Source organism: Rhinolophus hipposideros (genome assembly GCF_964194185.1).
Source record: "Rhinolophus hipposideros genome assembly, chromosome: 6".
NCBI classification, from domain to species: Eukaryota; Metazoa; Chordata; class Mammalia; order Chiroptera; family Rhinolophidae; genus Rhinolophus; species Rhinolophus hipposideros.
Genome location: NC_138052.1, coordinates 55525419 through 55669597, shown reverse-complemented (window position 1 = coordinate 55669597; position 144179 = coordinate 55525419). Strand labels below are relative to the sequence as shown.

Here is a 144179-nt window from a genome sequence, read left to right as displayed (position 1 = left end):
TCACCACTTCACTGGAAGCTAGCAACTGAAAACAAAATAAAAATATATGAAGAAAAACAATGATAAAATAAAATAAAACAAAAAATTATGATGTCTAATGGAAAGGAAATCTTGTTGTCCCAAATAGTGTTTTAAAAAATTATTAAGTTCTATTGTCCCAGGATGTCTTTGTTGAACTAAACCTAAATTTGACACAATGGGCAACTTTAAGCCTGAGGCTTTTATGCCATTATCAGCGCCTCTGTCAGTGAGTGCTTTCACCTAATTCCATTTGATGCAGCAAATCAACACACCACTGCTGGTTGTGACCTCTGCCAAGAGCACTCACGAGCTAGACAAATGGAGCTTAAGATGCTATTAGTTGTTCTGTTGCAAAGTCCCAGATACAACCGACAGGAGGCTGTTGCACGGCTTGGGCATGCATCCTCCAGATGGCATTCTGCTCTGGCTTGTGGCAAAGCTCACAGGGAGACTGGCACATCTTCTCTGTCAAAATGAAAGTTTTCCAATTACAAGGAGATAATGTGAGGAGATGCAAACTTAATCTCTTGAACAAAAGGTTGCAAGCTGTGTAATAGCCATTCCAGGGGAGAGATTTCACTATCGTTCAATTGATTTAAACATTGCATATCACAAAATGGGCTATCTTTCCTAATAAAACCAAGGAATTGGCTGCCGTTGATTTTATTTCCTGGAACAGTGTTGTAATCGTTTCATCATCGAAGGGAGGCTTCTTTTAAGTAAGTGCTCTTCAGTTGAACTGAACCATGTGATTATTTTTTTTCCTAATGTGAGAACAGGTACAAAGCAGCCATTTTTTCCTTTCAGTTAAACACCAAATGCCTTAAATGAAAGCGTTAGGTGTGATGTTATAACAGACCACTATGGATACCAGATCATAGAATTTCATTAAAAAGACTGAACATGTTCACCGATTAGAAAGCACTATCATCATCACAACCGGTTCATTAAAATGTTTGTTTCTTCATTTTCTTTTTTTTATTTATTTATTGGGGTGACAATTGTTAGTGAAATTACATAGATTTCAGGTGTACAATTCTGTATTACATCAACTATAAATCCCATTGTGTGTTCACCACCCAGAGTCAGTTCTCCTTCCATCACCATATGTTTGATCCCCCTTACCCTCATCTCCCACCCCCCTCCCCCCTTACCCTCTGGTAACCACTAAACTATTCTTCATTTTCTAACCTGGTGAGCACTGGCAGAAATGATATGCAGAACTGTCAATAGCTATGGAAATGAGGTGATATGCCTCAAATTTATCCAAAAATAGTTGACGCCTCCAAGTAAGTCAGTGGTACTTGTTGCAAGGTTACTTCTCAGGAAGATGTTGATTTGCCACTTGACATGAATGTGCTGTGTGAGAAAGCAGAGGAACACTGTATGTCCACTACATCCACTCCAACAGGAACACCACATAGGATGAGAGAGTACACGTGCTGGCTTCCAGCAACACGTTATCCAGGGTAGCCGTCAGCACACACTCCTGCACTGAATATGTTATACAGAATTGCAGCAGAGAGCAAATGAAAATGATCATATCATTCTAATGTAAGCAAAGAACCTTCAATATTTATGCTGGATTTTGTGTGTGTGTGTGTGTGTGTGATTTAAGGAGAATTAACCAATCCAAAATTTCTAAGCACAGATTTAGAATGTTAAAAGGGACAGGATAGACTTCCAAAAATTAATTTAGCTATCTCACACAGAGAAAGTGCATCAAATTCCAATATCATTTAAAATACATATTTCACTCATTTAGATGAAGACCAGTGGTGCAAGTTGTAGAAAACACCAAATTGTAGTCAGTAGAGTAAAACCATAGGCAGCAGATGTTTTTTGTCATTTCCATAGACAGTAGCTAGGAAATTGTCATTTCTTTGCTGAAAATTCTGTCAGCTAAATAAAGCAGGATTATAAATTCTAAGTATTCTCAACTGCAACATTGTAAGATCTGTAAATCAGTCAGATATACAAGCAAGCCCTTCAAATCACTCAGAAAACTTAACAGACTCCTGTCGAAGCGTTAACATTGTCAAGCAATGAGCATTTTTAAAAAGTCTCAATATCAACATAAAGTGGTCTATAACAGCTGTTGTAAAGCTCAACATCAATTTTATGTCGGCTCAACTGCTAAACAGCCTTCACAATGACATCCCTTAGGAGGCATTTAAGGGCCCAAGTGTATAGCAATTTAAAAACCGAGCAGGAAATCAAAACTAATTCCTAGTGTGTTTACGAAAATATGTCTCCCTATGTTCTTGTAGCACCATCTAGTGGTTACATAGCTCTCAATCGGCCCATTAATAGAAAATAAATAGCTGTTGTGATGTTTTAAAATGCAAAGGAGAAAGAAAGGAAGAAGAAATGGGAACGAGGGAGGGAGGAAGAAAAACAAGGAAAGGAAAAACAGAGAAGAGAGAATATTAAAAGAAAACTGGAAAAAGGAGAAGAAAGTAAAATAAATAAAAATAAGTACAATTTCCAGGTCTCAGGATCTACTTCCTCATAAAATTCATAGAATGTGAATCATTTGAAATTAAAACATTATTTAAAACCATTTTTGTTTTGTGCATTTACCAAGTACATGTAAATTCTGAAGTCGTCATAATAATGGCCTGTTTAAAAAAAAAAGGTGGGTGAGTTTCTAGGGATTCATCCTACACCATAGAACCTACAGATATATTTACCCACATGTATGAACTAATGTACGTACAAAATTATACCATTATTTATAATAGATTCACTGTTGATCAGTAGAGCTATTTCTATAAATTATGATACATCCATAAAACAAAGAATGAAATAGGTATTTGTCTTGCTGTGGAATAATCTCTAAGAAAGTTGGTTAAGTGGGGTAAAGGCAAGATGTAGAAAAATGTGTTTTGCATACTACTACTTGTATAAATATATAAATAGACAAGAAGTTGGAAAAATTACTTCCACAGAGGGAAACCAGGTGAGTTGAAGCCAAGGTGGGCAGAAGACATTTTGTAGTTTAAACCACATGGATGTATTTTCTATTCAAAACTAAATAAACAAATTTTAAACCTAAAAATTAGTACATGATTTGAAAAAAACTAAGAATTGCATATGGTTTTTTCAAATCAATAAAGCTATCTCGGAAATTTTTCATTTGAAGAAATATTTGTCATATTGAATGTGAATGTAAATTTAACACAAATGTGACCAAAATATGAAATTTCAATTTTTCTCTATAAAAAGAAATACAATAGTCCAAAGGGGAGAAATTATTTGTAAAAGGTATAAAAATTAAAGTAATGAAAATACTACAAGCATTCACTCTCACAGTTTGATAAACTCTGCGGACCCGGGTTGAGGAATATTCTTGCCAGAAGAGTCGGCATTTCAGACCCTTCCTGAAACTAGTACATTAGAGGCAGCTAGTTGCTCATCAGATGTCTGGGAGCAGAAAAGTGGAGAACTATTTATTTACAAGGTGAAAAGAAGTAGGGAAAGTGCATAAATTCTTTAATGGTGGAGGAATGATATCAGGGCCATTTAGACTCAACTCAACCTTCAAAAAAGACTGTGCTTTTAGATGTAGCCATTAGTATCTTCAAAATGAGACTATACCCATTGTCACAGGGAGTAGTAGATACAACTAGCAGAAGAATAAGGTCCATTGTAAAATTTTGTGCTAAGAGGTGCACTTGTCAAATACAAACGTTTAACATAGACCATCATTTCTCTGCTCTTGACGTATCAAGCTGTTCTTTATTTTTTATTATTCGGGGAGCTTGACAAAATGAAAATCTCTGAGAAGTCCTAGAGCAGACCCTGAGTAATTCAGGGAAGCTGCAAAATAGGGTTAGGAGGGGGAAAAATTCAGCAGGTTTTGGATCATGAGATCTGCAGAAACTGATGTTATGGAACTTCAGAAGGGCATACAAGACCATCAAAGGAAGAAAGCTAAGCATGAGTAAGTAAGGCACAGGCAAGGCTTCTGCCACCTACCGTCCTAACATAAGAGCGTGCACTGGAATGCTTGGCTTTTGTTTCATGACCTGATAAAACCTTTTTAACATTAATATAAGAGTCTCTTTTCTTTTTCTGTTGATATTCATAGTTTTCACTCCATTTCAAAGGTCAATATTAAGCTATGCCACTGTGATGGTTAATTTTATTTGTCAACTTGACTGGCCCATGGGGTGCCCACATATTGGGTTCAACATTATTCTGAGTCTGTGAGGGTGCTTCTGGATGAAATTAATATTTGAATCTGTAGACTGAATAAAGCAGATCAGCCTCCCCAGTGTGGGTAGGCCTCTTCCAATCAATTGAAGGCCAAATAGCATAAAAGGTTGAATTCTGTCCAGTGCTTTATCTGCATCAATTGATATGATCATGTGATTAATTTTTTCTCTAGTCTATCAATATAGTGGACTATGCTGATTGATTTTCAGATATTGAAGCAGCTTTGCATAGCTGAAATGAAACTCACTTGGTTATAATAAATTCTTTTTATATTGCTGAATTCTCTTTTTAATATTTGTTAAGTGTTTTTGTGTCTATATTTATGAGAAATATTGGTCTGTAGTTTTATGTTCTATCCTTGGTTTTGGTATAAGGTTATTACCAGCTTTATATAAATAAATTGGAAACGTCCCTTCATCTCCTCTTTTCTGGAAGAGATTGTGTGGAACCGGTGTGAGTTCTTATTTAAATATTTGGTAGAATTTCCTTGTAAAAATATTTGGGCCTGAGATTTATTTTGGGGGGAGTATTTTAATTATGAATTAAACTTTCTTAATAGTCATAGGGGTATTCAAGTTATATATTTTTCATTGGGTGAGTTGTGGTAGTTTGCGTTTTTTGAGGAATTGATCCATTCCATCTAACCTGTCAAATTTATGTCTGTAGTATTGTTGATAGTGTTCTCTTATTGTTCTTTTGATGTCTATAAGATGTGTAGTGAAATCTTTTGTTCCATTCCTGATATTGATAATGTGTCTTTTGTTGTTGTTAGTATTGCCAGAGGTTTGTAAATGTTGTTTAACTTTTCAAGAAACCACCTCTTTCATTTTCATAGATTTTTTTCTACTGATTTCTGTTTTCAATACTATTGATTTCTGCTTTTATCTTTATTATTACCTTTCTTCTGTTTACTTTGGGTTTATTTTGTTCTTTTTCTAGTTTCTTTTTTTCACAGAAAATACTTCATTTACTTAATAAAGTAAACATATTTCTGTTTCTTTTTCTAGTTTCTAGAGGTGGGAGCTTGTTGATTTGATATCATTCCTCTTTTCCAATATATTCTAATGTAAATATTTAGTGCTATAAACTTTATTTTCAGCATTATTTTAGCTGTGTCCCAAAAGTTCTAATATTTTGAATATTTACTTTCATTCAAAGTTTCACAGTTTAATGTACTTTTTGAATTTCACCTATGACTTCCTCTTTGATCCATGGATTATTTATAAGTGTATTGTTTAGATTCTGGTTATCTGGAATGTTACTATTTCTCTGTATTGATTTATAGTTTGATATTATTATGGTCAGGGAACACATACTGTAATGATTTCAAGACTTTAAAATTTGTTAAAATTTGTTTTATAGCCCAGGATTTGGTTTATCTTAGTACATGGTCTGTGTACATTTGAAAAAAATATGCATTCTGTTATTGTTGGATAAAATGGTCTATAATATCATTTAGATCCTGTTGGTTGATGGTGTTATTTTATATACTATTTCTATCAATTGGTAAAATGGGGGAGGGGGTTGAAGTCTCCAACTTTAACTGTGGATTTGTCTATTTTTCCTTTCAGTTCTGTCAACTTTTGCTCACATATTTTGTATCTCTGTTTGTTGCACACATATTTAGGATTACTATGTTTTGGGCGTGGATTGACATTTTTACCATTATATAATGTCCCTTTCTGTATCTAGTAATTTTCTTTGCTCTGAGGTTATCTATCCAATATTAATATAGTTACTCCTTCTTTCCCTTGATTAATGTTAGAATACTATATCTTTTTTCATTCTTTTACTTTTAACCTGCCTATATCATTACATTTTAAATGAGTTTCTGATTGGCAGTAAAGTCGGGTCATGGTTTTTAATCCACTCTGCCAATCTTTGCCTTTTAACTGGTGTATTTATACTTTACATTTAGTATAATTATTGATATATTAAAGTATAAGTCTGTCTTTTATTTCTTGTTTAGTTTGTTCTGTTTTTCATTTCTGTTTTCCTTTTCCTGCCTCCCTATAAGTTACTTCAACATTTTTCAGAATTGTGTTTTGATTCATCTATCATGTTTTTGAGTGTATCTCTTTGTATATCATCTTAGTGATTGCTTTAGGCATTACATTATATGTACATAACATGCCACAACCTACTACTGATGTCAACCTTTTACCAGTTTAAGTGAAGTATAGAAGCCTTACTTCCCCTCATATTCCTTTAGCTTCCTCTGTTTATAACTGTCTTAAATATTTCCTCTACGTACATTCACAACCACAGTGTTATTATTTTTGCATCAGTAATCAAACATAATCTATCAGGTTGGTGCATAAGTAATTACAGTTTTTGCAATTATTTTTAATCTTTTAAACCGCAATTACTTTTGCACCAACCTAATAGAAAACTTAAGAGAAGTAAATTCTTTTTTATTTACTTATTTTTTTGCCTATGAAAGAGCCCTGGAAGTGGAATCATCTGGTATCTCTGAAGACAGGAGCATGACATGGAGCCTTGATTGAAAGTTAAGTTTGTCTAAGTGACAAACAACTGGACTCTCACCCCCACCGTGTACAACCTTCCACCATTCTCATATTATAGGTGCTTCCAGGACAATAGATAGCTAAAAAAAGACTGAGCTATTTATGGGAAACAGAGGTATGGAAAGGAGTCTACAAACCAACAGTAATATTCCAGTCGACCCTGCACCAGACTCCACTCCCACACTCAGATGGTGGCAAACACGGTTCTACTCCCAAGGTGAAAACTGGAAGATTTCTTTGATTATTAAACTAAACTTGAAAAAAAGCCCTACATATACTGGCCTTTAGGTGTTTTTAAGATTGAAAATCCTTATTATCCCATAATGAAATCCACACCGTAAACAAGCACAGCCATGCACGTAGAACTTCCAATCAGCTTTTTAGTAAATGATTCTTAAATATGAACAGTCAAAAATTACCTGGCATTTAAGGAAAGCATCTGATGTGAAAGAGAGAAACCAAAGCAAATAAGCAGAAAAATAATAATTTTGGAAGAATCAAGGACAATCTGAAGAAAAGTGAAAAGAGAGAAGATATTGCTTTCATGATGAAAGAGTAAGATACCAGGTAAAGGAGCATTTAGAGAATAATAAAGAGCTCTTGAAAATTAAAAACATAACAAATAAAAGATTCAATAACAGGTTGGGAAGTAATGTTGAGGGTGCCTCTTAGAAAAAAGAAAAACAGAAAAAGCATGAAAATAGGAGAGAAAAATAAGAAAATAATAGAATCAAATGAGGATCTCCAACATCTATTACTAGGAGTTCCAGAAACTAACTCAGATAAAATGAAAAGGGAAGAAAGTATTAAATAATATATAGTATGTGATTCAGACTGGAATGGAAGAAGGATCCAGGAGAGCTGACATTGAGGGAAAAATGGAAACTGATAGGTTAGCTATGTATTAAAGTCTGTAAGAGTTTTAGAGATCTAGCAGACAGTTTGGAAATGAATTAACAACGAAATCATAGAAAACTAAGTAAAAATAAAATTAGGCAATTTTGGGGAAGGAGGAAGTTGTCTAAGAAAGTAAATTTAATTATAAAGTAATATCTTGCTTTGCCGTGGAAGACTTTTATGTTGTCATAATAATGTAACATTGAATATATATTTAACCCAATGTGAACAGAATGAGAAAAATTGGGAGAAGCTATGGGGAAGGGTAGTGAAAAATTCCATCTTCCATGGTAGAAAGATATGTCAATAGATAATGTCTTAAATTGGAAAGCCAAGAAATAGCAGTATACATATGTTATTGAAAACAGAGTTTAAAACCAGAAAAATATAGTCAAAAGAGTTAAAAGTGAATGCCTCCAGGAAATGAGGATCAGAGGGTGGAGAGGCATGGGACGGTAGGAGGCCTGTGAAATTTTTCACAAGCTTTGTGATATTATTTTACTTTAACTATATGTATGTGTTATTCATTAAAAACTAATTTGAAAATATAAGAACAGTGATCACAACGCACTCTGAAAAAACTTGAGCAATACAAAATTACTACCAAAACATTTTTCCCCCTTTTCCCATTGCCCAAGGTGACGTATCCTCTCAGTTGTAAAGAATCTGGTTTGCATACTTCAGAACGTTATTTTCTGCACATAGAAATATACATCTAAGTTTCAAAAGCAGCTCAGGAGGACGTAGTTGTTATTTATGTGTCAACTTGGTTAGGCCACAATTCCTAGATAGTTGGTTAAACACTATTCTAGATGTTTCTGTGAGGAAATTTTTTGGATTGAATTAATATTTAAATCAATAGACTTTAGTAAAGCAAATAACCCTCGGTAATATGGTTGGGCCTTGGCCAATCAGTTGACAACTTTAAGGGAAAACAGACTGAAATCCCTAGAGGAAGAGGGAATTCTGCCTTTAGAATATCTTCAGACTCAAACTGCAGTTCTTTCCTGGGTCTCCAGCCTGCCAGCCTACCTTGCAGATTTTGTCTTTGCCAGCCTCCATAATCATGTGAGCCAGTTCTTTAAAATAAATTCCTTTCTTTTTTTATCTATCTATCTATCTATCTATCTATCTATCTATCTATCTATCTATCAATTATCTGTGTGTCACACATCCTACTGGTTCTGTTCTCCGGAGAACCTGACTACTACAGCAGTGTTAAAAGGGTATATTGGGAATGGATTTGAAGGCTGAGAGGCATCAGCCTGACTGGACAAGGGATATATACTAAAGAAGTCTTTATAGAGAAAACGCAAAAGCAAAGATAGACTGGTTACTTGCTCTGTGTGTCCTCAGGGAAATGCATAATAGGGAACATTAATATGAGGCATGTTTGTTCAAGGATTTAAATTTTAATAGTAATTTAAGAGATGACATGCTGGTGGTTATGTTCACATTAACATGCTGCAATTCTGCTTTCACTCAAGTCAAAGGCTAAAAAAAAAAAAACACACTTGGGAGAGAAGCTGAAATAGTGGAAAGCAGTAAAGAATCAAACTGACTTACTTTCAAATCCCTGAAGACAGAGTTGCTTTCAAATTCTTATTCTGTCTTGAATTGGCTGTATTGTCTTGAACAGGTAATTTCATTTCTCTAGACTTGTGTTCCCATATCTATAAAAATGAGGATAATTATACCTCTCTCACATAGTTACGGAGATAATTAAATAAGAGGATGTATGTGAAAGTAAAATCCACATTATGTTGGACAAGAAGTCATTAACAAGTAATGAATATTAGTTGCTTCTAGGGAGCAGTTTAAAGGACCGGAGGAGGTCTTAAGTGACTTGCTGGCAGAGGGAATTTCATGTCTCTCATCACAGGGGAGAGAGGGGAAAGGGAGGAGGAGGGAGGGAGTGATTGAGTGAGTGGGGGAGAGAAGGGAAAAGGAGGTAGAGGAGGAGGAGGACATGGGTGGGGGGAGAAGTCGAGAGAGACAGAGAGACAGAGAGACAGAGAGAGAGAGAGAGAGAGAGAGAGAGAGAGAGAGAGAGAGAGAGAGAGAAACCCTGGTCACCCAGAAATAAAATGACTGCCATTTAGAAAGAGAATGTGTGTGGAGTGTCCAAGTTAGTGAGGCAGAGAGCTGAGCTACAGGAACAAGGGAGGAGGAACTGGAGAAAATATTTTTTGTTATATTCTTTGTTTGTCATTGGATGTGTAATGAGGTTACTTTTTATAAAGGCTTTAATCGCTGGCAACCAGAATTTCTCTTAGAGAACTGTCTTTGTTGAGGAAACTGTCCTGCTTGTGTGTTCCTTCCCACCTTGGGGCCCACAAGGGCGTTCACAGGGATCAAGAAGTAGGAAGAGGGGGACCGGCCCAGTGGCTCAAGCAGTTAGAGTTCCATGCTCCTAACTCCGAAGGCTGCGGGTTCCATTCCCACATGGGACAGTGGGCTCTTAACCACAAGGTTGCCAGTTCAATTCCTTGAGTCCCGCAAGGGATGGTGGGCTCCGCCCCCTGCAACTAAGATTGAACATGGCACCTTGAGCTGAGTTGCCGCTGAGCTCCCAGATGGCTCAGTTGGTTGGAGCACGTCCTCTCAACCACAAGGTTGCCGGTTCGACTCCCACAAGGGATGGTGGGCTGTGCCCCTTGCAACTAGCAACGGCAACTAGCAACGGCAACTGGACCTGGAGCTGAGCTACGCCCTCCACAACTAAGACTGAAAGGACAACAACTTGACTTGGAAAAAAGTCCTGGAAGTACACACTGTTCCCCAATAAAGTCCTGTAAAAAAAAAGTAGGAAGAGGAAGGGGAGCTGCTCTGCATGAGATGAAGGAAGGGACTTCCTGTATGTTTGTTTCCCTCTGGATAAAAGGTGCAAAAATGAGTAAAAGCCACAGAGAAGGAGAGAGGAGAAGCCAATTATTTCTCAACACATCATCTAACAAATGTACTTTTTCATTATCATTGGCGGTATCACCATTGTCTTTTCCCATCTTCTGCTCCCCATTTCATTTCTATTTAAGGTTCAACTCAATAGCCTCTTCTTCCATGAAGCCTTCCTTCCTGATCACTGCAGCCAAGTCTGCTACCCTCTCTGCAACTCCCCCTACTTAATGTCTTTAGAATTTGTTTGTGTGTCTTTAATTTGATGATTAACTTTTATTTTTCTACATGCAAATACCTTACTCTCTAGACCACTTCAAGGAAGGGGCCAGCAAATTCAGTAAAAGTAACCTAAAACAGCAGAGAGTATCATTGTTTAATGTAAAGACAAATGACAAGGAAATTGTCTGAGTTTTTCAACTTTTCAGCTGTATGTTTTAAGGAGAAGCTTTCATAGCATAAAATCTGGCTAATTCTCATTTCTTTGAAACTTTACACTAATAACCTTCATCAAAATCACAAGCAACAAAACGTTATTTTGGGGAGGGTCGGAGTCAGGTCCCACCAATGAGTAGAGTAGAGCTACTGTGTTTATTTATCAAATTCTCAGTGAAGTATTGCTTCCAAAGGACTCCCTATTAGTACTAAATACAGCTGTCTGGGCTCAACATTATTTTTGGCTGAGGGTCTTCAATCAATATCTCACACTTTTAACAGCATGGATAGGTGCATCAATCAAGTTATTTTATTGATTGCTCGACAAATGTAAAAATACTGGAATTTTAGAGCCACAAAGCTGTCTGTAGAAACATTTTACTTTGCTTCTGCTTGTTCTTGTTCACTTTTGGTTTCTGATGATATTGTTCAAGACATCAGAGTGATTATGACATGCTCTGCTCCCTAGGGGACATATTTTTGCTTCCAGTTTTATTAACTGAGCATTGTATTGGGCTCACACTGCCCAGCAGTATTATAGTGCATTACTCGGGACAAAACTATTCTTGGCTAACTCCAACAAAAATCACTGCAGATTACAACGACAGAGACCAAAAGAGAATAATGCAATGAAAAATGAACACCAGTGTTTTGTAGCAGGTGAAATACCCCTCTCACCCAAACACATAAACTTCACCAGCAAGAGGCATCTTTTTAGAAGGCTATTGCTATAACATATGTATCTTGACTGCAGCAACGACCATAAGCAAATAAAAATGATGGCTTTTTTTTTCAGCCATAAAGAAGAATGAAATTGTACCATTTGCAACGATATGGACGGACTTAGAGAACATTATGCTAAGTGAAATAAGTCAGACGGAGAAAGACAAATACCATAAGATCTCACTTGTATGTGGAATCTAAAGAATAGAACAAATGAACAAACTAATCAGAAGTATAGAGGAAAAACTAATGGTTGCTAATTGGGAGGGGGGTGAGAATGAGGGGGAAGGTAAGGGGATTAAAAACCACAAATTGGTATTCAATATTGCCACAGGAATATGAAAGGCAGTTTGGGGAATATAATCAATAATGTAAAGAATTTGTAGGGTGTCAGATGGGCACATGTCTTATTAGGGAGACCACTTCATAGATGGTGTAGATGCCTGACCACTGTGCTGCACACCTGACGCTGAAGCTGAGTAATACTGAATGTCAACTATAATTGGCAGATTCTTGGATCACTTTGCCATAATCTCTGTCAGAATACAGTTGGAAGGGCTCCCGAGCACCCATATACTATCAACCCAGATGATGAGTTGTGGGCCACTTTATAAAAAACACTGCTTTGGTGCTCATAACACCAAAGTCACCGGTTCGATTCCCACATGGGCCAGTGAGCTGCACCCTCCACAACTAGATTGAAAAAAAAGAAAAAGAAACACTGTTTTGGATCTTAGACAACATAGGACTATGCTCTCCACAATGAGAAATGGAAAGAATGTGGATGGTCCCCCTCCCCCACTATTGTTCAGAACCTGAGCCAATCTGGGCTCTGAAGCAGTTAATCGTGTCTGAAACATGTTGCACTAGGAAAGCAAGGACTTCTAATATGAAATTTCCAGGAAGGAAGGGTCAGTATAACAAGGTCATGTGACTGACAGTTGCTTCAGGACAAGAACATTTGATACTCAGTTTCAAGACCTGTGCTGTTTTGATCAATTTATAATGATCAAAACAGCAAAACACTCCAGCGCTATATTTGTGGTGACTCAATTATGTGGATACGTTTCTATTTAATTAAATAGTCAGCATTTGATGAAAACTGAGAAAGTATGACTGGGTAGGTTGCTGCAGACAGTGGGTCCATACAATAATCATTAATTTGGGGGCATGTCAGGACATAGGATCATTTTCAGACTCGGGGCACAGTACTAGCAGCATAGGAAGCAGCCGTACTAAGATAGTGTGACCTGTGTTCTCATTCACTACAGTGTAACTCAAGGCTTTTCAGTTCCCAGGTCCTGAGTTTGAATCCTGGTTCTGCCACTGTACCGGGCAACCTTGGGCAAATTACTTAGTCTCAATAAACATTCCTCTGTTGAGGTGTTTTTAAGGAATCAAAGAAATCCCATATGGAGATGACAAAGCACAGCAGTAGTGAGCTGTCAGGCTCTCTTATACTCCCTTCCTTAGTAATGTTTCCTTTCTTGATTGATAGTATGACTATACAGCAAGTCATCCAAACTAGAAGGTTCAGGACCATTTTAAAAAATCCACCCCCTTCTTCATGCTGTTTATCCAATTAACCAAGTCTATCAGCTCTGTTCCTAACAACCTACCAAATGCCATCAGCTCTATCAGGTCTTAATAATTGACTCCACCTTTATCTAGAATGTTCTTCCCCTTCCATTCCTCTATTGGAGAGCGAGTCGGGTCTCATGCTCTCGGAATGGCACAAAGCCTTTGATCATTCAGGGCTGCACAGGCTTACCCAGTGCCACACAGTGCTGCAGCCAAAACAGGACCCTACACACCTCGATTACTCCCTATGGTTGAGCTCCTTCCTCACGTGGGCCCCTGTTTAGGAGTCAAAGAGTGAACCTTTAACGCAGGCTCTGGGTAGGGTTCTGCAGATGGCTGTCATCCTTAATGTATATAATAAATATGCCCCTGCCCATCTTGAGGCCCCTTATGCCACCCTGCAAAACAGTGCCCACTGCCAGCTCACCTCAGGGGCTTACACCTTAGGAAAGAGGAATGAAACCACCCTTTTCACAGATATCTTAGGCCAGATGAAATGCAGCCATTGTTTCAATTTGACTAAAAAGATTTTTCTATGAGTATTTTTTAACAAAGGGAATCAAGACACAAAGAACATCCATGCTAATTAGAAGTGTAGAGGCCAAGAAAAAAAAAATCAAGAGATATTTTCAAATTTAAAAAATTCTCTGAATGTAGGAAATACCTGAATTATGTATTTAAAAATGGAAACCATTTCAAATGATTTCTTTTGCATCCCAGCTACCCTACTTCTCTACCTCTCAGGTAACTTCTGAGAGCTAAACAAGGACTACATGTTAGGAAACCAATAACTATTTGTTAAATAAGTAATTTTTCAGACATCAACATATCTACTATAAACGGTAGACCTAGATGGCAAAGAGTAGAATTCATCAAAAAAAATTTAAAAAGCGACCAACAAAAAAAATCATGAATTTTGTTGCCTTATTCTTGCTGTTGCCAATTCCTAGAACCAAGTGTTGAAGGCTCGAACGTCAATTACTGAGAGCACAATTATAAACCCAGCAGAGACAAACTTAGAACTGGCAGGAAAAGAAAAGCAGCAGGCATGAGCCCCAGGGACAGGGCCTTCGTACATGGTCCAGGAAATCCGCCCTCAACAGGGTTAAACACATTGAGGACTTAACAATGATTAAGAGATTTATTCAAACATTTGCCAAATCCGAGACAGCTGTAGCAGGTTACCAAAAGAACGTGTTCTGGGATTCAGGTGGAAGCACTGATCCTGTTGATCGTGACAAGGACGCTTTTCCATGACACAAGCTACCTACTGCTTTATTATTCCATCTTCAGAGGCATTTTTTAAAAAGTAAATCTATGGTTGGAAGTGCTTATGCCAAAGAAAGAAATAAGCCCCCTAGGAGAGGGTGGAGTAAGTACAGTTAATCATAGATTAAGCTAGAAAAAGAACTAGGTTAGTCAGATTGTTTGGGGGACAGAGTTCCTTTTCTGAAAATAAAGACTATAAGAAGCTGTTGGATATCACATACATCCAAAAAACATAACGGACATTGATGGAGCACCTCACATGTGCCAGGCAAATGCAGTTATGTTCCACTCTTTACAACTCTTAATCTCATTTGAACCTTACAGCAACCCTATGAAATAAGTACTATTGCTGGATACATTTTACAGGTAAAAAATTTAAACCAAGAGAGGTTAAGTAATTTACCCCGGCTAAACAGCTAGCATGGGGTAGAGAGCCCATGTTGTTAAGTGCCAGCTATATGCCCAGCCTTACTATGGAATGTTGATAGTTTTAACTATCCAAATTTGGTTTGCTTCTCATAAATTGTAAAAACAAAACCATAAAACCTTCAAGTAACTATGAAATCATTCTTCCTGTCTACCGAACATAAAATTAAAGATTTAATTAATACAGATAAGTAGATTACACCATAAGAATAGAGAAATTAGAGACAGGGGAGTGCTATCTTGATGAAAACCAGGGTAGGGGAAAGTCAACAACGGTCTTAAGGTCTAAAACAAAGTTGTCCTGTTAAAAACAAAAAGAAACTATACAGATGGCCCAAGGTAGTATGAATGCAAGACCTAGTGAACATATCTTTTTATTTTACATTCATAAAAATCTCAAAACATTTTATATCTATAACTCTAAATAATAATAATACTAAATGTAGAAATAAATTTAATGTAAATATTTGTTTCCATATGTTTCCTTAATGTCACATTTTAAGATACAAACACACACTTTCACAGCCAAAAATCCCCTTCCCCTGTTCCACAGAAAGCTAGCCCTAGGAATGGGAGCCATGGCTGGCTGGACAAAGAGATCAGGGACAGAGCTGGGTAGGACTCAGCCTGGTTGTTGAGCACACGCAGAGGAAGGAGGAGGAAGGAGAGAATGCTCAGGCAGGGTAGAATGGTACCAAACAACTCATAGAACAACTTCTGAAACAGTGTGCCGAGCTAGCTAGCCCCTTTGATAATGGGCTATGGGGGATTCAATTTTACCAAAAGAAAGAACAAAACCATTCCTAGCACAGAAACACAGAAGCAGAAAAATAGCCCCTCACATTCCTAGCACAGAAGCCGAAAAATAGCCCCTCAAACATGCTTTGTGTACAAGAATTTATTAAGGGCACAAAAATGTATCAGCCCACAGGTTAGACACTGAATATAGGAAAATGACAACTGTTCCCAAGGAGGCTACTCATAGTCAAGAATGAGACAAACCAGATTTTCAGGAGTCCCTAGCTACGGAGGGGCTGCCGAGTTCCCTGGAGTGGAAGTAGAAACATCTGGCTTCAGGAAAGAAGAAAGTTGACTCTGCTAGCTGTGATATCTCCCCTCTCCATGGAGAATGCAGCCTTTGTGTGAAGTCATGACACCCTGGGCACGGGTGTGGGGGCTGTGGGGCAGCACGGGGAGCGGGGGCAGTGGGGGCTGTGGGGCAGCGCGGGCACCAGCCACAGCCAGTGAGTTCTCAGGCCTGTGCTGGGGAGGGAGGCAGAACTCAAAACAGCCACATTTAAATAGAAGGAAGGTAGCAGTGGAGAGACTTCCAATCAATCACCTCTTCTTTATTTGAACTAGAGAGACACTTGAGGGGCCAAAGCACAAAACAACTATTAATACACATTCTGAATGGTCCCTATGCTGCATATCTAGGGAAATAAGATGTTACATATGACTATAGAGAAATCTTTAATAGCAAATAACTGATAATAAGTATTTCTTGAGCTAATACCAGTAGGCTGGGCGCTGGGCATGCAATGAAGAGTAAGAAGGCACGGTCCTTCGCGTTCATGTGCTTCAGAAGCCCAGATGGGGAAGATGTACAGCCAAATACACACAAAAGAGAAAGTACCCTAACTACAGATTGGAGTGATTTCTACTAAGGAAAGAGCCTGGTTATATGTGAGTAGATGACAAAGGAAGTTGGCCTAAATGGGTTGGTGGGGTGGAGCAGTTTTCCCAATTAAAAATATTTGATAGTGATAGACTAGTATGCCATGTAACAACTATTCACATTGAAAATTACCTAAGAAATCCATTCACTGTAGCAGATGACCTAGAGGTTTCTATAAGTATGAAAGGGAAAGAAGTGTGCTTTGGACAGATTTGTTCAGATTAGCCCTGCTAAGTAGACCAGACTCTAACAAGCAATATTGGACTTATTGTTGTAGTTTCATATACAGTACATGTTGTTATGTCATTATAAAACGAGGTTTCTTAGCTATTTCCATTCCGGTAGTGCTCGGGATTCTTTATTATTTATCAGTTTTCTCACAAACCCCCAATGAGGAAAGCTAATGATCTTACATGCACGCTCACTGAGAGAAATGTTACCAATCACAGCACACTATAGCTCAAATAGGATGGCTATATATTAGTGAAATGAGTGTGGGGACAGAGCCAGGAGTGCAGTTTCCAGGCTCTTGGCCTCACATGGAAAAGTACTGGCTCAGGTAGTAAATGGCCATCAACTGTGATTGGATGGCCATCAGCTGTGGCTAGTTGGCCGTCAGCTGTAACCAGTGAGCCATTGGGCACTAATATAACTGCTGTGGCTACGCTAGCAGCAAATGGGGGCTAGTAAGAAGATGGCGGCTGAGCTGGCAAGTGAGGATTGCAGTTAGCACGGCAGAGTACAGGTTACAGGTTGCAGAGAAATGGATAGCAGGTTGCAGACAGTGTGGCTCCTGCTTCCTATGTCTCCCACCCAGCCGCCAGTGAGAATATAGTGGTATGACTCCCCTACCTATGGCTCCGTGGGTGTTCCTTTTTGGCCTCACCATATCCTGCGTTCTCATGTGGGGAGCGGGACCAGAGACCCCGCAGGCCGCCCTACACGACAATGAGTAAAACTGATTAAAGGATGAAAAAATATATCCATATTTAACATGTTTTAAAATATATTTTTAAACATAATATTTAGCATATTTAATCTTTCAAATTAAATTTTCATAACCCTTAAAGTGACAATTATTATCGAACACTGCTATGTGAAGTTCAAAGAAATATAACTGTTTTCTCATAATAATGATGATGATAACAGTACATTCAAAGATACTAAAGAACTGATTAAAATGGAAAGGGAATAGCTAGTTGGAAACAAACATTTGAGTAACAGTTTTGTATTTTAAGCTGTTGCAATAGTAATTAAGACTGAAATTGCTTTCAAGTTAACTTACTTTAAGTTAAAATACTTTTATATTTAGCGCCATCTTTACCCATTCACTTAACAAGAATAGAATAAGCATTGTTCTAAGGAGATAAAAACTTTAAGAAGTTTCTTTCAGTTGCCTATCGGTGATTTTCAATACATTTTCAATGTGTTGAATTCTTAAACTCAAAAATATAATTTCCAAGTTCTTAAAGTACTTCTATCAAAGTTTTGAACAATATTTTGCCAAGAAAAGCCTGCAACATTTAAAACAGTATCATTCCTAACACTTGCTGAATATCCTTAAACAAGTTGTGGATTTCAAGCAATTCAACCCATCACAGCCAGAAAACTATGATCTAAATGATTTGAGGTGCAATGCGTACTGAATTTTTAGTCTTTATCCTCTTGATAAGTGAGTATGCATGCCATCAATACAAAATCTTGATCTTCCTATGTGTGGCTAAGCTTACAAAGACAAGACAACATCAAGAGAGCTTGAAAGGCAAAATCTCCTAGATGACATTTTTTTGGCAAAAAATGAGGATGCGGGGCTTACCTTTGCAGCATGCCAGGAAGCACCCACGACTTGAAACTTGAGGATGTGTTGGAATATCCGGTCCAGGGTTGCAGATATGGCTTGGAGATGCACTGTGTTAAAGCATTGCTACTCAAAGTCTGTCCCCAGGATCAGCCCTTAAAAAGGCAAACTCATGACCCTCATCTACTGAATCAGAATCTCAAAGATAGCGCCAAGTTTAACAAGCTCTCCTCCCAATTCTTAGTCTGACTAAGGGCAAGAACTTCCAGTCTCATGGACCCCTGTGTGCTGGGTTATAGGACTTGCTCTAAACATACAGGTGAAGGAGATTAAGTTCCTTCATACCAGCAGCATGGACATCACCTGGGAGCTTGTCAGAAATGCAGAAGTCTCTTCCCCCAGCACTACAGAATCATAATCTGCATTTTAGTTGGAAATTGATTTCCTCTGTTCTCCTGCAGGGTACTCCCTGGAACAATTAGCCCCTGCCCCCTGCTGCCTGTCCTCTCAAGCAGTAGCTAGGGCACTCTGGGCTTCTTTTCACTCTCTTCCCTATCCAAATCCCCTTTACCCAACAACTTGCTTCATTCAGGTTGGGGGTCAGGTGATTTCTCTGAGTTTAATGAGCTTTAGTGTATAGTCACTGAATAAATTCAGTGTGTTACTGATTCCTGTAACATCAGTATTTAAAAAAAATTTCTCTATGCTGCACACCTGAAACAAACATAAAATAATATTGAATGTCAATTGTAATTGAAAAATTAAAAAAATAAAAGATTTCTGGAGATGGCTTTAAGCCAAAGAATGAATCTCCAATGGTGGGATTCTAGGTACAGTGAGAAACTGGTCGAGAAGGTAAAGGTTTTGTAGGAGCTGTACTTTTTGATATGCTACAAATCAGACATGAGGTAGGCTAGCTGATCTTGGTCTTCCACCTGGATTCCTTCCCTTTATATTTTAAGCATTTATTGAACAAATGGGAATCTAATCATTCCCACTAACCCATCACCTAGATTTGTTTGAACTCTCTCATAACCCGAGACCATGGTGAGCCCAGTATTCAAGGTATTTTAGGCTGGTAACATTTTAGTGGCTCCAGGAGGGGAAGAATTAACGTAAAGTGAGATACGCCTGGGGTGGGGGGAGATTTTGAAGGGCCTATATACACCACTACTTTGCAACACACTGAAAAGTCCTAGAATTGCATTCTTGCCTCCTCCATAACCACTCCACTGCCAAATCTAAAAATCCAGGTTTCCAAATATCAAGATTATAGGATGGGGATGGTGGCAAGGAAACAAATATGGTTTTTAAAAAGTTTTCTAGGCAATTCTGATACACATGCCCAGCTTCTCTGATAATCATTGATCAGTGTATAGGTTTTATTATGAAGTTTTGAATAATTTAATGGAGGCTACACTGTTATTTCTTGAAATGAGACATACCATAAAAGTATGTTTTCTTTCATATGTGGAATGTTATTTTATACCTCAAGTTGATCCATCCATGATTTGATATACACAAGTTTTGAATCAAAACATAGGTCCAAGCATGCAAAAACAACAGCTATTATAATTTTTAATTTTAAAAATCTCTTGAACTATACTGGTAACTTTTAATTTTGCACCATTTGAAATCAAATCACAAATTGAAGAGAGCTACATTTATTAAACACTTCTTCATCAATATTTACTTAACATTGACAATGCACTAAATACTACAGCAAACAGCCTGCTGGGATTTGGGCAATCACTTATTGTCACTTAAAATTCACAGTGAAGTTTGAAAATATGATCCTGTACTTCTGCCACTTTAACCTTGATTTCTGTGATTTAAGTGAAACATTTGAAGTAAACAAACTAAACCAAATCATCTTGAATTTCAATAGTTTACAATGTACCTCAATGATATGAAACAAGCCTTTCTAAAGTTGAAATTGTGGCAAATTTTTACAAGATGGACCATAAAGGAGAAACCATTTTTTCTTTTTATTTATTATAAAAACAATATTACCACATAAAGGGGAAACCCATAAATTTACCCATAGTACGACCACCCTAACATCTTTTCATCTTTATTCACAAACATAATTTTCACATAATTGTACCCTGTGTATTTACACAATTTTGGGAAAATCACTATTTAAAGCCTTATGTAAAAGATTATATGTAGTCTCCTCTTTAAGGAAATTACCATGTTTCCCCGAAAATAAAACCTAACCGGAAAATAAGCCCTAGCATGATTTTTCAGGATGACATCCCCTGAACATAAGCCTTAATGTGTCTTTTGGAGCAAAAATTAATATAAGACCTGGTCTTATTTTCGGGGAAACACGATATACAGCGTAAAACCTACAATATGCAATACACTCCATAATCCCCAAATCCCCAATAGCTTCCACCTTCCAGACCAAATCACAACTGCCTTTCCTTTTCCACTTGAGTACAAGAAGTAAGACAAGGTTCACATTAGTCTGAGGTTCACCATCTCTAAACTAGTATATGTAAAACATAGTTGTTAGCGTCTTGGTTGTTTAATACATTGTCTTTGTGCAATCTTTATAAAATCGTAAAATCCCATCTTAAACATCACTATATTAACTAAACTGATTTCAATCATTCTTAATTATTATTCCACTCTTCTTGAGCTTGTTTTATAGGCAAGATAGATGGCACAGATGACAGATGTAGGGGATCTGCATCTAAAGACCATCCCGAAGGAGAAACAGACTTTAGGAAGAGCAGGCTGCAGCACTGCCAGTCTGGGTCCATCAGATGTCGATTGGTGACCTTGGACCAATCCCTTTGTCTTCTGGCGCTTCGGGTTACTCTTCTGTAAAATGTCAAATGAGTATTTGCTTTCTATCTCTTTGGAGATATGACAAAAACCAGAATACAAGTAGAGTATTTTGAAATCCTTAGATGAAAGGCACTGGTTTTTTTCAATTGGAAGATCTCACTTTTATTAATATTCATTAGGACACATATAACTTATTACTAGTATAATAAAACTTCTCTGTATCATTCTGGTTAAAAATTATAAATGAGTTCACCTTTCCAATGTGTTCTGGAGAGCATGTTGAGCCAGTTTCACTTAGTGACACACTGACATCTAGTGGAGATTTATGGTGCGCTATGGGATACCATACACGTTTCTGGTGAGGCCGAGTTCTGCAAAAGCACCTTGTGGTCTTTATGCAAAGCATCAAGAAAAGACACAAATTTTAAAAGAAAGGTGCAATTCCTGAATATTTACGTTTTGCTTGTTCAATTAAAGTCACTGACCAATTCTCAAGACATTTAATCCAAAGTTATGAGATGATGCAGGTGGAGGTTATCATTTTAACCAGAATAATAGTGTTGGAGTTGTGAGATACCCCAAAACCTGCCTCTGATTCAGAGTTTAAAGGAGCAAGTATGTAACTGTGTGCTCATCTGCTCTTTCTTTCTACAGGTAATCCTGTGAGGGTGGGGGAAAGAGGAAAGGACGAGAGGAGAGGGGAGATAGGGGAGGGAAATGCAGAGGAAGTAAGTTTTCTAGATTTTTTTTTTTATCACATCCCTTGAATTTCTGTACCTCTTTGTGGTTAGAAATTTATTAAATCCATATTTATTAAATACACATACATTTGCTTAAGTTCCCTTAAGCAAATGCATGTGTAAGCTTTTTGGCGTATCACTAAGCATTTATGTAAACCTGCTCATTTACGACACTGCATTTACTTTGGTATAAAAATATAAAATAAAATGTTTCTATTACCCTGAGCTTTCACAAATATAAAGTGTGGCTCTGTTTCCTTTTCTTCCCTTCCAAAAGCTACAAGTAGATGTTGAGTGGCGATGGGAGAAAGTCCATTTGACACCCGCATGTGATTAAATTAAAAATAACAAATACTCATTGCAAGATTGTCACAACCACATTATAGCTGCTACTGTACAAATTACATGTTGTCTCCTCCTCCACTTTAGTGAAAGTGGGCAGGACTAAGTGCAGATGGTCTACTTGGATCTACACCAGTCTACTTCCTTGTTTACTATTGAGCTTCAGCCACTGGATGGGACTTCTTTACATTGTTTAATGGCTTCATTATTCCAATGAACAGGAAAAGCTGAAGAGGAGGAATTCTGGGAGCTGGAATAAATAATTTTTTTATACTGCCCTGTGCTTCGCCGGTTACTGACAGACAGACCCTTCCACCACAACTTTTCTGGGGGAAAAAAAAAAAAAAAAAGAAAGAAAAAGAAGAAACAAAGCAAAGTGAAAACATTTTTACTGTAAGTCTGAAAGAAACGGGAAACTGAAAAAAAGAATAAAAAAACCTCAAGGATTAGGAAATGTGTGATTTTTCTCTGGAGAGGAATGTGGACGACTTTGTTCCCACCACACCCAGAATGCTTGCTTCTAAATTCTTTAACTCCTTCATTCTTTCATTTATGTCTGGGAATCAGAAGAATCATCTAGAAATGATTAGGCCAGACCAGCTCTCACGTATAAAATCCTAGAAGAATCTATGGCAGTTACATTAATTATACCTACACATCCTTAAATAAATATGTATCTATTATTGGTGAGGTTAAATAAAAAAAATATGTATATATACTCACTTATGTCCTTCTTGGCAATTAATTAAACTTCAATCTTCAGAGCCCAGAGACAAAAACAAACAAAAAACAACAAAAAAAGATGTGATGCAACCTATTAGCACAAGCGAAAACAATATTCTAATAGCGAAGCTTAACGCTCCTCTCAAACATATAATTATCCATGCAATTTGCAATTTTATTGTTTTACTGCTTAAGTCTTTCCAGATACGTCCACTAAATAAGTTTTTTCCTGACACTACATTTCTGCAGTGTTACTCATTGTTTTTTTTTCACTTACATAATTGAGAAAATTAGGCCCAGACAAGTGAATATGAATATATTCATATTCACTTGTCTGGGCCTAATTCTCTCTCTCTCTCTCTCTCTCTCTCTCTCTCTCTCTCTCTCTCTTTCTCTCTCTCTCTCTGTCTCTCATAGAGCTAGACAGTAAATGAGAAATTTGAAAGCTTAGTTACTCTATTACATGCTGGTGGTTAAGTTATCTAGAGTTCAGTATCCTGAAGACCCAGAAATCACAATTGAAATTACTTATTATTGGCATATTTTACTCACAAAGAAACTGTTGTGATAAATCAATGACCTCTAACTACTCTAAGTGATCATGCAACTAAAATCTAAACGTCGTCATCTCCATATTCATTTCTTTCAAGAGAACGTGTGAAAATGTCAGGATGAAACTCTTGGTAGTTTTCATATATGTGTAATATATATTTTATTCAATGAGATGTTTTATTTTGGAAATGATGATTTTAAAGATTTCTGGGCAGGATCCCAACTTTGGAGCTCAGGTTATGTGAACAGATTCCAGCGACTTTCAGAGGAGCCTTCAGCCATTTTGGTGTGCCTAGGTGTATGTGTCCTCCTAAGTCCGTCTTCTGCTGCCCCTCTCCCGGGTATGCCACTACGTAGTAGATAGGAACTGAGTCTTCTAGACATGCTCAGAGTTGTAGATGCTAAAGAAGAGGCAACTACTAAGAGATCAGTCCGTGGGGATGTTATCTGATGTGAATCTAGATATGTAGTCAGAGTACCTGTGCACAATCTATTTAATGTCAGAAAAAGAATTTACAGGAACATTATAGAATCAGTACTAATAGTCCCATCACCAGAATCCACCAGCCTTTGTGATCTGGGTTTCCCTGTAAATGTAAAGAAGACAGACAAGTTTGACTTACGGAACCTGAGGAAACTTTTTATTGATCTCTGTATCCTTCCAGCGTTATGAGAACAGGCAATACAATATTTTTAACCCAAGCTCAAAAGCGTAAACCTTTTCCCAAAGCTGAAACGGGCTGGTCATTTTTTCCATATTATAGTATCTTCTCTTAAATCAACCATCATCCTCCCTCAACATAATATCCCACAACTGAGTACAGAAAGGGGGTGGGGGGCTTTTGCTATTCTTCTTCAGAGGCTCCCCTGGACCTCTGTTCTTATCTTGTGGGATTTGGCATCCTGTAATACTTAACACCTAGTGTTCCCTAAATGATCACCAGTTACATAAATCCTACTTTGAAAATACATACAGAGAAAAGAATGCATTTCTGGCTAATCACAAAGAAAGCTCTAACCAGATCCAAGTGAAAAGGAATACAAAAAGGTTTTCTAAATTTAAGTAACAAAACATAGGGCTTTAGAGATGCTATTCCTTGCAATCTTCCAGCCGCCCTTAAATAAGGAAATGCTGTCTTAGCAAGGTACCTGAGAAATCAGCCAGCGGAATACAACGAAACCAAGAAGAGGACCAGCAGGAGACTTAAAAACCTCTGCCCCTTTGAACTCACTTCAATAACATTTGAAAAGCCTCCCTTTTGATTTCAACTAACATTAGCCTAGCTAACAGGTAACTTTAATCCTGGAAAGTTTTGTGCCCATGTTTAAATATGGCCAAATACTTGTTAATCTTACTAGAAACATATCACTATCATGAAAATAAAAGCAAGTGGTACCATATGCCAACCTGATATACAGTGCTTATACACTGATTATGTACTTGCCTGTAATGTCATTTTATGAAGGCACTTGCATATAGTTAACATGTAAGCTAAAACACTTCCAAATATTCAAATCCAGCCAAAAAAAATATACAAAGTTGCCCACTCATCACTGAATTATTCTGGACTCAACAGAAGGCTCGATTTCAGCACTGCCAAATGCTCTCAGGCACAGAAGCAATGCACCATCTGTCTTGAAAGCGCCAAGTACATCAATTCAGATGTAAAATACTGGTGGGGCTAGCAACGTATCTTAAACAATCCATTTTCTGAGGTTTGGAACTTAACATGGCCAGCCACAAGGTCACATGCATCAATACTCTGAACTGCTAGTAGTAAAAAAAAATTATTAGGATGTCAGAGCATCAAAGAGTTGTAGTCCTATGAGCAGAAAACCTTGAAGAAGAGTCAGAGGATGAAGGAAGTGTTCTCAGTGAGTCACTATTGCTACTGCTCTGAGAAAATATTTTTAAGGGAAAGATGGAACTGCTGCCATTGGCAAGAATGACTCTGGTATTTCACTACAAAACAAGTGCATTTGAAGCTGCCACTAAAATAGAAGCTGCCTCATCATGGGGACACACTGATGTCATGACAGAAAACTAGGTTTGTGAGGAGCCTGGACTTTATTCTGTAAACAATGGGCAACCACTCAAGTCTTAGGCGCAAGCAGTGTCCTGGTGAAGAGCTTACTCTGGGAGGATTAATGTGACAGTGATGGGAGGATAGGGGGGAGTCTTCTGTACGGACAAGAGGCTAACTTACAGGGCTCCGGCAGATAAGGCGTAACTGAGGGACTGGATAAGGTTAGGACCGCAAAGGAGAAAACAGTCAATACACGAAGACCTTCAGCAATGAGAGAAAAAGTCAGCAACCATCAGCCTGTGTGTTATGTGACATATGCAAAAAAAATATTGTTATGATTTGTTTACCTTATGAAAGAAGAGCCGTACCCTGTTTCTTTAAGCTCAGATAAGTATAGTTGGGTTTAAATGTGCAATGATCACACCAAAGGTATTGCTCAGCAAGACTCAATTGTGGGGAGGCGGGGGAAGTTAACTTCTAAGCAATTTGTTAATTCTTGACTCTAAGCAAAATTAAGTGGTTGCACCAATTATGATTCAGGCCTCTCTTTGTCAGGCTAAATTTTCAGAGAAAATAAGCTACGACATGTTCCATTTCTTATGTACAAACCTTGGGAGCAGGAAATCAAGACAGTTGCTGGGAAATGGAAGCAAGGTAGAATGTATGAGCCGCGGTCATGAGCTCAGTGCCTCATGGAATATCTGGAAATGAAACCTGTTCTTCCAAATCTCTACATCTTGAGTAAGGCCCAGGGGGACAGAGGCCTGGAGCTAGGAGTGTCTTACTTTGAGATTAGGACGGAAGTCAGAGTAATAGAAGTTAGTGTCTCTGTCTTCTGACCACTATATCCACAAAGCAGACCTGGGGTAAAGAATGCTCAGTTTTCTAGAATCATCTGAAATGGGCAAGAAAGAGTTGTTTTTCTCTATCCAACTGAGAGAATTCATCTGCCACATCATCTACTGTGTTGTTGCCAAAGCTCTCTGTACTCAGCCTAAGACACCTCTTTCCCGACTAGACTACGATGAGCTTTTTGGGAAACATGAGTTTCTTGTTTCCAGAATTTACAGCAGACAAAGCTTTCAAGAAATGCTTAAATTTCTCTAAATTTGGTGTCAAGGTAGATTCTTCAAGGACTACGGAAAATCACTTGAAGGAAAGAAAATACTAAGGTGCATAAGATTTAAACCAACTACGTGGTGCCCCCAGCCTTTCAGCCAATGGGCACTTCCTTGTTCATGGAGCAGAAGCAACAAGCAAGCTTCCCACTACATTGAGGCTTCGGCTGGACCCATGCCCTGGTCCTCTGCAGCTCTGTTAACTATGGATGGGACGAGATGTCTCAGTTCCCAGCAAAGGCCAACAACTTCACTTGTGTGCTAGATTTTTCTCCCCCCACTCCCCTACCCGCCCCGCTCACCTAGTAGAATTCAAGAATCTGGTGAAGGCCAATACTGCTAAGTGCTGGATAGTGTTTCCAGAGCTTCTAGTCTAGTCAGGAAGAGAGACAAACGTCCAAGGAAAGTGCAGAGAGCTTTGGAAATACCCTCAGTAAATGGTATGGCAGACGCTTTTCTCCAGAACACTGCCTCTGCCCTACAAAGTCCATTTCCCCTATCTACTCATTCCCATCAACATAGAATGTAATTTTTTCCATCTTAGAAAAAGAAAACTCTGACTACTCCCCATTTCTCTACTCTACTGCAAATTGTTGGGAATCTCCAATTTCTTTCCATTATCTTTGGCATCTACTCTAATCGAGCTTTTGACCTCACCGTTCCTACAAAACTGTGCTTGTAAGTCACTAATGCCCACCACCATAAAATGGACATTTCAGTCCTCTTATTTCACTCCTCAAGAGCATCTGATGTAGATCATTCCTACTTCCTTTCCCAGTGCCCACTCTCCTGGAGTTTTCCTTTTACGTTTCTGCTCCTTCCTGGGTTCCTCCGATTCATCTCCTTGACTTCTTATCGCTGTTGTGCCCAGACTTCTCTAACACTTCCTTGATTTTGGTTTCATAGTTGTAAGTATCACCTGTACACGCATGAGTCCCAAAAGTACAGGCCTGGCCTAGAACAAACTCCTGAATTCCAGACTGCACTAATAACTCCATTAGGATGTTTTACAGGCATTTCAAATTTAGCCTGGAGAAAACTAAGCTTAATCTTTCCCCAATCCTGCTCTACCCCCAGGTTCATCTTAGTTAATTCAACTCCAGCATTCTAGCTTGCTCTGTAGCCAAATTTTGATTCCTTTTTCACATGACATACTCAAATCTATTAGCAAATCTTGTTAGCTCTATCTTGAACCAGAATCTGATCCTTTTACTATCCCCACATTGACGCCACCCAGGCTGAAGTAATCAGTATCTCTTACCCTGCTCCCTCTCCCCCAGTCTTTTCCCTAACAGTAATCAGAGATTCTAATAAGATGACATATCCTATCACTCTGGCTAAAATACCCTCCAATCGCTTCCCATCTTATTTAGTATCCTACCAAACTCCTTACAATGGAATACAATGGACTACATACAAGACCCTCTGTCATCTGTCCAGCCATCATCTTCTTGACCCCGCCTCCTACTCCTCTCCTAGTTGTTCATTCAGTCCCACCTTCCCTCAACTTCTTTCGCTGTTTTTCTCATGCATCAGGCATGCTCTTGCTGCAGGGTCTTTTAATGTGCTGTTCCACGATGTGCTATTCCCTCTGCCTGGAATACTCTTTCCCCATGTGGCTAATCCCTCACCATCTTCAGCCCTTGACTCAACTTTTTGGTGAGGTCTTTTCTACCTTTTTAGAACCGCCCTGTAATTTTCCCTTTTCCCTCCCAGCATACACTCCCAATTTCCTTTCCCTGTTTTAGTTTCCTCTACAGCACTTATATACTAGAGGTGCCAAAAAATGTATACACACAACTTGTATTCATCTTTTGTTACCGTTTTTTATTGAATATTACAATTTTAATGTTTTTTCCTTCTTAAAATGTGTACAATTTTTTATTGCCACTGTGTGTATTACTTTTTTTTCAACTTTTGTCTCCCTGCACTGAAAAGTCAATCCTATAAAGAGATTTTTGTGTGCTGTGTTCATTGTTAATCCTAAATACCTAAAAATATTTGGCAGAGTATACAACTAATAACTTGAGGGAAATGAACCGAATCCCTGATTTCTACGGGCTCATGATCAAGCTGAGGGAGATAACATAAAACACAAATAAAATTATGTGTTGTTAAAAAAAAACAAACTATAGAAAACACATGTATATTTGAAATGACCTTTTACCATCGGAATTGTGAGGCCAGGGAAAGAACTTAGCAGAGGGTTAAATCGCTCCTAAAAATGATAATCAGGTAGGGGTGCCAGCGATACTCTTATACTATATAGATTTATTCCCTCACTCCCTTGTGTTCCTTGTAATTACTCTTCTCCATTACTTTATAGATGAAATCATGACATGCTCACATAAAAACTGTCATCAGCTCTTAGTCTCAGTCACTACAATATCTTCACACACTTGGCCCCATAACTGTCAGTACTTCATTTCGTGCCCAATACCTCACAGTTTACCTTTGTCCCCCTAGGTCTGAATTAGGCCTGGAGCAATAAGTAGCAAGCATACCTGAGTGCACTCAGCTGACTTATGAAATACTCATATATTACAATGACTGAGCAGTTGTTGGAATTAACACTCCTGGAATCAGGGAGCCTTTACCCAGTCACCTTTCAATTTTACATATTGGCCCAGGAAAACATGGAGCAATAAAGAAAAATAGGGACCTGTTGGATTCTTTTATCCTGTTCTATGTCCCTTTCTCACAGAATCTAGAATTGGGGGGAAGGGGGAACAAAAACAGAGAGACTTGGATATCTCAATACCCAATTTTCAATACTCAAGGCCTGACCTCTCCATGTTACTATACAGTAAACTAGTTCCTGTTCCCTAAAATACTTCCCTCAACTTCTTTTGAAATGTTTTCAAAGGTCATCACTTCATTTCACCAATTAGATTTCCCTAAAAGAATATGGTATGCAGATACACGTACTCCTCTGTGTTCTCCTTTCAACAGTAAAAGGGAATAGGATAAATAAATCAATTAAGATAGTAATAGGAAATTATGTAAATTTTTAGCAAAGTATTTTGGTATATTTAAGGACTTTTGAAATTACCAACTTAAATCATTCTCCATTTTAAACTAGTAGACATTAAAGATGGCACTAACCTATTGCTACTTCTCATATTTTGAGTTAACAGGACTGTATCCAGCATATACCACATAGAAAGCACTGAGTCAGTATGATGGGGAATTGAGACAGAGCTGATATGCTTCACATGGTCTCTGAATAATCTTATGGAGAAGACTTACATGTGTGGTATCATATTCACTCAGCAAGCATTGCTGAGGTCAGACAATTAGATTTGTGAACTCATCCTAGAAAAAGTGCTACATACCTCATTGCTGAGTATCACTATGGTCACCTTCCAACTACTCCCCTTGGGAAGCTATGCTCTGACGCCAGCACCTAGTCCACCCTTCAAAGCCATTTTGGAACTCTTTCTGGAATGGCCTTCAGAGATGTCGTCGTATTACCCTTGATATCCTTAATGTCATCAAAATGTCTTCCTTTCAATATTTCCTTTATCTTTGGATAAAGAAAGAGGTCGTTGGGGGCCAGGTCAGGTGAGTAGGGAGGGTGTTCCAATAGTTGTTTGTTTACTGGCTACAAACTCCCTCACAGACAGTGCCCTGTGAGCTCGTGCACGGTTGTGATGCAAGAGCCATGAATTGTTGGTGAAAAGTTCAGGTCGTCTTTTTCAGGCAACCTTTCCAGCACTTCCAAATACAATAATAAACTTGGTTAACTGTTTGTCCATTTGGTACAAATTCATAATGAATAATCCGTCTGATATCAAAAAAGGTTGGCAACATCGTTGCAACAAGTTCGGGAACTTAGACCTTGTATACGTTAGATATTAGGCTGAGGTCGAAACCAGGAGTATAGATGTTATCCTCCAAAAGCTTACCACCGATAAATACATACAAGGTATTAAACTGAAATAATAAAATGCTAAAATGCACACTAGAGACATCGGGTACTAAGAATAGTTTGAAAGACAGAGTGATTATTTTAAAAGCATCAAATAATATTAAGTATGTTTAATATTATAGATTGAGTAAAATTTAGCAAATCATTACACTAATATTTTCATAGTTAAATCAGCAGGGACATCTCTTCAATTCTCAATCAACAGAAAATGGGTTCACATTAGCAAAGATGTGTCCTCTGCTAAGAAGGAAAAAATCTATCTGGGCAAATTATAAACTACTTAAGGATGTGACAATGTATTCATCTCTGTGTGCATCACAGTGCCTAAAAGGACCTTCAATTAGCAAGCACTTAAAATGTGTAGAATAAACTCCTAAGAGGTCAAAGGGTTAAATAGCATAACCACCCTCCACACAACCCCTCCAAAAGAAAAAAGCAAGAAAAAGGATTCTTGCTCACAAGGGAACCTAGCTTGTTGCTGGTACTTGGAAATATGCACATGCATGAATTCCTTTTATTACTTCTGATGTTTGTACAGAAAGACAGACAAAGGTACTTGATAGTAAAATAGAAAGGTTTCATCAAAGGCGTTGGACTTGAGATACACTTTAGGGATTGGAGGATTTGGGGGAAAAAACTTCTAATGCTCTGTGTTGGGTAGACTTGCATAATTGGGACTCCAGGCTAACTGGATTTCAACAAGGTAACCCCTAAATATGGAAGATTTAAAGTGAATTTAAATTTGTCTAAATACACTCATTGGTATTGAACAATTCCTATGCTATGCCATAGTCCAGCTTACTTCTGAACATATCCAGGGATAATACCCAGGGCTCTGCTGCCTAACCACAGCCAAATCACTTTCTCATATATAATTAATGACAATACTACGAAAAGATGTTTACACTGTCCCTGTGCCTGAATCTGGGCAATCTAACTTATTTTTTAATTTTCAAACTTAGCTTCTTATGTTTGGTCTTACAGGATATTATCATTTAAAAACTCACCTTGGGCTTCTACTCACATGAGCTACTGGGACCCCAAGAAGTTGAGAGTACAGCAGACGGCAAATTGAAACAAGAAAGATACTGCTGGAAATCCAGGACACTGCCCTCAGAGAAGTGCTTATGAGTTAACGGAGAGTCAGGGAGAAAAAGCAGAGTTAGGCTAGGTGTGGTAACATGCATCTGCCATAGAGGATCACCCCTCATTTCTAATTAACAAGGTTGATTCTGACCAGGCTTTAACACTACCCATCACTGCTGGCAATGCAGTGTATATACCAGTCCCAGAAATTCACTTTATGACCATTTTGAAAGGGTTATCAGTCCGCTGTGTGGAAATACACTAGAGAGCTATACATTTAAATCATTAAAGAACTTTACCCCCCAAAAATTGACAAACTAATTACAAAAAAATTGACGTTTCATATAATGCCTATCTACTAAAATGTAATTATGAATTATTTTTGAGTATTACTTGAAAAATATTTGACATAAAACATTTATATATTCTATTTATCTAAAATATGGAACACTAACAAAAATATAAGTGAATAACGTAATTGTAGACTCATTATCTCAGCCTCTTAAAATAATTTGCAATGGTTTTATAAAAATAATGATTTTATATCATTGCCATAATTCTGTCCATAATATATTTGACCATAATATATTTGTCAATGTACTTGTTATATTTGTTAATGTACTGCATTAACATGACCACAATGCAGTTTAATATCTGAAGTCACAGGACTAAAATTGACTTAAATTTTACAATAGTCATTCTTGTATTGTTAAAAGAATACATTTGGAAAAGTTAGTGGGCTGACTCCAAATACACAACACTTCAAAGTTCTTATTAGCACGAATAGCATATACATGGGTCAATTCAAACTGGGTATGTCTACAGAATTTTATCCCTGTGATTTCCTGGCAAAAAAAGCAATGACTAGACAGCTAATACATCTTGTTATTTTCAAAAAAGTAGTCATCAAATGCTTATAAATTTCCTGATTTGGTTATGTGATGCATGGTTAATTAAATTTAAAATAACATCATTCCTTATTTTCCAAACTAAAAAATGGAAAACCAGTGATGTTATAAGTATTCCTATGACAAATGTCTAAATAAACATATCTCAGATTCATTGAAAAGTATCAATAAAGCCTTGTTTTGTAACGTTCCATATGAGACTTTAAAATAGACTATTCAAGTAAGGATTTACTAAAATACAAAAGTATACGTATCTTACTGAATAATTTTCAGAAGTTATCGATGTATCTCTATACAATGTACCTGCTATATATATATATATATATATATGTATATATATATATATATATGTCATATATATTATATATTTATATTCAATATTACCTATGTTATAACAAAAACTCATAGCCTAGTGGTAAAGAATGGAGCTGTACGTCCACATCACATTGGTTATGCAATCTGGGACCAGATATTTAACCTGTCTGCATCAGTTTCACCCTGTCAGCCGAGGATCATCAGTGTTCCCTCTCCTTAGCTCTTTAGGGGGTATTAAATAAGGTAAGTCCCTTTGGTAACTAAATGGTGCCTGGCACGTAGTGGTAGCACAGCCCCTCTGAGGGCACATGGTTATAATGAGAACACGCCAGGTTCCACTGTAACGTGGCCATTCCTGAATACTTATGCAGTTACACTTGGGCTTGTAAACTTATAAAATTTGTTCTTGATGAGAAAAAAATCTGGGTTTTGAAATATCATAATTGACATCTAGAGCAAAGTTTCAAAGTAAAAAGGACCTTATTTACAGTGTACACAGATGAAAATATATGTAATTGGGAAGCAGATCTATAGTATTTCAAAAAAGGAGAAAAAAAAATTCAGAATTTTAAGGGAACCGACTAGTAGGAAACAAAATGATCGTTTTGTTTTTTTTTTCCCAGTCCATTAGAAACTGTTCCCTGAAAGAGAAAGCAGAACAAGCAAAAATTTTAGACTTACTTGTGTTTGAGGACACTAGAGAACAGGGAAATAATCAAATTCATGTCTTGTTTAATAATGAACAAATTTAAACTCAAAGAAGTATCTTATTCAAGGCTACAAACGTAGTTTGTGGAAGTCACATATAATTTCTAGTAATCACCTCCTTCCACTGTCCCAGGTGAGTAGAGGGAATTATAGCCCACAAAGTAAGCCAAATGGTTGTTAGTGGTAATTAGGTTGATAGCAAATGAAGGAAGTCCAATGACAGCGTCCCAGACATCCTCATATTCAGTATGATGGAAGCTTTTTTAGCACCAAGAGAGAAATTCATTACTCTAGGGTGTAGAATGCACACTATTGGAACTGGGGAAACCGTTTCAATAGCTAACACACAGAAAGCCTTAGAGCTCACATGAAAGGTCCCTACTCTCATCACATTGACTTGCACTACATTACAGATTATTCGTCACTGCTTAAAATAGTCAAGGCTTAGAAATTTTCATAGGCCTAAGCATGAATTCTTCAAAATACTACCTGTTAGTTTGGTGTTCCTTTGTAATATGGGGAGGTTTTTTTAGGGTGAGTTTAACTGAAAGATAAGTATATAAATTTTTATTTTTACTGACTTAAGACTTCTATTGACAAACACCCAAGTAGGAGACCACTATTCTTAGTGAGGGTATATTCAACTATAAATGTTTTACTTTTATCTTGAAGCAATGTATTTTTATGCTAATAATTCCATTCTATAAATTTTAAGGTTGTAGGTACTCTATTTCTGTACTTAGGACTGGAGAAGACATTTGCTTCATATTCCACAATCCTGGTTACATGACCAGAGAATGACCTCAATAATTATCCCAGTCATAGAAAAATTTTAAAAAGCACATGTATACTGTGGACGAAATCTGAATATTGCAAAGTAATTCTAACTCCTATAAGAAATCTAATATTTAATAATTATAACTAGAAAGAAGGAATCTATATAACCTATAAACCCCTTAAAATTTGGGCAGACTAATCCAGAGTTCTATTGTATCTTCAGGGCAGATAAGGTACAACTCAGCTTAGCCATCAGCTACACCTGCTGGCCAAGTACCACAATAAGAATGGTCACACATACATCATACACCATGAAAATTCAAGACTAGGATTAGAAGTAAAAAATGCACCAAGCCATAGAATAGCTACCAGACTAGTTATTTGACAATGCTGATCAATGGTAAAAAGAAATCACCAATTTGAAAACAAAATGTTCCACAAGACAACATTAGATTCCTGAGTGAGCCAGGATTTTGTATTATTTTTAGCTCAAATATCTTATTACCAAAAGTAGAGTTTTATATGTTTTCGAGACCAATGGTTTAAAATCCAGTTTTGCATATTTAAGCTCATCATGTTCTTTTATTAGGACTTAAAGGAAAAAAACATTACACATTTAATAAGATTTCAAATGTTTTCAATTTAATAATTCATTTATTTGTACTAGTCTTTAGTAGTCAATCTTCATATCCACAGTTTACTTCAACAATCAGCTCAGACATACCTTCTAACAAGACTGACTTAAAATATTACGACAGGAAACTATGCCTTCAGGAGCATGTTTATTGTGTTTGAGATGATACATCAGGTGCTCTCTGAGCTACAAAGGGTAAAAGGAAATCCTCTCATTACAAACTGACAAAGGTAAAAGGTAAAACATTTTTCACAACAGCATTAACCACATACTCAGAAATAGATCTGGGTTTAATACAAATGACATAATTCCTAGTCATCTACGGCTACTTTTATAACTTCATACAGATAATGAATTAGGCTAAAATGCACTATAATATTTGGTAGACTTCAGGACCAGTATCCTTAGTACATCACAAAATACATTTTGATATCCCAAAGAAGCAAGACTTGCAAGTAGGCATTTTAAACATAACTAATCTACAGCTACAAAGTTCTACTCTTGATAGCGTTTACCTTTTTGGGGAGTCTCCCAGTCTCCAAAGGATAAAAGCAGAGAGTAGAATCAGTATAACATATACACAGAGTCCGTATTGTAAAGGCTATAAAGATTTGCAGCACAGTAGAAGATGCCTTCTGCTCCTTCACACTGCATACAAATGACGTGAATTATGTTGCGTATCTCTTGGTCCACTGTCTGGCTATCCTGTCATGTTCTGCTCTGTTGGTCAAATACTGAGTGGCTATGCTTCCGACCAGGGGATCCGCTGGAAAAGTGGGAAGAATATGGAAAGATGTTATATGGTGTCCTCAGATACAGTTTAATATACTAGTAAATGGAAATGCTCACCTTTCACTAGCATCTTCATATATAATGGCTACATTTTCAAAATAAAATTATTTAAACATAATCATCTGTGTATTTTAATATTCAAACTAGAAAAGCCTCTTTAAAAAATGAATGTTGAGCTAATAAATATAATTTTTATAAAAGATGTAGGTATGCTTTTAATATACAAAACCTGTTGTATACTCTTAGCAGTTTATTCAATAAGAGTACTAGATGATTATATTTCTGCCTTCTTAGGAATATTAAAAAACGTAATTTTAAAATAAAAACTCAGATCTAACAATGTAATGCTATTCAGAACAAAATGTTTCCTTCTATCTGTGAGATAATATGACTTAAATTACTACCCTTATCTTCATTTGAAAAAGTAAAAATTTTGTTTAAAATAGAATTCTGAACTGGAAATTAAATCTGAGATGTAAACCTTTATTTTGAATTTGTTTTTCAAAAAGGTAAAATATGTACATGTGCTACAATATTTGAAGTGTACCAAACAACAGCCCGTAAAAAGTAAAGCTCTCTTCCTTCTTGACTAACTACTCAGAAGTTTCTCTCCCTGGCACACAACTGTTACCTATTTATAGCATTTCTATCCAGAGATGTCATAAACATTTACAAGCATTTAGAATACTGTTGTGCATATGTCTTTTTTTCAGTGCCCGGCTTTTGTACTTAATATGTCTTAGAGAGCTTTCCCTATTAGTTCATATAGAGTGGTCTCATTCTTTTTAATACGTACATCCTCTATTAAAGGATATTCACATTGTTTCAAATCTTTTGCTTTAATAAATGCTACAATAAATTCATTCATTCATTTCTTCCTTCCTTCCTACCTACCTCTTTGGTATATGTACAACTGCTAGGCCTAATATAATAGTAATAGCCTTTGGTGATTAATCAAATGTTTAGGGGGAAAAAAGTCAACTTCTTTTAAAAAATGACCTCTTAGTAAGATAACATACTCAAAATCCTTGGCTTAAATACCACCTTTCAAATCAGTTACCCATGTTAAAGATTGTGTGTGGCAGTTATGCATTTCTTTAAAATGTTATGAATTATGCACTAATGACTTTATCTCTGAGGTTATACAATCATAATCTAGTCCAACTCTCTGATTAGCCATAATTTTTTTAATATCCACTATTACTGTATCAAACACAACTAACTATAATCCAAAAAGGAAAAAAGAACAAGAGTCACTGGTGTCAGAGACATTTGTTACTGTCAAAAGTGGTTTGTACAACTACATAATTCAGAAAACATGAGTCCATCAATAATAGGGAGAATAATAGGGAGAATAATTACAGAGCAGTAGTCCATTACAAACTGAAAGAAGTTATTGTGAAACTTTTGGTCAGTTCTAATCGAAATGGCAGTAATAATTTCCTTGCAAAATGTTTTATGCTGACCTTTTCACCAACAGCATTTGCTTCTCAAATTCACATTTAAAACCTAACTAAAAAAATTCATTGGTCTCTGTAGCCTCATTGTATGTGTTAATAAAAATTTGCTTACCAGGGTTGCAGTCTGTCAAAAGAGAACAAATTGACAGCAAAACCTTTGAAATAGTCAAAGCAGGACTCCAGTTGTCTTTCAGGATGTCCAGACAGATGACCCCCTGACTGTTGATGTTGCAGTGATAGATTCTGGTGCGGAAAGTAACCTGGGGCAGTCACATTAAAGACAGGAAGAAAATGAATACTTTCGTACCAACCAAAACTCTCACCAGCAAATATGAAGGGTAACACATCACAGATGACACTAAACAGCAAATAATTTAACTGACGAGCTAATCAAATAGTATGTTTAAGTGATAACAAATTTAAATGGTTTTAATTCAGTTGAAAGAAATTTTATTTTTACCCAGTATAGCAAGAACTATATTGATCTTAAGCCAAAGTAAGTAGTTGATTTGATTAATCAAAATGAATGACACAGTAATTCTATATATGTATGTGGGTGTGCACCATATACACATGCATGGACAGACACACACACACCTCTGTTTAAAGACAGAAAGGGAAGGAGAACAAAAATGTTTTGATGCCAAAGGTAAGTGGAACTGGTAAAGAATTTTTTTTTAACATCAAACAAAAGTTACATTAGGTTGTTAGTAGAAACGATTGGTATCAATCCAGCTAATTTCTTGCCATGTGTCAGAAAATACTAAGAGAAGGATTTAGAGGAAGGTGGGTTAAATCATGGGCCTATTTCTCAGCCTTTCGTTTTCACAACTGCCTCACTGTCTAGTTAGACTAAGATAGTAAATAAAACAAGCAAAATCTTAAGCTACTGAACAAAGGAAACTAATATATCACTAAGATGTGTGAAGAAAGAGGATAAATCATAGGAACAAATACTGTCAAGTTTCAAAACCATCACAAAAACTAACTGGGTGTTTAATTCTGAATTTGGAGCTTCCGAGAGAAAAAAAGAGTTTGTGATTTCTTGGAATTAGCAATGTACTGTGATCTCCCAAGTAGAGTCTAGAAAAAAAATATTAAAAGCCCTCAAAAGTGTATTTCTAATAGGGATGCAAAATTAAAAACAAGAAACCACCTGTCTATAGGGCAAGAAACCACTGGTCTTGCAGGGGTGAGGCGAGAGGAGACTATGCACCTCTAGAACTGTTCTAATATAAATACTAATTACATAGAGTTCTTAAAATGTGGCTAGTTGAACTGATAGGCTAAAAGTGAAAAATATATACCAGATTTTGGGGTGGACGGGTGGCTCAGTTGGTTAGAGCGTGAGCTCTGGGCAATGGAGCTGCTGGTTTGATTCCCACATGGGCCAGCGAGCTGTGCCCTCCTTAACTAGAATGAAATCAATGAGCTGCCGCTCAGTTGGTTGGAGCCTGGGTTCTCAACCACAAGGCTGCTGGTTAGACTCCTCGACTCCCTCAAGGGATGGTGGGCTATGCCCCCTGCAACTAAGATTGAACACAGCATCTTGAGGTGAGTTGCAGCTGAGCTCCCGGATGGCTCAGCTGGTCTGAGCTGCGCCCTCCACAACTAAGACTGAAAGGACAACTTGACTTGGAAAAGTCCTGGCCCCAATTAAATCTTTAAAAACAAAACAAAACAAAACAAAACAAAAAATATATATAGATACACACCAGATTTCAAAGACTCAGCACCAAAAAGAGAATGAATGTAAAATATCATTAATTTAATAATACTCTTATATTGGTTACATGCTGAAATGACAGTATTTGGGATATACTGTTAAATAAAATGTATTACTAAAATTAATTCACCGTTTCTATTTTTTTAATGTAGTTACTAGAAAATTTAAAATTACACGTGTAGGTTGCATTATTTTAGCAGTTCTGCTCTACAATGTGGGAATAATATATGTTCAGATTATTGACAGCTGATTGATTACATGCATTGTTTACAAACACAATACATTATTTTGAATCCTTTCAGCTATTCACAATAAGTGAACAGAAGAGAACTAAAATTTTATAATTATTCAAGAAGCTCAACATTTTATCTGAACTTCAAAATTAAGAAGTAGAGAAATAATTGTACCTATCACTAAGATAACAGCAGCCTTATTTCTTTTTGACTTGTCCAACTACAGATCTGAATAATATTCTGTAATACAGAAAACCACTGAATGCAAACTGAGCAGTGAGTGATATACTGCCACTTAAGAGTCATTGTGTATTGTATTTGGGGGGGGGTGACAGAGGTCTTTTCCTGTTTACATAATAGCTTACTTGTTCTATTTGCAATTTCATTTCTTTCATCTGTACATAGTTAAAAGAAATAACTGCAAAAAAAAAGCTATCTTCTAGTTTTCCTAACAAACCCCCTTCTTAATTATTCAGGTTTCCTAGGAGACCATGAGGTAAGTAGTTATATAAATACTTATGTTAAGATAAAAGTACTTACCACATGATCTCCTTCTTCATGTGAATATAATTTGTGGCATTATTGACACGTAAGTTTTGTCCCTTTGTTTGACTGATCTAGCAAGACATACCCTAATACCTGAGAGCATTAAGTAAGACAATCACTTAAATATCTGAAATTCTGATGGGACCACATAGTAAAGCACCCAAAAAACTGATAGCTATAGTTGAGAGCAAATACCTCTAGGTGATAGGGAACCTTGGTATCTGTAATTTAAGGTAAATACCAATAGGCGGAACTATTGTTACCTTATTAGATAATGGACAAATGATCCTGTCATTTTTTAAATAAAATAAACCCTTAATTTACGCACTCACATATGCACTCATGCATTAAAGTGTTACATATATTTTAAATAGTATTTGGAACAGAAGGAACTGTATGTTGAAAAGAAAAACTTTTCATCATAGTTAAAGGGTTGTTATAACACTATTATGCTCTGTGACTAAAGCATAATGATACTCAAACTTAATACTGATGGTTTTACCTGATGGCTTGACCATTTCATAATGAGAACTCAGAGGAGGAAACTATTTAAGTAACTTATGTTTAAGACTTGAAAAATAATTGCCAGTCATTACAAGGCACAGCTCAACACTTCTCTCCGTTATCTGTCTACTTCATATTCAGAGATAACAGGATACTTCCAAAATCTATCTTTAAGTCACCCAGCAACCTAATTCCCTTTACTACATCTTACCTACAGAGGGTACAAAATAAGTTTACTAAATAGTATTGATTTTCAAGTTTTTGCTCATCCATAAAGATAAGATATTTAGCAGAAAATTCAACTTACTTAATTTAACCCTTATTTCTAGAAACTTTCAAACAGGTTTTCTTTTTATCTCAATATGTTCCTTAAGGAAGAAGGTTCACAGGATATTTTCCCTCATATCAAAAATCTAAAATTTATCTGCTTTATTGATGTGCAAAGTGGCATACTTTTATTTACAATTAATAAATCCTCTTTCTGCTGATTACAAAAGATATTTGCAAAAGGCAGAAATCAATTACTTTCACAGTTTTAAAATTCTTGGTTACATGACAGTTTCCATATCAATCCATGAAAAACAATGAAATTAAAATGATTACATCAATACACATTTAACCGCTAGAATAAATTTTTTGGAGAGGGATAAATATTAAAGAATGCACTTCTAGAATCTTACCTTTGGTGGCTTAAATGGATAATCGGATGAAAAGGTGATATCCAGAAAAAACACACCACCTTCATATACAGACCCTGGTGGACCAAGTATAGTCGATCTCCATTCATAAATGTTATCTCCTTTAGGCCCAGCACTATTTAAAAGAAATTAAAAATCAATGTGTATATCTGTAAGCAATGAATGTTAACAGCTTAACCAATTAAATATTAAAGGTGAATTACGATCTAAAGCAATGAGTACGCCCCAATGAGAGGATGCATGTGTGTACAAACTTGTTTGGAAATATTTCAAACTTACAGAAAAACTGCAAGGACAAAGAATATCCTTATGACTTTACACAGAATGTCCTTCTGTTAGCATTTTGCCCCATTTGCTTGATCACCCCACCCCTCCCTCCCTTCTTTCTCTCTGTATATGTACATGTGTACACACCCACACACACAACGTGCTTTTTTCTAAGTCATTTGGGAATAAGTTGAACATACCACATAGCCCTTTCCACGTAAACACTTCAGTGTGCATTTCCTAAAATCACCTCTAATAAAATCACAATAAAGCTACGATTCAGTAAATATAATAGCAATACTTTAACCTACAATCTGAAAAATTATGCTGTGAACTGACCCAATAATGCCTTAAAAAAATTAATTTTTCTCCAGATACAGGATCCAGTCTTGGGACGACCCATACCCTACATGTCTAGTCCTCTTTCATATGATGGAGCCTTTAGCCTTTGACTTTTAACATTTTTTAATACAGCTCTTTTTTAAACAGAATGCTCATTATTTTGCACTTGTCTGATGTTTCCTCATGATTAGATGCAAGTGATGCATTCCTGGCCAGAATAGTATATAAGTGATGTTGTGTTCTTCTCAGAGTATCACATCCGGAGGCATATGGTATTCACCTATCCCTTATTGGGGATGTTAATTTTCATTATCCAGATCAAATGCTGTCCAGTTTTCCTACTACTTACTTAGGATCTTTTTCCTACAACCAACAGACAACCTTTGGACAGACACTTTAAGACCATGCAAATATCCTGTTTTTCATCAACATTTCTCCCTTAGATTTAACACCTATTTGTGATACTTGGATGAACTGAAGAACTACTACCGTGTTTCCCCGAAAATAAGAGCTAGCCGGACCATCAGCTCTAATGGGTCTTTTGGAGCAAAAATTAATATAAGACCGGGTATTATATTTTACCCGGTCTTATGTTAAAATGAGACCGAGTCTTATATTAATTTTTGCTCCAAAAGACGCATTAGAGCTGATGGTCCGGCTAGGTCTCATTTTCAGGGAAACACGGTATGATGAAGAGAAAATCATGACTTTGCAACTCCTACCTTTCTTCCACATCTACCAGCTGGCTCAAGCCCTTTCTTCTCCCATTTTTATGAATGTGTACATTACTGGTAAGGTCTCAAGGATTCCTGTGTTTTTCCTAATGATTTATAATTCATGACAGACTTTAATTATTTTGATGTTCAAATCATCCCAGATTTGTCCAGTGGGAGCCCCTTCAAAATGTCCCCTATAACCTTGTGACAGGATGCCATCATTCCCCCCCCTTTTTTTTTTGGTACTTCCTTACTTTCTGGCATAACAAGATGTCCTAGGTTCCCAGCCATGAAATCAACCATTTCCTTCAAGGACCCCTGGTTCCTTTTAGTGAGAATGTTGTTAAAACCAATGTCTGAGTGCTAGGTACTACTAAGTCCCAGGTACATTGCACTGTGCTCAACACATTTCATTTATAAAATACAAACAAGACAGACAATTCAAATAAAATTTAAATTCACAATTGTTTGTTGGTAAGACGCACCCAATACTCCTTAAAACTTAAATTCTCTTCAAATTTACCCTACAGACTTCCATTTTTCTCTAACCTTTACATGATAAATTATCTTGATTTCCTAAACTAATATATTGTATAAGCTTTTCTTCTTTTAAAGCGACCTTCAGTTCAGAAATTATCTGCATGTTGGATTTAAAATAAGTGCAAACCAGCATTGATAAATCAACCATATTAATTACAGTATGACATTCAGATATAGTTAAAATGATTTAACTAGCATATTTTATTAGTTTTGTAAAACAAACTGTGAATTGTGAACATCAGCTAAGTGATGCTATCAGTAATTGAATATATGCTCTAAAAAATAGTTCATACAGAAAGGGTATAGAAAATTTGATAGTATAACCAAAATGTTTACAGGATGCTTCAATAATCTATTTTTAAGGCAGATATATATGACAAATAAAATCTTACTATTTTGGCCTATTTAGGGAAAATATATTTTTGAATACTATATAAGTTTGAAGTATACACAGGAATTGAAACTAATTACAGTAATGTTCTGTCATCATTTGAGAATCAGGTATATTCCTTAAGTGAATTTTCACTGAAAATTCACAAACAAAACCAGGTACCAATTTTGCTTTAACAAAAAAAAAAATACAGAGTGTGATTCAATGACATTTCATGTTCTAAGTTAATTCTTCTCTTAGTGATTCAAAATAATCATTCAAAAATTAAATTACAGTGTCAGAGACTTTTATAAAATAGCCTCTTTACTAAAATCTTTCTGAACTACACGTCACACTGGCGGCGGCGGCGGTAATGATGTTACCTCAGGTTTACTCCGTCCTTATGAGAAGCCAGGCATTGTTCACAGCATCATAGAGATAACTCATTTAATTCTCCTGACAAACCTATGAGGTAGGTACTATTATTATATTTCTATTTTTAGATGAGGACACTAAAGTTGAGAGTTAAACATCTTTCTGTATGTCCCACAGCTACAAAATAGACAGAATTTAGATAAAGTCTGAGAACTAGTCTGTATTGTCCTCAATGATTTTGCTTTATTTCCTCTTATAATTTCAGTGCTGCTACCATCTAATTTAATCCCCAGTTAAATTTTGCAAATAATTATTTGTGTGAGAACCCAAGGGGTGCTGTTCTCTAAAGAAACTAAATTTCCTCAGCAATACTTTTTTGGTTCCTAGCAGAACTATGTTATGATTCAGATGGTTTAATAGAAGGTACACTGGAGATTACTATATTTTAATGAATCACATAATTTCAGTCTGGAAAGGATCTGGTTGAGGCCAAAACCCTCCTTTCACACGTGAAGAAACTAAGAAACAGACAGTAAACAATCCATCTTAACTGCCCGCTGACAGTTGCCAGAAGAGCTGGTATTCCCACACCAAACTCTTGGTTTTTAAATTTGCTGTCTTCTCACTTACATGCAATTTTGCAACAGGTCAAGATATGTTTATTACATATCTTTCATGAGATATGTAATAGATAGAATATTAAATGTGATTTTCTCTTTGTCTTGGAGTAGATGAGTAGGGCTGTAGCTTATGGTAGAGTGATTACTGTTCTGTTCCAAAGATACCTAGCCTAAGGTGAGTCAGGGCTAAAATTTAGCCCCTATGTTGGGTGCCTGGTCTGAACAAAGGAGCCCTTGTTCCTTCTCACAAAGGTGCCATCTGCTAGTGAAGACATGGGGGCAGGTAGGGAAGGAAGGTGTTGGATGCAGGATTGACTCTCCACCCTAATTCAAACACAGCATTTGATAGGCTAGCAGCAGACCCGCCACTGAGGATACACGGCGAAATAAAAAATGGGTGATAAATGCTGATAGGTGCTATTTACACCTTTCACTAGTTTTCACTCTCTTTCACTCTCTAAAGGCAACACTACAGCAATTCTACACTCAGCCCTGGATCATCTATTTTTCCCTCTCTTGTGAGTCACTCACTCCCACAAGAATACCACAACGTCATTTCCCCAATCTTTATTAAAAACAAACCTCCGTTCCTCTTACTCTTCCAGTGCCCATCTCATGGTACTTTAACAGGCTTACTCCAGAATCGTTCCACTGAAAACAGCTCTCATCCAAGGTCACCATCACTAGACTCAAGGCTCATTTATCAAATCCTAAACTTATTTGCCTAGTCCAGCAACGTTTAACTCTTCCTCCTCAATACATGAGGTTGGTGCAAAAGTAATTGCAGTATAGGAGCGGCCGGTAAGCTCAGTTGCAACAAGGCTGCTGGTTCGATTCCTGCATAGGACCGTGGGCTGCGCCCCCTGCAACTAAGATTGAAAACGGTGACTGGACTCGGAACTGAGCTGCGCCCTCCACAACTAGATTGAAGGACAACAACTTGACTTGCTGCTGATGGGCCCTGGAAAAAAACACTGTTACCCAATAAAATTAATAGAAAAAAAAATTGCGGTTTAAAAAGTTAAAAATAATTGCAAAAACTGCAATTACTTTTGCATCAACCTAATAGTTTCTCTGTTTCATTGCTAGAATAATATACTTAACTGGTTTTCCTCCTAACTTTCCTGGTCCCTCACTATTGCTATTCCTTAGCCATTCCTTATCTCCCTAACCTGTAAATATTGCCAGTCCTCGGGCCTCTTCTCTTTTCTATCTACATCTATGCTTTCACTGATCGCGTTCAGGTTTATGGCTTTCAACAGGGCCAATAAACTCTTAACTCCCAAATCTGTATCACCAGCCTAGATTTCTACCCTGAAATCCAGAACTATTCATCTAAATGCTCAATAACAGTCTTCAATTATTTTAAATCTAGTAATTTTGAAAAGTACCTCAAATTTAGCATGTCCCAAATTCAGTTCTTGATATTCCAATTCCTCCTACAATCTTTGCTATTTCAACTAATGGCAACTCCATTCTTCCAGTTTGTAAGGGCAAAAGCCTAAATCTCATCCTTCACAACATTCTTTCTATCCAACATCCAGTTTGTGACCAAATTCTGTTAGTTTTATCTTCAATACACACCAAAAATTCTACTACTCTCCACTCCTATCAGCCCTCCTTGATCCTCTTTCTGGTTAATTACGAGAGCCTACCTGCTTTGGGAGCTTTGATCTTAGCCCCACCATGGTGATCTCTTCTCAGTATGACAACCAGGTAGAGCCAGAGTTAAAAAATAAATCAGATTACGTAACTGGTCAAAACCTTCCAAAGGCTTACCTTATTCTGTGTTAAAGTCTTATGACCCTACAAGGCATTGCATAAATTGCTGCCACCATCACCACCACCATTCTTCTTATCTGTTCTTCTCTTTCTTGTTCAACTGGCTGACCGACCTGTTTCTCCAACACATAATGTACACTTCTGCCTGAGGGCCTGTGCACCAGTTGTTTCTCTGCTCTTCCTCAAGATATCCATAGGGTTTGCTCCTTCATCTTCTGCAGGTCTTAACTCAAAAGTCACCTTCTCAGTAAGGCCTTTGTGGCCACTCTATCTAAAGTGTCACACATGATTTCCACATTTCATATCTTCCATTCTAGTTTTTCTCCATAGCATCTACTATTCTCTAGCATATATTTTATTTATTTATCTTACTTATTTGTCTGTGTTCTGCTAGAATATACTCGTAAGTTCCATGGGGTTACATGATGTGGACTGGGCTCTTAAACTTACAGTGGATGGAACTTCTTTTTTGCCCTAAAAGTTAGATGTGTTTTAATAACTCAAAGTGACTGAAGAGTTGTGGGAACTTCCCACAGGGAGAAGAAGGAATATTTTATAGAGCTAGTTTAATGGCAGAGGAAAGGAAAATAAAAGAGGAAAGGGGGAAGCAGAAAGGGAATTTTTCCTTATATTATCTTCATAAGGAAGGGTTTGTTTACTAGCAATTTACTTCACTGATACAGTAAAAATAAAATTAATTCCTGTTCTCAGTCAAATTACGAAAAACAAAGACAAAATTAACGGGCTTTGTTTACTGAAACCTCAACAATACACTAATGCCAAAAAGAAAGATCAATTGTTAAATTCCATAATTGAGGCCCCAATCTTTTGTTTAACCACCACCAAGAAAATGAGTAACACCTTTATTTTTTCTTCCCCTGCAAACATTCATTCCTTCCTTTTAAATATCATGTTTCCTATAAGCTATTATATCTTCCACACAAAACAACAACAAAAGTAAAAGCAGGTAGGAAGCGTAGACAGAGTGATAAACTTGCACCTGGGAGTTTTCTGTTACTAGCTGTTCATCTTGCTAACAAGTGACACTATTTCAGACATCAGCAGCTTGAGGACCGGTCGGTATTTTAGCAAAACCAATTTCTCATTGCTTGTTTATTTTTTTCAGCAATTATGGTTACCAAAAGGGTCATAACACTGTACTTTTCCAGCACTGGAGTGATTCCCTATAAAGAACTTCCAAATGCTTAACTGAATAATGGATTCAATTTATAAATATACTTTTTTAACACAATGCTTTTAGCACATACAACTTTTAAATCATGTACTAAGCCAAATGCAAGATTTATATTAAATTCTACATGCTTTCTATCCCTACGGCAAAAGTCTTACCTTAAAATGAGCTGAACTAAATTCAAGGATAAAAGAATAAAAGAATGGCTTAAGTCTGACTTGACATAACTATGAAAATTGGTCTATGGTGAGAGTCCTACTTTAAATCATTAAACTGTTAACATAAATACTCCTATGTGTGTAGTCTGCATTGGGAAAAAAGAATATCTTACTAATACAAAGTTATTATTTGAGCATGGATTTCATTTTATGGCTACAAAAAGGAAAGCGCTTGAACTAAGATGCCCTATCGGTGTCACTTCTATAAGCCGTATCCACCTTGACTAAATTTAAAGCACTATATAGTAATATAAAATCTATTAAAAATATAAATAAAATCAAAGAACAAATTAAATGAAGAGATAGTATACGTTTATGGATAAGAAGACAATATTGTCAAAATGCCAGTTCTTCCCAACCTGATCTATATTCAATGCCATCCCAATCAAAATGACAGCAAGTTATTTTGTGTCTATCAACAAACTGATTCTGAACTTTGAGGCAAAAGACCCAGAATAGCCAGCTCAATACTGAAGGAGAACCAAGTCAGAGGACTGACACTATCCAACATCAACACTTACTATAAAGCAACAGTAATCAAGGCAGTGTGATATTGAGAAAAAAATACTCGGGAGGTTATTGGAACAGAACAGAGAGCCCAAAAATAGACCCACATGAAGTCAAAAGTGACCTTGACAAAGGAGCAAAGGCAATACAATGAAGCAAAGATTGTCTTTTCAAAATTATGCTAAGCGAAATGTCACACAGAAAAAGTCGAGAACCATATGATTTCACTGATATGTGTAATATAAAACTGAAAGCAACAAAGGAACAAGACAAAGAAGTAAAGAAACAAAAACTCATAGACACAGACAATAGTTTAGTGGTTACCAGAGAGTAAGGGGGACGGGGGTGGTAGATAAGGGTAAATGGGGTCAAATATATGGTGATGGAAGGAGAACTGACTGAGTGGTGAACACACAATGTGATATATAGATGATGTTTTACAGAATTGTACACTTGAAACCTATAATTTTACTAACCTTTGTCACCCCAATAAATTTTAATTAAAAATATTTTAAATGGTGCTGGATCAACTGGACCTACTCATGTAAAAAATGAAATTTAGACACATAGACATTATATTCTTCACAAACATTAACTCAAAATGTATCATAGACCTAAAATAAAATTCAAACTATAAAACTCCTACAAGATAACAGGAGAAAACTGAGATGACCTTAAGTGTGGCGATAACTTTTTAGATGCAACACGAGGCATCATCCATGAAAGAAATAATTGATAAGCTGGACTTCATTGAAGTTAAAAATCTGCTCTGCAGTAGACAATGTCAAAGAATGAGAAGACAAGTCACAGACTGGGAGAAAATAGTTGTAAAAGACACATGATAAAGGACTATTAGCCAAGATGTACAAAGAACTCTTACAACTCAACAAGAAAATGAACCCCATTTAAAAATGGGCAAAAGACCTGAACAGATACCTCACCAAGAATATATACAAATGGCAATTAAACATATGGAAAGACATTCAACATCCTATGTTGTTAGGGACTGAATTTCTGTGTGCCCCTAAAATTCATGATGAAATCCTACCTCCCGATGTGATGGTATTCAGAGGGGGGCCTTTGGGCAGTGATTAGGTCAGTGGACAGAGCCCTCATGAATGGCATTAGTGCCCTTAAAAGAACTCCAGAACTCCTTTGCCCTTTCTGGTACGGAAGGACACAGTGAGATGGTCCCCATCTGTGAACCAGAAAGGAGGACCTCACCAGACACTAAATCTTGAACTTCCCAGGCTCCAGAACTGGGAGAAATAAACTTCTGTTGTTTATAAGCCACCCAGTCTATGGTATTCTGTTAGAGCACTCCAAACGGACTAAGACATGTCATTAGGGAATTGCAAATCAAAACAAGATACTACGACATACCAATTAGAATGGCCAAAACTCAAAACACTGACAAATGCTGGCAAGAATGTAGAAAAACAGGAACTCTCATTCATTGCTGGTGGGAATGCAAAATGGTACAGCCACTTGGGAAGACAGTTTGGCAGTTTCTTACAAAACTAAACAGACTCTTACCATACGATCTAGCAATTGCGCTCTTTGGTATTTAATGAACCAAAAACTTATGTCCACATAAAAACCTGTACACAGATGTTCATAGCAGCTTTACTCATAACGGCCAAAACATGGACGCAACCAAGATATCCTTTAATAGGTTGAGTGGATAAATTGTTGTTGCCACGCAGAAAGCAGCCTACCTGTCTGTCTCCTCGTACCTGCCCCTAAAGCAAGGAGAGTCTGTGAGACAGATCCTTTCAGGGACTTTGCTTCACCTTTGTGCTTGCACCTTATGTCTGCCTGTTTGGCTCCAAAGGATGGCTGGTTAGTCAATGACAGGGAAGATCCTCCGGGAGGTGGGGGAGAACGCACAGTCGCGTGGGGACCATCTGGAGAACTCGCGGAGTCGATAGAGGTGGGCACAGCACCCCCATCTTCCCCTGTCTAAGGAGAGCCTCTGCCTCTGTGGCTGCATTCCTTCCCACATCCTGCAGGGAAAGTGACTCAATGATATGCTCTCCGTCTCTTCACAGGCCTAAAGGTTTTTGTCCCTTGGGGAGGTACATACATCCAGGTTCCGCTGCCTGCAGGCAAGGGTGATAGGTCTGAGTCAGTTTCCTAGTATAACGTGTGAGATTCACAGATCTTGAGATTAACAAACTTCCACACCTAACTAATAAAAGCTATTGGTTGGCCCTATTCGGGGCTCAGTCCTTTGGGGCTCACGTCCCTTAGCCCTGCTTGCACTCTATTGTTGGCTACTGTCTTTCTTAACCTTGTGCCACCCACCTCGCTCCCCACAACTCTTGATGCACTGGACGCGACAAACTGTGATACACACAGATGACAGAACATGATTTAGCACTCAAAAGATAGGAGCTATCAAGCCATGAAAAGCTTAAATGCACATTACTAAGTGGAAGAAGCCAATCTGAAAGGCTATATACTGTATGATTCCAACTGTATGACATGCCGGAAAAGGCAAAACTATGGAGACAGTAAAAAATATCAGTGGTTACCAGGGCTTTAAGGGGAGGGAGTGATGAACAGGCAGAACACAGAGGATCTTTAGGGCAGTGTAACTATTCTGTGTGATACTACAATGGTGGGCATGTGTCATTACATGTTTGTCAAAACTCAGAATGCGGAACACCAAGCAGGAACCCTAATGCACACTATGGACTTGAAGCGGTAACGATGTGTCAAACCCAGGCTCATCCACTGTAACACAAGTGACCAGGGTGCTGTGGGGTGTTGGCAGCGGGGAGGCTGTGTATGCGGGAACAGCAGGTGCATGGATGGGAACTCTCTGTACTTTCTGCTCAATGTTGCTGTGAACCTAAACCTGTTCTAAAAATAAACTATTAGTTAGAAAAAATGCAAATAAAGTTTAGAACAAGTAAATGTTTCTGTATTAAAGCAAGAAGTAATAAATGTTCATGTGTTGGTATGTTAAAAACAGTTTCCAAATTAAAAACGGATGTGCCCAAAAATTTGTTTTAAAATCAGGTGCTATGGAACTTGGAACACATCTGAACCACAGTAATATAAATGGTGGTTTCCATGCTGGCTCACAAAAGGCAAGTTCAGCCATCTGCCCCATGACATTAAATGAAGTACTGTGTACCTGCAGATCCCTGACTTTTCTCTTATTAATCGAGACATCAGGCATGCCTGTCCTCCCCTCCAAATTGCTAATTCAAACAAACACCCATCGCCTTTCTCTTCCTACTACCCGCTACTCTTCAGCTGAAGCCTGAGTTCTACCTGTCCTAGAACACAGGAAGTGGATAAAGGTAACCTTAGTTATCAGTGACTTGTTCCCTTTAAGGTTATCAATGGTGGTCGGAGCTTTGGGATACTCCTGGCATACAGAAGCATCAACTTAATTACATGAAGTACATCAAAGGCTAAATGAACAAGTATGGACCAGACTGGAAACCTAAGCAAACTTTGCACTGAGAAAATGTATCATAACAAGAATAGCAGCTGCAGCAACAACAGCAACCATTTGCCTGACTGAGTGCTTGTATGCGGCCAGGAGTCACTAGGTTAAATGCTGTGTATCTCATTTAATCTTCCTAGCAATACTGTGAGACAGATACTGTAACGATTCCAGATTCACAGAGGAGAAAACCAAGGCTCACATAAGTTAAGCAGCTTCCCCAAAAAGCGTCTATCTAGACAGAATACAATCTTAACCAACTCTCTGTATCTCTTGCCAAACTTCAAACAATTGTTTTATAAGTGAACAGGTGGTATTCCTGAGTGCTTCGGAAAAAGTCATTATTTCTCTAAGTTAAAAGTAGCTAGCAGTGCACAATTTATTAGGGAGAGTTCTAAAACTGGGAAAGGGGAGAAGGCTTAGGAAATAAAACAGGGAAAAAATTCTATAAACTAGAATGACAGACCTAGCTATCTGATAGCACTTCACAATTATCTTCCTATTCCCTTGCCCCAGAATACCCTGTTTCTGGTAAATTTAAGACCTTGTGAAGTCTGATGAAGAATGGTATTGCTTATTAATCCATACTGTGACTTTTTGAGCATATGCATTCACTTTGATTCTGTAAAATGTATTTGAGCTTTTACATTATTATGCTAGTACAGTACTTTGCATACATTCCGCAGTAGATTCAATGGAGGAAATAGAAATATATTCATTCATTAAAGATTTGAGTGTCTACTTTTTGTGCTGGGTACCTGTGCTAGGAACTAAAGATAAAATGGCCACTGCCTACAGGGAAATTAACACCTAGCTGGAGATATAGATATTAATAAAATAAACGTACAAAAAAATGTGAAACAGAAGATGTGCTACAAAGGAGAGGTATACCTCGGGAATGCCAAGGGGATGTGACCTAGTTAGGAAGATCAGGAAAGATTCACAGAGGAAGCAATACTTGAGATGGTATTTTAAACACCCAGTGGGAGTTAACTAGGAGAAGGTAAAAGGCAAGAGCTGGGGAAGGCTGAACAGCATATGTAAACACCCTGAGGCAGTAAGGAGCAAGGGGAGTGGCAAGGCCTAGAAATAAGGCCTCAAGGGTAGAAGCAAAGAGCACAGAGGGGGGAGTGCAAAAGGAGACGAACTGAAGAGGGAAGTAGTCACAAATATCTGTGCAGGGCCTTGTCAAGCCATATTAAAGATATCTGTCTTTATTACAAATGGAATAGGAAGACATTAACACATTTTAAGGAGAGGAGGAGGTCATACTAATATTTACATTTTGAAAAGCCTCCTCCGATTGCTGTGTGGAGAATGGTCTGGAAGAGGACCAGAAGGGCTGTGGGTGGACTACTGCAGCCATGCAGGTGAAGATGATAGCAGGCTGGACTAAAGTGATATTAGAGATAAGAGAAGATTTGACTTATTTAGGAGGCGAAAATCAACCAAACTTATGTTTTTGGAATATGGGAGATGAGGGATATCAAGAATTCATAGTTTCCTGGACTGAGATGGATATAGGTGCCGCTTACTAAGGCAGGAACAATGAAAAATGAACTGGTTTTGGACATACTGGGACTAAGATGTCCTTGAAATAAAGAACAGCTATGTCAAAGATGTTATATATTGCAAAGACAGATAGCCAAAAAAAATGTATGCATATTTTAAGAAAGGAAAAACTATTAAAATTGTAATATTCATTACATACCGATAACAAATGATAAATACAAGTCACGTTTGACTTCTGCAATTACAGGAGGTGCTCAAAGTGGTTACCACCAGCGTCCAGATACTTCTGATTATGGCGAACTGCTGCTTGAGCAACATTGACCAAAGCGTCCACTTGTACACATTTTTTGGCACCCCCGGTATATTGCAAAGAGATATATACGAGGTATACCGCAGATATATATTGCAAAGATACACACACACACACACACACACACGCACGCACCAGAGTTAAGGCCTAAGGTGTAGATGTCAATTTGTGAGACCCTGGTACATACACAGGTGATAATTCAAGTCCTGCAGGTGGGATGGCCAGATTATCAAGTGCAGATGAGACAAGGAGATGACACCTGGGATGAGAGCACCACATACCCATGACGATAATACATGATAGACCTATGACAAGTGTATGATAAAGGGCAGAAAAAGTAAACAGGAGCAAAGCAGAGGAAAGATTAATTACATGAAGGGATACGGAAAAAAGCGGAATTTGAAAAGGATGTTAGGGAATAAGGAAGACTTCTAAGAATACAGGGATCACACCAGCCCACAGTGAGAAAAATAAACAGTAATTTGTACAGATCTCCAAGACATGTTAAATGGTGGGAGGGAGGGAGAGAGACAGACAGACTAGACTGGGTTAAAGACAACAAACAACCTGGTAAATGTTCCAAGCTTCAGTCTAGTTTATCTTGAAGCTTAAACTTAAGCACAGACTCTAAAAGTACCATTTTGGCCATTAGTTTTTCTATATATCTTGTTTTGTTTTGAAGTGTGATATGAGGGCCAAGTATGGAAATGTAGGTTCTACCAGGAATTGTTTGTGTTGTGTGCTGCCTTTTTGTTCAAAACATTAATAATGTCAACATAGAATCCCTGACCTGCAAAAAACTTTCAAAATTCAATAAATCTATTTTCTGCTTTATGGAAAATCATTTTCCTCCTTGGCTAATGTAATTATAAAGCTTCATAATATAGATAGTATGTATAGATATAAAACAATGAGGTACTCCCAAAACTCAGTGTTAATGACTCATTCTTATAACATTTACTGAGCACCCACTATGTGCTGGGCACTACTAGGGACTCAAAGTAGTGTGATGAACAGACTAGACCGGATCTCTGCCCTGAGATTATATAAATATTGAACAAACAACACAAAATTAGTTACATGAAAGAATACTGGAAAAAATACAAAGTCACTTACATAACAGAGTATCTCTGTGGGGACAAAACCCCAAAAAACAGTTTCCAGGCTCTCGGCCTCACATAGAAAGGTGCTGGCTCGGGTAGTAAATGGCCATCAACTGTGATCAGATGCCAGCAGCTGTGGCTAGTTGGCCGTCAGCTGTAACCCGTAAGCCATTGGCCACTAATATAACGGCTGTGGCTATGCTAGCAAGGAAGGAATGGGGGCTAGCAAGAAGATGGTGGCTGGCAAGCGCGGACTGCTGTTAGGCAGATTATGTAGATCCTGCTTCCTGTGTCTCCAGCCCAGCCGCCAGCGAGAATATATTGGTTTTACTCCCCTATCTATGGCTCCGTGGGTGTTCCTTTTTGGCCTTACCATGTCCTGCGCTCTTGGGCGGGGAATAGGAGCTGAGACCCTGCACGACAAATGGCGCAGTGAGCAGGGTTTCCTGCGTGACACTTGGCGTAGTCGGCAGGATACGATGCTGGCCAAAGCTTTCCGAAGGGCAGTGGAGCAGTTTGTGCGTATGAAAGCTCAGTCTGAGGAAGACCAGGAGGAGCAGCTGCCGGAGAGCTCGATTCCCGTGGAGGGGTGGAAAGACGTGGATGGTTCCCCAACCAGCAGAGGCCGGAGAAAGCGAAGGTTGTTGCCGCCCTGTGGGCTGGGAAGTGCTTGCTGAGGCAGCCCGGATGCAGGACTTTTAGTCCCAGGAGGAAACGCTTGCTGAGTCCTCCGTGGGAGATGAGGGTGAGGTCAAGGTCATCCCTCACCCCCAGGACAGCCCTGGCGAATGACTATGGACTATGGGGAATTGCCTTCTATGACTGATTTAATGAACGCTTGACTGTTTGGGAACATACCACCATGTAGTGGGACTGGTTTGATACTTGGTTTTGTGTCTTGACTGGCCGCCATTGATAATATGTAAGCATCTTGATGTGAGCCGCTGTTGTTCCAGCACAGTACCCCGAGAGGCCCAGAGAGAGAGTGGCAGTGCCCTGAAAGGCCCTGGCTGTGTCCAGGAAGTCTGGCTGTGCCCAGAGAGAGTGGCAGTGCCCTGAGAGACCTGGCTGTGTCCAGGAAGTCTGGCTGTGTGCAGAGAGAGTGGCAGTGCCCTGAGGCCCTGGCTGTGTCCAGGAAGTCTGGCTGTGTCCAGAGAGAGTGGCAGTGCCCTGAGGCCCTGGCTGTGTCCAGGAAGTCTGGCTGTGTCCAGAGAGAGTGGCAGTGCCCTGAGGCCCTGGCTGTGTCCAGGAAGTCTGGCTGTGTCCAGAGAGAGTGGCAGTGCCCTGAAAACCTCTGGCTGTGCCCGGGGAGACAGGTGGTACCCTAAGAAGCCCAGGAAGTCTGGCTGTGACCAGAAGTACTGTGGTGGTGCCCTGAAAAAAGCTGGCTGTGCCCAGGGAAACAGGTGGTACCCTAAGAAGCCCAGGAAGTCTGGCTGTGCCCAGAAGTACTGGTGGTGCCCTGAGAAACCCTGGCTATGCCCAGAGAGCCTGGCTGTGTTCAGGATAGTGCATTCACCTCCAGGCTCCTTGCACAGGGCCCCTCGCAGAAGACGCTTGTCGCGTAGATTGTGAGGCGAGACCCTGTAGGGGTGGAGTGTGGGGACAAAACCCCAAAAAACAGTTTCCAGGCTCTCGGCCTCACATAGAAAGGTGCTGGCTCGGGTAGTAAATGGCCATCAACTGTGATCAGATGCCAGCAGCTGTGGCTAGTTGGCCGTCAGCTGTAACCCGTAAGCCATTGGCCACTAATATAACGGCTGTGGCTATGCTAGCAAGGAAGGAATGGGGGCTAGCAAGAAGATGGTGGCTGGCAAGCGCGGACTGCTGTTAGGCAGATTATGTAGATCCTGCTTCCTGTGTCTCCAGCCCAGCCGCCAGCGAGAATATATTGGTTTTACTCCCCTATCTATGGCTCCGTGGGTGTTCCTTTTTGGCCTTACCGTGTCCTGCGCTCTTGGGCGGGGAATAGGAGCTGAGACCCTGCACGACAATCTCCCAAAAAGAATACAGGAAAAATAATAGTTAACAAATTGATCATCTGTTTTTATGTTTTTGTTTTTTTATCCTAACACAGCTAAGACATGGGCTATATTCCCATCAATTAACATTAGTTCATTCAAGCTTAATAAGGCAACAGTGTGGACAAAATCTCCCAGGTGATTTTAATAAGCAACCCCGTTAGCAACTAGAGCAGGTCCTCAAATAAATACATCATTTTGTTCTGCACTGTTTCATTGTAAGTTGATAAGATGTTGTAGGAACCAAACTCTTGTTCATATCAATTAGCCTTTGGTAAAATTGATTGTGGGGACAGAGCCCCAGAAAGCAGTTTCCAGGCTCTCGGCCTCATGTGGAGAGGTGCTGGCTCAGATAGTGGATGGCCGTCAGCTGTGGCTGGTTGGCCATCAGCTGTGGCCATTGAGCCATTGGTCACTGATATAACTGGCGCGGCTATGGCGGGGAGCCGAGGAGAGTGAAGGAGGAGACTGAAGGAGAGTAAGGAGAGTCGAGGACAGTTGGTCGGTTGGCAACAAAACGGACAGCAGGTCGCACGTCGTGTAAACCCAGCCTCCAGTGAGACCATAGTGGTATGACTTCCCTACCTATGGCTCCGTGGGTGTTCCTTTTTGGCCTCGCCATGTCCTGCGTTCTTATGTGGGGAGCGGGAGCTGAGAACCCGCAGGCCGCCCCGCCGGACACCCCGCACGACATTGATTTTGTTATACAGTTGACCCTTAAACAACGTTGGAGTTAGGGGGCGCCATCCCCTGTAAAGTCAAAATTCCACATATAACTTGTGACTTCCCCAAAACTTAACTACTAATAGCATACTGTTGACTGGAAGCCTTACCAATAACATAAACAGTTAATTAACATATATTTTGTAAGTTATATTGTATTCTTAAAATAAAGTAAACTCGAGGAAAGAAAATGTTAAGAAAATCATAAGGAAAATACATTTACAGTATTCTACAGTTATTGAAAAAAAATGCAGGTATAAATGAACCCATACAACAGTTCAAACCTGTGTTGTTCAAGAGTCACACGTACTCCGTCTCCGTCTCACTTAAAGTTGCAGAACTTAGCAACTTTAAGTGGGGAGCTACTATAGTAAGTTCCCTGGTGGTATTACTACATCTGAACCCATGGTTCATGACCTTAGCTGCCAAGTGGACACACCTGTGGAGCTTTAAAAATGACTGATTCTTAGGTCCTAGCCATAGCTACCCCATTGCCCAACTGAGATTCTGATTTAATCAGTGTGGGTGAGGTGTGTTCTGAATTTAGGTTTAAAACCTCATCAGTGATAGAATGTGCGGCCAATATTCAAAATGACTGCAGGGAGGAGGAGATCTGACATGCAGGAAAAACGGGAAATGACAATGAATGAAAACAACAACAACAAAACCTTCCAATCCTCAGATATGACATAATTACCTGGGATCTGTACAGTTACTTCCCTTGTGCAGACAGATATTATAGGCTATAATAACTTTGCTAAAACTCAAGTCTTTGGAATATAGTGAGTTTACCAATACTTGTTCTTTTTGGGCTCAGCCAGAGGCATGCCAGCCTCCTTAGACAACTTCCTCATCACAACTTCAAAAAACTACAATGATAACCAGCAGAATATAACATTTTTTTAAAATTGGTCAGACGAGAAAATGTCTCAAAAATATTTTTACTCATATAATGCATAAATAATTCTGCCCATACATTTGTCTTTAAAAAGTAAAATGTTGTGACAGTTTAAGATCCTTGTTCTTCCTGCTCTATGCTTCCGTGCTGTTTCCCTCCCTCCCTCTCTGCCTACAGAACAGAAGCAGATTTAAAAGCATAAACACAAGGTAAGGCTATCAGAGACAGGTACAATGTTATTTTAAAATCCCAGTTAAACATTTAATAAGTTCTCTCACTTTGTTTTCTAACATTTAGAAAATTCTACATAATGGAAAAATATGTTATTAATTATGTACAATATTTATTAAGGCTAGAACATTAACCAGTAACACCCCTAGGTATTACATAATTGTGTTATAAAACATTTTTAAAACAGAACTGAATAGTTTGAGACCTATAACTACCATTCAGGGACTTTACTAATATTTTATCATCTAAAAGAATACAAAATATCAAAAGGTTCACTAAGAAGATGAAGAATACATTATGTGACACAAAACAGTTCTATTGGCAGTACTGAAATATTGAAATTAGCTCAGAAACTTCAAATTACAATAAGCTAAAACCGAATACTCCTTAGAATAAAACCTTACAGAAAACACAACATCCTGTTAATGTAAACTCACATTCTCTACCCTCTTGAAAGATTCTTTTTTTCCACTTTCATCCCTCATTATTTGGGTTTGCCCTGAAGTTCAGTCTTTTAGCACTCTACTTTTTCCTACGTATGCCACAGGTCCACAGCTGTCATTACACACACACACACACACACACACACACACACACATTTATTACTTAGAGACATCCTGTTTCACATAAACTACATATAGACAGTTTCTAAATTTTTAGTTGCAGCATTATTTACGAGTGTTTTGCATTTATCACTGTTTCGTCAAGTACTACTTATTGAACATTATACTTATCTGTTCAGTTGTCACCTTAAACTCAACAGTCAAAAGAATCTTGAAAATAAAACCTGGACCTTCTAAAGACCAAAAATTGTAGTACTTGATTGCAAAAGTGTGAGACAGACAGTCATGCTCATACTACTAGTGAGAGGAGAAAGAAGTACAACTTTTTCAAGGTTTCTTAACCACGTGTCAAGAGCCATTTGATCAAGTAATCTCACTTCCGAGAAGCTGTTCTAAGAGAATATACATAGAGATGTGGATAAAGATTTTTGTATAAGGAGGCTCAAAGCAAAATAATAATGAGATTCAAAATAACTTGGAAGTCTAACAAAATGGTACTATGAACTATGATGTAGCCATTAAAAATCAAGATTTTGAAGATGATTAAATGACATGAGGAAATTCTCACGAGAGAAAGAGGTCATAAAACTGTACACAGTAGCAATCAAAATGTGTAAAAATATGTGTATGTATCATATTTTAAAGAGGAATGGTTATAGCTACAAAGAAATCATAGTTGATTTTTATTATGCATTTTTTTGCTTTTGTGTATTACCAACTATTCTACAATATAATCAGAAAATGACTATTTTTTTTTTAAATGGCAATTTCATTTACCATTCCAGTGGTGCACGCATAAAACTCAAGTTTTTAACCTCCTTCCTATATCCATAGGCCCTATATCCAATCATTCCAGCAAACTTTTTAAAGCAATCTTATAACACAAGAATAGAAAAGAAGTATTGAAAAGCCATGGAAATCCTTAGGAATCCTTGGAAAATTCCTCATGCCATTTCTCCAACCTCCCTGATCACTCCTGCCTCTTTCAATATTCTTTATCTGAATTTATTAATAAATTGAAGGCCCTCCCTAATGCTAAAAGTAACTTTTTCATCTTTTTGAACATATCTAGTACACACTGCTGTTTGGCTTTCTGGTTAGGTCACACTGACGGAGGGCAGACCAGAAGACAGCACAGCAGCCTGAGGTCAAGGCAGAAACATGAAATATATAAACAACCCCTGGAGGCACAGAACAGTAACATCTTTCACAATAACCACTTGAGTTAACAAGAAAAGACTGCATGATGTTCAGTACATACTCTGTTTCTTAAGACAGGCAAATGTTACTTTTCAAACATCTGGAAAACTTAAAGTATGCTTGAAAATTGATGTGTTAGACCAAAGAGATGTGACAACTAAATGCAACGTGATACCCTGGAATGGATCCTAGAACCAAGGTATTAGCGAAAAAATTGATGTGAATAAAGCCTAGAGCTCAGTTAACAGTGATTTACCAATACTAATTTCTTAGTTTTGACCAACGTAGCAGAAGGCTTCAGACACGCTGTCAGCTGACCGCCTTTTACTGACTAAGGAATAAGGTCCCCCTGCAGTACTAAGCCAGAAGTAGTAGGGTCGGCCCTGACGACCCTGTGCTGCGTGACGGTGGGGTCAGGGCTGGTGCCTCACACTCCAGTGCCTTCTAGATCACACTGCCTCCTGTCCAAGGCTTGGTTATCATTCAAGTCACCAAGTGAAAGCACCAGCCATGAATATAATTCACAAAACCTTATCACAATTTGCAGTATTAAGAATCCTTATGCTTCACAGCACGCACAGAAAACCCCGATATCCATCTGAGCTATATACTAACATTTCAGACTAAGCTTCTGTTTACTGTACAATGCCCCTGTAATGAGAGGTAACGGGCTTTGTCTCAAGTGCTATTTGATACTCTGGATGAGGACTAAAGTCTACTTTAAGAAGCGGAAAAAAAGTCAGTAAATCTTTGAAGCGTAACTCTTCATTGTGCTTCTTTAGAGGAAAGGAAATGTGTTGAAGCATCAGAAGGAACCTCTAAGAGATTATTTATGAAAATTCAACTCTTCCACTCTTCTAAGATAGAGTATTTCATTTACTGCAGTCCTACTCTTTTTATCAAACTAACAATATGACAGTAGGACAGTAATTTTTTTTAAAAAATCCCACAAACTGTTCTGTTAAAGAGCATTTAAACTATGATTATTTTGAATATTATAGCTGCTGAAAAGTGATTTCCTTTATCATCAAAAGAAACAGTTTTTTAACCTACGGATCCAACTGAAAGCTCATGATTATCCCTCCTCCTCCTTTACATTACACCTTACCCTATACAGAGATTACATTTTATCCTAACCTTACAAGTTTCGATGTTATAGCATTTTTATATGTCCCAAAGCAGCTAGTATAATGCTTTCCACATAACACTTAATAAATGCTTGTTGAATGTTAAGCATGATAAAAGTCATAATGGCACAAGATTAATTCTTTACAACAAAAATTTTGAGCTATCCACTCATTTTTTTAATTTATGTACATCAGAAGCTAAGTACTATAGACTGTGGTAAGAATGAAAGTGATAAATACGATGACACATAACTGAATTTACAGATACGAAAATGATTAAATGCAATACAGTGTAACATGTGCAGAACTAGAGAGTTTAACACTGCGTGGAAGAATGAAGGAGGATGTGCCAACTCTGCTCAATTGGGTATAAACAGAAGCTCTATGCATGCCTGACTCTAAGGCAATGCTCCATTTTCCCAGGAAAAAGAAAAAAAGTTTCCCAAGTCAATTTAAGTATATCAATTTTTAGGAATGTCAAAAGAAACAGAGGAAGGTCAGTCTGTGTTTTATATACAGTAAAGCTATTGGCTCTGTGGATCATGAAAGCTTTTGGGTTACTCTGAAACGAACGGATGTGTCTCAGCACTTAATTGTCCTGACTGTGGATGGTTAGTCACTGTCAGGACAGAACATGGAGACAGAACGGTTTCTATAGGCAAAGGTGTGAGACAAGGGTGCATTTTATCCCCCTATTTGTTTAATCTGCACATACAAAAAACTGGACTAGACTCAGAGGAAGGAAGGGTGAAAACTGGTGGCAGAAATATCAATAACTTAAGATATGCAGGTGACACCATCTTATTGGCAGAAGGTAGCACTGATTTGAAATGCCAAATGAAAGTGCCAAAAGAGGACTGCATCTGAACATCAAGAAGACAAAAATAATGACTACAAAATACACAACTTCAACATAGATAATGGAAACACAGAAATGGTTAAAGATTGGCTTACCTTGGTTCAGTCATCAATTCAAATGGAGACTGCAGCCAAGACATCAAGAGATGGCTAAGGCTCAGAAGGGCAGCAATGGAAGAATCGAGTAAGTTCATCAAGAGCAAAGATGTGTCATTAGAGATCCCGGCTAAGAAGAATGATGACAGGGGGAAAAAAGGGATTCATTTGAAACATGGCGTTAGAGAAGAGTTCTATGGATACCCTGCCAGAAAGGTATCAAGAAAGACGAACAAGTGGGTCCTAGAGCAAATTAAGCCTGAAACATCACTGGAGGGAAAAATAATAGAACTGAAGCTGTCCTACTTCGGGCACATCAGGAGAAGGTAGGGTTCCTCGGAAAAGACAGTAATGCTGGGAAAGATAGAAGGCAGCCGGAAAGAGAAAGACCGAATATGAGATGGACTGACTCCATAAAAGAAGCCATAGGCACGAGTCTGCAGGAGCTGAGCAGGGCTGTGGAGAACAGGACACTGGGGACATCACACACTAACAGGGTCACCAAGAGTCCGAGCCGACTCAATGGCACATAACACGTACACGCATAAAAAAACAGTCAAATGGCCACTTTAACTATTTACTAAGTTACTGAGATGCAGCATTTTTTGATTCGGTAATTGAGTTATCAGAAATTTTACCACCACCTAAAATACCATTTGTACAATCTTAAGACGAATGTTTTTCCATTCAACCTAAAAGCATATTTATTATGTGTTCAATGTACCCATTTATTATATTCCTTTTTAAATGTTTTAATCAGCTTTGTTGAGGTATAATTTATTTATAATAAAAGTCACCATTTTGAAGTGAACAACTTGGTTAAGTTTTGATAAACGTATAATTCTGTTAACATCACTGCATCATGATATAGAACATTTCCACTATCTCAAAAGAGGTCCCTCATGTTCCTTTGCAGTTAATCTCTCCCCACTCCTTCCTTACCAATGAGAACTACTGATCTGCTTTCTGTCACTATAGTTTTGCCTTTTCTAGAATGTTTCATCAGTAGAAGCATACATACCAGTATGTAGAATTCTGTGACTGGGTTTGTTCACTTAAAATAATCCCTTTAGACTCATCCAGTTCCCCCAAAAAATAAGACCTAGCCGACCATCAGCTCTAATGCGTCTTTTGGAGCAAATATTAATATAAGACACGGTATTATATATTATATTATGTTACATTATGTTATATTATAACGGGTCTTCAATATTCATTTTTGCTCCAAAAGACACATTAGAGCTGATGGTCTGGCTTGGTCTTATTTTCGGGAAACACGGTATATCACATTTTGTTTATCCATTCACCCAGTTGGTAGATACTGGTTTTCAGCTTTGGCTATTAGTACTACAACTGCTATAAATATTCATATATATCTCTGTGAAACTATGTTTCCATTTCTCTTAGGTAAATGTCTGTAAGTGGTAGTGCCTGGTGTATTAGTTTCCTAAGGCTACCGTAACAAAGTTATCACAAATTGGGTGGCTTAAAACAACAGAAATTTATTCTCTTACAGTTCTGAAGGCTAGAAGTGTGAAATCAAAGTGTCAATAGGGCCATGCTCACTTGAACCCTCTAGGAAAGAAGCTGTTACATGTCCTGTTTTCAGCTTCTGGTACTGTCAGTCATCCTTGGTTTACACCTATATAACTCCAATCTCTGCTTCAATCGTCATACAGTGTTCTCCCTTTATGTTTCTGTCTTCACATGGCCATTTCTCTGTGTCTTCACATGGTCCTCTGTGTCTTCCCTCTTCTTGTGACACAAGTCATACTGGATTAAGAACTCCCTACTCCAGTATGTCCTTATCTCAAGCTTTAATGACCCTATTTCCAAATAAGGTCACATTCTGAGGTACTGAGGATTAGGACTTAAACCCACCTCTTTGGGGGACACAATTCAACCCATAACACTGGGTCATATGGTAAGTGTATGCTTATAGTAACAAACTGCCTAGCTATTATTCAAAGTACCTTTACCATTTTGCCTTCTCAACACTAATTTATGATAGCTCCAACTACTTCCCAACATTTAGTATAATCTGTTTTTTGTTGTTTTTTAATTTTAACCATTCTAGGATGTGTATAGTTGTATCTCACTGCGGTTTTAATCTGGATTTCCCTCATGACTAATTACATTAAGCCTCATGGAATTTATATAGCTTTGTACGTGACATGTCTGTTAAATCTTTTGCTCAATTTGAGTTGGTTTGTTTTCTGTTACGAAGTAGGGGATCTTTGTATGTTCTGATACAAGTCTTTTATCAGACAAAGATCTTGCCAGTATTTTCTACCTATCTGTGGATTAACATTTCACTTTCTCAACAGTCTTCTATTTTGATGAAGTCTAATTTACCCATTTTTTCTTTTATTTTATGTTCTGTGTCCTAAAAAATCTTTGCTTAATCCAAAGTCATGAAAACTTTTTCATGTTTTATTTTTAGTTTTATTGTTTTAGCTTCCACATTTATTTCTATGACCCATTTTAATTTTTATGTATGATATGAGGCAAAGGTCAAGGCTCATTATTTTGCATATGGGTATTCAATTATTGTAGTACCATCTGTTGAAATCACTTCCCTACTGAATTACCTTGGCACAATTGCCAAAAAAATCAATTGACTATTTATGTGACCATTTATTTTTTTGGACTTTCTATTCTGTTCCACTGATCACTGTATGTCTATCTTTATGCCAATACCATACTACCTTGATGACTGTAGTATTATACAGTAAGTCTTAGAATCAGTTAGTGCGAATCCTCTAACTTTGTTCTTCATTTTCATACACTAGAATTCCAAGGTGGTGCACCCTATGATCCAATCCCTCCATCCTATCCATTTCAAACAAAAATTTGGTATTTCAAATATACCATTCAAAAATGAGGATTATGTCTCTGCTGTTTAAAGAATGTACTGTATTGATATCACCTACCACAAGGGAGGCTTACTTTAATATATACCTATAGAGTTCCATGTCACATAAAATAAATACTGAACCCTAACAACTAACTACTAAAGGATCAAAAGGATCCATTGTAAGTGTATATTGCCTATTATGCGACCCTCCTCCTGCCCCCATGCCCCACTGCAAGAATCCTGAAAACAAATAAGAGTAAGACTTGTATTAGCAATAATAGTTATTTAAAACTTAACTCAATTCTCTTTAGGTACATTTTTTTTAAAAATGTCAATAAAGTGATAATTTTTGAATATAAAAAAGAAAAATTAGTAACTGTAAGTAGTGCACCAACCAAAAGAATACCTTAGGAAAAGGGATATTCTACACACACACATCCATATATATGTATTCATATATGTATATGTATATATGTGCATATAATATATACATATAAATATATATTATATATAAGAATTTTATTTCTATCATTTTATGTCCATCCTTATATACCTTTATGTATCTATTATCTACTGTGTTTCCCCGAAAATAAAACCCAGCTGAACATTCAGCTCTAATGCATCTTTTGAAACAAAAATTAATATACGACCTGGTCTTATTTCACTATAAGACCGGTCTTATATAATGTAATGTAATATAATGTATAATTAAAAATATAATACAATATAATACTGGGTCTTATGTTAATTTTTGCTCCAAAAGACACAGTAGAGCTGATTGTCTGCTTAGGTCTTAGTTTTGGGGAAACACAGTCTCTCTCTCTCTCTCTCTCTCTCTCACTCACTCTCTCTCTCTCTTTTAATTTATACACAAATTAAAAATTGTGAATACCAACCCTGAAGTACTTAATTGACTTGAATAGCCTATGAACAATTTGTATATTATATATACTCGTATATTATGTAGCTTTGCCAAAGGGGATTTTGCTATTTATCTAAACAGAATTTATCTACTTGGAATTATCTGAAATACTAGTATCTTATCTTTCCCCTCTCTACCTTTCATAAGTTACAAGTCTCAAATCAATTCTTCCCTGAAGATGTTATTACACAGACTTTGAATAGATCAACTCTAGAAAAATTTCCATGATAATGTCAAAGTTCTGTTTAAATTCAAATTCTAATATTTTCTATTACTCAAACCTTTCCACCTGTTGAAAACCACATGTTGTCTTCAGCACCTCTTTGGAGATTTCAATATAATTTATAAATGAAATATAATCCAATATGCATACTGAAATTTGAGTAGGACTTAAAGTAATAGGGACATACTAGCTCCACGAAATTGCAGATAGTGTTTGATAATCCTGAAATTACATCAAATGCTTGTCCATAAATTTCAGTTGTTCTGAATCATACTTGGGAATAAACAAACACATTTAAAAATGGTATTTTTTCAACCTCATTTTCTTTGCGCATCTAAATTTTGGAGATATACTTTAAATTTGCTTTTTTTCCAGACTGTAAATTTCTTATTTATAATGAAAAAAACACCAGACTAAAAAGATTTAGAGCATTAACAAAGAAATGCGTATAAATAAGAAAGTGCCAAGATACAAAGAACATATCCAAAAACACAGAATATTTTTTGAAAATTCATTATCTTATCCACACTATCTACACAATGGAGGTTCCCTTTGATAGGGGCCACTTCAGTAAGATGGCCAAATGATTTTTCTGCTGTCTCATATATGAAAGAATACATTTTTATCAAATAGCAGAAGCTGACTCTAGAGAAATAAATGTCACCAATTAAAAATAAATGTGGAATACGTGTTATTTCATACAACTGCTACCAGATGAATAAGGCTATGTTCCCCTTTTCCTTTGAAATGACGTTCACTTTAGATTTCTTAAGGCATTACATCAACATAAAAGTTCATTTAGTCAGAGACGTCTCCATAGGTAAGCTGGGCATAGAACCTGCTCAAATCAAAGCAGCACTTCTTCATAAAATAAAAATCTCAGAAGAATATTTGTTTTCCAGGTTTTGCTAATGAACACCTCCCTGATGGAGGTTTCCCATTGCAGAAAATATTCTTAGATGATAAGAACAGATGACATGGTATTTCGACATTGGCATTTGTGAGCCTAGCAAAGTTTGAGTTGGAAACAATGGCATTTAAAAAGTCATTAGTCGGCAACCATTTAAATCGGTAAAGGTGCTGATTGGCATTAAACATTTCTACAGTCCTTGTGTTATAGGAGAGGACATTAAGATAGGAACCTACGATTTCTTTAAGTAGGGATGGTAAAATGTCAAGGGAATCATAAGAAAATAGAAATAGTGTAAATGAGAAGACCAGAGCTAACGTCACACTCAATGGAGAAAAGATGAAAGCTTTTCCTCTAAGATCAAGAACAAGATGACTACTCTCCCGCCACTTTTATTCAATACAGCATTGAAAGTCCTATGAAAAGCTATTAGTTAAGGCATCCAAATAAAAAAGAAGTAAAACTGTCTCTGTTTGCAAATGACATATTACACAGTGACAACCTTAAATACACCACCAAAAAAAAAAAAAACAGAACTAATAAACAAATTCAGTTGCAGAAAAAAAAAAAAAAACAGATAAAACTTAAGTTTCTATAATGAACTACCAAAATGAGAAATTAAGAAAATAATTACATTTACAATTGCATCAAAAAATAAAATACATAGGAATAAATTTACCTAAGGAGGTAAAAGATCGGTACACTGAAGACTATAAAACACTGATAAAAGAAACTGAAGACAAAAATAAATGGAAAGATATTCTGTACTCATAGATTGGAAGAATTAATATTGTTAAATGTTCACACTACCCAAAGCAATCTATAGATTCAATGTAATCCCTATCAAAATCCCAGTGACATTTTTCAAAGAAAAAGAATCAACAATCCTGAAATTTGTATGGAAGAAAAACAGACTGAATAATCCAAAGTAATCCTGAGAAATAAGAACAAAGCCAGAGTTATCACTCTCCGATTTCAAACCTTATCACAAAGGTATAGTAATCAAAAACAGTACTGACTTAAAGAGATATAAAATGAATACAACAGAAACTAAAGTACAGAAAAAACCCACACATATATGGACAATTAATTTGTGACAAAAGAGTAAAGAATTATGTGGAAAGAACAGTCTATTTCCAAAAGAATGAAACTGAACCAGTACCTTAACAACATAAAAATTTCAATTCAAAATGGATTAACAACTTGAATGTAAGACTTGAAACCATATAACTCCTAAAAGAACACACAGGTAATAAATAAACTCCTTAATATCAGTCACCAAAAGCAAAGGCAACAAAAGGAAAAATAAACAAGTGGGATTACGTAAAACTACACAGCAAAGGAAACCATTTACAAAATAAAGCAATAGGAAAAAATATTCAAATCATATATCTTGTAAGAGGCTCATATCCAAAATATATAAAGAACTCGTATAAATCAGTAGCAAAACAACAGTCTGATTAAAAAATAGGCAGATCTGAACATTTTCCCAAAGGAAACATACAAGTACACATGGCTAACAGGTACATGAAAGGTACTCAACATCACTAATCATCAGGGAAATGTAAATCAAAACCATAATGAGCTATATCACCTCACACCTGTTAGAATGGCTATATCAAAAAGACAAAGAAAATAACAAGTGCTGGTGAGGATGTGGGAAGAGAGAATCTTGTGCACCACTGATGGGAATGTAAATTGGTGCAGCCACTATGGAAAAGAGCCTTGAAAAAGTAAAACTAGAACTATCATATGGATTCAGAAATTCCACTTCTGGGTATCATTTATCAAAAGGAAACAAGAACACTAACTCAAAAAGATATACACACCCCTATGTTCACTAAAGCATTATTTACCATCGCCAAGACGTGGAAGCAACCTAAGTGTCTGTCCACTGATGGATGGATGAATGGACAAGGAAAATGTGGTATACACATATATATTCTTTTCCCCTCCCCCGAATTATCCAGCCATTAAAAAAGAAAGAAATCTTAACATCTGCAATGAAATGGATGATCTTGAGGGCATTATGCTAAATGGAGTTTAGTCAGACACAGAAAAACAAATATTGTATGACCTCACTTTTATGTGCAGTCTTAAACACTCACAGATACAGAGAACTGGTGGTTTGCCAGAGGGGACGATGGGGAGTAGGCTAACTGAGTGAAGGTGGTCGACACAGACCTTCAGTTATACAATGAATAAGTTCTGGGAATGTAATGTATAGCATAGTGACTACAGTTAACAATACTATGTTATAATTTTACAATACAATACTGTATTATACTGTAATAGTTTTATTAAACTTATTGGGGTAATGTTGGTTAGTAAAATTATATATTTTAAGTGTACAATTCTATAACACATCATCTATATGTTGCACTGTGTGTTCACACCCAAAGTCAAGTCTCCTTCCATCACGATATATTTGACCCCCTTTACTCTCTTCTACCACCCCCCTCTTCCTTTTTCCTCTGATAACCACTGAACTGTTATCTGTGTCTATGAGTTTTTGTTTGTTCCTTTGTTGCTTTCAGTTTTATAACCCATGTGAGTGAAATCATATGGTTCTTGACTTTGCTATTTGCTACAACATGGATGGATCTTGAGAATATCATGCTAAGCAAATAAGTCAAATGGAACAATATTGTATTTTGTATTTGACAGTTGCTAGGCATAATAATCTCAAGATCCATCCATGTTGTCACAAATGGCATTATTTCATCTTTTCTCATGGCAGAATAGTATTCCATTGTGTATATATACCACATCTTCTTTATCCAATCATCTATCGAAGGACCCATGGTTGTTTCCATGTCTTGGCCACCGTAAATGAAGCTTCAATGAACATCGGAACACATATATCTTTACAGATAAATGTTTTCAGGTTTTTTAGGTATACACGGATGGATCTTGAGATTATGCTAAGCAAAATAAGTCAGACAAAAAAGTCGAGAACCGTATGACTTCACTGATATGTGGTATATAAAACTGAAAGGAACAAGACAAAGAAAGAAACAAAAACTCATAGACACAGACAATAGTTCAGAGGTTACCAGAGGGTAAGGGGCAAGAGAGATAGTAGAAGAGGGTAAAGGGGGTCAAATATATGGTGATTGGAAGGAGAACTCACTGAATGGTGAACACATGTGATATTTAGATGATGTATTACAAAATTGTACACTTGAAACCCATGTAATTTTACTAACCATCATCACCCCAATAAATTTTAATTAAAAAAAAAAAGAAGAGTTGCTAGGAAAGTCAATCTTAAAAAATTCTCATCAGAAGAAAAACATTTTTAAATTATATATGGTTATGGGTGTTAACTAGACTTAATTGTCATTATTTTGCAATATATAGATATATAGTGTCACTGTTATATACCTGAAACTAATGTTATAAATCAAGTGTATCTTATTCTTTTTTTCTAAAAAACATCAAAAAAGAGAAAAGACTGTAGAAGTCTAACTACATTGTGATACCACGTATATAATGTTCAAAAATATACTGTTTAGGAATATAAACAGAACCTATATTCTTAAAGTAATAGCGGAAAAAATTTTAAAAACTTCACCTGGGTGAGGTGAAGCAGAGGGACTGGATATGGAAAGACAACATCAATAGATTCGATGATATATTCTAGTTCTCAAGGGAGGTGAGAGGTCATCCATGTTTATTTTTTTATTATGCTTCACAGCATGTTACACCTATTCTATGCATTATACTGTGCATGTATAATTAATAATGAATATACTTACATACAAAATAAAATACTTTTTACGTATAATCAAATGACTAGGAAAGTAGAATTATAGCAATGCTGAGTGGGAAACAGCAAATAAAATCTATATTCAGTGTCAGTTATTTAAAAAATTATACTAGGAGAGAATGTGGGCTCTTTTGTCACTATAAAAGACCATTAAACGATAAAATATGCTTCAGTACTCGTGTTTCATAATTACATTATTTTTTTAAGTTAAATCTCAGAATTAAATCACTTTACATCTAGGAATTCCTGGTAAGATCTTTTCACTTAATGGGATCAAATAGTTCTACTTTCAACGTCTTCTTAAATTTAAAAACAATTGTCAGATTATAAGAAAATGCCAAAGCAACCTATAGAATATGTAATCTACTTCTGCTATACTCAAAATCCCGGTTTTCTATGAAAATGTCTAATGTATAAGCCTCAAATCAGTTTCAAATTTTTTGACTAAATCTTCCAAAGGCTTTAAGTTTTTCTACTGTTTTAATTAAGACTATTTAAGTATTCATTATCCCAATACACTTGATCCTATAGCAAGTCTCTTCAGTTCTATCATTTTATTAACTACTCTGTTGACCTTCTAAATGGAATAAAATTGCTTCTTGGCATTATTCAAATTTTAACATATGTTTTGAACATTAAAAACAAAACAATTTTTACATAATTTAGGAAAAACGCTCAGTACAAGTTTATGCAAATTTCCATAAATCCATTTCCAGCCCTTTTGAAAACTTCCATATAGAGTTGAACTATTTTAGAGTTTTAAAAAACAAAAAAGGACTACACATTGACCTTACACTTGTCCTTACAGAAGATGAGGTGCGAACTAAAATTTTTCTTTTATTAAGTCTAACAGATTGTCACTAAAATGAATCTTTGCTGCGAATATATGTAGATGTGACTGTGGAAGATTATTAGTAGCCAATAATATGATTCAAATCCATAATTAATATAATGACCCCATCTTTCCATCATTTCTGAGACAAGTTCAGTAACAGCTCTGTAGTTACTTAAATCCAGGGGGGAAAATGGTATTTAACAACTATGATTAAAGGTACATCGTAGATTACTGTTCTAAAACAATATCCTTAAATGCATATTCCAGGCAATTGTACCTGTTTTCATAATACATGTCGAAGGAAAATACCAGTTATCTTGTCTTACAAGGCTGAACAGATTTTTAACATCAACAATCAGGACAAAAAATAGGTAGTATCTTCAATGACAAAATTAACATTATGACACTGTGAAAATTGTACTTATTTGTAAATAAAATACTGCTAATAAAAACATTTCCCTGCAAATAAAAACCACAATGAGATATCACCTCACCCCAGTCAGAATGGCTATCATCAACAAGACAAATAGCAACAAGTGTTGGAGAGGTTGTGGAGAAAAAGGACCCTCATACACTGTTGGTGGGAATGCAGACTGGTGCAGCCGCTATGGAAGGCAGTGTGGAGGTTCCTCAAGAAATTACGAATAGAATTACCATATGACCCAGCAATCCCTCTCCTGGGTATCTACCCAAAAAATCTGAAAACATTTATCCATAAAGACACGTGTGCTCCAATGTTCATTGCAGCTTTGTTTACAGTGGCCAAGACATGGAAACAACCAAAATGTCCTTCGATAGATGAGTGGATAAAGAAGTTGTGGTATATATACACAATGGAATACTATTTGGCGTTAAGAAAAGATGATATAGGAACATTTGGGACAACATGGATGGATCTTGAGAGTATAATGCTAAGTGAAATAAGTCAGACAGAAAAAGCAGAGAACCCTATGATTTCACTGATATGTGGTATATAAACCAAAAACAACAAAAGAACAAGACAAACAAATGAGAAACAAAAACTCAGAGACACAGACAATAGTTTAGTGGTTACCAGAGGGTAAGAGGGGTGGGGGGAGGAAGATGAGGGTAACGGGGATCAAATATATGGTGATGGAAGGAGAACTGACTCTGGGTGGTGAACACACAATGGGATTTATAGATGATATAATACAGAATTGTACACCTGAAATTATGTGATTTCATTAACAATTGTCACCCCAATAAATAAATTTAAAAAAAAAATTCCCGAAAACAAACTTACTTCACTGTATATATTAATAGCAGGGTTTCTGGTCCATTTAGAAGAGTGTCTAGGATAGTGAATATGTTTAGGAATTCAAGTACATTGGACAAAATCGTCTGGTTTCTGGACAAATGCCCAGACGCTATCTAAATCTAAAACTATACCTCAAAACTCTGTTGTCCCTAAAAGTTACTTGATATTTTTACCTCTGAGAATACTTCCAACTTTAGTCCCAGAACCCACCAACATGTGACTGACTAAAGCCACAAGAATTGGTTATACTGGATTCTAAAAATTTTGAATATTTCTTTTCACTAGTCCTGTCAATGGGATCATGACATTTTGCTATTCTGCTTTTATTAATCAAGATTTTAGTAACAAAGATTTTGAAGAAACAGCATAATATACTTCAGAAAAACTTACTTTTGAAATTATTACATTTGAATTACTATAATTCAAGTGAATTAGCTAAGTAAAAAAATAGACACTCTTATTTCATTTCTATTAAAGACTCTGGGGAATCCCGTATGTTATTTGTTTTTTTAGTGTGTACAGTTTTTCATTTATAAAACTGCTACACAAAATTGCCCTTACAAAAATAAATTACACAATGATACTATCTAGGTGGTGGGCATACAAGGAGTTGACACAGAGAGTCGCTGTAAAAACTTTAGCTTTGCTGTATGCTCAAACATTTTCATAATACTGAGAGAAAAAGATGTAACATTAACTCACATCTTCATAGTAGCAGCACATCACAATTACATCTACATAACATCATTTATATGTAAAAGATGAAGCTTGAAAATAAACTGGGTTAAAATTCAAAGTATAATTTATAGTTCTACAATTGTGTTTTATTAGAGCTTTACCTAGCTCTGGTTATTGCTTGTTCATTCCATGATGATTAAAAACTCAATTTCCAAAATACTTTATTAAATGTTCCTTCTTTTTAAAAAGCCTTTCTGAATTACTTTTCATACAAGGTAAGTGAATGACAGATGGTAAGACAGAGGATGGAGTCCCACTTTTTCCTAACCAAGCCTTAACATACTCCATAATTCACTTTAATAGTCAATCATATATACTGTCAACCATTTTCTGAGAACAAGCCAGTCAAAAGATTAATCTTGGAAGAAGACAGATGAAGATATTAATAAATATATTTTTAAATAATCCTCAGGTGAAACATTGCTATAGTCCTCATATCAACTTTTGTCTCATAACGGAGGACTGAATATACATGTTTATCTCCTCCCCCTTCACGACCTCTTATGATGTTAGTGAGGGGGGAGGGCGGGGAGTGACCAATCAGATCCATGGTAAACATGAGTACTGGGAGAAGTTATAAACATAAGAAGTATCATAAAACAAGCTTTTGCATTGCTGTATCACTGGAGACAGTAAAGGACAGGGAGCAATAAAAAGGGTCTACTTAAATGACGGCTGATGATAACAATAGTAATCATGTACCATTTACTGAGCACTACCCTTAAGTGGCAGGCATTATTTTAAGCACGTTTTATGTATCGGTTCATTTAGTTCTCACACTCCATGAGGTAGATACTATTATTATCCTCACTGTATAAAAGAAATTGAGGTACAAAAGAAAGAACTTAATAGACCTAAAGTCACATCTAGTAAGTGATGATTCCAATACAGAGCCCATGCCGCTAACCCCTTTGCTATACTGGATGTCCATGCTTGTTATGCCCAGCAAAAAATACCCAGAGGTTGTCAGAGTGGAGTTACTTAAAGAGCATAACTATTGCTGAGTCAGGGAGTAAAGGAAGCTGCACACTGGCTATACTGGCTAAAACCCTTTGTCTTCTTTTTGATGTTACAGAGCAATCCATGATTCCTTTAAGTAGCAGGTTCCTTATCACCAAATGAAAGGACAAGGCACTAAATTAATTTAAATTATTTGTTAACAAATATCATTGATAATGGAGATTTTGTGGCTGTATTTTTTAAGAAATCAGAAGACAAAGAGGATATACTACTTAATGCAAACATAAATTTAAGAAATTAAGGTAAAAATATCTAAATCCAACTTTAAAAATTTAGTAACTTAATCCAACTCATTCCTTCATTGTTCAGTATACAGCTGATTCTCATTTATTCATGGATTTTTGTATTTGTGAATTCACTCACTCCCCCAAATGTATTTATAAACATCAAATCAACACTAGTGATGCAAATGCAGTCATTCAAGGCATGGGCAGAGTGGCAAAAAAAAAATTGAGTCCCAGAGGAGGGCAGAACAAAACAACACTCTGCCTTCTTGTTCAGCTCTGGTAATATAAAGGGTCTATTTAGTACCATGGCTCTTTACATTTTTGCTGTAACATTTTTGTTACATTTACATTTTTGTTTTGTTGGTGATTTAGTGTCTGAAATGGTCCATAGGCATAGTGCTGAAGTGCTGTCTAGTATCCCTAAGTGCAAGAAGGCTCTGATGTGCCTTATGAGAAAATCTGCGGTAGACAAGCTTCATTGAGGGCCATGGGTTCAATGTTAATGAATTAACAATGTATATTAAAGGTGTCTTTAAAAAGAAACATAAACAAGGTTATGTATCGATCTGTTGACAAAAATATAACCAGAGGCTCACAGGAACCTAACCTTGTATTTCCCTTCAGAAGCAATGCTTCAGTATTTACTAATTCAGTGTGTCTATTGGCAACATTATAGAACAGAACCACTGCAAATAACAAGAAAGGACTGAATTTCCTGTTGCAACCATCTGATAAATCTTCCTGAAATGGATGGAGCTAGCAAAATTAATCTTATTTTCCTGACAATCTTACTGAAAAGGTTAAATTTCCTACCAGGCAACTATTAGACATTCATTTTTATTTTTAAAAAAGGTGGTCCATGCATGATTCCTAGACTTACTATACTGACCATAACAATCAGACAGGACATCAATACGTATACATTCCCATTTAAATTCTAATATTGTTGTCTAATATTAATGATACATTACATATGTACTGCATTTTGCAATTTCCAAAATAATGTACACATTTCATCTTCACAAAAGTTGTGAGGGCAGCTTTTACTCTTAATAAAACAAGTGATCAAAAGAGAAAAATTAGTAGTTTCACATACAAGGAAGACTAGGTCATGAATTCTCAGGACCAATACTCCAAACCTGCAGGTGCACTCAGAAATCATTTCGGTTTAGACAACAAAATCCAAAAACATTTCCCAACCTACTTAAGGTCTTTGAAAAAAATGAAATATAATAAGCTAATAGAAATACCTAATTAGTCTATAAAAATATTAAGAAACCTATCATTTCAAACACTACTAAATTACATGGTTACATGACCACAGATATCGATATAGCACATCTAAAACAAAAATTGTTAACTGTGAGATGGGAGTGGTTTACAATTATTTGAATTAACTGATTTTTAAAACTTATGTAACGACAGAAAAATATAATTGAAATGAGTATATAAATTCCAGAGGGAAAACAACTCTCCATTGGGATTAATATCTTGTTTGCCAGTTAAAACACCACAATCCTGAGTAATCACGTTATTTAGTTGAAACTATGTTATTATGTATGCAAATCCACAAAAACTGGTATATTGCTGTAGCAATTACATTCTCCGTATTTCTGTACCTGTTAAACTACCTTTCTTGAAATAATTACTGCTTTTTATTCACAGTAGTCTATAAAATTGTTGACAAAGTTTGCAATAACCCTTTCATAAGTGTAAAATACATATACATTAAAAAACTGAAACATTTCCAAATAAAACATTATGGAACAGGAAGGATAAAATTCCCTTTCTTTCCCATGTTCTATCATTCTCTAAATCTAAAAATTTAATGAAAACTTTAACCTACCCAGTCAGCTCTAACCATATCACTCGATTTACACTCACACCAAGGAATTCCTAGATATTTTAAGATTAATTTAAACTTTTGTACTTCGTATGACTATCTAATATTTTTTCTTATGCATGACATATGAAATCGACTTTTCGTTGTTCACCTTCTTTGTCTTAGCTTTATACAAAAACTGGTTTGAACATTTCCTATGAAGCTACAGAAAGGCTTTTATCTAATCTTAGTTACAAACCAGTTGGTAACATTTGGTCAATATATGGAAATGTGGTAGTGGCAGTGTTGAAGAATTATGAAAAAAGGAAGTTAGAGGACAATAATCTGGTTTCAGTACATTATTATTTATGATCAGAATCTTCTCATCCATCGTTATGGGTTTAATTGTGTCCCATCCCAAAAGATATGTTGAAGCCCTGACCTACAATACCTCAAAATGTGACCATATTTAGAAACAGTCACTGCAGAAGGAATGAAAGATGAGTCATACTGGAGTGATGGTGGGCCCTTAATCCAATGTGGCATCTATCTTTATAAGAAGAAAAGGGATACAGAGACACTGAGGGAGAAGATGGCCATGTGACAATAGAGGCAGAGACTAGAATGGTGTATCTACAAACCAAGGACAGCCAAAGACTGCCTGCATATACCAACAGAAGAGGCAAGGAAGTTTTCCCCTATAGCCTTCAGTAGCCCTACCCACACACCTTGGTTTCAAGAACTTCTAGCCTCCAGGGCTGGAGACAGTCCATTTACATTTAAAGCCACACATTTTGTGGTCCTTTGTTACAGCAGCTTAAAAATACTAACACATCAAACTTAAAAACAAACACAAACAAACAAACATACCAGTAAATAGACTTAAAAACCAGTGGTACATTGTGCCCTCCATGAAAATAACTTTTAATATAATTACAAATGAAGCTTCCCAACCGGAGAGGTTTGCAGTTACTATTCCTTCAAAATGCAAAATGAAAATAAAATCCATGTTATGCTTTCCAAAGTAACAACATGAAACAAGTTAAAAATGCCACTTCACACTGTGTTTTGAGAGTTTTAAAAGTTTTCTTTTAGGGGCGAAAAGAAGATAAGTGCTTTTCTGAGTGACTTTCATGGGCAGCAAATTTTTAGAACTGGCTGAACATGATCAAATGATTTAATGTCTGTCAACTAAAAGTTTCACAGACCCATATTCTCATAAATTTTAGAGCTGCAAAGGAACTTCAGAGTTTTAGTATTTCAACTTCCTCATTTTACAATGAAAAATCTGCAACCTGAGAACTCAGATGTCTCCTACTCCTAACCCATATAATTGTTTCTCAGGAAAATAATTCTCCCCTACATAATAGGCATGAAAGTTTTCTAGATCATCCAGATACTGGGGGGGAAAAAAAAACACCAAACAATTACATATGTTGCATTAGTACACTGTGGCCATTTATTGAGATATTACCATTGTATCAATTCAAAGATGAAGAATCCTGGCAGAATGAAAAACCAGAATGTAAAAGGCCCAACTAATTCCTGCAATCAAAATGATTTCCTTCAATCTCTTCAGAACCAGCTTACTAAAAGGTCTAGTAAAAGAACAAACATTAGAAATTGAAACAAAATGCAGAGACGTCAGGAAATGAGACAGGCACACAATTTTAACTACCTGCACGCCCCTGGGTTCTGAGGCACAAAAACTAATAATGAATAGATGGATCACTGACACTGAAATGTGTTTATGTATATGTACACACACACAACACTCCTATAGGTATATAGTGCACACACTATGTCTTCTATATGTTAAATATACCTTATGTGTATAGATGAATATATGAACTACATATGTAAACACGGGTGCGTGTGTGTGTATTAATGTATGACTCACCAGAATTACATTCCTCCAAGAAGGGCAGAATATTTACATATAAATAGTGTTCTTTAGATTTTACTAACATTAGTACTAATACAACTCTTTTCAAGAAAGAACTCAATCCCTTAGATCAACTGCTCTCTTTGGAAAGGCAGCCTAAATCCCCTATCCCCTAGCTATCAAAGCCTCCTTTTTAGTTGATAACTGAAAGAAAAGCAAACTAAAGGAGTATTTTGGATCTAAATATTAAATTTAAAAAAAATTAAACCTTTTATTTAACATTGCTTTTAAATACGCAACCTATGGCACAGGAGAGTAAGCTACACAAAATAGATCAAGGGAAAATTCAGAGCTGGAAGGGATGGAAGAAACAAATCTAGAAGCAGCGACATTTACTGAGTGTGGTGTGCATACTACTGCGTGTCCCAGAGTCCATCTTAGGCCATATACAAATAAAACTGTCTTCCCTTGGAGAAAACTGCCCAGAACTATTGCACTCATGGTCCAGTCTTAGGAGAAAAACTGTTGGCTTAATACAGGAGAATCATACTTGGTTCCCTCTCATATTCTCCCAACTCAGCCACCAGAGTCCCAATGTCAGATATAGCTACCTCTAAGCTATGGTTTCTGAGACCCTCTCCCTGGCCCTGCCTTACTTATCCCAGGAGCCCTTCTTGGGCCTCAGCTTTCACCTCTCCACTCCTTCAATCTCTGAAGAGTCCTGGCCGCTGTCCTGCTTTGATCTGCGCTCCCAGTCCCATGCTTCTTCCAGATTTCCCAATCCCTGTGTCCCTCCTGTGGGCTCCCTTCTCCGAGGAGTGCTGCATCCTCAGCTCCAGGTTCCATTCCTGGTCCCAACGCAATGTCCCATTCCCAGCTCTCTCTTTTAAATCGAAGGCAGGAACTCCTTACTCTAGCCCCATCTTCTAGTCTGAAACACAGTTCTCAGATGGAATCCAAACCCACTTTTCTGCCAGTCCCAAACCCACGTTTCTGAACTGTTCTGGCATTCCCAGACTCTAGCCTCTAACCTAAAGAGATTTCTTTTTCTCAGGGGCCTTGGGTCCTTCCTACCTTTCATATATCTTTTTTCTTCTTTTTTTCTGGGAGGAAAAGAGAGTTCCTTCTTTGTCTTTTCATTCTTTCATACCAGTTTGTTAATTTTGATTTTATTTATCAAGCAGTTTCCTTCTGAAATAAATTTAAGTAAAACATGAATACACATTTAAAGAAAACTATCAAGTAAATCACAGTAGTAGTGACACATGGATAGGGCAACAGTTGATAAAATGGTACAAAAATGAATGAAGTTTTGGATGTACTGATGCTGTGTAAAAAGCATCAGCTTTGGAGTCAAGAGACTTGAGTTAGAATTCTACCTTCATCACTTACTAGGCAGGTAATCTGGTCAAGTTACCTAACCACATCTGTAAAATGGGGCTAACATGCACAGCCTCAAAGAGGACTGTAAGGATTAAACGAGAACGTATTAAGAAAATGGCACTTTGCCTGTCACACAGACGGTGCTCAATGAATGTTTTTTCATGGCTCTGACTCGGACTCCATTTCCACCACTTTATTGATAAAGACAAAAAGATATAAAAAAGGTAAAGGTTACATGTCTTTTCCAAGTTTGTACAGCTACATTGGTGACAGATTTAGGATTAAAACTCAGTTCTCCTAACACTGAACCCATTACATTGTTCATTACCATTTATTTCAGTCTTTTTTTGTTTAAATCTTCACTAGTACTGTTTCCCAGAATATAAGACCTAGCCGAACAATGAGCTCTAATGCGTCTTTTGGAGCAAAACTTCATATAAGACCCAGTCTTATTTTACTATAACACCGGGTCCTATAAATTATATGATATAATACAATATAATATAATACCGGGTCTTATATGAAGTTTTGCTCCAAAAGATGCATTACAGCTGATTGTCCGGCTAGGTCTTATTTTCGGGGAAACACGGTAAATTACTCCAATCTCATCCTCACAGTCTAACATGCTCCATCGTATATTATATAACATTCTCAACAGGGTGAGAAGAGGACTCAGTTTCTAGTTCGGGCATTTCCAGTACAGTTAGCTGTGAATCACTGAGCTAATAACCTTTGCGAGTCTCGTCTCCACTATGTGGGACAAAGACCAAGCAATCCTTTAGTGATTGCATTTATTCCAGACCTCTTTGTGTTCTTTTAAACACCCCAATTTTTTGTTACCATTCAGTTTTGATGGAATTTGTAGCATCTATTTTTTAAATGTCTATTATTTCTTGGGGACTTCCTAAACCAATTAGTTTGCTTTTAACCTATCCTTCCTTATCTGTTGAAATGATAAATACTAAGTAAAAAATAGTCTTGCCTTTATCATTTAATGAAAATTGTTCATTTTTCCAAGAATGCTGACATTGTCTTTTAATACTACCATTAGTTTTTTTCTTTAAGATTAAACTTTACCATTTATTTCACCACTTGGTTTTTTAAAAAGTAAAATCCTTTACTTTTGTTCTCCTTTTATTGTAAAAATCCATCAAGTACAATCTCTGCTCTGCTTTGTCTCAAAAAATACTGCAGTTACTGACAAATGTTCTAGATTCATTAAGACAAAAGAAAATCAAGTGACCAATTTAGTTTGGGACTTACAAACAGGCACATACAAGCCACAAGACAAAGCTACATAAAAATCTGCATCTTTAAAATGGTTTAGTGGCTTAATATATTAGTCCATCAATGCCTTATTTCAATTTTAAAATATCCTTTTACAGACCCTGACTTTTAAACTAAATTGACATTTATAGAGTTATGCCATTATTTTTCACTCTCTTGATCCTTAACTAAACATTTAGAAGTGTCCAGTCCCTTCCATTTCAAAAGGGGGGAAATTTCTTAATTAAAAAAAACACACACCAAACATCTCTTTACTTCATTTTCCTCTGCAGCTATGGGCTTCAGTCCTTCTACTTCCCCTCTTGACCAAACTTCTTAAAAGAGTAGGACCTCCATTCTCTCCTTTCCCACTAACTTTTTACAGCACTCCAACTTGTTTTCACCTCCATTCCTCTTTAAAAAGTTTTGCTAAAATACTCCTAAATCCACCAAACATTATTCAGTCCTCAACGTGCTTTATTTACTTTGATACTGCCATGAAACACTATCTTCCCTAGGTTTCCCTGACATATATCTGTCTTGTTTTTTTCCTACCTCCAGGACAGTCCCTTCCAGTTTATTTGCTGACGTAGCCTCCTCTAAACCATTCAAAGATGATATTCCTTAGAGCTGCCCCCTCCCTTTTTTATCTTCTCAGTCTACATTCACCTACACAAACTTTAACCATAAATTGCCATCTATACACCTAAAGTTCTTAAATAATTATTTCCGGCCCAGACTGTCCCTCTCAGCTAGAGTAGCAACATTCCATTCACACCGAATGTACCTCACGTAACTCAAACTCAATTCAAACTCAATTCGTTCCGAAAATAAACTTTAGACTCTGCCCCCCAATTCATTCCACCACCACAACCACAACCATTGAAAACAAAAGCAAAACCTCCATCCCCACTCTGGTCTCCATCTAAGATAAGGCACTACAGGCACTTGATTGCTCACGTCATAAAGATGGGAGCCGCGAGCCGTCACTAACATCCCATCTCCTTTACCACCCACGCCTTGTCAATCACTACATTCTGTCCATCTTCTGGCATATCTCTCACATGTATTCACTTCTTTTAACCCTACTGCCACAACCAACATCTCCTCTCTGGACTACAGTTTTTCTTAACTCATCTGCCAGCATCACCTCTTGTTTTCCCTTCTGCGGATATTATATTCCAAAAATGACCCCATTAATATTGTGTCCAACCGCTTTTCCAGAACCTTGCCATTCCCCATTAAGAGGATGGTCTCTTTCTCGTCTCTTGAATTTGGGTGAGACTTTGGTCTGAAAAGGCAACGCAGCTTCCATCTAGATCTCCTCTCTCCTGCACCCCCTCCCCCCTCCCTCTCCGTCTGTCTGTCTTTCTCGGTGTCAGAATGTTTCTGAAACCCAGCCATCATGTTTTAAAGCAGCCCAGGCCAAATGGAGAAGCCACACTCCCCCTCCTCCATCTCTCTCTCTCATTACTTTCTCTCGAGGCAGTTAGCTACAGTTACAAGGCCATTTAAGCAGCCTATTGAGAGGCCTACGTGAAGAGGAACTGAGGCCTCCTGCCAATAGTCAGTGAGAAACGGAGACCTACCAAACAGCTACATGAAGGAGCCATCTTGAAATGGATCCTCCAATCTAATCGAGTCTGCAGATAACTACAGCCTGCTAAGAAGCACCCCGACTGCAACTTCATAGAAAATCTTGAACCAAAAGCACTCAGCTAATGCTCTCCCAAATTCTTGACTCATAGAAAGTATGAAAATAATGTTTGCTATTTTAGCCACTAACTTGTGGGGTAGTTTACTAAGTAGCAATAAATAATTAACACAACCCTTAGGGGACACTATCATAGCACTTAATGTCTTTCCTTTTTCACTCTTAACACATTTGCAATTTTAAAAAATTAATCTATATATATATATATATATGTTTTACTCACTGAAAAAGAAGGTGTTTATGGGCAGAGACAAGGCCTGACTGTTACAGTTTTGACACCATGTAATGTCTAACACACCGTAGAAACATCAGAAATATTCAATATGAGAAATGTCAATATTTTTCAATACTTCCTTTTTGGTTTTGTTTGTTTGTTTTAATTTTGGGGGCTGACATTTGTTAGTAAAATTACACAGATTTCAGGTGTACAATTCTGTATTACATCATATATAAATCCCACTGTGTGTTCACCACCCAGAGTCAGTTCTCCTTCCATCACCATATATTTGATCCCCCTTACCCTCATCTCCCACCCCCACCCCTCTTACCCTCTGGTAACCACTAAACTATTGTCTGTGTCTATGAGTTTTTGTTTCTCATTTGTTTGTCTTGTTCTTTTGTTGTTTTTGGTTTATATACCACATATCAGTGAAATCATAGGGTTCTCTTTTTCTGTCTGACTTATTTCGCTTAGCATTATATTCTCAAGATCCATCCATGTTGTCACAAATGTTCCTATATCATCTTTCCTTAATGCCGAATAGTATTCCATTGTGTATATGTACCACAACTTCTTTATCCATTCATCTATCGAAGGACATTTTGGTTGTTTCCATGTCTTGGCCACTGTAAACAAAGCTGCAATGAACATTGGGCACACGTGTCTTTATGGATAAATGGTTTCAGATTTTTGGGGGTAGATACCCAGGAGAGGGATTGCTGGGTCATATGGTAATTCTATTCTTAATTTTTTTGAGGAACCTCCACACTGCCTTCCATAGTGGCTGCACCAGTCTGCATTCCCACCAACAGTGTATGAGGGTTCCTTTTTCTCCACAACCTCTCCAACACTTGTTACTATTTGTCTTGTTGGTGATAGCCATTCTGACTGGGGTGAGGTGATATCTCATTGTGGTTTTTATTTGCATTTCTCTGATGATTAGTGATGTTGAGCATTTTTTCATATGTCTGTTTGCCATTTGTATGTCCTCTTTGGAGAAATGTCTCTTCAGGTCCTCTGCTCATTTTTCAATTGGGTTGTTTGTTTTTTTGTTGTTGAGTTTCATGAGTTCCTTGTATATTTTGGATATTAGCCCCTTATCGAAGGCAATGTTTGCAAAAATCTTCTCCCATTCAGTTGGTTGCCTCTTTATTTTGTCGATGGTTTCTTTTGCTGTGCAGAAGCTTTTAAGTTTCATATAATCCTATTCGTTTATTTTAGCTTTTACTTCCAATGCCTTTGGAGTCAAATTCATAAAATGCTCTTTGAACCCAAGGTCTATAAGTTTAGTACCTATGTTTTCTTCTATTCAGTTTATTGCGTCAGGTCTTATGCTTAAGTCTTTGATCCATGTTGAATTAATTTTGGTACATGGTGACAGATAGCAGTCCAGTTTCATTCTTTTGCACGTGGCTATCCAATTCTCCCAGCACCATTTATTAAAGAGGCTGTCTTTCCTCCATTGCAATACTTCTAAATTCATGACTACACACGTGTTATAATGATAAAACTTTAGTCTAATGTGTGAGGTCACCAAATAGCTTAATATCTTCATTCAAAAGTAGACATTAATTACAAATATATACGAATATATACAGGGGGTGTCAAAAATGTGTACGCATTTTAAGAAAGGAAAATGTATTAAAATTGTAATACTCAATATATACCAATAACAAGATGAATACAAGTCACGTTTGACTTCTGCAATTACAAGAGGTGCTCAAAGTGGTTACCATCAGCGTCCAGATACTTCTGATTATGGCGAACTGCTGCTTGAGCAACGGTGACCAAAGTGTCCACTTGTACACATTCTTCTGGCCCCCCAGGGTATGTGTGTGTGTGTGTGTGTGTGTGTGTGTGTGTCTCCCAAAGTATCAGTATGTAAAGAACACATTGCATTTATTTTACTACTCAGATCTTCCAAACTGGCTTCAGGCATAATAAAGAGATTACTTTGTGCCGTTAAATGTTAAACCTCTGTGTGCTTATCTGACATCATGTTGTTGTCAGATAAATGACTTAAAATCAACTATACACACATAAACCTGCATCTACGAGAGCACATGTACCACATACCCACACATCCTTGACCATGTTTGTTTGTTTTTAAAGAGCTAGTAGAGTACCTAAAATACACAACAAACTACCTAGGGAATCATGTAAACCATAAGGCAGTATTGATTCAGATGACAACTACAGCACACAAACAAGTATTCAGTAGGAAGTTTTAACTCACTGTCTGCAGAGGGACTCAACACACGTGTAAAGGTCTGAGGCAGATTTGAATATTGCCAATTAGCACATCCATGTAAGAATACAAAAGGAGAACATAAGGAAACTATCAGCAGGAGATATATATATATATATATATATTCAGTATTCTGTAACACCATATTTCTTTTTATCAAAAAGGACTTTTTTCCCCTAAATTCATTTTATCAGTCAAAGGCTGTTTTAGTGACTCTAAAGTCCCACTAGAAAACATTGATTATCCAAACAGAAAAAGGAAGTATAACACTGAGAAAATTTCTACTAGCTACTGTTTTCCTTTTATATCTGTGAAATGAAGTTCACATGTAACTCCTCAATCCATTTTGGCAGCCATAACAATTACCAAAATCTAACAAAAACAGTGTCAATCCTAATAGAATTTTTAGACCATAGCAAGGAGAATTTTCAATTTGATAAAAGTATTAAAAACCTGTACAGTTTCTGCACATTATCTCCCTTACTATTTCCAGACAGCATACAAAAAAAAAAAAGAAAAAGAAAATCAAGGCAGAAAGGTACACCTAGAAATACATGAACATCTCTTTGATGACCTACAGCTAAAAATATCAACTACTACTCTTATTTTAAAAAGAAATCAACTAAAAGCAATCACATCAAAAAATAACTCTTCAATATTACAAAGGATAGGACAAATAAGAAACAGTAGCACAATAACATGTTAGTAACCAGTTCTAACAAACTGAAATTGAGCCCTCTATTGATTTCTTGAAAATGAGATTTATGTAGAGAAGCACAATTAAAATAGAAAATAATACAGCGTACCACGAATATATATTTTCTAATTATTATACCAGTATTATACCAGAAGTAATACTTTGATTGACTTTCACCATACTATTTCTAGTCAGTAAAGCATTACTGTGATCCAGAAAGTGTTTAAAAAAAAAAAAGGGATGTGAGTAGAATCTTATTACAAACAATGTATCTGTCCAGAAAAGAACAGAAAGTAGAAATGGTATTTACAATGTCAAGATGCAAATACAGTAGAGGACAATTAAAGAGTAAAAAATATTATTTAAAAAAAACTGGAAGTTTGTTTATCAAGAAAAATAAGTTTGCACTTTTATAATAAAAAGTATTTATAAAGTAGCTAAGTGCCAATATGCTTTATTAGTACCATTTTGCAATCCTAGATATCACCAAATCCTTAAAATGGTACTTCTTACATCTCCTAGAGGAATCACTGTTAACGTGTACTTTAGAGCACAGGAGTCAGAAGAAAATTTTAAAAACACTTTAGCAAAAGGAAAACTAAACACTGAAAGGAAGAAAATTGTAACTGTTCATTGATTTCAAGCAGGTATATACACTATAATACACAAAAGTAATATAGAGATTTAATAATTCACAGGGGGCTTTATAGATAAATAGTGGAAAAGATCATTTACTTTTCAGTAACTTGTTTTGTATATGCCCAATCTCTCAACATCAAAATTACACACACTTAGGGAAAATAGCACACTAGCATTAATTTAACAATTACTCAATTACTGAGGAAAATCAGGGACTAGATAGGACATTCCTCAAAAGGAGCAGGAGGTGAAAAAAATGTCAGAGTTGGGCTAAAAGAATCACTTCCTTTATCTTTATACAAATAGAATAAAATATGCTGTTTTAGAATAATCATCTTTAGCACTGCTCCAGTATTTAATGCATCAAGGCCCAATATTATTCTATTCAACTAATTTTATGTTCCCACTGGAAAATAAATTATAGCCTAGTGTGATGGGGAAAAAGTACAGCTGACCCTTCAACAACACGGGTTTGAACTACATGGGTCCACTTATCCATGGATTTTTCAAAAGATATACTGGAAAACTTTTTGGAGATTTGTGACAATTTGAAAAACCTCACAGATGAACTGCATAGCCTAGAAATATTCAGAGAAAGTTAGGTATGTCATGAATGCATAAAGTATACATAGATACTAGTCTATTTTATCATTTACTATCATAAAATACAAATCTATCATAAAAAGTTAAAATTTATCAAAACTTATGCACACAAAATTACAGACTGCACATGGCGCCACTGACAGAGAGGAATGTACACAAATGTACACAAAAGATGCAGTATTAAATCATAACTGTGTAAAATTAACTACAGTACATATTATACTGCAAATAATTTCATAGCCACCTCATGTTGGTATGGCAGTGAGCTCAAGTGTTACGAGTATCTGCTTAAAATGCCATGTGACGCTAAAATCTCCGAATGAGCAAGCAGCTTGTCTCTCCAGTAAATTGCATATCTCAAGTAAAAAGTGATCTCTTGCGGTTCCCACACATTTTCCATCATGTTTAGTGCAATACTGTAAACCTTGAATAACAACATGGCACCCATACAAAATGCCTCTAGTGAAGCTGGAAGTACTCCCAAGAAGCACAGGAAAGTCATGACTTTACAAGAAAAAAAAGTTGAATAGTTTGATATGTACCCATAGATTGAGGTCTGCAGCTGTGGTTGCCCACCATTTCAAGATAAATGAATCCAGTGTAAGGAACATTGCAAAAAAGAAAAGAAAATTTGTGAAGCCATTGTTACAGCTACACCAGCAGGCATGAACATCTTGCACTTTTTACTAAATATCTTTTTATTTTGTACTGAAAATGAAGCTTTATGTGGATGCAGGATTCTTAGAAAGGCATTGCTATAGACTCAAATATGATTGGAGAAAAAGCAAAGTCATTGTATTACAAGTCAAAGCAAAAGGAAGGAGAAGGATCTAAAGCTGGAGAATTTAATGCCAATAAAGAATGGTTTGGTAATTTTAGAAAGGTTTGGCTTAAAAAAATGTCAAGATAAAAGGAGAAGCAGCTTCTGTTGAACAAGAGCAGCAGACGAGTTCCCAGACACCATTAAAAAAAATCACTGAGCAGAAAGGATATCTGCCTGAACAAGTTTTAAACCCAGACTAAAATGCCCTATTCTAGGGGGGAAGAGGGAAGCCACAGAAGACATTTATTAGTAAGGAAGGTAATTGAGCACCAGGATTTAAGGCAGAAGGGATAGGCTAACTCTACTGTTTTGTGCAAATGCAGGTGGGTTTATGATCAGGACTGCTCTTAGCTATAAAGCTGCTAATTCCTGAGGCTTGAAGAAAAAGCCAAACAACAGCTGCCAGCCTTTTGGTTGTACAAAATGAAGGCCTGGACAGCAAGAACCCTTTTTCTGAAGTGGTTCACCCATGATTTGTCCCTAAAGTCAGGAAGTTCCTTGCAAGCAAAGGACCGCCTTTTAAAGTTCTTCTGATACTGAACAAAGCCCCGGCCACCCAGAGCTCCATTTCAACACCAAAGGCATTGAAGTGGTCTACTTGTCCCCAAACACAACATCTCTCACTCAGTCTCTGCATGAAGGGATCAAAAGGACCTGTAAAGTTCATTACACATGGTATTCTATGGAAAGGACTCAACACTATGGCAGAGAACTCCATTCAAGAGAACATCATGAAAGTTTGGAAGGATCACACCATTGAAGATGCCAGTGTTGTTACAGAAAAGCTGTGAAAGCCATCAAACCTGAAACAGTTAATTTCTTGCTGGGGAAAAAAGATGTTGTGAATGACATCAGAAGATTTATGACGGAGCCAAGTGAGAAAATCATGAAAGAGATTGTGAATATTGCCAAAAAGGTATAGGGGAATGAAGGGTACAAAATAAGGATCTTGGAGAAATTTAAGAGCTAACAGATACCACACCAGAGGCATTAAAAGACGACCACTCGGTGAAGATGAGTGTTTCTAAACCAGTGCCAGAAGATGTGAAAGAACATCGATGAAGAAGAAAGCAGTGCCAGAAAACAAACTGACACTAGAAAGTCTGGCAGAAGGGTTCGATTGTTCAGGATTGCTTTTGACTTCTTCTATGACGTGGGACCTTTCTGTGATACAGGCACTGAAACTAAAGCAAGTAGTGAAAGGATTTGTACAGTACAGAAACATTTTAGAGAAATGAAAAAGCAAAAAAGTCAGACAGAAACGACTACGTAGTAATATCTCCGTAAAGTTATACCAAGTGTGCCTGCCTCTGGCGCTTCCCCTTTCACCTCCTCTGCCTCTGCTGCCCCCGAGACAGGAAGACCAAGTCCTCATCGTCCTCCTACGCAGACCTTCATGATGAGCCTCTTCCACTTACTGAGTAGTAAATAATCATCATGCCATACAGTTAATAAACTTCTCTGTTGTATAGGTATGACTGTCTTTGCGTGCAAATCGAATAATCATATGGCAAGAAATGTATAAAATGTTTTGTGTCATCATATCATCACTGCCTCAGAATCCATTGTGTAGAGCATCACATGCAAGACTTGCTGGAAATGGATAGCCTACCCTTACACAGGCCTGAGGCCAGTGATCCTTAACATCAAATTAATAATGTTAGTCTTCTTACTGTTTAATAACTTTGCTTTCAAAGAATCACATTACCATACAGTATGCCTCCCCCTCTAGTTATTAGAAAAACTGTATCAGCCTGTCATCACAGGCAAGAGGTTTTTAAAAAATTGTAACAGTGTTTCCAATACTGTATTATGAATGACTGTAAAACTATATGCCATAAACATAATGATTCATTCACTAGTATATAGACTAGGCTACTATGAAACTCTTGTGTCGATTATACTAGGCTACCGTAAAGCAATCATGTTGCTGTTTTTTCTTTATCATGCAATTCAGTGCGCGAATTGTTACACCTATATATAAACATGAATTTCTTTTCTACATTATCTTTTCATTTTTGATGCTTAGTGATAGTAATACACGTAACATTTACAGTGTTTTGTATCATATAAGATGATGTTGATGTAGATACTGACAGACTATTCATCTTGTAAACAGACAATGTAAACTTACGGTCAATAAATACAGCATAGTAAATATATTTTCTCTTCCTTATAATTTTCTTAATAACATTTTATTTTCTCTAGCTTAGTTTATTGTAAGAATACAGTGTATAATACGTATAACACACAAAATGTGTTAATCGTAACTCTTTATGTTACTGGTAAGGCTTCCAGTCAATAATAGGCTATGAAATTTTGGGGGAGTCAAAAGTTATACACAGACTTTTGACCATATGGTGGCAGGGGGGTCAGCATATTGTTCAAGGAAGGGTGTGATTTGAGACTGAATGACTTATTCAAAGCCTACAGGTGAGAATCACAGTCACAATCTATCAAATTATTTCAAATTTATCTCTGAAGAAATTAAACCACCATCTCTCAGTATCTGTTTAATGTTTGCTTGTAAGAAGCTGATCTGTCTAAAGCATGCCCAGTGCTCTTTAACCCACTATAAGTACGCCTTTTTTCCAATTCAAAGCCATTGAGGAATTCTCTTCCCCTTCCACTATCCTCCTTCTCACTAGAGACTCTATCACAGCCAGGCCCAATCTCTCCTTCTCCTGGAACCTGGAGCTGACAACAGCACTGCTGTAAATGGCTTGGAACTGGGAAACCTTTCTTACACAATCAGTGCTGCAGTATATAACCCTGGAACTAACTGCATTTTCCACCAGCAATCAGCTTCTATGCATGTAAACAAAATATGAATGCCACTTTAACAATTTATAAGACCAGTACAGTTAAGAGCATGAACTCTGGAGCCAGTCTACCCGAGTTCAAATCTTGGTTCCACCTTTTACCAAATGCATAATCCTAGGCAATTACTTTATCTCTCTGTGCCTTAGTTTTCTCATCTCAAAGTGAAAATAACATTCATAACGCTGCTGTGAAATTTGGAATAATGCCTAGCACATAGTAATTCTTCAGACTTATTTGTGAAGTGTCCAGTCAATTCCCATGTAGAAAAGCAAAAGCTTTATGCAAAAATAGCTGCCTGACTGGCATAGCAACCATACTTGTCTATATTGTAGAGACCCTATCATGTCAGAATCAGTTATCACCAAGCCTAAAGTTTAAACTGATTAAATCTTGACCCTTGTAAAGTCCTACTGAAAAAAGCCATTTTAAAGACTATTGAGACTACAAAACACTGCATTTGTTTGGTATTATTTTCAGTGTATGCTTGAGAAACAAGGACATACTGACTTTTCCATTTCTGTAGAAGCTTGGATAAAAGTTCAAGACTCCACTCAATATAGTAGCCACTAACCACATGTGGCTATTAAAATTTTAGATAAGTAAAATTAAATTACAAATTCAGTTCCTCATTAGTATTAGCCATATTTGAAGCACTTAGTTCCCACAGGTGGCTGCCATCAGACATTTCTACCACTGCAGAAAGTTCTTTGGGACAACACTGAAGTAGACAGAGCTGGGCAGCAGCATATGGTCTGCTCGCTGGCCTCCCCTCACTGTCTGGCCTCCCAGTGAGTAGTGGCAGAAAGAACGTGCAGTTGCAGGGCTCCTCCAGAAAAGGTAACGCTAGAGACCAAAGCTGATCCAATGGAAGGTCCAATGGACTAATTAATTTCAGCTCCAATTTCCATCTCATTAGAGAACAACAATGCTCTACAGCTATTTGCCCATGTATTTCTAAGCATAACAGAAAAAGAGATGATCAACTTTTACTTAGTTCAGTTTTAGTTGACTTCCTCTCCTTTCCCCCAATTCAGTCTATTCTGTTTACAAAACAATAAAACTGCTAATGTGGTTTGTTTACCAATGGGGAGTAACAACTGGGATTAACAAAGTAATTATGAGAGAAACAGGCCAGCCATGTTTCTCCCTGTGCCATACCACCTACTGTTCAGATGAGGGGAAAGAAGAAGGAAGCAAGCTGTTCCGATTTGATGGAGGAACTCTGAAAACTTGAAGGGTCACTTCTGTTCTTTTTCTCATCCTATTCAAATGGGTATATAGGATCTGATTTATCCAAATTATAATTCCAGTTATCAAATCACCACAAACTGTTAGAAAAGATAGGATTATGTAACCCTCTTTCCAAATTTGAGTCAAGGCAGTTATGACAACTTTGAAGGACTGGGGAATGAAAGAGACCTCAGACTACCTGGGTCAAAATATTACCTGCTCAGAGATGCCTCAAGCTAAATTAGTTCATTGTTTCATAACATCTCCAATGCAGTATCTTGCTAGATAGGAGATTAAACTATTAAATATTCTAAATGTTGCATGGCTTTTAAAGTAATTTCATTCTGAAATTTTGAGTGCTGAAGTACCAGTAGTACCTTACTCAAAGATTATTCTTTCAGAAATCAGTATTATCTGAAGCATTAGAGGGCTCCCCAAGAGTTTCTAATATTTTACTATTTGCAAAACACAAATGTTTTGATGTTGGGTTGCCTTATGACAAAAAGACCCAAAGAAGGGTGCCAGATTTAGCAAATAAAAATACAGGATGACCTCTCTGATTTATTTCGTACAATTGCATACAAATCTACAATTATCTCAAAATAAAAAGTTAAAGAAAAACACAGGACATCCAGTTAAATCTGAATTTTAGATAAACAAGGAATATTTAGTGTAAGTATATTTCATGTATATTTGGGATATATAAACAACAATTTATTTGTTGTTTATATGAAATTCAGATAAAATTAGGTGTCCTGTATTTTATCTGGCTACCCTATACCTCAGAATTTTAGCCTTCATGGAATCTAGAATGGCAATGAGTGGAAGTTGACAAAATCTGAAATCACAATCAACATGGGCAATATAAAACAGACACTCAACAGAGAAGAGAGCCTTTAAAACAAGTGAAGACATGCCTTGGAGAGCAAACCCTAAGCCTCTGAATCTAATGCCAGTGCAAGAGAATCTTGTCAGTGGAATTTTTTCTCCGTTAGGGTGCTCAAGTAACTCTAGCTTCACTCTCTTAACACAAACCCCAAATAGTGTCACAAACTTGCACCTCTCCACACCCTCCCGTTCTGGCTTGCTCTGTAAGGGGCTCTAGAAAATAGAAATGTCTCCTGATTTTGTTGCTACGGAAAGACTAAGCTTGGAGCCTCTCCTTCCAGCTGTGGCAGCCACCTAACCCTCAGCCCAACCACTGGTAATCAGGATCAGTATCTTGTTTTAGTTGTAACTATACATACAAACCAAAATCCCAGCTATAGGCTCTTCAGGAAAACTAACAGAAGCAATTCAAGACATCTAGCTGAGGTTTAACCAAAAAGTACATGCATACCTTGGAGATACTGCAGGTTCCCTTTCAGACCACAACAATAAAGCGAATATCCCACTAAAGTGAATCACAATTTTTTGGTTTCCCAGTGCATATAAAAGTTTACACTATACTGTAGTCTATTAAGTGTGCAAGAGCACTATGTCTAAAAAAATGTACACACCTTAATTTAAAAATACTTTATTGCTAAAAAATGTTAAGCACCATCTGAGCCTCAGTGAAATACACTATCTTTTTGCTCTTGGAGGGTCTTACCTCAATGTTGATGAAAATACATCTGCAAGACGCAATAAAGGGAAGTACAATAAAACAGGGTATGCCTATAAACTTGTTTTGGTAAAGTCATTCAAAAAAACTAATTAACCCTACCCTTTGCAAACATTTTTGCCATTCCACAACTCAAACAAATGTAATTTCATATTCATAAAAAAAATTAACACAGATATCCAAAATTAAAGTTATAAAAACAGATCTGTGAAATGCAATAGAGAAAAAAATGTAGATTTCTATAACCACCCCAAATTCTTCAACAGTTCTTTATCAGGAAACTATAAGCCAAGGGAATCAAACCCAAATGCTCTTAACTGCCAAGCAGGTAGTGTAAATAAGTGATTTAAGTAAGCCAGCATACTGGGAAGAATGAGGACTATGGAGAATGCCTGTCACTCCAAAAGAGGTACCTACTGATTTTGCTGCTCAGGTCCATTCACCTGACTTGTGGTAACCCATTTCACACTTGCAGCCCTTCTCATAACCTATACACGCTTCCAGGAGAGTTAATGCTACCCAAGTCTCAGGGACAGAATATTTGCCTAAGAATGATCCATATAAATATTTCACCCCCACTCCACTTATCCCACTGTGACTGATTCATGGATGAACCCAATTAGAGTTAATCAGATGCAATTAGATTTCTGATGAAAATACTGAGGCCAGGACTTTCACACTACTTCTCACTGTATCTGAACCAAAAGGATGTAGCTGGGAGGTAGGAGCAGTTATCTTATCACTACAATGAGAAAGCCTGTCTAATAATGGAGTCAACTAGGAGGAAGGAGAGATACCCTATTTCCCCGGAAATAAGACCTAGCCGGACAATCAGCTCCAATGTGTCTTTTAGAGCAAAAATTAATATAAGAACCAGTGTTATATTATGTCACATATTATATTAATTTTTGCTCCAAAAGACGCATTTGAGGATTGTCCGACTTATTTTCAGGGAAACAGGTTAACAGATGGAGAAGTAAGTCAGATGCTGATAGCATGCCTAAGGCCACCTCTGCCTTGAACTTTTCAATTATGTGAAACAACTTATCCGGTTTTGCCATTATTAAATTACACAAACAAATTCATGATTTTCTTAAGCCAGTTTGGTTTGAGTTTCCTACTATTGCAACCAAATGACTCCTGATACAGGTATTTAAAGTCAATTAAAAAAAAAAAATAATAATAATAATAATTCACACACAAACACAGTGCTGAGTTTGGCTGATAGGCTCTGCCAGTATGCAAATATTTGCAAATATAAACTCGTGTTTCATTTAAAATTTTTTCAAAACGTTTTCTGTGTAAGATACAGTCTACCTTAAGATTTAACAAATACTAGCTTTCAAAACTACAGTTGGCAAAAGGCCAAGAAGTAACAACAGCCTTGGTTGTCACTTACAATATAATGCACATTGTTGTTTTTCACACTAAAGCAGACTATATAATGCCTTGGTCTCTTTAAAAACAAATAAGCCCTAAGCATATGCATACAACACAAACAAAAAATTGAAAGTACTTCTTGCCAGACTATTGTGCTAAACTGATTATCCTTCTCTCTTCAGCAGCAGCCTGCAGATACATTCTCTCTCCTGCACACACACATACTCACACCTCCTGCCATCACAATATCTAAGGCAGTATGATGAACAGCATGATCTTTTGGATCAGACAGTCCTGAGTTTGAATCTTGCTTCCATCATTAATTAGTGTGCCTTTAGAGTAGTTACATAATCTCTCGAAGATTTATTCTCCTCATTTCTAAAAAGATGATGAGAGAACTGAGACATAATACAGTAAATCACCTAGCAAAGCGCCTTGTATAGTCAGTAAGTAAGAGCTATTGTTTCAAATGGGCATGCATCGCTGAAACTGACACTAGTTATATATAACGCAACACACACAGAAAGTAAAACGGCAATCAAAATGTACAAAACCGGAAGTCTTGGAAAACAGTTTGGTTCTATCGTGTACTTACTATGTGCAAACAAATAAATTGTCTTATGAGCATTTTAACAATCAAATTTCGTGGTCAAAAACAGCAAACTAACTTATGGAATTAGGGTAGTGCATAAAAATCTCAAATCTAAAAACCGGGGAACTAACTATATCTTATTTAAAGTCCGTATCAAATGAAGTCTAACTATAATTAGATTAAGTCAATTTTACATTGTGAGAAAATATTATCCCTCTTGGAAGGAAGTTCTTAGAAAGATATAAATAATTTGAATTAAAGTTATTTACAAAGTACTTCTATAAATGTCTAGAGAACACCACATTTGTCATTAGAGGTCGTCTGAAACGTTAGTATTGCTAATGGCAAGATTATCTACCAGATAAAACAGTTATAAATACATTACCTTAAAAGGTGTTAATATAAAAAAACAAACTCTTAACAAATGACATTTCAGCTTAATAATGAAAATATATTTAAGTCCAATATAAGCTCCTTACTAAATAAACTCCCCATCTAGGAATCCTAATTAAGCTACATATACTTCCTGTTACAAGAGGGATGTTCAGGATATACTGTCCACTCCTCAAAGAGAATAGGAAGACTCCCCCTCAAACAAAAAACTATGAATATACTACCATAAGATACCGACAACAAAACATCATGGGCAGACACACGTGTTTCAAAACAAAGTCCTCTGGAAACAGCCTGCATCTCTGTACTGGGTGTCGAGCTCTCTTATAGACCTTTAACATGTAATCACCACTAGCCAAGAAGGGTTATTAATCTTCCTTTTACAAACTGGGGTGTGCCCCAGTTCTTGATATCTATGCACAATAAAAAGGAGTAAGAGGGAATAAAGGACAAGTTAATCCGTGATAGGTAAAAAGACACAAACGGGAATGTTCTAAATCCATGCGTGACCAACACACTGTGCATACCTGTGGCTACTGAGCACTTACCAAGTGACTAGTCTGAATTGATATATGCTAAGTGTAAAATACACACCAGATTTCAAATACATTGTACCAAAAAAAAAAAAAACTGGTAAAATAGCTCAATAATTTTCTATTGTTTGCACATTAAAATAATTTAGGATATTGGCGTTAATAAAATGTATTAAAATTTTACATTTCTTTTTAACTTTTAATGTGTCTACTAGAAAACTGAAAATTACATTATGTAGTTTGCATTACATTTTTACTGGACAGCACTGTTCCAAATCATGACATGTAAATCTATGAGTTTAGAGGACTTTTATTTGTAATTTCTAAAGTTTGTCTCTAACAACAACAAAAAAAGAAATGTATCTGCCAGTTTACACAATCTAGATTTCCCGTCACTTTTCCATACATTTTCATACACACACCTTAGGATGCCCTGCTAACAGCAGTGAACAAAATAAACATATTAAAATATAATATAGATTATATTTGAAAATAGATCAGAAGACATTATGTTACTAATGTACTAGTACTTTTATCTTGCAGCCAACAACTGATACACATTTTCATTAAAACAACAATCCCTTAAAACAAATCCATTCCAAGAGGTGGTTAGTAGGCTGATCATAAAGTCAACCTACTCCTGGAATGTCACTTGTGAGCTAGGTGTGAAAGGCCACATGTACCTCTAGCTGATGCCAACTGGGCTTCTATGATACTGCATTGCCTGCTACTTGTGATAGGCAAGCCCTTGAAATGCCACCGCGCCAACAGCTAGAAAAGTTCTCCTTGTAAACTTCCATTATTAAAAAACAAAGACATGGATAAATATCACATATTTTTATCACCAAATATTTAATAGTGAAGACAGTATCATCTTATTAGATAGAGGATTTAAAAAATAAAATTTTAAAATATCCTCATCCATAGTTGAAAACAATGTATCAGATTTGAAAGGTGAATTGCATTCAGATCATTTTCCCCCAGAATCATCCATTCATTTGTCAATGAGTTACCCAAATCGCTTTAACCACAACTCAAGTTATAAACTAATTTGTGACTTCTAAATCCCAACTCCTCTTTTCAATATCCTGCAGAGATTTCTTATTGCCCTCACATGTCAGGGTCCTGACCTTCAGTTTTGAGAGGTCTCATTAGGCCACTTCAGGCCTAAGCTCTATTTTTTTCTTTTCTGCCTATTCCATCCATTGTGCTTGAGCAAACCTACTTATCTGGTGCTCCATCAACACACCCCTCTCCAAGTCACCTCTTTTGTCATATTTCCACTTCTTGTTCCCCTACACATTCATAATGGGACAGGGGACTTCCAAGACTAGAGTCAAACGTTTTATTTTCTCCAGCTGTTTAAGAAGCTCTTTAAATTCTACTTCAACATACAAGCTCTTGACTTTTCTTTCGGAAGGTTAATTCTCTCCCACCTATCCTTCCTGAGTAAGTGACATATTTTACCTTGTTTCTTCACACTAATTTACATTAAATGCAATTAATTCATTTATAAAACTCTAGAGCTTGGAAGGAATTTTGTGGTCCCCTAAACCTCCTGAAATATTATGCTGATGTATTTTTCTGAGAAGTTGGTTCACAGTTTCCAGTAGGTTTTGTTAAAAGTCCAGGGAGTACAACCCCTCTAGTGTTGTTTCTAGTTTCTGCCTCTTTAAGAGCATGTGTTAATTTACATGCTTCATCCAATCAATATGAATCTTGATAAATTCATCACTGATCTAGCTCTTTATGAACAATACATATCCTATGTAATGCAGATGCAAACATTTCTCCTGTGTGTTTAAAAGTTTTGTTCCTTTTCATAGCACCTGCTTTACCTACTGGAATGTCAATCACCTCCTTTATAATTTTACTTATCGATTCAAAATTAAAGTTAATCTTCCGAGTCTAATCACGGCCACCACACTGGACAACTCCAGGGGGTGTCACTCACACTGTATTGTTTAGCACAGCAGAGCACAGTGTGAGTGACACGCTTTGGAGTGCACAGTGGGGATGTTCTGGGTCAACCGACAATAAATATGCCCATTTCGCAGTTTTCCAACAGTTTGACTTTTTACAATATATTTTAGGTTTCATTCATCTGGAGCTTATGTATCGTAAAAGTTGTGATTAACAATTTTTTAAGTCACTATTCATTTATACCAATTTCATTTAATAAGTAATCTTAACTCCAGTTTTGGAAAGTTACTTTAACAGATTATTTTTTAAAGGTGTTTAATTAAATATACGGAGTCTCAATCTGAATTTCTATTGAACATAACTTTAAAAAATATATATGTATCTTCTATGTGCTAGAAAGTGGGATAAATTTTGATACTGAAAAATGCAAAATATGGCTGCTGAACACAAAAGTCTTAGTCTTATCAGAGAAATAAAACCATTACCATACTGTGCAATAACTTCTTATTGTGTTCCACTCATTATTACTATTTGTGGACTAGAACTGTTTTTTTCTTTTAAATCTTTGTGTTAGAATTGGTTCTAACACCTCATTTTTCAAAATGTTCTTTCATAAGCATATCTATTTATTTTTCCACAAAAGAACTGCTGCTTACGATTATGTACAACATGCATCACGTATGTAATACCTAATATACTAAAAAAACAAATGAAACAATTATTATCTGCATTTCTGAGAGGACATAAATAACTTGTTTAAAACCTTTCGGTTAGTTTGTGAAACTCAGACTTCAACTTGCATTTGTCTAACTTCAAAGCCCTTTATCTGAGTCAGCTGGCCTTCCTGTATGTACAGAAAGGACAATTTCTTGGGGGGGAAGGTTCACTCGGTCTCTGCCTTCACAATATTTATACCTTTTATCTTTTCAAACTTTTTATTATAGTCAGTTATTACATAACTATAATGGAGGCACCCTTGACTTTTTTCCCCCTCGTTATTCACAAATATTTTCAATAAACACAATATTGGCTTTTTGTTAAAGAAAAGCCTATTTTTATTATTTTAAGGAAGAATTTGCTTCTACTTCAGTGTTTAATTTGGGAGTTGAAATATACCAAATGATATCACAACTGATTAGGGAAATGGAAACCCAAACCACAGTAAGATACCTCTTAACACCCACTAGAATGGCTATAATTAAAAAATAAATGAAACAACAGAAAATAAGTGTGGCAAGGATGTGGAGAAATTGGAACCCTCATACATTGTTGGTGGGAAACGTAAAATGGTACAGCCTTTGTGAAAAACAGGTTTGGCAGTTTCTAAAAAAATTAAACAGATAATTAACATATATATGACACAGCAATTCCACTCCTAGGAATATACCCCAAAGATCTGAAAACAGGTATTCAAATAAATGCTGGTACACAAATGTTCATAGCGGCACTACTTACAGTAGCCCAAAGGTGGAAACATACCCAATGTCCATACCCAACCGATGAAGGATAAAATATACCAAATGCTTTTATTTCGTATCTTGCATTTCATGAAATGCTGAATCATTTTTCTTCTTTAGTTTATTGTTGCAGTCAGAGGACTGGGAATTGCCATTCTTTGCAGTCTTAAAATAAAATCCCTTTGTTGAGGGATCTTCTAATAAATAAATTCTACTTGTTTTTACAATTGTAATAGTCCTATTCCTCAGTGAAATTAGACTATCATTTTGGTAGTAATCAAATGATAATCAAATGATTACTACCATTTGATTAGTATCATGCATGGGGATTTAGATAATATTTGCCTCAAAACACGTTTAAGGTATACACCTGGAACTACTATAAATAAATAAATAAATAAATAAACAAATAAATACATATTTATAATCGTTTCCCATCTTTGTCTATGCTCTAGAATAAAAGACAAATTGGGAAATAGCTGCCACTTAGAAGTTTAGAATGTATTATCCATAAATTTATAAATAAAAGTATACATTCTTTTAAGTTATTTTACAGATCTAATTTATATTTTCAATAAATCATCCTCTTGATTATCTAAAGAAACAGTTGTTAGTTTTTAAAATTTTTTTCTTGTCTTTTATAAATAAAAACACATATTAATGAGATTTAGGAATATCTCTGGTGCTTTTTTAGTTCATTCCATCATCCTCCAAAGTTATAACTTACTATGTTCTGATTTACTTCTATTTTCAGCTGTTTGCACCAAAATTTCATGCTCTCATTAACTCATTAAGCTACACATATAAAACCTTAATGTTCAGCAAACCCCTCCTACACGCTTCTTTCCAATATGACAGGCAATCAAAGTATAAGGGGTGCTTAAGTTAAAAAAATAGCTAGACATTAAAATCAAGTAAGAAACATGATCTTAACTGTCCTTCTCTACTTTCATAGAGAATAAATGGTGTTTCATTATCTACCCTGCCTCTTTTCCACTCTCCCCATTCCAACTAAGACCTCACGCTTCTGAGTACTATTTCTCAAAAAATGATTGGAATGGGTAGCGCGTACCTGGATCCTATGAGATACACTTCTTAAAATGCACATTCTCAGGCCAGCCTTGGACTAACTACATCAGAATCTCTGCTTTGGATAATTGCTGATTATAAGAACCTCTTGATTCTCCAAGTCCAACCAGAACACTGCCCACATATGGCATCGGAGTGACCCTATAATTTACCACACAGCTGGAGCATTTCTGAAAGTCAAAGGGAACGCTATTAATAACTACAGCAACACAACAGACGTAAGCCAGGACGTGTGTAACACGGCACTGCTGTGGTGCAGCTCCGCACTTGGGGAGTTTGGGTGGCTTCAGAACTACTTTCAAGTAGTAAGTTCAGTAAAAGTATCTGAGTATGTAGTTCAAGAGCATTAGGTTAAGAGCTGAAAATATGAATAAACAAAAGATCCATACCCAGTCCTGGTGCCCAGTCCAGTTGGGAAGAAAGGGCCCCTAACAAGAGGCGGCAAGCACCAAAAATAAAAAAATACTTCACTGTCTAAAAAAGATATGTGCAGGAAAAAGTCTTCACAAAAAGAAGTAGGATTTGAAAAGGGCCTTCCTTAACAAGAATCCTACTATTTGGAGGATTACAGCCATTCCATACAATGAGAGAAGGTAAAAAAGATGCAGAGCCTAGAAAACCCATGTAATGCTCAGGGGGTGGGAAACAAGCCACTTTTGCTCGAGTATAGGGCTTTTACACATAATGGAAGATAAAAATAAAGATAAGTTAGGTGCCAAATGCAGAAAACTTTGATGGACAACCACTGAGATTTCTGAGGGAATTCCATAATCAAAAAGCAACGTTGACAAATGTGGCCTTGATTGCTCAGGGGAGATCAGAGGGGATAAAAGATACAAAGGTGAAAAAAGGATAGATAGTACGCGTACTAAGAAATACTAAATATTAAAGATGAAATAGAAGAGATTTCAGGAACGTCAAAAAAGAAGTTGAAAGTAAACAGACCTAAGGTGGGCACCTAAAACAAAAAAGAAATTAAATAAGTCATGAAGAAAACACTGATAGCTATATTACCAAATGGCATTACTGAAATAAAATAAAAAAGGAAAAAAAACGAATTTTAAAAAAATGAAAAAAATCCAAGACAAAAAAGTGGAGACGTAGCTATATACATGGCCCAATAAACTAAAGATAAATGAGAAGCCAGGTAGTGAATAAGGAGAGAAAAGATGACAGAATTAAATGGGCTTTAAAAATAAATCTCAGAAACAGTAAAAGGTTAATAGTTAGAAAGAGACCGGAAGCAAAAGAAAAGAAAAAGTTCAGTTTGAGGCAATGGAGTAGAAGAAAAATCCTGTTAAGAACACAGGTTTTCCTATACATAAAATTAAATTCAAGGGAATATACAAAGATACATATTTGCAAGAGAGTATGTGTATGTACATGTTAAGCTCACGCAGGAAGTTCAAATTTAGTGTGAGATTTCAGAGTTTGGGGGAGGAATAAAGAGTAAATTGCTAGAGGAAGAAAACAACCATTTTTTTTTTTTTGCATAGAAGACATTACATATGCAGCAAAATCACACATATTTGGTCATGATAGGCTTTACATAAGAAATCTATGACAAATTATTACACGTTACTTAAAGCAACACTATACAATTTTCTTTTTCTTTAAATTACAGCATAATGATTTACTATCATTACAATGTGGAATCTAGCCAGTTATTTGCAACTGGAAATAATAACCCTTCCTCTCCCAAGAAATTTGGAATCTGAGGAGGTGGTTTCTGGTGGCCGCAATACTGGGAGGGGGCCCTACTAGCATTTAGTCAGTAGAATCCAAGGATGCTCACCATCTTCCAAGACAAAGCATCCTCAACCCCACATGCCAAGCAAGGCCCTGATGAGACACTCCCTGAATAGACAAAGAAGGTTGTTTTGTCTTGTATATTAATAACAATAAGGTTCATTTGTCAATTTAGTTCTCTTGATAAATTAATCTGATTCTGATAAAGGTCTTTGCATTCCACTTTGACCTATTTTAATTCAGAACTTAAAAATAGAACTTTAGTTCTAATAAAGATATTTCAGTTATTCTAATGCTAAGACATTAATTAGCCCTTGACAAATGATAAAGAGGTGGCTAGGAGAATACAGTGTTTAAAACAGTAGCTTCAGTAAGTATTCAGTTTTCAAAATAACATCTAGGGCAATGGTTAAGTTGAATGCATGCATTTACATGATTTTACCACCAAATATGTCCATGCAATTTTAATACAGCCAAAGTTTCCTAAGGCAAAGCAATTTAAGTTGAAGTTTATTTAAAATTAAGAAGATCTATAAGGATTATAATGGCAATATACTAAAGTAGTGCGATGGACTGAAACACAGCAATGGTTCTGAAAAGGATACTAGGAAACCAACTTGTTATTTTGAAAAAGATTTAAAAAAAAACTTGTAAACAAGAGAAAGAATTAAGCACTTATTCCACTTTCACTATGTAACTTACCAAACTAGGTAACCAAACAGAAGATGTGGGTGTCTCTTTAGAGATGTATTCCAATGGCTGCTAGCATCACAAAGACAACCAGATCTTACGTGTCTCCTGATAGAAAAGCACACTACCACCTTTGAAAAAAAGAAAGAGGAAAGGAAAGGAAAGGAAAGGAAAGGAAAGGAAAGGAAAGGAAAGGAAAAAAAGAAAAAAAAAAAAAGGAGAAAACCAAGCCTCTTGACCTAACTCCCAAATTTACAACATTGAACATAAAGAAAGATATTAAACTACGCCATAGGAATGCAAGAAGCAAAATCCAGACTGAGAAACTCGGCCCTGTTTCATCACTAAATAAATTGCAAAAATGAAAAACGAAAAACAAAAACAGAGGAACTTATAGATCAGAAGAGACATAAAAGACATATCAACCAATCATAATGTATCTATTTCAAGACTGATTCAAATAAATTGGGGGGGAGGGGTTGTCTAGGACATTCATAAGACTTTAGTAAATTTAAAAAGACTGATTAAGGAAATTGGATAAAATTTTTAGAACTGTTAATGACATTGTGGTTAAATTAAAAGGAGTCCTTATCTTTTGAAAATGCATACCAAAATATGTTATTTAAAAATACAGATGAAATGATATCTGAGATTTGCTTCAATGTAATATGGAGGGTACAATAGAAGGGTTATAAGGTGAAACAAGATTAGTCAAGGGTTGGTAACTACTAAAACTGGGTGAAGATTACATGGGATTCATCATACCAGTCTGTTTACTTTCGTATATATTTTCAAGCTCTCCATAAGAGAAAGTTAATCTTAAAAAAACTAAGAAACCTCAGCAGGAGGGAAAAGCAATCATTTGTAACATGTTTATTTTAGAGTTTAAAAAAGAACAAAATGAATACTTGGCATAGTCTTCTGATGGATATGGGAATACTAAGTATCTGGGAGGATATAACAGAAATGTCTTTTAATTTTTTAAACACACTGGTGTAAATACAATAAAGAAAATCAAAAGGTACAGTAGTTAAAATTGTCACTGAATTCCACGTTGATCACATGTATCTAAATGTGTTTGAACCCTTCAAATGCCAGACTTTTCCTCATTGTGATAGCAGGTAAATTTACTACAAGCATATATACATCACAAATCCAACAAATAAAACCAACACTCTTAGAAACAAGTGTGAAAAATAAAACCATAAAGTCAAGGCCCTATGGTAGCTTCTATTTGTTGTTGCTACTGTTTAAATTGGGAAGACTACAGAAAGCAATAGGAAGCTATAAAAAAATATGTAGGCACAATCTTCTGAGATCGATTCTCTAGGGGGACCCTGAATAAATGGATTCTTGACCTACTAAAATTTAATGTGAAAAAATGATCCATTTGTAAAGGACCTATAAGGTTGTAAATGGCAAAATGAACTACAAATAACCACCCTCAGAAAGGAAATGAATGTTGTTTATAAAAAGTGAGACACATGGATGTAAAAAGAGGATCATCATGATGATTTATAAGTAAAGGAAAATAAAATAAAAAGGTAACAAAATTCATGTTTCCCCAGGCCTTTCATTCAGACGAAAACATGTGGAGCTATACTCCCAAAAGCAATTTCAGACTAGAGATGTCTTTATTTTTCCCCAGACAAGCAAGAAGTTAAACAGAATGACAAAGTACATTTGCTCTGGGACAGTGAAGCAGCAAAGAAACTTCTGAATGGCATACCTGCTCCAACTCCCTACAAAACAGGCAGACTACACCTCGGACAACGAACGAACACAGCACTACTGCAATTGCTTTCAAAGTGCTGTTTCTTAGAAATAACCATAAAATTAAAACTATTATTATATACACCAAGCACCAAATAAAGGGGACTGAGATTCTTAAAAATTTAAATGATCCTAGAAATTTGACCGTACTGCTGTTATTCCTAAGGTAATCATTTCCTACTGACCACCACATCCAAAATAGGCACTAAAAACAAGCTTATGCTGTTTAACTGTATACCTTACAAAACCCATGAAATATTGAGAGAAAGAAACTCAAAGCTTTAGAGTTTAATATTTCATTTAGACAAGATGCAAGGCACAAAGTGATTTGTAAAACTCAGTACTTTCATTAATGTAAAATGAACCACGTAAACCTCGCAGGTCACTGAGAACATGCATCTGTTTTGCTACGTGGACAGAGCAGCTGTCTTCCAGAGATGCGTAAGAAAAAGCAAATCCCTAGACAAATATCTAGATAATTTTTGTATAAATTCACAAGTTTAGGAAAAACAGTGCTTAAATAAACTATGAAACAATATAAAACAAGACAAAATTAAGAGGAATCTAATATAAAGCCAAATTTCTGTAAAAAAATCAGATCTGGTGTATTAAAAAATACTAAGTACCATTGCTAAGCAATCAACATTAAAATTCTCCTAAAATCCTGTGTGACTGAGGCTTTTCTCCATAAAGCTAAAAATTTTTATCTGCAGAGATTTTTTTCCAACTTCAAAGCAATTCATAAACATGGACTGATTCACAATACCCCAGAGGAAAAAAGGAGAGGTAGATTTAAAGTTATTCCTTTGCCCACAGGAAAGCCATACACAAAGAACTACAAGGCAGAGAACAAAGATTTGCCTTTTCTGTTATGATCATATTCAATCCCTTACCTTCCTTACACGGAAAGAGAATAGGGCAAGAAAGCTGGCAAGCTGGGGAATGATCCCTGAAAAGAAAATGCTTCTACGTAATTTTTTAAAAGTAAATAAATAAAAACAATAAGAGCCTAGTACTCCCAAGCCAAAGAAGGAAACTCACTTCTTTTTCCAACTTATCATCTGGACCTTACTTGTCAAGTTCTAAAACCCTACAGAAACAGTACTTTAAATCCTTCAAGAGACTATATACAAACAAATGAGACATATTTACACTAAGCATGCACCTAAAGACCCATATCAACTCTGAATGCTTCTACCAGATTTTTCGACCACCACTATACAAAAGTAAAAGTGCTTCCTTCCATATCAAAAGTAAACCTAGCTTTTTGTCCTTGATCAGTTGTGTATATGCACTACATATGTGACATTTGGCAATTTTCTCAACAACCCTGATTCAGTTTTGAAATTTTAACAAGAATGATACTTCTTCATAGGGTTGTTTTGGGAATTAAACAAAATAGTGTATCTATAGGTACTATACTGAGGATCAGAGTACAGTGTCAGGCTGGGTGCTCAATTATTTCCTCTTTCCTCTTTTGAAGTGACAGTGAGAGTCATCTTATTCATGAAGTATGTATCCTTTGCAGCAGAGAAACTGATTAGAAACTGATTTCTCACTGAATCCCCATATGCTCCTGCACATTTTCCAGCCACCGAGCAGTTAGCTGAGGCCATGTGATTAATTCATGTCTTACTTCCAGACCAAAGCACTTAAAAGTTAGCACATGACCCTCCAGCTCTCTTGCCTGAACAAATGTTCCAAACGGCAGGGCTGGAAGACACAAGCAGCATAGATCTGAGTCAACACGTGGAAGACCCACCCAGGAGAGATATGAGCAAGCCTTTTTATGTTTATGTGTTATAAGCCTTCTAAGTTTGTTAATACAACACAGCTAGCAAAATTTACCATTTCCTTTTATGACAAATTACGCTCAAACACTACAAGACAAAATACATACATAAAAATTGCAAGTCCTATGTTTAAATATTAAAGGATATCTTCCTTTTTGTATAATTCTGTTTATCTAGACTAAAAGGAATGCTTAAAAAACAATACCTGATAGCAAAGTAGAAAAGTAATCCAATATGAACAGAATAATTTGAAAAGATACTGATCTTATAATTTCACCTTAAGGGGAAAGAATTCTAAAATCAAGAGTCTAAATTCTTTTCTTGTAAAGAATACAAGTTACACAACAACAAAAAAAGCCATGATCCAAAAAATAACAACTGAGAAACTGAAAAGGGCTATTAGGAAACAGGTAAAAGAAAGGAAAGCAAAGCAAGACTTTACAACACATTTTCACTGTGAGTAAACTAACTGTAGTCATTTGTCATTGCAATACAAGTAGTAAGTATAGGGTCACAACTGCTTATCCACCATTCTGGAATCCTAAAAGCTCTGATTATAAAAGCTTTTTTTTTTTTTTAAACATTAAAAGTAATTTGGCAGTAACACCAAACATGACCTAACCTGAAACTCTTTGTAGTCTCTATTTATCCCACTTATTATGAATACTCATACCTTTTTTTGTGTGTGTAGAAATATGCATATGTATGATTATGGAGTACTCTTTGATTATGTTATATAAAATACAAAAAGTACATCATATACCCTTTCTAAAATCTGAAAATGTCTGCATTCTGAAACACAACTAGCTCTAAGCATTTGAAATAAAAATGACTGTGAACTTGTTAACAATAAAAACAAAAAACTCTCTATATTGTCTTAATGAAAATTAAAGCCAAATGCTCGACATCACTAATCATCAGAGAAATGCAAATAAAAACCACAATGAGATATCACCTCACCCCAGTCAGAATGACTATCATCAACAAGACATATAGTAACAAGTGTTGGAGAGGCTGTGGAGAAAAAGGAACCCTCATACACTGTTGGTGGGAATGCAGACTGGTGCAGCCGCTATGGAAGGCAGTGTGGAGGTTCCTCAAAAAATTAAGAATAGAATTATCATATGACCCAGCAATCCCTCTCCTGGGTATCTACCCAAAAAATCTGAAAACATTTATACATAAAGACACGTGTGCTCCAATGTTCATTGCAGTTTTATTTACGGTGGCCAAGACATGGAAACAACCAAAATGTCCTTCGATAGATAGATGAATGGATAAAGAAGTTGTGGTATATATACACAATGGAATACTATTTGGCGTAAGAAAAGATGAAATAGTAACATTTACAACATGGATGGATCTTGAGATTATAACGCTAAGCGAAATAATTCAGACAGAAATTCAGACAGAAAAAGAAGAGAACCACATGATGTCACTGATACGTAGTATATAAACCGAAAACAAAAGAACAAAACAAACAAATGAGAAAACAAAAACTCATAGCCACAGACAATAGTTTAGTGGTTACCAGAGGGTAAGGGGGGAGGTGGTAGATGAAGGTAAAGGGGATCAAATATATGGTGATGGAAGGAGAACTGACTCTGGGTGATGAACATACAATATGATATATAGATGATGTAATACAGAATTGTACACTTGAAATCTATGTAACTTTACCAACAATTGTCACCCCAATAAACTTTAATTCAAAAAAAATAAAAGAAAAGCCAAATAAAGAGCATGGGTTTCTAACCTGTTTATAATTCAATCAATGTAAAACTGAATTTTGATGATTTTTCAATAGTAGTTCTCTTTTATGGTACTTCAATGTTCCTAGTAGAACACAGAAACAATCAGCCTAAATTTAAATTGTGTGGGGTATAATTAGCTAGAAAACATAAAAGAAATAAAAATACTGCTGTAAGCATTTCTGGCCTCAATAGACCATAATTTAGCAGGTACTCAAGAGAGCCATTCCTGTGGGTTCACATATCGATATGTGTGTGTGTGTTATAAAAAACAGTATACACATACATCAGATAATATAAAATATAGCACAAGAGTAATGGGAGGTGGGGACACCAGCTCTGAGGAAAGTATAGGAGAATATGTTAAGCAGGCATCACTAATAAGATAGGAAAATGGTAAAAAGCAAACTATGCAAACTTTCAAGAGGCAAGGTGGTAGCCTATCTACATTCTTTGTTATGGGGGGTTGTCCTAGCATTGCAGTACCCCTGACCTCTACTCACTAAAGGTCAGCAGCCCCTTCCCTCCTCCTCGTGAAAAGCAAAAAAGTCTCCTGGGCATTGCCAATTGTTTGGGAGGCAAGTAGGGAGGCAAAAATGGCACCCAGTTGAGAACTACTCATCCAGAGGCAAAGAATTAGAAGTTTAATGATGTTTCTTTTTCTAGACTGTAATAAAATGCCAAGTATACTTTTCCCCAGTAGGGAAAAGAAAAAAAGTCATTTCCTATTTCTCTGTATCTACAAGCAGCTTGTTTTTTAATCTCAGTTTTGTAGAGAAGATGAGAATGACAGATGAAGTTCTCCATTCTCAATCAGAAGGCCCTGGCACTCTAAGCAAGAATGATTTGTTGGTTTTATTATGACTAAACCTATCTACCTGTTACAGCTACTCATTCCAGGGAATGAGGTACCGAATAGTTACCTATAGAAAGAACAAAACAACCTGGGAGTCTTGCAGGCAGCTGGAAAGTAACCATATAACTTTTTTATAATAAATCCACTTTCTAATTACCTTATCTGCACTGAACTAACAGATTCCTAATAAAATATGACCTATTTGGGGGGAAGAATACTGTTTTCAACCACATCATTCCCTTGGAAAAAAGTTTTTAGTTGCAATAGTACTGAGTCCTTCTGCTACACTGACATACATGAGGGAAATAATTAGGCTTCTTGTGATTATCTATTTTAAGTAAATAATTTATGGGATATTTAACAGATTTTCTCCATTCTAAAGTCATTGTTTTGCCTGAATTTTTATTCCTGTGAATTTGAGACTACAATTTATTAACAAATCTTCACATGCGAAACACTATGTGAAGAGATACAAAAAACATATGACAATCTTCCTTTTAAAGGAACGTTAACTCCTACAGAAGGCAGACAAACAAGTAAATAATTATAATATACAGCTATATTATGTATTACACTCGTGGTGAAGTAACTATTAATTTACTGAAATTTAAAATATTTAAAATTACTAGAATGCTCAAAGGCCGAGAAAAATCCTCCTTTTTCAGGTCTATGCACATGTCAAGATGTAATTAATAATAAAATAATAAGAACTATGCATTGGCAAATGACCACAGTAGGGTGGGATGGAAAACACCTTCAGTCAGAGTACTTCTGTACTTCTGTTTTACAAATCAAGCTTCCAATTATGAATTCGTTTTTATAAAAAGGGAGTTCAGGATTTTTTCTTTTGAGGAGCTGAAAATAAAAGGACTAGATGATTCAGGGGATAATTTTGTTTTATAAAATAAGAGTACCTTCACATCACTGTCTAAACAATACCATCAAATGTATAAGTAAAAAAGAAAAAGCAATCTATCTATATAGGAGGGTTTAAAATCAAGCAGTACTGTATAAGCAGGCAACAAAGCTATGTAGATATCACATGTTATTTTGATCATGACCTGCCTTCATAAATCAATTAGAAAAAGCTTCCCAAGCCTGTCCTTAGATCACAGACAAGGAAAGAATACTATGTTTAGGTAACTATATCAATTCAGAGTCTAAATTTTACAAATACTGATATAATCTCATTCTCAGTAAAACTACATATTCTTGTAATAAAATATTTAAAATGGGAAACATAACTATCACCCTTATTTTTAAGTTTCATAATTTCCTGGACAGTCAAAGCATTCTCTATTGAACTAAGTTATCATTAACCTTATGCATATCCTTTAAAGGGCATATACTATTTGTTCACCTCTGTACAATATTCTCACGTTTATTTTCTTTTTTATTCAAGTTTCAAGGAACTGCTTTTCCTAACCTAAACAAACAACTGCTTCCTATGTTCTCCATAAATAGGTACTTAATTGATGAAAATGAAATTATTCCTATGGTAGGATGCCGACGTACTGGAGAAAATGCAAGCAAGAGTGAGGACATGCTGCAAAACTGCCTCTCCTATTTTAATCATGCTGTGGGCACTTTATTGATCCAATTTATAGTTACAAAACTTTACAACATATTAACTCATATAATCCTCAACAAACCAATAAAGGGGGTATCATTTTAATCTTCATTTCACAACTAAGGAAACTGAAAGAGAGAAATATCCTATAACTTATCCAAGATAAACAGCGAGTAAGTGCCAGAGCAGGGAGGGATATGAACCCAGACAGTCTAGCTCCAGTACCAGCGCTTTTCAAACCTTAAAATACGAGTACATACAATTGACCTGGGAATCTTGCTGACATTCAGATTCTGATTCAGTATTTCTGTAGGAAGGGGAGACAAATTTCTTCATGTCTAACAATCTCATCTATGATGCAGATGCTACTGGTCTGAAGATCACCCTTTGAGCAGAGAAGTTCTAGTCTACCCTAGAAAATGCTGTAAAGTAGCGGTAATCCTCAAAAGGAGGTAGAGGTAGACTTCATCCATAGTTAGACAGTTAGCTTACGAGTAAATCAGCGTTTGTCAACTTCTGGTTTAGAACGTAACTGCTTCTTTTATTAATTTTTTTTTTAAAAAGGAAGTTAGCAAAATTTGTTAGTTTTATAGTGCCTGCTTTCGGGTTTTGCACATAAACATATAAGTACTTCAACTTGATACTGAACACCGCCTTCCAATAAACCTTTCCCACATTCAAAAACTATTTACAAACGTCCCCGAATATCTACTTTAACACAGATTCAATCTGCACATATTACAGAATATTTTAAGAACACATATTTGTGCTTTCTTATTTATAAGTAAAAATTCAGCATCTTTCCATACTTTTGTCGCTTGTACAAGTGGTAACTGAGAGAGAAGGACACACTGTGGACAACAGGTGGAACATCAGTGTCTTAATAGCACCTCCCTCAACTATTCTAGTCAACAACTTTCTCTAAAAACAGATAAGGAAATACCCGTAACACAATTTCCTTTCATTCTTATTGGTGTATTAACAGTTTATACCCTAAGCTAGAATACAGTATGTAAAGATTATAAATTGAAGTCACAAAATATTATATCCCTATGTTTAGGATACTTTGGCCCGAGACACTCCAAGCTTGTAAAAATTATATTAAAACCCGTAATGGAATGCTGATTAATTAACTACACATGAAAGTCAAAAGAATTCGGTTTTATCAATTTCAGGCAATATGAATTCAGATATTCTAGAATTTATTAATATAAAATCTATTTTAATAATTTAATTTAAACTATACAATCATCATAAAGCTAAAATTCTCATCAGTGAACCTGTGAATTACAAGAACATCACAATCTGTCACATACCTGACATGACAGTAAAAATACAATACAAATTTGGATTTAGCTGTCAAAAATCCTAAAATGCCTCCACTAAACACTTAATATTCCAAATTCCTGCTCACGGGCAAAGACTAGATATTCTACCCAAAAGAATCTGAAGACACTTATAATAAAATGCACACAGCATCTGGATATTCCCCATGTCAGGCATATATGGAAGAAGACTGTCCCCAAACTTGTAAGAAACTACTTTTCCCAGTCCTAGACTAAGACTCATTTTGTTTTTTCTTTAATCACTCACACAGGCACAAAGAAACTCATATAAAAAGAACTAGAGAATGAAAGATGTCAATTGCAATAGTGGACAGTAAACCTAAGTTGTGACAAGGGAAAGCAGAGATGTTTTCCAAGGGAAAGCAGAGATGTATTTCACAAGCAAGCCCAAAGCAAAGGTTTGCTATTTCACTAGTCTAATCCCTAAATGTGAAGTGCTATTCCATAGACTGAAATGAAATCTGGTATTCAAAGAGAATAAAAACAAACTAAACTTTCTATCTCCTAGAAAGATTCTACTTCCTCTAAAATAATCCTCAGTGACCTTGTGGAACCATTCCTAGGTTAAACTGCAAAGGGTATTTCTTCAGCAACTGCAACACTCCGCTAGTGCTCTAAGGCATTCAACACATGTCAACTGGGCTCTAGATTTATGCAGGTACACTAGTTTGTGCCATTTGCAGAAAAATCAAAAGAAGAAACCTTCAAAAATGTTTGACCTGGGGCCGGCCCGGTGGCTCAGGCGGTTAGAGCTCCATGCTCCTAACTCCGAAGGCTGCCGGTTCAATTCCCACATGGGCCAGTGGGCTCTCAACCACAAGGTTGCCAGTTCAACTCCTCGAGTCCAGCAAGGGATGATGGGCTCAACCCCCTGCAACTAAGATTGAACACGGCACCTTGAGCTGAGCTGCCTCCCGGATGCTCAGTTGGTTGGAGCGCGTCCTCTCAACCACAAGGTAGCCGGTTCGACTCCCACAAGTGATGCTGCGCCCTCTGCAACTAGCAACGGCAACTGGACCTGGAGCTGAGCTGCGCCCTCCACAACTAAGACTGAAAGGACAACAACTTGAAACTGAACGGCACCCTCCACAACTAAGATTGAAAGGACAACAACTTGACTTAGAAAAGAGTCCTGGAAATACACACTGTTCCCCAATAAAGTCCTGTACCCCTTCCCCAATAAAAATCTTTAAAAAAAAAAAAAAATGTTTGACCTTACATGCAATTTTAAAACATTTAAGAGTTTTAAATTGATAGATCATTACATCTTTTATAATGGGAAATATCACAATGCACTCTGCAATTTAAGTGATTCTTCCAGAGAGCAAATTTAAGTTGACCACCCCCAAATGGCTACAGATTTGACACACCACTTAGAAGCCTGGAAGGTAATACTTTGATTTATTTACTCTCTAAAGCAGTGCTGTTCAATAGAAATATAACACAAGCCACATACGTAATTTTAAATTTTCTAACAACCACATTAAATTTGTAAAAAGTAAAAGTGAAATTAATTTTGAAACATATTTTATATAACACAATATATCCAAAATATCATCATTTCAGCATGTAACAAAACTTTTTTTCAAAGCTCAAGATATTTTACATTCTTTTCTTCATACTCAGTTTTCAAAATCTGATGAGTATTTCACAGTGAGAGCATATCTCATTCTGGACTAACGTGAATTGGCCAATAGCCACAAGTGGCTATGGCTACATTATGAGACAGTGCAGCTCATAAGTAATACTTTCAAATCTAACATAACACTACCTGTTTAAAATTAATTTACATTCATGTTTTCTGTTTTAAAGGAAATGGCTGATTACAAATATGAACAAAACTGTTAATTCACTGGATAAATCAGGATCAGATACCTTATCTGAAGGTCCAGTTAACACAAACAGTAAGAAGCAATTGGGTAATACCCTATTGTATCTCAAATAGACTTCAGAGATAGATCTGATCATCATCACAAGTGAACACAACTTGTAGCAAAAATACAGGTAAGACAAGTAAACATTTTCCTATCAAACCATAACACGGCCTTATTTCTAGGAGCCACTCACATTCTTGACCACTTATCTCTATGAAGTTATCTACAAGACTCTTTTTCTAAGTTAGATGAATTCTGGAAGCCATACAGTCACACAAAGCACTAAGTAAGATGAGTTGAAAAAAGTATTTCAAACAAAAAATTATCAACCAGTTACTGTAATGTATATTATGCCAACCACCTTAAATTACTCAACACGAGTTTCACAGAAATGAATTCTTCCCACAAATTCCAATTCATTTACTGCTTGTCATATATATTGCGAGTACCTAAATTACTAAGCATTCCCCAAGTAATTAAGATATTTGATTAAAATGTAAATAATTCCAACAATGCATTCTCTAGAAAACAACTAACACCATTAGCTTAGCACATAAAATTTGTCCTTAAGGCAAGTTACTGAATAAATCAAACAGAAACAACTACTCTCCTGTTTACTGCATTTACATTTTATAACACATTCAGCAATTTCTAAATTTGGAAGGTCAGTTCAGATTGCACACAAGCAGTAACTTTAAAGCTTAGCAAAATTTTAGAAGTTCCTGCAATAATATACTTCTATATAAACACACTCTACAGAAATATCACAGCAGAACAAAAATCAGCACCGTTCATACCAATCTCAGTAAGAAGCACAAAATCAGTACATGCGTAAGTCCAAAATGTATGAAACAGGCTAAAAAGTATTTTTTTTCTCTCAAATTTACGTAATTGCCATTAGAAATTTTTTAATTTACTTGAAAACCTGAAAAGAAGCAGCTGTAGCCTCTTTTGCAGAACATACATCCAAGGACAATCCATTAATCGCTTGATATTTTTCCACAATGTGAAATTAGAAAAACAAAATTTGTGTCTTACCTGCAGTTAGGAGGAGGATCAAGGGTTATTTCAGCTAGCTCCTTCTGAATTCTGTTAGTGAAATGAGAACAGACAAAAAGGATTTGAGATAGTCTACAGAATAACCGGGGAATTACACTGCCCTCTACCACCATGCAGTTAAATGCAAGGCTGGCTTTGCCTTCAGTAATGCTAACATGGCTGCTTCCTCTTTGTTCTCAGAGGCATAACCCAAATCCCTTAACAGAAACTTTGCAGCTTTTTTTCTCACTTGCTACTGTAAATAAGTAAGACATTTACACCTGATTAGAGAAATAGTCCTTCAGCAGCACTCAGTAAAAGATATAAAATCCATTTTAAAACACTTTTTACCAAAGAAATTCTCTTTTCAAGCTTATATGCAAATGAGACAAGAAGGGAGGAGGGAAAGCACCAGAATATTTGACAATGACTTGAAGTCACTTTTACTGAGGTGAGGTAAGAATTAACAAGCTCCTGTTCTTGCACATTAATAGTTTTGACAATATTTTATCTGTCAAAAAAAAGTTTAAAATTTACAAACATCGTCACCAGTGAACAACTTCCAAAGGACTCTGTCATTATTTAATCATATCCATTTTCCCTGATCTTAAGTACAATACAGCACTTAAATTTAATAAACTTGGGAAAGATAAATAAATTATGTAGACTTGAGTAAAGGGTGAAAAAAGCAGTTACATTATTTTATCCAAATTTAAAATGTTTTCAAAACTTAAGATGTGTTTAATATAGATCTCAATAGGACTACAATAAATTGACAAAGATTGTAAATTATTCCAAACACTGTTGTTACTTAATATTTTCATTCTTAACACTTGGTTGATACAAGAGATGAAAATCCATAGAAAAATAAGAGTACTTCTGAATCACTACAGGACACCAGTATTTGATGGGTTTTTAGATTTTCTTTTTCCTTTGGTTGTGATCAATAAAATGTCAATAGTCACTAATACTGTACATTTGTACAAAGGTACATTTGACGTACAATTACTAGACTTTTGACGTACAATTACTAGAATTCATGGATATTCCACTAGTACCACTGATGGAGTTCCATTTGACAGAATATTATTTTCACCATCATAGATAATGAAAATCAGCAGGAAACAAATGATTTTTCACTTACACCCAACAAAATGTTTTTCCTGCTGTTGAGTGTTAAAATGTCAAACATATCCAAAAGTTTTAGAGGTAAAGGGCACGATGACAATGAAAGTTTCAATCACCAAGTGCCACCTAATATTGTAAATGGCTACTTTTCAGTTTTATTTGCCCTCACAGGAATTCAGAGGCATAACCATAATCTAGCTACAAAAACTAATACCTGGGATGCATGACTTAAAGTCATGTTTGGAAAACTGAAAGCAGATTTGCAGCACAATTTTTAAATCTGCTTTCAAATATAGCCAAGGCCTTGAATTTACAAAATTTCTAGCAAACGTGATTGTTTCTGATCACTAAGTTTCATGAAGAGAGAAGAACTGCCGATCTCTAACAGTGTCAATTTCAATGAAGAAGAGTATGACTCCTAAAAAGGAACATCTTCAATCTACCAGCTAATTTGGGTTCACCAAATTTTCCTTGCCAACTCCTTAAACAATCTGTCAGAATGTTAGTCCCATCTCTCTACTCAAGGACACTTACTGAAGTTACCAAAGTACAGAATGAGTTTGCTTAAAAGTATAATTCCAGGGAGGTGGCTTATATACCACTCAAAGAATGACAACTCATTCAAGTAGAAATAAAACAGATCACGAAGTAAATATTTTTCACCAACTGTAAAAGCAACAAAAATGTCCAACCATTTGGAAGACAACCTGACAGTGTGCTTAACCCTTCTTTTATACATTACCTTTTAGCACTAGTGGATAACTTAGCAGTGGTTTTGCTAGAGAGTTTGGTGTTTTTCTTCTGCTGGGTGGCAGAAGGTTTTCTTTCTTCTTGTTCTTCAGGCTCAGGAGCGGCTGGGTCTCGCTGGTCCGCATCTGAACTACCACTGCTGGTGCTGGGGCTCTCATCATCGGACCTTTGCCTATCACTGGACATCTTGATGAAGTTATTACTTGGAAAACTTTTAAAAAGAAAAAAGGGGAAGAAAGGAAACGTTAAGTCTAAGACATACACCCATAGCATTTTCTTCTCTTAATATTCACCTCCAACCCTATTTTAATGAAAACGCTTCCAAGTGTTCACACTTATCTCATCGTACAGCAAGGTTACAGGGGAGGTGATGTGTTCTCACAACGCCAGCGCTCAGGGATTTACCGAACTCAAGTTAGAAAACCCACTCACATTTTTTTCCATCCCTTGGACAATCTATCAATTGTCTACTTTCTCAGAAGGCATGAAACAGATTTGCCAGGGAACTTAGGCAATGAACATTAATAACATATGACACACAGTAAATAACAGATCTCGCTGAAAAATGTTAAAAAGTCACTAATAACGTCTAAATATTTACCCGCTGACACTGGTCAAAGCTACCAAATTCCCTTTCCGAGAGGAAAACATACCCTGTTAACCGCCCATATGCTTATTTAAGGTGGCGATTCCTCCTCTGTGCACGTAAGCCTTTAAATACAACACTCAGGAATTTAAAAAAATCAACTAACAAGCTGCTCGAGCCGTTTCCACAGCCAGCAGCGAAGATTCATCCGGCCAAGACCGAGCTGCCACCCTGGGAAAAAGCAGAATCCAAACTGCACCTTCTGCCAAGCTCCCAATACCGTCAAGGTGGCTCGCTCAATTTTCACATCACGGACCGACATTTTGTCCAAAATAACGAAAAAAAAAATAAAATCAGAAGAAAAACAAACAAACAAAGCCCCAAGAAGTGCAACAAATTTCCGCGTCCGGGGAGGCGAGCCGCGGCCGGCGGCGGCGGCGGCGGCCACGCAGCTCCGCGGCCCTTTGTGGGGAGGGCCGCGCGGGGGCCGCGGGCAGCGCTCGCCGCGCCGGGCGCCAAGTGATGCGAGCAGCCCCGCCGGCCCCACGGCGGCTCGCGGACACCGGAGGCGCGGGCGCCGGGCGCGAACAAAGCTGCCCGCCCCCGCCCCCTCCCCCACCGCCGCCGCCCCAGCCGCCCCCCACGCGGCCCCCCGGCCCGGCCGCCTTACCTCGGCCGCCCGCCCGGCCCGCTCCCGCGCCGCTACGGTGTGGGGGAGGGAGAGAGAAAAATACCCTTCCTTAAGGAAATGGAGGCAGCTGGGGGGGGGGAAAGGGGGGGGAGGGAAAAAAAGAAGCCGAGGAGGCTCTGGCCGGGGAGTGTGGAACATTGAAAGTCGGAGGGGGTTGTGCAGTGCCGGGCTCCGGCCGGAGGGTGGCGCCGCCCAGCGCCTTCGGAAAAAACGGGGGGGGGGGAGCTCGGCTGGGCGAGGGCGCGAGCTCCCGGTGAGGCGGAGAGGACGCGGGAGACCCCCGCGCGGTGTGGCCTCCCGCCGCCGCCGCCGCCGCCGCCGCCGCCGCCCGGCTCGGCTCCTCCCGACCGCGCAGTCAGCAAGTTCCGAGGCGAGCGCGGGGGGAGGGGCGGGCGCGGCGGCGGCGCGCGTGCTCGCGGCTCGCCTGGCGGAGGGGCGCGCGCCGCCGGCGGTCAACGGGCGCGAGCTGTTCCCGCGCGCTCCCGCGCGCGCTCTCCGCGCCTCCGTTCACCTGGGGGGCGCACGCGTCCGCCCGCGCGCGGCCAGGACAAAGAGCGCGGCGGGGACCCAGCGGGCTGGCCCCTGCCGCCCTTGGCCGCGGAGCCCGTGCCTGAGAGGGCGGGGGCGAGGGCGCCGTCTCGCGGGGCTGCTGGGCCGCGGGGTGGCTTCCGGCCTGAGCCCGCCTCCAGAGCGAGGCTGCCCATTGGGCTACCCATCCCGCAGGGTGGGTCAGGGTGCCTTCGGGGCGGGCGGAACGAGGTCGTCCGCAAGGCTGGCCACATCCCCTCTGCCGGCGCAGGGGCGGCTGTGCACCCTGGTGCCCCCACGCGTGGGCAAGGGCTCTGGGCGCGTGGTCGGGACTTCCCCGCTGACCTGAGACTAATGGGTATGGATGACAAGGCCAGGCAGGCCGAGGAAAGCTGCCTCTTGCCCCTCCTGTGAGCCAAAGGGGCAAGATGGGGTCTTGGGCATTGAGGAAGGAAAAAAAGGAATTCGAGACGATGGGACCAGCCTCTGCTTCTTCTCGGCCCTCACCCTGCCTTCAGATGCTTTGAAAACTTAAAAATCCAAAATAATTTTTTAAATGTCCCGCTCAAGGTTTGTTAAAGTGAAGTTGGGGAGTTAGGAGGTTCCAACCTGACAGTGTACTGTTGGGCTGATCTGACGTGCATGCTAGATGCCAGTTCTGGAAAGAGAAACCCTGAGTGCCACTTGGTCAGCATGTCCAGACAGAAAAGCTTCAGATGGGATAGTGAAGGTCAGTTTTGTTCTGTCATTCTCTCTTGCAGTCCAGGTGGACTCGGCAGTTTTTGCTCCAGGCACACAGAAGCCAGAAGTACAAAAACTTCCTGTTTGCAGTCCAGACTTCTCCAACTACTGAGAACTTGCTCCAGTGATGGAGCCCCAAAGGAATTTGTGGATTCCTCTCCCAGAAGCATCCAGGGGCAGGAGTGCTGGGAGAAGGTGGAGTTCACAGAGGGAGTGTGAACCGCAGAGTCAATAGTAGATGAGCTAAAGTTAAAGGGGGGGGGGGGGGGGAAACTGTGAGCCAACATATTTACTTATTTTTCCTCCAAACAAAAGTTTTGGTAGAGGGTTGCTTACAACTCTGAAGGATAAAAATTTCTGTAATTTTCCAAAGACACAGTCATTCAGTGAACTTTATTGAGGGCCACTCTGCTAGGTGCTGGACACACAAAATTCACTCAGTCACTATGACTAAAGCAAGGTCCCATTATGTTCTAGAAACTCCCAGTCCAGGAGGAGAACAGTTCATGAAAGTTTACCAGGTTGTTAAGGAGGAAGGATACTTCAGTCAGAATGAACAGCATGTGTCAAGAAATGGTGAAGAAAGAGTATGGTGTGTGTGTTGACAAGCATTTTGATTTGGCCAGATCAAAGAAAGCTTGTGGAAAGAGCTTGTTAGTGAAAATATAGACAGAAGGTCCCCTCCAACTTTTACACTGTGATGCTACAGCAAAAAGCCAGCCAATTTGGAGTTTGGACTCTGTTTGGAATGGGCTGCTATGAAAGGAAAGCTATATATCTACAATGGATTTTTTTTAGGAAATTGAACATCACAGAAAAAGCGTGAAAGCCCAAAGGCCAGTTGCTGATAGCATTTGGGTAGAGCCAGGAGATTGGGAGATAAAGATATTGAGCTGTGGTTTGCTAGCATCTTCTATAGAAGAAACAATATCGAGCTGAAAAGCAAGGGAACTGGATTCTAGTATCATTCTTCCAAGTTTATGTGACTTCAGGGAAGTTACTGGTTCCAACTTAATTTTTCTCATAGGTAAAAGATGACAGTAAATGTTCTGAGTCCTCTTGCTCAAAAATTCCATGATTCTTCCATGAGTTTAAAGTCACGGAGTTCACTCAACATTCTCTCAACAGAATACTTAGGAACTATCAAATGCTGGGCAATTGGAATGAAATATGGATGCTGCTGTTCCTGAGCTCATTGGGTAGTGGAACAGCCAGAAATGTACCGGTAGACTTCAGGATGAGCGGTGCCGCATTAAAGGAATGAACAGAATGAGTGGAGCATTATTAATTATCAATTAATAATTAGTAATGGATTATTAATTCAGTTTGGGGTCATGGGGTGTGGGTTAAAAGAAGTAACAATCAACTGGGCCAGAGGGATCAATAGGTGATAATATAGATCATGCTCTTGGCAAAATACCTGGAAATAATAGGTGTTCAATAGTACTTACCATATTGTTAAAGTCACCATAAAGAGAATGAATAGGTCTGTAAGGTTAGGGAGAGTAGTGGCCTGCCCTCGCAATATCAGGTGTCCTGTTACCTTTATTCACATGACTAAAGGGGTCATTCAAGTGATTCTTGCCAGCTCACAGCTCTCTGCCAATGTAATGAACCATCACCATCTTGAACAGAAGCAACGTGTAAGTTATGCATTGTTTCGAATATGAAGCTCTTCTGAGACAGGTTAGTTAGCATTTTGCTAGGTAGACAGTGGGGGGCTCCCTGGTGGAATAAACAAAAAGCAGCCATATCCTGAAACTTCCAGTTCTAGAATGTCTCCTTCACTCCAGGACAAAGATATGAGAATGCGCCTAAGATGAATAAATTATGTCAAATCCCTTTTGGCTGGACAAAGGAACAGATCTGATAGCTAGGAAAGGGTTATTTCGTTCATCCCTTCAGGATGGACAAATGGGACAAACCTGATAGATAAATTCCATTAAAAGGCCCCTTCCCCAAGCAGAAAAGGGAAGGTATAAAAGCAAGAACTTTTGCCTCAGTCACTAGGCTTCCCAGTTTCGGGACCCCCTCCCGCTCGAGAGCTGCAACCTCTTCTGACTCTAATAAACTATCTTCCTTTACAACTCTTTGCCTCTCCCTGGTCCGTGTGTCCATTCTTCAGCTTCGAAAGACACGATCCCGGCCTACACCCAGAAATTGCCCGTAGATCCTACATCATTACATCACTTCCTCAGAGGACACCCTCTTTGGTAATAATTTTCTCTCTTGTTTTTTGTCATGTCTACCCTTGAAATTAGGTATCATATTTATAGTACATCCCCTGAGGGTGTACAAATTTGACCTAATACAAATTATTTCATAAAGCGTATAATATTTCCCATATGACTTCTCAAAATAGTACCACAAAGCAAACACCAGCTACTACAAGAAGATCATTCCCCCTCTGTCTTCTATTTTTCTCTTGATGTGGGTCCTGCCAGCTTCTCTTTCACAACTCAGAGTCAGAGGTAAGAGGAAAGCTACTAAATCAAATTATAACAGATACCTGCACAATTACCTCTTCTCCCCCTTTTCCCTCAAATTTTGTGACCAAAGGGAGCTGTCATAAGAGCAGACAAAGAAGGCCCCAGAATCCTTTAAACTCCCCAGTTTGGAAAATGCTTTTTTTCCTGAGCCTTCAATGTGTCTCAGTATTACATATGTACATAAGTATATCCGTGTATGTCCAAGAATTCTACAGGAATGTATCATTAATTGCCTAAGAAGTTTCTGAATTGAATGATTATATCAGTTACAGTGAGGCTACAGATCTTTTTAATCATCCACCATGGCAAGCAGCACACCTCACACATAATGGATATAGAATAAACACTTAATTATTTTGTTGATTTCATAGTGCATTGTTTGTCTCTTTCACTCAATGACTTTTCTCACTATCCCTTCATTTTACCCCCTTTTTTTTTTCAGGCTATTTCAGATGCTACCCAGTTACTTGTATCCTTTTGTCCTCTGGCTATAAAATGTTCTCTTTCTACCCATGAAAACGGGATTGTTTTACTAGGAAGTCATTTCTTGGCCCCGGCTTAGTTTAAAAAGCCATGTTTGCATTGTTAGTTTCAGTGTCTCTCTCTGGACCCCCAGATTCCAATGCACTGCTTGACATCACTACATTCCTCCATTGTATCATGCATGGAAAACCTGCTGTGTGCCAGACCCTACGATGGGCTCTGGAAATGGAAAGGTGCTTAAGCCTCTGACTTCAAGGACTTCAGGGCAAAACTCAGATCATTTCCTGCTTTTCTCCTTTGAGGTAATTCTGAGGGAGGGTAAATATCAAAAAGGGTTCATGTCTTTATTCCATAAAAAGCTCGTACATGTTAAATGAAAACATAAGCACCTTAATAGGGCAAAAGGCATGAACAGAAAATTTTTAAAAGAAATACATTTAATTAACCTTAGTAAAAAACAAACAAACCTTGCTAGTTATCAAAAAGGAAAATTAAAATGAGATACCTATCAAAAAAACAAAACAATTTTTAGTGATTATAATCATTGCTGGCAAATTGGTATAAAATAAATTCCTTTTGTCCATTTCCAGTGGCAGTGAAAACTGATACAAGCCTTTTGAAAAGCAGTTTGGAAGTTGGTATCAAGAGCCTTAAATGTGTTTATACCTTTTAACCAAATTTCTCCATTTCAAGAAATGTGTCTTAAGGAAACATTCTAAATGTGAAAAAAAACAATATAGAAAAATTGGAAATGTCCAACTATAGGAAAATGATTACACAAACTGATTCACCCATACAATGAAATTTGCAATTCTTAAAATAATACACATGAAAAGTATGCAAAAATACATAAATGGATTATAATAAAATGTTAATGAGGGCAGGATTTTTCTATTTTGTGAAGTCAGAGACTGACTTCAATGCCTAGCAAGGTATCTGGCACAAAGTAAGTGCTCAATAAATATTTGCCAAATGAATGCACGGTATCTTTACAGCTAGCAAGACAAAACTATCTGAAAGGAAATATTCTAAAAGGTTAAATTAATTATGCTTATATTTTAGAACAACTATGGATAAGCTTTTTCATTATTTCTATATTTAGTTCTTTTCTAATTTTCTTAATAAGCAAGTACTACTTTAATAACAAGAAGAAAAAGATGTGACTAAATGGAAAGGTGTACATTTGGTTAAAATAAATACTGTTTTAACAGTTTTTTAATTAAGTTATTTTATAAATTAAAAGAAATTATGAAAATTCAAGTGGACTGTTTTAGAATTTGTGAAAATTATAAGGTTGACATAAAAAAATAGGCAAGACTATTTTTTAAATCCTTAAAAATTCATGTGAGGGACTCAAAACAATAAGCTCTAGCACAAGGAAAGATAGATCGCTGAGACAGAAGAAGTAACCAAGAACTAGGTGATTTAATATATAGCAAATGAAACTTTACCTAAAACACAGAAAAACAAAGGCTTATTCAATTAGTGATATTGAGGTAACTAGTGACCAATATGGACAAGCTCACATTTAGAATCGCCTTACATCATACATCAGCATACTCGTAAATTACAGATGAATTCAAGAGTTAAGTTTTTAAAATGTCACTCCTTAGAAAAATTAGAATAATTTGAGCACTTAATGTAGACAGAAAGGGATTATGATATGCTACACTAAAAACCAACAGAAAAAAAGTCACAGAAGAAAACACGTATTTGACCAGGTACAAAAATTGAATCATCAATATGTTTCCCGACACACATACACCTACATGTACCAAGTTGAAACAATAAGACAAAACAGCTTGTACTATAAAAAAGGACTAATATATATCACATATAATTCTGTATAGACATAAAAATAACAAATCATCATAGACAGTTAAAGGATGTCAGAAATTTGAGGTTATTGAACTGTATGTTGCCTTAAAAATAAAATCTAAGAAATGTATATTAAAATGAGGTACTACATTCTTGTCCACAAAGTTTTCAAGTCTAAAAAGTGTATGATGCCAAATACCTGTGAGAATATTACGAGAAGGGCACTTTTCTATATTGCTGGTGGCATTGTAAATTGCTATAAGCTTTTTTTGGAAAGCAATTTGGCAATGTGTTTAAAGAATCATAAAAATGTTCATACCCTTTAACCTAGTAATTCTACTTCTGGGAATCTATTCTAAGAAAATAATCCAAAATATTAAAAAATGCCATATGCCTGACAATGTTTATCCCAGTGTAATTTATACTATATAAATATGGAAACCACTCAAACTGTCCAATATAAGGGCTGTGCTTTAGTAAATTATGGTCCATTCACTCAGTGGAATATACATGAATATAAAACAGTGAGTATTATAACTATCATTTTTATCATCAATTTCACCTCTTGGGTTAAATCCCTCTCTATGAGATCAGCTTCTGTTTTGCTTAGTTAATAAGACTAACAAAAGATGTTGTGCATCATCTCTTTAACTGATAGTTTTACTTAATATTACGTCATTTAAATTTTTCTAAGATGCTTCGGAGTATCTTGTGTCTGTGAAATCAGGTTAAGCGTATTTTTTCTGCTTCAGAAAACAAATTGCATACACAATATGATTGTAAAAACACTCATTTTGGGTTAAGGACCTGCTTACTTGTGATTCTGGCCACGTTTTCTATATTGCACATGTGGTTATCTCATTGGAAGAGATTCAATAATAAATGATATGCTTTAATTTGACATGATAAACAATTTTAATTTGACATGATAAACAAGTTCACATTTTAGTTGAATGTCTTTTTAACTAAAGAAGTAAAACAGTATTTTTAAATGGGGATATTAATTAAGTTTTTGAGAGTTATACTTTAGTCTTTTCTTCGGTCCAAATTCTAGAGGTTTATCATAATTTATAAAAGATCTCAAAGGTATGCCTGGTAAAATGTCAAAGTGCATATGATTTTAACTTCTCTGGATTATAATATCCTAAAATAACTCAGATTTTGAGTAAACATCAGAGAGATGTGAGTGGATCAAAAAAACAGTAAATAATTTTCAGTAAGAATATATACTCAGTGTGTGGTGGCAGTAAGTAGCATACCCAACTTGGACTCATAAAGTAATGACCACTCAGTACCAGTACATATAATCCAAGAAAAGGATATTGAAATACTAGACTTTTTTGACCAGTGAAATTGAGTCTCACTGACACTAAATAACTTTCCTAAACTCTTAAAGGTAGCTCTTGACAGAACTGGAGACAGAACTGGAATTCTGTTCCTATTCCATTATAATGTTATATCTACCAGGGCATATAGTCCAGTTTCCCAAGCCCCTGTAGAGATGTCAAAAAGATGTCATCAGATAGTTCTTTTCTCACTTACACTTCTTTTCTCTCTTTACACTTCTTTTCTTACACTTTTAACAGTCTTTCCTCGCCCTTGTTCATAACCATGAGATAGATCTTCTCTGATACAATGATATAAATTTGGTAGTCCTGTTATAATCACTCATAATACCCTTTGTATTATACAATACTTATCACCATTTCTAAATAAATTGTGTGCTTATTTCTTTAATATTTTTCTCTCCCTACTAGAATGAGGGCAGGGACCATGTCTGTTTTTGTGCCTAATATAGTGCCTGGCATATAATATTTAGTAAATAATTTCTGAATGAATGGATGGCCAAGTTACCTTCACACTCAAAGTCAATTGAAGAAATGTTATAGAATAACAACAACAACAACAACTCAAAACATAATTGTTTTTTACACTGCCTAATACAAGTTCTGCCAACTAAGTTCGCAAAATTATTGCAACGACGTAGCTGACCTTTTTTGATAACCGAGGGATTATTCATTATGAATTTGTACCAACTGGAAAAACTGTTAACCAAGTTTACTATTTGGAAGTGCTGAAAGGCTGCATGAAAAAGTTAGACGACCTGAACTTTGCGGCAACAATTCATGGCTCTTGCATCACAACAATGCACCAGCTCACACGGTACTGTCTGTGAGGGAGTTTGTAGCCAGTAAACAAATAACTATTGGAAATCCCCCACCCTATTGTCACCTGATCTGGCAACCAGAAAGCAGTGACTGCTTTCTTTACCCGAAGATAAAGGAAATATTGAAAGGAAGACATTTTGATGACATTCAGGACATCAAGGATAATACAATGATGGCTCTGATGGCCATTCCAGAAAAAGAGTTCCAAAATTGCTTTGAAGGGTGGACTAGGCACTGGTGTTGGTGCATAGTTTCCCAAGAGGAGTACTTGGAAGGTGACCGTAGTAATATTCAGCAATGAGGTATGTAACACCTTTTCTAGGATGAGTTCGCGAACTTAATTGTCTGACCTCGTATATTTATAGATCTGATTTTCATGAAAAGTAGCAAAGGCCAAGCATACAGTTAATTAAAGGACAATAGGTTAAAGGACAAATAAATTAAGAGTGTTGGGTATTTGCCCTTAACCTCTGATATACATGTCAGAAGAACAATGACCACATTTTCTCACCAAACTACCTATAGAACCATGGTCAGAGAATGAACATTGGCTTATGTTCTTTTCTAAAATACAGTAGGGTAGCAACATTTTTCTCACCTGCTTTATAAAATGTCTACATAGAAGAGATCAAGTTATGCATTCTACAAAGCTAAATGCTAGCAATTAAGATTAAAGTCAATCATCCTCAATCAATCTCAGACCCATTGGCAGACGTATTGAAAAGGACTGATAGAAAAATAAAACTGTTAGATATTTGGTCCAACTTTCTCTAGCTCTTATTTAGAACATATAGGTCATTGATCCAGAAACCTGGCACCTGGGTTCTAGTTCTGCTTCAGCCTTCTACGATACCAGATTCCTCATCAGCAAAATGAAAGAGTCTGGAGGTTTTTTCCAATTCTGGAATCTCTACGATTTATGCTATTGTATAAGGAAGTGCTGTTGAACAAACGGAATTAACTAACATGGGTAGTAGTGCTTTTTTAAACATTCACATTGCTAAATGGCAAGACTTAGGCTAGAAATGATTTAAGGTCATATGTATCCCTACAAGTTGATTAACCGTTAAAATTCAATTTGGCCTTTAAAAATGTGAATGCCTTTCTTATATAAAGGCTACTGTAACAAGCCACTGCACCTCACCCCACCCTCAGTTATTTTGGTTATATGAATATATATGTACCCAAAACAGCTGTCAGTTTAAGAAGCGGAAAAATATACTAGTAGTTCTAGTTGTTTGGAATTTTATAAAGAAAATAATCAGTGTCATTTTTAATAAGGTTGTTTACATCAGGTGAGATATCTATTTTCTGGTCAGCTTAATTCTAAACTTATTTTTGTTTTCTTGTCCCTAGGGAAAAGAAATTTTTTAAAAGTCCATAACTTACTGATAGCCATTTTGGCCACACATTAAAAACCCCCTACGTAATAAAACTTAGAAAATACAATTATTTACATATCTGAGACTTTATTTACTCATATAACAAATGCAACAAGTATCTTTTAAAAGACACAGCACAGGGCTAGAAGATAGGTGCCAAACGAACTATGAAACCATCTGTGTTCTAAAGCGTTTATAATCTAGCACTATGGTTTAAGGGAGAGGGTTTCAAGGTCCAAGAGCAGGAGTTTCCTGACTAAAAAATCAATGGCAGAATTTCATTCACCTATTCTTCATGTAATAAGCAGCCTTTTAGACTTATGACTTTATTGCCTTCAAATACATTAGAGGAGAAGCCAGAGGATATAAAAGAAGGATTTATATGCTTATTCAACAAACAAACCAAACAAACATTGAGTACCTATTCAACAGATGAGAAAAGTGTATTTTTGAGTTTAGATGGCATGTCCTTCAAAACACACACACACACACACACACACACACACATACACACAAAAAAATTAAAAACAAAAAACGGAGCAGGCTCTGAAGCTGTAGGCTCCAGATGAATAGATGGCAGTCAAGTTCTAGCTTAGGCTAATTCTATGGTTTAAAAAAAAGCAGTTGAATTATTGTTATTTTTGCATTGTAGCAAGTTACCCCCCTTTTTTTAAAGTAGAATAAAGTAGAATAAACCTATAGTACTACAGATATTGTTTGGGGATGACTCCCCGACATCAAAGCTGTATACCCAGTGTCTAGCACTCTGTTGAAGCTCAACGCAAACACTTCTGTAAGATTTGTCTTTTATGCTGTACTTTATATACATTGACTCATTTATCACTCCAAATAGCTCCAATGAGACAGGTACTGTTGTTATATTAATGTTACAGAAGAGAAAACTGAGGCACAGAAATAAAGGGATTGGCTTAAGGTCACATGACTAGTAAATGATGGACTCTGGCTGGGAAACCCATGCATTTGACTGCTATGTTATGCCACTTCTAAATAAATAGGTGGCATTCCAAGGGAGGGGATGGAAGGGAGAAGAAGGAACTAAGAGTATTGTTGGCTCCATAGTCAGAAGGGAAAGAATTGGGACCTCTGGCACAGGCTGGAGATGTTGATAGCCAGTGAAGAATGGAGAAGTACTGTATTTTAGGCATCCCTGGGGGGTTACTTTTTGGGCAATCTTTGGATGGTGGGGTTAACAGAGACAGTCCAATAAGAGTGAGATATGTAAGGAATCTCCTGTAAAAATAAAAAATGATTTCTCATCCTTCTGGACAACTTTTCTCCTGCCAATGTCTGTTTACCATGTTTCCCCAAAAATAAGACCTAGCCAGACAATCAGCTCTAATGCGTCTTTTGGAGCAAAAATTAATATAAGACCTGGTCTTATTTAACTATAAGACCAGACCTTAATATAATATAATATAACATAAAATATAATATAATATAATTAATATAATATAATGTAAATACCGGGTCTTAATTTTTGCTCCAAAAGATGCATTAGAGCTGATTGTCTGGCTAGGTCTTATTTTTGGGGAAACAGGGTAGTTCATTTTCTTTCTTTATGCTATTCTCTTCCTTTGTCCCTTTTCTCTACTATCCCTTTTAGCCTGTAATGTTGACTACATTTTAAATTATTGTATTAAGTAAATCAAATGTATATATTATCTCTCTCTCTCTCTCTCTCTCTCTCTCTCTCTCTCTCTCTCTCCCTCTCTCTCTCTCTCTCTCTCTCTGCACTTCTATTAAAACAACTGAAGTTATTTAAAAATTGTTCCTTAAAGTGTGGTACATGCAGGTTAGTGACTCTTAATAGAAGAAAAGTCGACTAACCCCTAAAAAGTAAGAGGTTATGAAAATAAATCTTGGTGCTCTATCACTTCAATATTATAAGAAACAGCCAAATCTTAAATACAAAGCATTTCATGTGGAATATTAATTTTCTTTTAAATTTTAGAAATATCTCCAAATTTAGATTTAAGAACATTTTAACATTGATTAGAGTCCTCACTTTATAATAAGAGCAAGAGTGCATTCATGCCCAATGTCGGCTAGGAGATAGTTCATAAAATGCTGAAATTTTGGGGTTTCTGAAAAGAACACTAAATCACTGATAAGTTATATTTGTGCATTTAACTGTAAAGAACAAAAAACACTTATAATTTATACTTGTGCATTTAGCATGTGAGTATATAAAAATAATAATCATTTACAGGAGTTGTCTAGAGAAAATTCTCACCATCATCAGGCAATTTGTGTCTAGTCTGGTACAAACAATGTATGAACTAATGACTTAACTTGAGCATACTTAGTCTAATTAGTAAAACAGTACGTATATATGTATGTATATACATATATATGTGTGTGTGTGTGTGCATGCCCGCAATTGTGCACAAATAGTCAATTTGCTACAAGCACTTGTTAAAGACTAAAAATAAGGATCAACATTGGAGCATTTCCAAATACAAGACCAGATAAACCTCATAACTTAGGTGCTGTAAACATGGAGTAACGGACTGATGTCAGGAGCATATAGATGGGTTCTAAATTGCCTCAGCTAAGTCACTACAATGTGTGGTATGCGTGATGGACAATCCAAACAAAAGGGATCCCATTTTAAAGAGACTGATTTGGGGTGAGGAAAGATGATGTGATATTCATCTCTGTATAGCTTTTTAAAACTGATTTACTGCAATGGTTTGTGGAAGTAACAGATGTTTATTTGAATGAATATTCATTGGCTGACATCAAGCCCGGTAGATGACACTTTCCTCTTAAGAGGTCATATTTTCCTCTTCTGTAGTGTTTGCTATTGTGGTTGCCAATCATCTATTTAGAAGACATAACACTAAGGAGCTATGTAAAGTGGAGTACTGATGTATAATGATGTAGATTCTGAACCAGAGGTAATATGCTAATTAGAAACAGCAATAATGTCAGATATAAACATAGTGACTTACCTTATCCTTGACAGCATCACGATAGCTTTTCATCAACCAATCATGAATTTTCTTTCAAAATTACTTTATTAGTACACTGTTTGAGTTGTAAAAACATTTATTTAAGAAAGAACATTACCAAGAAGCGAGGTGACTTTAAATCACCATAGAAACCAAATAAAGAACTTTATTGTGAAGAAGCTGTAAAAAAAATTATAAAATTTTGTATGGATAGAAATTATTTGGAGCCTAGCTGCATTTCTACCACTTGCTGTACAAAATCTTCCTTTCTTCTATGCATGTTTTTAGAGAAAACAGAAATATCAGAAGTACAGATAACCTGTTACAATTGTTTATTTCATAAATTCATGCACTGGGCCAGTTTATCATACATAAAGTTACTTTGGCTCTGCAAAAGATTATTTTGGCAGAAGTTTTATTACTGTGTCAAATTGTCTTTTAAGAAACTTGGCCAGGATTACTGCCCAAGATGGTAAGTTATAAATTTTAAAACTTATTACTATATACTCCCACTGCCTTACCCCAAGACAGGAATACTACTGAATATTCTGGTGCTATGATCCAAGTACAAATGTGTTACAGAATTCCAGAAAAGAATAAGATAATTTTAGGAGCAGAGTTACAACAAAATAATGATCTGGTTATGTTTCTTGGTCCATGAAATGCCTAGGGTATTTAGTAACATAACTAAGTCTCCATTATCTGTGGTCTTAGGAACAGATATAACATATATACATCGAAATCTGTAGCTAATTCAAAGTGTCACCGTTAAACCATTAGAATTAGCCTTCTTTCGCAAACTCACAAATGTGATTTTTACTATTTATATTAGTGGTTCTCAACTTGAGCTGCACATTTGAATCATTTGATAATGACTGGGGAGCTGTTAAAAATCCTGATGCACAGGCCACATTCCTGATTAATTAAATCATAAGCTTTGGGGGTAAGCATACATGGGCAGTGTTTTAAATCTCTCTCAGGTGGTGCCAATACACAGTCGAGGCCGAGAACTACTTAGTGGTAAGGATGCTGAGTATCAGTGAGGAGGAGAAACAATAAAAAAGAATGTCTATTTACTAAGTTAAAGAGTAAATGTCAGTGAGTGTTCAAATTGCTATATACCAATGATATGTAGAAAGAGATTACTGGGCTATTTTCCCTTCATTTCTTCAAAAATCATAACTTCAGTTCCATCTATTATATGAGAGGGTAAATTTCCAGATTAGAAGTGTTTACCTAGTTATTAAAATTGAAATACAATAGTGTTATAAATTGCCCCTACAATTCAGTACATCATAATTATTTTTAATTTTTGGAGTTTTTTGCAGAGAAGTAGTTTTGAAGAGATACCTAACAAAACTATTCATTAATTCTAAAACTATATAATATACATATTATTGCATAGTCATGATGCAAAATGAATAATTTTCATATGGTATTTGGAGGTAACAAGGATGTCGTTGGGAAGTGCATTTTAGCCATTCTCAGTTTAGGTAAAAAATGATAAATCTATATTTTGTGCTGTTATTCCCTGAAGTTTGTTTATTTTCATGAAGTATGTTTTCCTGAGTTATAAGCCTTATCTAAGTAAGAAAGATGAATTACAGTAGCCACAAAAAGTTCCCGCTAACTTTAATGTAATTTCAGTAAGTTGGAAGCAGTGATTTATTTGCTTAGATATAATTAATATAATTAACAAGGAAGGCAGTATGCACAATGATTAGATTCAAACAAACCAGGGTTCAAACCCTAGCTCTGGCCCTCCTAGCCATGTTTCCTGGAACATATCATTTACCTCGTCCAGGACTCACTTTGTTCGTCTTTAAAAGGAGCATATTTATATCTTCTGTGCAAGGCTGTTGGTTGTGGAAGATTAAATGTGGAAATGTTGACAGAACCTTTAGCATAGTGCCGGGCACATAGTAACCCCTGAATAAATGGTAGTTATTTTTTAATTATTCAAGCAGGTTTTTTGAAAGCCTTTCCCCACCCACCCACCCACCCCCCCGCCCCGGTGATATATGTTGTTTTTTATAACTGCCCACCACAAGACGGTTATAAGAAAACTTTTTATATTCTTAAATTTAGGTGTAGAGTGGCAAGGATAGTATTAGTTGCTGCACAATGCATTCGTGGCCATGTGAGTTGAGTGCGGAAACCACCATGCTCATTCATTGAGGTACCCCATTGTGTGGCCAGATGAGAAACATGCACTGTGTGCCTCAACAAAGCTGAAATCACCTCTCATCTCAGATTATCTGAGTTACTACTGGAGATGGGAATCAAGAGTGTTAAATCACTATATTCGGGGAAGGGGGGTTCTTCCAAGTCTATATATTGCATTTTATTGATTCTAACATGCACATTTTAACATCTCTGAAATCAAAATGTATGATCTGATCGATAATGTCTTAAATCATTCTCAGCCATGCAGCACTTCTGATGTCGTTGGCATTGTCTGTTGCTCCATGAACTTGGCCATAGCTCTTCATATGGTTGTGATGGATGATAGAGACCCAAGGCCAAGTAAGTTTAAAAAAATTATTTAAATCTGTAAAATGAAAATTCTAAATTATAAAAAGTACTGTCATAGTTTATGTGGCAGTGATTCTTCTTCTTTAATGGTAAAAAAAATAATAATGCGTTTTAGAATCTAATCTTTAATTTGATGTAATAGTTTGTATAATAGTTTTCAATGGTTTTTGTGAAGCAATTTGACAATATGCTTCAAAAACTTTCACAACGTGGGTATATCCAGCAATTTCTATGCCCATAATTCATTCTAAGGGAATAATCAAAATTAAACCACCATAATTCTTTTGTCTTAGTTGCTGTTTAGTCTAAGTTTACTAATGTAGTAAGCAGGACAGTGCTTCCCTCTAAAAAATAGATGTCCAAACCCTAATCCCTAGAACGAATATGTAAGGTTACATGGTAAAGGGAAATAAGGTTGCAGATGAATTATCAGATGATTTTAAAATAGGGAGATTATCCCGGATTATCCAGGTGGGTGACAAGGAACATTAAAAGTGAGAGAGGCAGAAGAAAGGAGACAGAGGAGATGACATGAAGCAAGAAGCTGCAGTAATATGATGTGGTGTGAGAAACATTCCGTCTGCTGTCGATGACTTTGAAGATGGAAGAGAGAGCTACAGGGTAGCTTCTAGAAGCGAGGCAAATGAAAAAGGCCATGGAGTTACTGTCTCCCCTGGGAATGCAGCCTTCCCAACACTTTGATGAGAGTGAGACCCAGGTCAGATTTCTAACCTACAGAAGAGCAAGAGAATACATTTTTGTTGTTGTAAGCCACAGAGTTTGTAGTGATTTGTTATATCAGCAATAAGTAACTAATATACTTGATAAGGTAGAAAATTTTTTATGATTGTCCGTATTAGGTAAATTATTACTAGACTTGTGAATTTAATAGACCAGTAAAAGTTCAAAAAAGTATTAGGGCCAATTGCCACCTTTTAATTTTGCTGCCTTATTTGAAATTATAACATCAATATATTACAACACAGTTTTACAAAGGGATAATAATATAAATATATGAACAAATATTTATATATATTTATTTTAGAAAAAAACTCATTCACACTGTTGTTATTTTTTCTCGTTTTATCCAAGGACCAATATAAATATCCTATATAGCACTATTTTATGATCAATTATTTGGAACCTCTACAGTAGCTGCATTTTGTTGATATTAGTGCATAGATTTAAGAATTCCCTGAAAAAGAGGGAGATCGGCACAAAAATAACAAGCCGAAAAATTTTAGATCATAAATTCATAGTTCAGAAATCTCAGGGGTTTGGAGTTAAGCATCTTATGATTACTTTGGCTGTGATTTTCTTTTTTTTAATTCCTTCACCATCTTTTCTTGCCATATATCCACAATATGTATTAGTTTTCTATGGCTGCTGTAACAAATGACCACAAACTTGGTATCTTAAAAGACAAACATTTATTGTTTTACAGTTCTGGAGGTCAGAGGTCTGAAACCAGTTTCACTGGGCTGAATACAGGTTGTTTACATGGCCATGCTCCCTCCAGAGGCTCTAGGATGAGAAGAATACTCTGTCTCCTTCACTTTTGCAGCCTTTTAGAGCTGCACTCCTTGGCTCATGGCCCCTTCTGCCTTCTTCAAAGTCAGCAGTTTGGCATCTCCAAATCTCTCTCTCTCTCTCTCTCTCTCTCTCTCTCTCTCTCTCTCTCTCTCTCTCTCTCTCTCTCTCTTTTTCTCTCTCTCTCTGCTGATGAGGTGGTCACCTGGCCTTATTTCTTTTGTGTCAAGTCTCCCTCTGCCCCTCTCTTACAAGAATATTTGTGATTACATTTAGCACCCACCCAAAAATCCAGGATAATCATCTCACCTCAAGATCCTTAATCACCTCTCCAAAGTCTCTTTTGCCAAATTAATAACATGCAGATTCCAGGGATTAGAAATTGGATATATTTGGGGCCATTATTCAGCCTACCACATGCTTAGTTTATGTATGTATTGTACAGCCATTATATTTGTTTTAATTTAAGTAGGAAAATTTTCTTTGTAAGAATCTATTAAATTACTTATTAACATTGTGACATATTCAAGGTGCCTAAATCCTAGAAAGCCACGACTACCAAAGAAAAGAGGGTCACAACACAATTTAGCGGTTTTGAGTAATATAAGAACCTATTTCTCATGTATAATATCCTCTGCAGAAAGCCTTCTCCTAGGTAGAAAATTATAAACTACTTGCAAATATTCCACATTAATTGTGGAATAGTCCCTAAAACTCCTGGGGCAAAAATGACAATCAGACTGGCAGTACAGAGCAGCCTACTGAGGGTCTCTTGACAAGCGCTCAGGCACCCCCCCCCCCTTTTCAGCTATGCATTTCTGAGATCATCAGGTGCTCAAGCATATAAAAATGTAATTTAAGAGAGCTCTGAGGGCCACTTCTTCTCTTCTACTGAATTGCTGTCAGACAACTGGAGGATCAGTTGTACTGTTGGGAAAAATAACAGAACAAAACAAGCTGGCAAACCCAATCCTGTTCCACCATTGCTGCTGAGCTTCAGTCACAGTGTCTGAGTGACTGACCCACCCAGTGCCCAACTAGCCACTGAGGAAGAACGTGGGTATAGGGAGGATTTGTCTTTGTGTCAGTTCCTAATAAAGAAAACAAATTTCTTCTTGTATGCATGGAAAAATGAGAGAGACTCTAAATCAGTGGTGTCAGATAAAAGTCTAGGAATTACAGGATTTCACAGGTGCCTCAAAGGGGGCTGCCAGAATAGACAGATAGAACAGATCCAGCTCAGGGTCATTCATACTAGGTTTATCCAGAGCAACCTCACTTTTATCTGTTTTACTTATTGGGGTTCTGTGTGAGTTTTCGTTTCTAAGAATAATTCAACTACTTTTTTAAAAGTAAGAAGTAATTCTAAAGGAACATTGTGTTAGTCTGTTCCAGCTGCTATAACAAAACTACCATAGACCAGGTCACTTATAAGCAACAGAAATCGATTTCTCACCGTTTTGGGGGGTGGGAAGTCCAAGATCAAGGTGTTAGCAGATTTAGTGTCTGGTAAGAGCCAGCTTCCTTGTTCTTAGATGGGCATCACCTTGCTGTGTCCTCACATGGTGAAATGGCAAAGTTGTTCTCTTGGGGTCTCTTTTATAACGGCACTAATCTCATTCATTCATGAGGGCTCCACCTTCATGACCTAATCATCTTCCTACTGCCTATTACCATTACACTGGGGATCAGGATTTCAACCTATGAATTTTAAAACATGTATGAAAATAACCTGATTAAAAAATGGGCAAAGGATCTGAATAGACATAGACATGTCTCAAAAGAAGACATACAAATAGCCAACAGTTATATGAAAAGATGCTCAACATCACTAACCATTAGAGAAATGCAAATAAAAACCACAGTGAGATAGCACCTCATACCTGTTAGGATGGCTATTATCAAAAAGACAAAAGTGTTAGTGAGGGCACAGAGAAAAGGGAACGATTGTACACTGTAGGTGGACATGTAAATTAGTACAGCCATATAGAAAAGAATATGGAGGTTCCTCAAAAAATTAAAAATAGAAGTACCATATGATCCACTAATCTCACTTCTGGGTAAATAGTCAGAAGAAATAAAATATGGATCATGAAAAGATTATCTGCACTCCCATGTTCATTTCAGGATTATTCCCAATAGCCAAGATACGGAAACAACCTAAATGCCCGTTGATAGATAAATAGATAAAGAAAATAGATAAAGAAGTATATTTATATATATATATATATATATATATATATATATATATATATATATATATATAGAGAGAGAGAGAGAGAGAGAGAGAGAGAGAGAGAGAGAGAGAGAGGCATAAACAGAGTCAAGTATGAACGAGGTAGCAGTTCACCTCAGTGGGAAGTAGACAGACTTCAATAAATAGATTCAGATCCCATTTCATAAATAAGCCTAGGACCTAAGAACAACAGCCAAACAAATTCCTGTACTGCATAGTAGTAGTTCCCAACCTTGGTATTTCATACGGGGAAACACTGGATTTCCCCTCATTTTATGCACAAAATTAAGCCGGGAGCAAGGGGTGGGGCAAGGAGGAGATTAAGATCTACTATGTATGAAAAGCAAAACTTTACAACTTTTTGAAGAATAGACTGATACCCATGTCTGAATCCTAGCAGAGATTTCCAATCTTGTTTAAAAGCAATTTAATGCTATTAGCTCCATTTTCTTCACTCATGTTTAATACTAGAACTAGAACTATAATAAGAAAAGCACATATCCATTATTTGTTGTATCCTGTCTTAAATCATGGATTTCTGAATTGAGCACACTTTGATATATGTACATTATCAGTCCTAAATTTTCTAATCCTTTTTGATGGTGGTCTCTTTTCAGTTATCCAAAGCTCTGAGACACTTGGGAAAGGGGTGGCATGGTTGGTGAGAGAGGCATGCTGACGGTGAATACTGAGAGTATGGATTTGAGCACCTGACCCAGACTCAAGTTAGCATCATGGCTGCTACTACCTGGAAATCACCTATATCAGGTTTTACAAGAAATCAGGGACTCCTATTTCAGATAATTAAGTAGGATTCAGTAAACTACTTGGGGTGGAAGATTCAAAAAAGTAGAGAAAGGTCATGAAGTGTACTATGTAATTGGAGGGATAAGCCAAATCTACAAGATAACAATACAAAATATCGTACAATAGACAATGAATAGTATTGCAATAAGGTACCACAGTGTCTTTTTTCCATTTAGCATTTTACTTCACCTTGTCCCCAAATTATTTAAGGTAGCTTACAAAAGTTGTAGGAATATGATACTAACAATAACTATATAAGCCTCCAAAAGAGAAGGGGGTTCCCATTGATGGGTTTTCAAAAGAACTGATATAAACAGAGAGAAGCAGAGCATTTTAGTCAGAAAATAAGGAAAACAAGAAAGGTGATAGTCCTCATGTGTGTCTGGGACAACGGTTTATCTCATATGAAAATATTAAGGTTTAAAGGCCATGTTAGTTTGCAAGGGCTGCTAGAACAAAATATCACTAACTGAGTGGCTTAAACAACAGAAATTTATTGCCTTACATGGAGTCCAGAAGTCGGAGGTCAAGGTGCTGGCGGCCCACGCTCCCGCTGAAGGTGCTAGCACAGGATTTGTTGTAGGTCTCTCACCTCTCTTCTAGTAGTTCCGTGCTTGTGGCAGCATAACTCCAGTCATCACATAGCACTCCCCCGGTGTGCATGTCTGTGCCCAAATTTCCCCTTTTTTATAAGGACACCAGTTATATGGGATTAGATGTCCACCCTTCTCCTGAATGACCTCATCTTAATTATTACCTCTGCAATGACCCTATTTCCAAATAAGGTTACATTCTGAGATACCAGAAGTAGAGACTTCAACAAATAAATTTGGGGGAGGGCCCCTAATTCAACTCATACCAAAGCCCAATGGCTTTGGTAAGTAGACCAAAGCCCTACTTAAGTCTGTACGCAGTAGTGAGCAACGAGGTGATGATATTTTTCCTTCCCATTTTCTTTGTGTCAGGAAACCTATGTGTTCCACCAGATCTTTCAGAAAGCTGTACCTAGTTGTAGTGGGCAAGAGCAATTGAAGGGGACGTAACCTGGAGACAGAGAGGCTAATTTTAGGCAATTTAAGGGCTACAATCTAGTACACCGCATACAGGGGCCCCATGATCTGTCCAGCCTACCTCGCAGGCCTCAGGGCAAACTGCTGTCTTCTCTGTCCTCCATCCAAACAGGCTTTGCCCTCAGCTGAGAAGGCGCCCATATTCCAAATGCCCCACCTAGGTCCTTTCCTCCTCAGTATCTTTGAACACATCGTTCTTTGCGCCTAGATTGTTCTCTCCCTGCTTCACTTAGTTAAGAGCACCACTTCAGAGCTCCAGGCAAATGGCACTTCCTCAAGAAATCTTCACTTGAGCTCTCCAACTATATCTGTCTCTCTAGTTCCTTGTGCTTATAGTCATAGTGCGTCTCTGAAGCATTACCACACCTGTAGTTTTAAGATTAATTGTAGAATTTGTCATGTACTGTCTGTCTGCCAGGCTAGACTACAAATTCCACGAGGGTAGGCATAGCATCTGTCCCAATGTCATTATTATAGTTGAAATGCCTTGTCAGAGTAGGTGCTTGATCCATATTTGTATCAAGGTAATAAAAATCTGTGCTGGGTAGGAGCTTTGGGAATGGAAAAGAAAGGAGAGGGGACAGGTTCAGGAATGTTTATGATCTGATAAATGGGCATGCCGGGCAAGCAAGGAGAAGTCAAAGATAGCTCAAAGGCTTCAACTGTGAGAGAAGGATGGTACCACTGTTAGAAATGAGAGTAGCAGGAACCAGGTTTGGAGTCCTATTTTTGGCATTTTTAATGTAAGATGGATGATGAGACATTTAAGTAGAAACATCTACCATTTCGTTAAAGAAAAGAAGGTAGACAGATATTTGAGGTTGATGGATGGGGCTCATGCTGGTTCCGGTAAACTCCTAACAGTCACTGTTGAGGTACAGGACGTTCTATCTCATTTGATCTACATTTCTAATACTATATTTTTCACGGCCATTTTTCAATGTGTGTATTTTTATTATTAAAATATTCATGTTTCATGTAGATAATTTGGACAATAAAAAATAAAGAAGACCTGGTAAGCTAGGGACACATAAGTAGAAACTGGCTAGGTACATGTGTACAAGTTTTGCGTAAAAGGATGCAATCTCTTTACGAAGATATAGCTGCAAGTTTAAATTTCCCTTTAGTAATCTTTCATTGTTGGGTCATATTGCATGAATAGTATTTTTTTTAATTCAGGTAATACTATACATACTATTTCAAATTACTTCAAACTCTACTTTTCACTCTATCTTTGATCATCACCACATAATAGGTTATATCTTAATAACCTAAAAATTAGGTTATTTCCATCTTTCCTTTTATAAATATGCTATGATAAACATCTACTTACATAAATCTACTTTTTCAAAGGGGGTGATCAGACATGAGCACAAAGTAAAATTGCTATGCCTTTTTAATATTCTTGATATTATATATTACTGAATAATCTTCCAAAAAGTTGAACCAATTTATATCCTCACTAGCAGGATATGATATTTTATAGTGATGACACATTCTGGCCAAATTTAAAGTGATCTTTGATTAGTTCTGGGTGACTCACTGGGTCTAGTCAATGTCCAACAGGCTTTTAGGCTTTGAGAAAGGAAGAAAGAACAAGGTCATCACTACACATCGGTCAGAGTGACATAAATTTTAGGGTAAATTGACTTAAACCAATGTAATAAATACTTCAGTCTTTTTACACTGAGTTAATTGGAATTGCATGTAAGAATAGCTTAAATATAGAACACCTATCTTAGAAATGCCTTGTTACTCTTCACTTTTATGTTTCAGAGAACTATTTAGTTTTTAATTAAGGCATTGTGGCACTATATTTGCTATTTGTGAGATATCATCATATCAACTGAATATGTTGGTCTCTACCTGATTTGCCTCAACTCTCTGCTGCACTTAGGATCCAAAGGAAACTATTCTGAGAATATTTTTCTTCCCAAACTGGGATTCAGATTAAATAAACCAATGCTCAGATGTTATGTGCAAAGTTATTCTCCCATGAACTCTTACATATTATTTCATCATAGATTTTTTTTTAGTAATTGTTTTATTTTTCAACTAGAGTAACATAAACATTATATTAGTTTCAAGTGTACAACATAGTGATTAGACTTTTATATAACTTACAATGTGATGACCCCAATAAATCTAGTACTCATTTGATACCATACATAGTTTTTACAATATTATTGACTATATTCCTTATGTTATACTTACATCCCATAACTATTTTGTAACTACCAATTTATACATCTTAATTCCTTCCCTTTTCTCAACCCCCCCAACCTCCCTCTCATCTGGCAATCATCAAAATGTTCTCTGTATCTATGACTTTCTGTTTTGTATGTTCCTTTATTTTGTTCTTTAGATTCCACATATAAATGAAATCATATGGCATTTCTCTTTGATTTACTCCACTCAGCACAATACATTCTAGGTCCATCCATGTTGTTGCAGATGGCAAGAGTTCATTCTTTTTTATGGCTGAGTCATATTCCATTGTATATATGTATGTCCCACCTCTTCTTCATCTATTCAGCTATTGATGGACATATCTTGGCCATTGTAAACAATGCTGCAATGAACACATGGATGAGCATGTCCCTTTGAAGTAGTGTTTTGGGTTTCTTCAGATAAATACACAGAAGTGCGATTACTGGGTCCTTCTTTGTCTCTTGTTACAACCTTTGTTTTAAAGTATATTTTGTTTGGTATAAGTATTGCTATCCCAGTTTTTTTTTCATTTCCATTTTTATGAAATATCTTTCCCATCCCTTTACTTTCAGTCTGTGTGTGTCTTTTGATTTGAAGTTAGTCTCTGTAGGCAGCATATGTAAGGGTCCTGTTTTTTTATCCAGTCACCCACCCCATGTCTATTTACTTGGAACATTTACTCCTTTTACATTTAAAGGAATTGTTGATAGATATGTAATTATTGCCATTTTATTATTTATATATTTTATCTGTTTTTTTCTACTTCTTTTTTCTTCAAAAAGTTTCGCTAACATTTCTTGCAATATTGGTTTGGTGTTGATGAACTTTAGCTTTTTCTTGTCTGGGAAACTCTTTATCTGTCCCTGCATTCTAAATAACAGCTTTGCTAGGTAGAGTAATCTTGGATGTAGGTCCTTGATTTTAATCACTTTGAATATTTTCTGCCAATCCCTTCTGGCCTGCAAAGTTTCTGTTGAGAAATCAGCTGAGTCTTATAGGAGCTTCCTTGTAGGTAGCTAACGGCTCTTCTGTTGCTGCTTTTAAGATTCTTTGTCCTTAACCTCTGGGACTTTAATTATGATGTGTCTTGGTGCAGGCCTCTTTGAATTCACCTTAATTGGGAATCTCTGTGCTTCCTGAACTTGTATGTCTATTTCCTTTGCTAGGTTAGGGAAGTTTTCTGTCATTTCTTCAAATAGGTTTTCAATTCTTTGCTCTGTCTCTTCTGCTGGTATCCCTGTGATGTGAATGTTGGTACGCTTGATGTTGTCCCAGAGTCCCCTTAAATTCTCTCTCTTTTTTTTAAATTCTTTTTTCTTTTGCTGTTCTGTTTGGGTGATTTCTGCTACTTTAATTTCTAACTCGCTGATTAGATCCTTTGCTTCATCTAATTTATTGTCTATTCCCTCTAATGTATCCTTTATTTCAGTTATTGTATTCTTCATATCTGACTTGTTGCTTTTTATGTTTTCTATCACTATTTGTATGTTTCCTATCTCTGTGTTAATCTTCTCACTGAGTTCATCTACTCTCCCCCTAAGTTCACTGAGCATCCTTATAACCAGTGTTTTGAACTCTGAGTCTGGTAGATTGCTTGTCTTCATTTTGTTTAGTTATTTTTCTGGAGCTTCATTCTGTTCTTTCATTTGGGATGTGTTTCTTTGTCTCCCCATTTTAGTTGCCTTCCTGTGTTTGTTTCTATGTATTAGGTAGGGCTGCTGCTCTTAGTAGAGTGGTCTTACATAATGGGTGTCCTGTGGGGCCCAGTAGCACAGCCTCTCTGGTCTCCCTGGTCACCTGAGCTGGATGTTCCAGGTGTGTCTCTTATGTGGGCTGTGTATGCCCTCCTATTGCAGTTGAGCCTTGGTTGCTGTTTGTATATCACTGGGAGGAATTGATCCCCAGGCTGATTGGTTGTGAGGACTAGGTGTGACTTTAGTGGAGGAGCTGTTGTGTGTGGGCTGGCCCTATAGAGCAGGATTCACTTTAGCAGAGCTCTGGTGTCTTCCCAGTCTGTCCTTTGGGTGTGTCACCTATGGAGACAGCTGGATGATGCTCTAGTTCAGTCTGAAGCTGGCCACCAGGTGTGCCAGCCTCAGGGCCTCCTGGGAGGGGTCTCTTCATAGGACAAGTTCAGCTCCAGTCTGTGCCCTGTCTGGGGCCACCTGGCATGAGCCACAAAGTGATCCAGAGATGGTTGCTACCTGTGTTGAGCTGGGAGGCTCCTGGGAGAGGCCAAGCCATGAACCAAGACTAGCTATTGCTAGTGCTGAGATAGAGGTTGCTTTGTAAGAAGTATGGGGCACATTGAAGCCAGATGCTGCTTATTTGGGTTTTGTGAACCTTTGAGAGATTTTAGGAAAGTCTGCAGCATGAGCCA

The 144179-nt window shown here is 36.9% G+C and overlaps 1 protein-coding gene across 8 annotated transcripts; it reads right to left on the bottom strand.

The window, feature by feature from the left end:
• Window positions 1–35265: 35265 nt before the first annotated feature.
• UBE2E3 (ubiquitin conjugating enzyme E2 E3) lies at window positions 35266–119518 on the bottom strand. Of its 8 annotated transcripts, none has more exons than XR_013993510.1 (7): window positions 119338–119419; window positions 117542–117760; window positions 115672–115722; window positions 41074–41206; window positions 37497–37644; window positions 35648–35898; window positions 35266–35318 (listed from the first exon to the last, which is right to left on the bottom strand). XR_013993510.1 is itself a non-coding variant. In XM_081051386.1 (7 exons), the coding sequence occupies exons 3-7, from the start codon at window positions 117733–117735 to the stop codon at window positions 35801–35803; spliced, it is 624 nt and encodes a 207-aa protein (XP_080907512.1). In that variant the 5' UTR covers window positions 117736–117760; window positions 118302–118366; window positions 119338–119518; the 3' UTR covers window positions 35266–35800. The 8 variants fall into 8 exon arrangements, 6 of the variants coding, with proteins under 6 accessions (XP_080907512.1, XP_080907514.1, XP_080907513.1 ...); XR_013993511.1 differs by lacking the exon at window positions 119338–119419 and adding an exon at window positions 118806–119167; XM_081051386.1 differs by adding an exon at window positions 118302–118366 and having other exon boundaries at window positions 35266–35898; window positions 119338–119518.
• Window positions 119519–144179: the final 24661 nt, after the last annotated feature.

What these genes read in the sequence shown, in the direction of transcription:
- UBE2E3 (XM_081051386.1), bottom strand. Translation starts at nt 117,735, where the DNA reads ATGTCCAGTGATAGGCAAAGGTCCGATGATGAGAGCCCCAGCACCAGC. An exon ending in TTATCCACTAGTGCTAAAAG is followed by an intron (nt 115,723 to 117,541) that starts GTAATGTATAAA and finishes TTTCACTAACAG; the next exon opens with AATTCAGAAGGAGCTAGCTG. An exon ending in TTTGACAGACTGCAACCCTG is followed by an intron (nt 35,899 to 37,496) that starts GTAAGCAAATTT and finishes CCACTTTTCCAG; the next exon opens with CGGATCCCCTGGTCGGAAGC.